Source organism: Lagopus leucura, unplaced genomic scaffold (genome assembly GCF_019238085.1).
Source record: "Lagopus leucura isolate 7727_CA_CO unplaced genomic scaffold, USGS_WTPT01 Super-Scaffold_100001, whole genome shotgun sequence".
NCBI lineage: Eukaryota > Metazoa > Chordata > Aves > Galliformes > Phasianidae > Lagopus > Lagopus leucura.
Window position 1 is genome coordinate 98129986 of NW_024962262.1, and position 116074 is coordinate 98246059.

The 116074-nt window shown below is 44.3% G+C and overlaps 5 protein-coding genes across 7 annotated transcripts; 3 read left to right on the forward strand and 2 right to left on the reverse strand.

The window, feature by feature from the left end:
- Positions 1-1776: 1776 nt before the first annotated feature.
- On the forward strand, positions 1777-15636 carry LOC122177546 (beta-1,4-galactosyltransferase 3-like). Its single transcript, XM_042867053.1, has 6 exons — positions 1777-2451; positions 9520-9755; positions 10635-10825; positions 11604-11726; positions 13893-13991; positions 14930-15636. Exons 1-6 carry the CDS (start codon positions 2214-2216, stop codon positions 15069-15071), a joined length of 1029 nt encoding a protein of 342 aa, XP_042722987.1. The 5' UTR covers positions 1777-2213; the 3' UTR covers positions 15072-15636.
- Positions 15637-16665: 1029 nt separating this feature from the next.
- B4GALT4 (beta-1,4-galactosyltransferase 4) lies at positions 16666-40910 on the reverse strand. Of its 2 annotated transcripts, none has more exons than XM_042867052.1 (7): positions 40869-40910; positions 28077-28565; positions 26379-26611; positions 22478-22665; positions 19907-20029; positions 17649-17753; positions 16666-17347 (listed from the first exon to the last, which is right to left on the reverse strand). In XM_042867052.1, exons 2-7 carry the CDS (start codon positions 28351-28353, stop codon positions 17200-17202), a joined length of 1074 nt encoding a protein of 357 aa, XP_042722986.1. In that variant the 5' UTR covers positions 28354-28565; positions 40869-40910; the 3' UTR covers positions 16666-17199. The 2 variants fall into 2 exon arrangements, with proteins under 2 accessions (XP_042722986.1, XP_042722985.1); XM_042867051.1 differs by lacking the exon at positions 40869-40910 and adding an exon at positions 29937-30038.
- Positions 40911-46242: 5332 nt separating this feature from the next.
- On the forward strand, positions 46243-67792 carry TMEM39A (transmembrane protein 39A). Of its 2 annotated transcripts, none has more exons than XM_042868169.1 (9): positions 46243-46318; positions 57924-58114; positions 60873-61095; positions 62464-62547; positions 64195-64337; positions 64746-65094; positions 65909-66096; positions 66616-66736; positions 67264-67792. In XM_042868169.1, exons 2-9 carry the CDS (start codon positions 58002-58004, stop codon positions 67495-67497), a joined length of 1455 nt encoding a protein of 484 aa, XP_042724103.1. In that variant the 5' UTR covers positions 46243-46318; positions 57924-58001; the 3' UTR covers positions 67498-67792. The 2 variants fall into 2 exon arrangements, with proteins under 2 accessions (XP_042724103.1, XP_042724102.1); XM_042868168.1 differs by lacking the exon at positions 46243-46318 and adding an exon at positions 46325-46425.
- Positions 67793-69823: 2031 nt separating this feature from the next.
- LOC122178171 (fatty acid amide hydrolase-like) lies at positions 69824-86869 on the reverse strand. The gene is given in 21 exon segments (XM_042868167.1): positions 69824-70360; positions 70881-70968; positions 71154-71238; positions 71800-71875; positions 72201-72263; positions 72717-72865; positions 74112-74148; positions 74862-74950; positions 75043-75120; positions 75249-75311; positions 76564-76647; positions 76855-76940; positions 78045-78205; positions 79196-79288; positions 79695-79815; positions 80845-80907; positions 83076-83216; positions 84412-84449; positions 86445-86501; positions 86581-86820; positions 86822-86869. Coding segments are annotated over 21 exon segments (1971 nt in total). The 3' UTR covers positions 69824-70249.
- A 34-nt stretch (positions 86870-86903) lies between these two features.
- On the forward strand, positions 86904-110067 carry CHD1L (chromodomain helicase DNA binding protein 1 like). Its single transcript, XM_042868165.1, has 23 exons — positions 86904-86964; positions 88220-88332; positions 89081-89187; positions 90672-90786; positions 92234-92265; positions 93172-93253; positions 94605-94767; positions 95038-95193; positions 96284-96376; positions 96816-96912; positions 98325-98398; positions 99340-99450; positions 101051-101165; positions 101802-101955; positions 103378-103543; positions 104398-104543; positions 105143-105306; positions 105942-106150; positions 107182-107280; positions 107996-108066; positions 108328-108442; positions 108668-108776; positions 109468-110067. The coding sequence occupies exons 2-23, from the start codon at positions 88309-88311 to the stop codon at positions 109526-109528; spliced, it is 2463 nt and encodes an 820-aa protein (XP_042724099.1). The 5' UTR covers positions 86904-86964; positions 88220-88308; the 3' UTR covers positions 109529-110067.
- The last annotated feature ends 6007 nt before the right edge of the window (positions 110068-116074 follow it).

A 116074-nucleotide genomic window follows, 5' to 3' on the forward strand; every position in this document is an offset into this window, starting at 1 on the left:
CCTCTGCAATGTCTTTACTAAATGTAATGCTGCTTTCCTCTTTCCTTGATTAAAAACCCTGGGGGTCAGGCAGAGCAGTGGGCAGGACACACTGACTCTGGCTCTACCTGAGCACCCTGCTTGGTGTCACCCCAACATGCTGTTCTCCCCCTCCTGGGGCCTTACATTTTCAAAGCTAAGCTTGCCAGGCAGCCTGATGCATTTTCAACAGGGAAGTGATGCAGGTCCCAAGGCATAACGGGCAGAAGGAGGGGAAAGAGCAAAAGAGAATGAATTGTACTAAATGGTGAAGTACTTCTCTGTCTCTCATCATATTTGAGGCTGATTGGAGGTGAAATTACACTTAAAGGGAGGGGAAGCGCCCCTCCCCTGGGACATCCAGAGCCTCCTGCACAAACTTAATTTCAAGCTCTGTTGAAGATGGTATTTGCCTTTTTTTCCCTATGCATTCATTTAATTTCTCGGGTGGACATGTGAAAATGAGAAAGGTAGACCTTTGGCTGTCAAGACAGCTCTGTTCCTGTGCCTTACTGATCCAGTCCAACATTGTTTTACTCCATCACTGCCCTCAATACATCTGTGCACAGGGGTTGCTAAAATGCCTGCCAACTATCCTCCATGCTTCAGTGAAGACAGTTATTTTTTTCATTTAAGCAACCCAATTCATTTTTAATTCAAATCTCTCCTAGCCTTTCACGTCAGGGGAAAAAATAGGAGTGCAGTGACCTTGAAGAGACTTGGCCTTGCTGGTACCGTGAAGTTCTGATCTGCATTCAGCTCTCTTGCATGACGTTGTTTGCACTTTGTAGACTTGTGGTGGGTTCTGATTCACCAATTTTGGTGGCCATAGGAGAAGGGGAATGAGAGGAATGATAATTCTCACATTTGGTTTTTGAGGTGCCTTGAAAGAGACATTCGTGGAGATTCAGCTCCCCAGCTAGCACAGAATTAAGCTATACATTAGTTTTCCAGTCATGAGAGCATATATATATAACATAGGCTGAACTAAAGATTGGGTCAAGCTGTTGTTTTTCCAGCTGACATGCTCATTGCGCCCCAGAAAGGCACAAGATGGCAATTTTTGCACCACCAGTAAAGTTATCAGAGCTGCCGGTGCAGATCTGTTCCAAAATGACCTGCTTCTCTCTGCCTCAGAAACTGATGGAGACAGACAAGCCTTGCCCAAGCTCAAAGAATCATAGAATCGTGAAGGTTAAAAAAGAGCGCTAAGATGATCTTGTCCAACCAGCAATCCCCACCATGCCCACTAAGCCATATCCCTCAGTGCCATATCTACAAGGTTCTTGAACACTTCCATGCACAGAGACTGCACCACCTCCTTGGGCAGCTGTGCCACTGCCTCAATACCCAACCTGAACCCCCCTTGGTGCAATTTGAGGCCATCCTATTTCATCCTATTGCTGGTACCTGGGAGAAGCGGCCAACCCACACCTCACCACCACCACCTCCTTTTCTCAGTGTGTTTTCTTTATTTACCATCACACTAACTTCCCCAATGAATTTTAAGTAATGAAAACAAGTACTACAGCTGCTGCAGCTCCTCACAGGGAGCGGAGGGGCAGCGCTGAGCTCTGCTCTGTGTGACAGCGACAGGGCCTGAGGGAACGGCATGGAGCTGTCAGGGGAGGGCAGCTGGGGGTGAGGGACAGGGGCTGCACCACAGGGCGCTGGGCATGGAACGGGCGGACCAGCACCTGAGGGCGATGACTACAGCTCCCAGCATGCCCCGCGGCAGCCCCGCCCATCCCGCTGTGCTGGGAGCTGTAGTCTCTGCGGAAGGAGCGGGCGGGCCGTGAGGGACGGTTACCGCGGGGTGAGGGTGTCCGCGTTCTAATCTCGAGCTGGGACGGAGCGGGGGAAAGGTCGGGTGTCTACAAGGGCCGGCGTAGGGGAGGCGGGCGAGCCCGGGTCCCCTTGCATGCTGACGGGCGCGCGCGGCGCCGCATCTTCCCGCCCTTTCCTCCTTTCCTCAGGGCGCTCCTTGGGTGGGCAGAGGGAGCGGGGCCGTGCCGCTGCCGGGGCGCCGAGCTGCTCCTCCTTCCCTCGGCGGAATCGGGAAGGGCGGATCTGAGCTGGCGGAGGGGAGCTCTGCCGCCTCCCCAAGTCGGTGCCGGGAGTGGCGGAGGTGCTCGGCCGCAGCCATGTAGCCCCGAGCGGGCGGCGGCTCGCGGCGGTCACCCGGTGCGAGAGCCATGTCCCTATCCCGTGTGGAGAACCCCTGCTTCCTGCTGTTCCTGCTCGTCTTCCAAGCCGTGTTCATCCTGATACTGTACCGAGGTGGAGCCTCGAGCGTGTTCCGAGGGTTTTTGGAGTCGCAGCGCGTTTTGGATTACTCCAAAAGCCACGACGTGTATACGAACCTCAGCCTGCTGGTCCCGGCTGGCGGCGGGGCGGCGCTGCCCTACTGCTCGGCGCACTCGCCCATTGCCGGTACGTACCGATCTCTGGCTCGTCCCAGCTCCGGCTGTTGCTCTTCTGGGCTCCTGTTAGGCTTTCAGTGTTTAAAATGTGGTGTCTACGAGAGTGCCGCACCTCGCTATTCTCGGTGATTGTGTCGGCCTGGGATTGTTATGTGTCTTTAACGATGTTCCCCACGCGCTTAGGAGTTAGGTCGCAGGCTGTACCTCATTTACGGCGGGTCACGGCCACTTCTTGAAGCGGCGTTAATTCGGCTGTTGTGCTGCTAAAACTCCTAAGCGAAGTAAATGCCAAGTTAGAACCATAGAGCAAGTTTGGCAGCTGTGATGCACAGGTGTTAGTGAATCCCTTCCACTCAGGTAGCCCAGACTGGAAAAGTTCTGTAAGTATGCACGTGTAGTTGTTGTGGCTGTTCCACTGCTGAACGTATAGCACAGTAAATTACTCTGGTCTGTTTTTCAGTTTACAGCACAAGTTTCTGTACGCCTAGTTTTTCACATTAGTAGTCTTGATGCACACTCCTTAGTCATGCTGCTCTTCTAGGAAAGTGGTTCTGTGCAAATGGAACACGGAGAGAGCAGCCTGACCTTAACTCACAGGTAGAAGTGTTGTGGAAGACAGTGGCTTTGCTTCCTCTTGTGCTGAGCTGCTTGCTTAGCTTACTGAGCTGTGCTGGCAACCTACAGCTGTGAGAGCTTTTTGATGTTGTAATGCAGCTTGTTGTGTGGAGTTTTCTTCCTACCTCTTGCTGAAGTTAAAATGAAATGCAGTATGCGTGGTAATGTTTGATATAAGCTTCAGCACTTCTCCTGGAAACAGCTTTATTAAGCATTACTAAAATAGCACAGTTTCTTTGTACAAGTGTCAGTTATAATGGCCTTAGTATAGCCTCTTGTTCATCATTAACCAGAGCCCATTAATTCTTTTGGGAAGCTATGATTCTGTGGCTCAGACTGCCTTGTTTTGCTGGGAAATGCAGTAGAAATTGACTTGTAGCTTGTAGCCACTACTGACAAGAATCTGCTGTCCTGAACAAATGAGTAAGCTTTGCTCTTAAATTTTAAAAAGTAGAAGTAATTCTTGCAGCTTGCCTGCCAACAATCAGATAAGCAAGAGCAGTGATGATGTACATGGAGGAGACAGATGCAGAGTGAAACTGCATAAAAGTAATGGATGGTGTCAGAGCTAGAAAATCTACATTAAGATCTTTTCTGCTCCCCATTCCTGGCAGCACTAAGAAGAGAGGGGTTGGCCTGCATGTCGTACTCCAGCAATAACATGAAAACTGTGTAGTCAGAGGCAGAAGCAAGCAGTATGGCTGAGTAGGTAAAAGAAAAATAGTGAAGCAAAGAGGCTGTGGGAGTTCCGCTGTACTAAAAAGTTAGAATGGAGAATATGAAGCACTGTTGCTGTGAAATGATGTTTTAGATCACTGATACAGATTGAGCTTAGGAGAAAAAAAGATTTGTTCTAGTTTCTACTCAGTGATGTTTCCTTTTAAATGTAAGAAATAAGATATTCATTCTGATATTCTTATATGCCAGCCTCTTGACAGTGGTTTTGTTTTGGGTTTTTTGTGGTTTTCTTTTTTGCTTGTAAAGATGCATGCTGCTCTGCAAGGTGCTTGCCCTTAATTTCTCTATGTCCATCACATACAGAACACATATAAATACCCTTTTTTTTTTCCAACCTTAACATCCTATAAAACTATGAAACTTCGTAAACGTCTTGATTGGTTGTTATCATCTCTTATGGAGCTGATCTCTAAAAGCACTACATCAGAGAGAATGATGCCTCTTAATACTAATTTCATAAACCCATTAAATAAGGTTTGAAATCAATTCTGTAGACTCCAGTCTCCTGTTCAGAGCTGGTAATAATTCACTGTGTCCACTCCAAAACACGTAAAAGGAACTGGAAGCATGCCAAGCAGCATAAATGGTTTCTGGATTGGGGCTGTTATGGAGTGCAGTGCTTTCTTTACTTATGTGTACAGTAGATCATTTAACTAATTCTGTGAATGTAGACTCAGATTGAAGCTCCATCTGCCTTTTACTCAACTACCTGAAACCACTTCCAGGGCAGCTGCATAAGAACTAACTGCATAAATCTCCCTGCCTTGGAAGATCTGGCCTTGCGTTTTTAACCCTCAGTGATGTTTGTTGACCCTCTTGTGGCCCCGAACTTGAGAAGCAACATGTGCAATGTGACTGCAGTAATATGCTTTGTGCTGCTGTACATTTGCTGAGGTATCAATCCATGCTGCTCTTCCTGTTTGTTTAGCTTGTGCGAGTTTCACTTTTTCGTATTGAACTCCGTTATTAGAGCTGTTTATTCTGAACTAAGAAAGTCTTTAGAAGTAATGTAGTTCCTCAAGCTAGAATAGATTTGTTTAAAATTAATAGATCCCTTGATATTCGGATGTTGACTAGAACATGTCACAGGCAGGGAGTGTGCTGTCACAGGCAGCTGCTAGCAATATGGACAGGGAATTGTGGGGTTTAATTCTGTGCACTGAAGTTTCCTATTAATTAAACGCTCTTCAGGGATAGAAGGAGCTCAGGAGCCAGACTGTGGAGGGAACTAATTGGTCATGTCAAGGTGTTGATTATCATAGAACCGTCATGGAATCGCCAAGGTTGGAAAAGACCTCCAAGATCATCTATAGTCTGACTACCATTGCCCCGTGAACCCACATCCCTCAGTACAACATCCAAACATTTCTTGAACACGTCCAGGGTTGCTGACTCCTCCACCTCTCTGGGCAACCTGTGCCAGCACCTTACCACTCTTTCTTTAGAAATTTTCCCTAATATCCAACCAGAAACTCATCTGGTACAACTTGAGGTCATTCCCACTCATCCTGTTGCTAGTTATGCTAAGAGGCCAGCCCCTACTTCACCATAACCTCCTCTTTAGGGAGTTTTAGAGTGCAATGAGGTCTCCCCTGAACTTCCTCTTCTCCAGACTAAACAATCCCAACTCCCTCAGCTGCTCCTTGTAAGACTTGTGCTGCAGACCCCTCACAGCTTCATTGCCATTTTCTGGACACGCTCCAGGGCCTCAATGTTCAGATCCCTCTGTAGGGCTTTCCCATCTCCATACAGATCAACACTTTCTCCCAACTTGATGTTATCTGCAAACTTACTAAGGGTTTGATACCATCTGCTGATACTGCTTCAAGAAAACGCAACTTCTGATGGAGTAGAAGTTCTATATCTGACCCTCTCATTGTCAGATCCCTAAGTTATTTGACATTAAACTCCCAGGATATACTTCAGATCACTCAAGAAGCACAATTTTCATTTTAAATTATGCTTTTCTAGGAGAAAAAAGGGGAAAAAAAAAGAGCACAGTCATTGTTAATTCTCTTTCTCTCTGAACTACTGCCCATTTGAAAGGCAGTGAAATAGCAGGAAAGTGTTTAAAAGAAATTAGAGTTAAAAGAATATTTAATACATGTATCAGGCTTAGAGCTTTCCCTGAAGGGGACAGCCCCTCTCTCTTATTCCTGGATGCAGACAACCACGCAGCCCCCATTCCTGGGCCATGTGTTGGTAGCTGCAACAGGAGGCCTCCTGGCTGATGCTTTGGAAGATCAACCTCTTGTCTTGCACAGATTTTCCACTGTGTCACACAGTTGAACTGTCTTCCCAATCCACCTAACCGTGGCTGCACAGCATTTTGTACCTTGTCTGAATGGGGATCCTGTGCTTTCTAACATGGCCGAGATGGTTGAGCTTTTTTTTTTTCTTCCTTCCCTTTTTCTCTTTGTTCTGTCCTTTCCCAAAGACCTTTTATTTTTCCCTGCCTGGGCCAGCTTGCAGCTTCTCTGCCCACATCTGGGATTTAATCAGATTACAGTGCATTAGCTGTTCGTTAGCTGGATGGGAAGGAGAGCGGAGAGCTGGAACTGAGTTTATAGCCAAGGGGTGTAGGGCAGATAGAGGTCTGGGGATGCATCACAGGTTTTAACGACTCTTCTGTGCTTCCTTAGCGTGTAAGAATGAGTTTCAGAGCTGAATTGTTTGAGGTGAGGAGCCAGGCAGCTCAGGAGAATTTGGTGCCTTGAAAAGCCTCAGTAGTGTCGGTATTACCCTCATGTATTGGATGTCTGGGTATGGAAGGAGAGAACAGAAGCCCGTGTTATTTCTGTCCCTTATGTCCAAATTCAGATCTGATTTTTGCAATTTAAGGATTACCGCTGCAGAACCTTAACTCCAATAGAAAGAGCTGGGATTGTATTAGGGAAAACAAAAATGCCTTTGTGAGAGAACAGAAAAGAATTAATTCCATTTCTTACGTCATCTTGGGAGCTGTGATCTGTACATGAAATCCATTCTGCAGATAGTGTTTCTTCAGCAAGCTCCAGATGTCATCACATTGGTGGTTAATGATGCTGTAGTTAGAGGACCTTAAAAGAACTGCTAATCAGGAGAGTTCATAAATCTGAACAGCAGTGTAAAATACAAGCTTAAAAAAAACGTTGGCCTGCTGCTCTTAAAGATGGAGCAGGAAACAGTCTGCATAAAAGTAGGTAATAACATCGTAAAACCCTTACAGTGGATTTGTGGGCCTGCTGCACAGTTCTCTGCAGATCTTCTCTTCTCTTTCAGATATGCAAGTACAACAGCAGTGTACTCCAGTTTCCAATCTAATGTATTTAGGGTGACATCATTAAAATCAAATCTCTCCTGTGTTTTAGGTACCGAAGGAAGGATTTATAAGTGATGCTTCAGAGTCAGCAATCACAAAATCTTGTTGGCAAATTTGTCTTGGTTTTTGTTTTTCTTTTTTTCTTTCTTTTAAGCCAAACTACGAAGTGGGATTCACTGGGGCTGGTCTTCTAGTTCTTTTTCAGTTGTGCAGGGGATGGGGTCAGTGGCTGTTTTGACAGACCTTGGAGGAGTGCTGTTGTGTACGTTCCTAGAAGAAGAAGCTGTTACTGCCTTTACGTTTGCCCCTGAGAAATGAGATGTATACAGTTTCTGTGTGCTAGCCAAGTGTTTCCCAGCACGGACAGCTTGAATCTTACTCCAAAGCTAATCCTTGAACCTTCCTCATGCTCTTCTGAAACAAGCAAGGAGGGATGTCACTTCCTTTGTGTCAGTTAAACAGGATGTGGGTGAACACAGACCCTATTTATTTATGTGCTTTGTTAAGTTTGTACCAGAGATTTTGAATGTGAGATGGGCTGGAAGAAGTACCTTCTGGACTCACCTCCTTTAATATGTATTAGACCTGGGGCAAACCAAGCCTAAACACTTATTCTCTTTCTCCCAGGCTTCGTTATCAGAAATTTAATGAGAGGATAATTTATTTCAGTGCTTTACAGGGAGTGTGACTTAGAAGATACTGAAAGCTCACTCAAAACAGCCACAGGATTAGCTATGAGCTTGGAAGAGGAAAAAAAAAATCTCATTTATGACAGCAAAAATAAATAAAGTAGCTCCCAGGCTTCTGGTACAAAAATATTTTGTCCTTGGGTAATGTGACCTGCAGATAATTGGACCTTCTTAAAACCATAATATGAGGTGATCACATTGTTGGATTTTAATTGTAGTTTAGGTGAAGGTTTCTTCCTAGCTTGTGTGAAGAACATATTTTAATATATTTTTATAAAAATTATTGTATTTTATTGTTCTGTATTTGTGCTTTATTTTCTTAGAGAAAAGTCACTGAAAAGCTACTATGATACACTGATAAGTGTGCAAATGTCACTCTTTTGCTAGTTCTGGTCCTCCTTTCACAACCCACAAACTCACACACAGGAGGGGTGTCAACTCTTTGAAAGGGTAGATGATGGCAGCGTGAGGGGAAATGGTTTTCAGTTGAAGGAGGGAAGATTTAGGTTGGATGTCAGGGGGAAGTTCTTTACAGAGAGAGTGGTGAGGTGCTGGAACAGGCTGCCCAGAGAGGTTGTGGATGCCCCGTCCCTGGAGGTGTTCAAGGCCAGGTTGGATGGGGCCCTGGGCAGCCTGGTCTGGTATTAAATGGGGAGGTTGGTGGCCCTGCCTATGGCAGGGGGTTGGAGACTTGTAATCCTTGAGGTCCCTTCCAACCCTGGCCATTCTGTGATTCTGTGAACCCAGAAGAGATAGTAACATAATCAGTCTTTGCACTTTCAGATTGTCACAATGCAGGACTTGTGTTAAAATCGTGATTGATACTTTGCACTGCTTTTTTTCTTTTCAAGATTTTCCCATCTGAAGAAGATGGCTTTATTTTAATTAGGTACAAACTGCTATACACACTGGGTATGTTTTGTGTTTAAAACTGATCTGCTTAGTAGCACTGCTGTCATATGTAGTTCCTTTTGCTGCCCCATGCCTATTCTTGCAAATACAAAATACTGAGCTTCTTCCTCAGCTCTGCTATCTGTTGCTCCTAGAACTTTGATAGCAAAATGCTACCTGCATAGCACTGTGTATAGAATTAAATGGTACAGCAAATACAGCCCTGGTGGCACGTGATTAAACTTTGAACTTCTTTTCGGATAAAGTTAACACTTTCTAAAGCATTTGTATTTCCCAAATCATTTGTGTTCATCTGGGCTTTAATCTGTTTCCCCCCAACCTGCTGAGTGTTCTTATGGACATCTTTGTCCTTGAATCCAATCTGAAAGAGCCTTACATTTTCCATGTGGGGGGTCAAAAAAAAAAAAAAAAAGTGTCACCTAGATTTGTTTTCCTCTGTACTTCTACAGTGGATGCACTTATTGAAGGATGCACAGAAGACAGGTTTGTGTGCTGTGGAGCCAGTACCAAGAAAAAGGAAAGTACACAGGCCTGCAGTGCATTGTTGGCTGTAATGTTTCTATGATGCCTCTCTGGCAAGTGCCTGCTGGCCTGGTGCTGGGCCTGGCAGCGCTGTGCAGAGCTGTGATGGGGTGACTGGCAGGTAGCAGTGGAATTTGTCACAAGGGCACATCTGTGTGGTGTTATTACCTGTTCTGGGTTAGGGGAGATCTGGTGTCTCCTGTAGTAACCATGTGGAGCTGCTCTAGTGTTCTTAAATGCAAGTTGAGAAACATTCCTAATGTTGCTTATCTATTTTTTTTTTCTCTGCCTCTCCTTACAGTTGGTCTGTTAACCATCACTTTTGACGTGCTCCCCAGTGAAAGAATGATCATCCAGAAAAATCCTTTTGTTCAGTCTGGAGGCCAGTACAGACCACCTCACTGCTTGGCCCGCTACAAGTCGGCCATCCTTGTAGCATACAGTAACCAGGAGAAATACCTTCACCATCTTCTCTACTACATTCATCCCTTCTTGCAGCGCCAGCAGCTCAGCTATAGGATCTACTTGATTCAGCAGGTAAATCTAAATTGAATATACCTGGTGGAGTTTGCCACGTGAAGGTTAGGTTCTGAACAAGAAATGTGAATCTTCTAATGGAAGTACCGTTTGATGCCTGAGCTGTGAAGTTACATGCCATCATACCTCCGTGGCTGCCACTGATTGAAATATCTTACCACTTGTCAAGATCATTGTCCTGCTATTGATTTGTTGTGTTGGGCTGGGTTTTTTTTTTCCTCCCAAGAGGGATAAAGCTGTCATTAAGTGGTAACTTGTATTTTCAGCTCTTCAGGAGTTGAATGTGAGTTGTCTGTCAGTGGCTTGTCAGTACAGCTGCTGACTAAAACTGTTGAGACTAAATGTTAAGATGAAGTTGGATATTTTTAGACTGTATCAAGTGAAAACATCTGCCTTGGCCTTGCTGTTTGCCACAGGCCATGCAGGTTAAACAGCCATTAGTAACTGATGATGGAGTGATGTTGCAAAAGATAATGGAGAGAGGGAAAGTGTGGTGTTCATTGATTAAATAGCTGATTGAGAGGGAGGAAGCTTCTTGTTTGTGACAGATCTTTTTTTCTCCTTTCTAAGCTTTAGTAAGCAGTAATCAGGACAGAAGTGTTGATGTGCTTATGTATGTCAACCTGAAGGCTTAATGTTCTGGTGTCTTAAAAATCTGCCTTCTTCATATGCCAGCAATAAACAGCACCTGATACATCACTGATTTACAGTTGCAAACAATATTTTGAAGAGAGCAGATAATCTAGGGGATGAAATTCACAGGCAGTAGTAATTCACTGCAGTGTCATTCACGTATGTAAGCTTTTTGCTCTACCATCCGTTGTAATTGAGTTCTCCTGTTTGTTTTTATGATGGGGAAACGTAAATCTTATTTTCCAGGTGGGGAATGGCACGTTTAACCGAGCAAAGTTACTTAATGTTGGTGTCCGGGAAGCCTTGAAGGATGAAGACTGGGACTGCCTCCTTCTGCATGATGTGGACCTGGTACCTGAGAATGATTATAATCTCTATGTCTGTGATGAATACTATCCCAAGCATATGGCTAGTGCCATGGATAAATTTCAGTACAAGTAAGTGCTTCCATTTGCTTTGGGACTTACGTATCCTACTCTTTTATTTCTAGACGGATGGTATGAATGTGGATAGGGAAAGATCCAACCTCCAAGAAGTGGGAGTTTTCATTTTTTGTTCTAGCACTAGAGGCTTCTCCAGTAAGATGAGTTGCTGACCTAGACATGCAATCTCAAACGATTCCATGCACGTGTTTCCCTGCTCCATTATTAGCTCAGCTTGGAAATAACTGGCAGATTTGTTTTTGTGTCCACAATAAGGAGTATGGAATGGCAGATAATGTATGTGGAAGATTCTGGGAGGTGGTTGAGTCACCATCCATGGATGTGTTTAAACCATTTGGATGTGGTGCTCAGGGACATGATTTAGCAGAGGGTTGTTAGGGTAGTATGGTTAGGCTGTGGTTGGACTTGGTGGTCTTGAAGCTTTTTGCCAACCTGAGCAATTCTATGATTCTACACATAGTACAATGTTGGTGTTTGGATCTAATTGGAGATGTTAATTTTGAAGCAACCTTCACTTAGACCTTCTGAGATGGACACAGGAATTGCATGATTCTGCTGTTTTGGGTTTCGGTAAATAATATCTCCTGATTCTGGGCTTAAAACTTTCTTTGGGAGTACATCTAAACTTACCACTTTGCATCCATCTGCCTCTGCAGAAAAACTGTAAGGAATGAGATTAACATCTGTGACCTGGCTGACCTTGCTTGTTTCTGAAGGACTGTTATTAGCCCTCACAATGATGTTTTTTGTTTTTTCTCCCCTGCTATTTTAGCCTTCCGTATAAGTCCTTTTTTGGAGGTGTATCTGCTTTGACTCCAGAGCACTACATGAAGATGAATGGGTTTCCAAACACTTACTGGGGTGATGGTGGTGAAACCGATGACATCGCTGCAAGGTACTGATTCACAGCTTCCTAGTGAAGCACAGAGCATTACTGCAAGAGAGGAACTAAGAGACTCCGTTTCTTAATGTGCTTGCAGTAGCACTGTAATCCAGATGCTGTTGGCAGTGGGCATGATTGCTGTCACAAAATGCTCAGAATCTGTGACTAATCACTGTGTGCTGGGAGAACAAAGCTTTCTTCAGATACTGGGGGACAATGTGGTACTTTGCATCCTTGTGCCTGCACTTGCACTGGAGCGCTTCCAAGGGGTTATAACCAGCAGTAGTTGACATGCTGTGACTCCACTGACATTAATAGCCCCAAGGAAGAGAATCTATAAACTTGATAAACAAGAAAATCAAGAAGTATTTATTAATTCCCAAACAGTTCTGAATTTACATTAGGCACATGGGTTGCTCCAAATGCTACCTAGTCACTAATACTCAGAGTTCAGTTACTAATGGCTGTTTAACCTGCATGGCCTGTTCCTTCGTTCCAACTTCTGCCCTCCGTGCTGAGTGATGGAGAAGTCTGTGAACTATTGTGAGTGACAGCACAAGCTGACTGAATATTTTTTTTTTCTTGTATGTTGGTTGCTATGGCAGCAGCATGCTATAGAAGTGAACAAAATGAGTTGTTTCAGGTACTTAGCCTAATGCAGATTCTTCAAGTACAAAATCACAGCTGTGCCTTTATTCACCTTTGCAGTTGCACTGTGTACCATCCTGCACTGAGCCAAGCTAATAGGGTAGTTAAAAAAGCTAAACTGACAATAAAGACCTTATGCTTTTTTGGTCTTGCACAGCATTACAGTTATGGTGAAATGTTCTGGTTTAAAAGCTGCTAGAGATCTCAACAGCAGCATTCTTCTGGGAATAGAAATCAGGTTAACATAGAAATCCTTCTCTGCCTTTCAGAGCAAGCTAGCTAAAATAGTACATAGCTTGCTCTGAAAGTAATGCCTCCTATTTATTTCCCTGGAAACTACAACAGTTACAAAGAGCACAGTAATGCTATTTGATAGGGCAAATTCTCAGCTATAAAACACTGTTTTTCAACATAGTCACCACAACTAGGAATGTGTTTTTTGTTGTTTTGTTTTTTTTTTTTTGCCAGTGAAGAACAAGAGCCTGTGTGCTGCACAGTGGAGGTGATGCACTGTTTCATGTTTGTTGTGATAGTGCTGGTTAATAGGAAAATGTTGCCCAGGTAGTCCATTTTTCATTGTACAAAACAGGGAAGTCAAAAGTTGCTAAATCTGGACTGTGTGGTGGGTGTGATAGGACAGTCCAGGCAAGACTGGCAGTGTCCACAATGGTCTTTGAATGGTATGGAGCCTGGCATTATTGTGTTGCAAGAAAAAAAGGTATTCTTCTCTGGATGCTCAAGCCTTTAGCTTAGTCAGTATTCTGATGTAGTGGTCAGAGCTGATGGTTTCTCTGAGTTCCAGGAAATCTGTAAAGATCACCCCTTTCCTATCCCAAAAGAGCCTGTAAGACTGTGTCTTACATTTCTTTGATGGCAAATTCCCACATCACCACGCTGGGTTGCTGTTTTGACTCTGGCATGTAGTGGTGACACCACATCGTGTCACTGGTAATGATGTGATGACAGGAAACTGTCACCTTCAGCCTTGGATTGGTTCAGCATGTCCTGTCAAGCTTGTGTATGGTGTTCTTTCTGTTCCTCTGTGAGTAAAACCCACCTGGTGCAAATCTTGTGAAATTCCAATGCAACAAGGTGCCTTGTGTAAAACTGAAATATGTATTAGTATGTCATTACTGTCAATGAAACATTGAAATCATTTTCTATTTCTAGATAAATATTTTCAGTTCTGTAGCTTCTTCCAGCTTTAGAGCATTCCCACTTCAGTGCAGCTTGCTGTTGCACCAGGTCACAACAGAAGGCAATTAAATGCTGCAGACATGCCAGTTAGATAACCTAAATTCAGCACAATTTCATTCTTCTGCAAAGAAAATTCCTGTGAATATGAAGGCTCCTGTGTGATAAACAAAGGCTTGCTGGGTCTAACAGTATTACTGTCAAGTTCTGTTGGTAAGCTAACATAGATGCCATCATTCAGTAATTAATTGCTTAAGGTAAGTTATACAAAGTCCAATTGTTAGCTGGCAATGACATCTTTATACCTAAGTACACATTTTGTTCTTCATTTTAAAGGATCCAGTTAGCAGGCATGAGAATTGTGCGGAACCCACCGCACCTTGGACGCTACAAAGTGATGGATTACAACAGAGAGACAGAAGAGCCTTGGAGAAGGTAATTGTACCAGAGAGAGCAGCTCAGAGACTGCTCCTTGTGGCAGGCTGTTACCTCATCATCCTTAAGAAAGGTGGGAAGTAAACCTCATGCCACTGCTTATTTTTCTGTTTCAATGCTGCTATTTAAAGAAAGCTCCCAGTTAGCTTCACTTGAGCAGTGCTGCTCTTATCTCTGCGTTGGAAGGGTAGGTGCACTTCTAGTTTCCTACTTCTTACCTGGTGTGAAGTTAAGAATATTTGCTATCCAGGCAGCTTGCAAGTATCAAACTTCAGCATCAAATTATTCGGGGAAAATGCCATCTCAGTCTGTCTTGTAAACCAGGAGGTTTCTGTTTGAAGAGGCTCTTTGTGCAGATTTACAATGTGTCATTGAAATAGTGGAAAGCAGTATTGTAGCTTGAGGAGGTGACTAAGGTGCAGGACAGACCTTAGCAAAGACACACTTCTGTATAAAAGCAATGGAAGAGATTGTTGGGGCAAGTGTGAGGGCTTCTCATAGTGACAGCACAGATTTCCCTCCCTCCTCTTAACCTGAGGTTTCCATAACAACTCTGTCTTAAACCTACTTATTGCTGCCTGTGTTCAGCGCTCTTGCAAGCCTCTCTGTTGTGCTCCCAAGTCTCTTTGCTTGCTACCAGGTTCTTTTTTTTTTTTTTTTTTTTCAGAATCCAATCACCACCCCCTTTCTGATCAGGATCCAGACCATGCTGTCCTCCTTGTTTGTAATACTCTGCACAAAGTTCAACCCAACCCTGTCAAGCATTCTCTCCTTCTCATTTGTAATTATAGGGAGAGGATTTTCTTGGGGCTTTGCTGACAGCTTTCACATGCTAAGCCTTTGCCCTCCAGAATACCTTTTCTTCTGTTACCTCTATTCAAAGCATCACTTGTTATCATCGTTCTTTTCTCTAATGGCAACTGTTCTCCTTTCTTCAGGCCTGCTTCCCACCACAACACTGGAAAAACTTGGAAGGATGATGGGATGAACTCTTTAGAGTTCAAGCTCCTTTCCAGAACAAAGCATCCTCTTTATACCAACATTACTGTGGACATTGGATATGTTCCTCCCTTTTCTTAAGATAATGAAACTAAAGTGGAGTTTGAATTCACTGTGACAGCACAGTTATGGGTATTCAGCCTCTACCTCTGGCTGCGGTGCAGAGTCTGCAGCACCTGAGACTAATCCTGTTGTCTTTCACACATTGAACTTTTCTTGGGATTATGGGAGACTTTGAAGAAAAGGCTTCAGGAATGAGGCATGATAGCTACAAACAGGATCTGGCTTATTACAAAAGTCCTTTAAAAGCACTGTAAAACTACTGAACCAAATCTACCTGTCATCCCTCAGGCTGGAGAGAGGCTGTCTCCTTGACAGTAAGTTGACCCAAGTTTTCTGGAACCTTTGTTACATAATGGGATGGCTCTGTTCTGCTGCTTACTGAACTGGTAAGTGGGATTCAGGCCATTCTGTCAGTCCTCTGAAATGCTGTATTTTGAGAGAGAACTTGCTTGGTGTTGAAACTCATTACCGTTCTGTGAATATTCTTTGTGAATTTGTGTCAAGAAAGTTGAGATGTTTGTTTGGATTAAGATTTTTCTAGAGTATTTAATAAGACTTCAATAAAGGAGAAAGTTGCCCTGAAGTTAGATGAAACTATAGCTTAAATTCCTGCTTGTCTGGCCAGATTATGAATGAGTGTGTGAGTTCTTACTGCAGCTGTGAGTAATTCACATCTAAGGAGGCCTCAGACTGTCAGCTATACTCAGCAGATGGAAATTAATCTACCATTTCAGCCATTGCTCAAATGTTAATTATCTCTCAAGGTTGATCTGCATTCAATTAAAACACTTTTGAGAAATGAAATACTAGAGGAAAAAATAAGTCAAATATGTCAACAGCAGAGCTGTGACCCTGGCAAGAGTGCATTTGTACTTACCTGACAGTGAGGCTGATGGTCTGCTCTACATCTTGCCCTTTTTGTCATCTCTCTCTATGGCAGTCAATCAGTAGCACTGCCTACAAGCCCCAACTATTTTGCAAGTGTAAGATAGGATTTTTTACCTTGCTACTTGCATAAACTAGAGTCAAATTCCTATTCTCTGTTCACTGTAAAGCTGCGTCTCTCACTCAAATACCCAAGAATCTATTAAAGGCTACATTTTTCTCAACAGTTAAAGTGATACATGTCAACCAGAGACACAGAAATTCTATAATATAGGTTGTTGTTTTTTTTTGTTGTGTAATTCTTAATACAGTTTCCTAAAAGAAAATCCCCCAGCTTTGCAGCTGCCTGCAAGGGCTGTGTATCCAACAGGCATGGATAAAGGACAGATCAGGTGCAATAAGGAATTTTTCTAATCAAAGTTTTAGCAGAAATCCCTGAGCATACTGGAACAGCTATCCATACCACTCCTCTAAAAACAAGAATCAGAAACAGCAACAGCTTTGTTGGGTACACAGATACGCATGCTGCTAACAGTATGGCCTAAGCCATGAAAGAACAAAGAACTGAAGTTTTTCTCCATCTCACACAGCCTGTGCACTTCCTTCTAGCTCTCTCCTGAATAATGTATAACCTGCAGGCTAATGCAGAATTGAGACTTCCATTTTGCTGTGTGACACTTAAGTACTCCTACTACATGGTGAGCTGAGCTTACGAAAGACAGATGCCTTTTGAATTAAGCAGATTATATTTTATTGAGAGATCTTTAACATTTCTCCCCTATTTTCATCATTGCTGTTTCCACCCCTAAAGCAGTTTTTCTTCAGGCTGGAATAAATGAGCTTTTCTCAACAAGTTTATAGATGGTAGAAAACTCTTGTGCTTTTATGGGGAAAAGACTGTCCTCCTCCTTTTAAAGTCTTGGTAGTGTCACCTTCCTACTTCAAACTGGAAGTTTAGGAATAGCTTTAAGAAATATTTTTTTCAGGAGACTTAAGACCTTCTACTGGACCAGCCCAAACACAGAAGCTTACAAACATCTCAGCAGAAAGTGCATAGAAGAACACCAGGACCTGCCTGTGGGTCCGTTCCACCTCTCCAGTCCTCAGAAAATGAGCTTCTCTGCTGATCAATTAGATGCCATGCAGAAAAACATTCTTCTGTGCTGCTGAGGTACTCCTTTGAGCAGAGTGCTGCAAGTCATCTGCTGTACCACCAACCACAAACAGTATCCGTTGCCATTTCCTCAAACCTGTGTGGTGCTCACCCCTTTGAGGTCTTTGTCTGCACGCTGAAATCTACCGTGATGTTGATGTATAAAGGGTTATGTTCCACTGACAGCAGTCTATAGGAACAGGAATTCAACCCATCTGTTTTCCACGTTCTAGATACCTGGCGCAGAAGCTTCATCCTGAGGACAGAGAAGAAAATTATTACAGCAGCACAAAACCAAACTCCGTAAGAGAGGAGTTCTAAGCTCTCTCCCATGTCCAATAATCTTAGAGATAGAGCTATAGCCATTTTGCATCTACTGGGAATATAAATTCATGCTTTTCTTAGCCTCAGCATGGACAGAGGGAAACAGTCTTTCAGTACAGCATAGGGAAGAGGGGTTTAAGCCAATTAATCTCTGAAATGGTATTCTAAAAATCATAGGGCCACCTGCTGCCTGGCTCCTACAACAACAATGTAAGATGGAACACTGCTCTTACCTCTGTCTGTTCTCCTCATTGCCAAGGTCACGGTTGTGGGAGATCATAGTGTACCTGGCTACATCAGCAGCTGGCCTCATCACTTGCATCTTCTGCATCTCAACCCTGCAAGAAACAGTTGTGCCTTATGCAAGATACCACCTATAAGCCAGCTCTTAAGAAATGACGTTCTGAGACTTCAACTCTGTTAGGTGCCATGGAAGCAAGTTTATAGAACTGTAGGCAACTCATCATCATCATCTTCCACACTCTCTTTTGCTGCAGAAAGAGAGCTCACAGAGTTGGGTTTTTGTACAGCAGGTCCAGGAGGGTGACAGATATCCTTGTCTTTTGAAGAGAAACACGTACAGTTTGCTTTAAATACATTTTACAACAGAATCCATTTAAATTAGACCAGACAATACTAGTTTTACTTCCATATGTTAACCTAGGAAGTCTGTACAAACACTGCATGTTTTGCAACAAGTTTCTTTCAACTAATGTAATGAAGCCCCTACCCTAGTTCTCCACTAAGAAGAGGAAAGGAGCTTGTTTTCCTGTGGTCTGCAGGCAGCTCTGCAATTTTGAACTTTTTTTTTTTTCACGTGAATAACCTCTTTATGAAAAAAGGGCCAGAAATGTTAACTTGCATGCATGGATTTCAGTGTCTAGCATCAGGCACTTGATTGGAACTTTTGGCCTGAAACATCATCTGTGGAGCCCAACAATTTTGCTCTGTTAGCAGCAGAAAGGGAATTAAGGAATAGCCCAGGTCTTTGCCAGTCATACCAGCAGCTGAGAGAGCAGCAGCAGGAAACCAAGACTGAAGAAGCAGGCCCTATAGCTTTCCAATAACTGTAGCAGTAAATTATCAAAAACAACAGATGATATGAAAATCTTTCTAATGCTCACTGTAGGGAGGAGCTAGGAAGAAAGCACAGCATTAGCACAAAAACTAATCAGTGGAAAGTAGCAGCACTGCAGCCCTCAGTTCTTGAAAATACTGCAGGGGCTGCTGCCATCTGCTGCTTTTGCAGAGGTAGGCTGCAGTGATCTCTGTACTACGAGACCTGTTGAGAAAGGAAGCTTCCTATTCAGTACCACTACAAATACTGCAACTACCACAGTCCAAGATCTACTCAGGAAGAAAAACATGAGCTAAGGCCAACTGCACACTGTGTCATAGAATTTGGTTTCCATACCAAAGACCACAACATCCAGGAAGCTGTCAGGTGCCAGCACAAGAGAACATCACTTTTGATTACAAGCACTTGCAAACACCTCCAAGTTCCACCCATCTACTGCACAGCTTGTTCTGTAATGTGCACGCAAACATTTGAAAGAATACCAGTAGCATGTTTGTTTGCTCATTAACTCAAGAAGCTGGGGAGTAAGATGGTTACTAACCATCCCCTGCCACTAAAAAAGCCAGCCTCTGAGTTGCCACAGAGAAGTAGGTGTCTCTAGATAGAGACTAGGGGGTGGGAAGGGAGTAGTTACAGAGACAGGACAGAAACCCACATCACCAAGTAAAGCTCTTAGATTTCTTGAGACACAGCTGACTGTTCTGCTTGAGTAACAAGAACTTTCACTGGAAGTTCCTAACTTTAACACACTTGATTTAATCAGTAACATCAGTAACATCACCAGGAGCATGACTTGTACACCTCCAAAATGTTTTGCATATTTAAACAATTGAAAAGGGTAAACATGTAAGGACGAGAGAGTATATCCAAGTTACAAACTGACAGTTTGTAAGAGCAAAAGGTACGTGGATATATGCACAGTCTTCCTAAAATGCAAACTGTCTTAACTACAGCCAATACCACTCACAAACGAAGCTCTGCTCAGATAAAGTTAGGGTAGTCAATGAGTGAATTTAAAAAATAAAGCCAAAACCCAAGAACTCCCACACTCTTGCAAAAGGAGTAGATCTTGGTACGTTTGTATCTCAAGCAAACACTATTCCAGACTTGGAATCTTATTTTGGTTACAGCCAATTTCCAAAGTAGAATAGAAATGCTCTGGAGCTGAAACAAAAATGAATGAACAAAAACCTACCAGCAATTCTCTCAGGTTGTGGATTTGCCTAATCTTTTTGAAGAGGAAGACATATACAGAACTACTCCAAATCTCCATACAGCAATACTGTTTCAGAGTTCAAGAATTCTGTAGCATTTCACCTTTGAAGGCTAGGTTGAAGTCTCTCAGCTTTTATTTATTTTTTTAACCCAGCTCCTCCCCTTCTCACACCCATTTCCATGTAGCCTTCTTTTTACCTGATTCGAAGGTCGTCATCTTCTCCACCCCAACCCCAATAGTTGTTAGAGAATCCATTCACCTTGGAAAACTGGTCTCTTGTTAGAGCTGTTACACCTCCAAAATATCCCCGGTAACGTAACCTAGAAGTACACAGGAAGAGAAAATGAAGAATTTAAAGGTTGAGTTACACCAACAATGAAAATACCACATAAAAACTCTTGATCTAGACCTGTCTTTTGCAGAGTTCACGATGCACAAGTCTATGATGTAGCTTCTGTTTTCTTACACTTCTCACAAAAAGATAATGATTTGCTTTAGGCCAGAAGAGCTCTCCAACTGAAAGAATGAAGCTTTCCTAATTAAATAGCTTCCTTATACACCTCTCCTTGCTAATCAAAAAGGCTCTGCTCCTCAAGGACCCCGATATGTAGGAAAGGAACAAAGCAGAGCACTGTAGCAGATGGAACAAGAGCTGCTCCTTCAAGGTAACGACAGCAAGCCACTGACTACCTTAGAGCTGAATCTCACAACCTTTAAATGAAAACAGCACATGCTACGAGAATTCAGCTCAAGGCAAGAGCAGTTCCAAGGTGAGGTACAGTGCAAGTTGCTTTACAACCTAAATGTCACAGAGCTCAACTGTCCTTGTCCAGGAAACTGTATCTACTTTAGAAAGGTAATTACATACCATGTTTATCTTACACCATTTTAATAATTACTTTTTTTTATGACACCCTCCACTTTCTTGGCCCTAAAGATAAGCATTACGAGACAACTTCTGCTAAACTGCCACTGCCAGCCTCAGAGGAATTGTGCAAGTGGCTGCAGATTGCACTTTGATTCCCAAACGTACATGAATCTAAACAGATGAACCAACTGTGGCAGCACTGGCAGAGGAGCAGTGCTTAGCACTATTTCTGGTTTACCATGAATCTGTTAAAAACAAAAAAAAAAGACACTTTTTTCTCGGAGGCTGGCTGACTTCTACTCCCATCACTGAAGCAGCTTCCTACAGGCTAAGTTGCTGAGAACCTCATCCACTTGGGTTTTGAGCATCTGTAGGAACAGAGGTACCACAACCACTCTGGGTGGCTGGTTCCAGCATCTGATCACCTTCCAAAGTAAAAATGCTTTGTCTTCCATTTAAATTTCCTGTATTTCCGTTTGCATCCATCATCTCTTGCCTTTTGCTAAGAGTCTGGCTCCACCTACCACCAAATGTTTAAATACACTGGCAGGATCTCTCTTGAGCTGCCATAGCACCAACTCTGTCTCTCTACCTGTCAGATGCTCCAGTTCCTTAATTTTCTTCATGGCCCTCCTCTGGTCTCACTCTTGTAGTCCAATCTTTCTTATACCAGGGAGCACAGAGCTAGTTAGAACACTGCAGTATCTTCTCACCAGCATTGAATAGAGGGCAACAACTGCTGCCTCAGTCTGCAGAGTATACCCCCTCCTTAACAGCCCACAGTGCTGTCTGCTGTCATTGCCACAAGGGCACAGTGCTGGCTGATGTTCAACTCTGCAGAAATGGACCTAAGAGGAGGTATTGGTGGGCACAAAGCTGCTTTCCAGTCTCCAGCATGTGCTTCCTCCTCGGGTGCAGGACTTCACACTCCCCTTTGCTGAACTTCTTGAGATTCCTGCGGTGTACCGACTACCCCTCCAAGCTTTGTATCTTCTTTGAACTTGCTGAGGGTGCTTTTTGCCCCACTGTCCAGGCCAACGATGAAGACATTAAGCAGTATCATTCCCCATACTGGCCTCAGGCTACATAAACCACTAGTGACTGACATCCAACTGGAAAGCAAGTATTATTCTGTAGAGAGAGAATGTACAAGTTCTCCTTTCTCACACATTTAGTAAAGGAAACCCAGAGGTGAAGCAGACCTTTACTTCAAAGCGCTTGCAATCAGCTTTTGTAAAACCCACATCTAATTAATATTTAGACTGACATAACACAAGAGGTTGAATCTTGAAAGAAGCCCATTAAATGAATGAAACCACTCTAGTCATTAAATTCACCACAATCAGGAGCCTTTTTTCCTCTAAGGTGAACTGAACTTGACTTTTTGTTTTAAATTATTTACATCACAGTAACATTTAAAAGGTCAATTTAAAACCAGAACAATGCTGTATTAGATGCTGTACAGGCAGCTAATTAAATGACACCCCTATTGCTCAGTAGATTCTCACGCTTGTGCAGATCTCAGTATCAGAAGTTACCTCTCCAACAACAAAAGGTAAGCACCAATTTTTATTAGCACAATCCTAAGATCATACTGTCAAGCCACAAGAACCAAGAGAATGCAATTTCTAGCTTAGACATAAGGTCTGTGGTATGTTGCTTTCCTCTCACAACACCCCCGGAAACCAGAATAACCATTCTTACGGGTGATCACAGGGCCAACTTCAAAGATATCTGTGTGAAGATCTTCTGTTAGAAAGTGCTCCAGAGAGGTGGAGCATTACCATCAGAAACATGGTGTCAGATGGAAGGAAGCACTCAAGTACACAGCTTGACAAGAAGAGGGACATTATCAGAAACCTGGCACTTTCAGATCGTTCTTCTTTTCATGGTTTCTTACCTGTATCCAGTACTGTTCCGGCCAACTACAAGGTGCTTTGGTTGTCTGTCACACATGTAAATATTGAAGTCGTTCTCTGGCACCAGATCCACATCATGGAAAATGAAACAGTCCCAGTTCTCTTCTTTTAGAGCCTCTAAGTATCCCACATTCAGCAGTTTTGCTCGATTAAATGTGGTGCTGCCAGCCTGCAGAGACAAACAGAAAAAAAACTCTGAAAATGTGTTAACTAGAACTGTTCCCAGGCTTCTCTTCTAATCACAGAGTTGACAAGCACATTTGTGCTCCACAGTCTTTGGGTCAATAACTGTACAAAGAACAACTCTATAACATTAGGTACAGCACCAGAGCCAATGACGCAAGGCGTTTCTTAAGCCTCTACATGGGTAGGGACAGGAAAGTCTACAGCCACCAGAAGTATGCGTGTTGCACAATGCAATCCCACTACTATTGCTGCTCCTGCCCTGTTACTCCATCAAACTACGTAACAGGTACCTGTAAACAATCCATGCAACCGTGTAAGACTTTTGGAAGCTTAAAAAAAATTATTCCTATAGTTATTGGTTTATAGATGTCAGAGCACTCAACGCAGGTGATTCATGCTTGCCCCCTTAGTTTAGATAATAGCAGTGCTTAAGTTCTAACAAGTTCTGTATTTCCTTAAGCTACACAGTAGGTGGCAGAGTGGGAAATAAAATGCAGGTCTCTTTTATTTTTTTTTTTTTTTGTTAAACTCCAGCTTATAACCTAATTATTAGGCCACACAGGGATTCCTCCTAGCACAGAGCTTCACTTCACTTTTACTAATCTTCAGCAAAGCAGTGCATCTTCACTTTTCAAAAATATCATTTTCCACCTTTTAGATACATACATTCATATGTTTACCTGGCAGTTTTGTAAGCTTACCACAACCCCACTGATTCTGAAACAACAGGGCTGCTTATATGGCTATATATTTTTTTCTGGACTGTACAGACTAATCTGTCTGTAGAACACTTCATACACCTGAGGACTCGGTGTTAAGTTGCCTCTGAAACGGTGGTGAGGCATTGGAACAGGTTGCTCAGAGAAGTGATGGATTATCCCTGGAGATCATCAACATGTAGATGTGGCACTGTGGGACACAGTTTAGCAGGCATGGTGGGGATGGGCTGATGGTTGGACTAGGTGACCTTAGAGGTTGTCTCTAACCTTAATGATTCTGCGACTCTCAGCTGGCACTCAGAATCAAAAGGCCCAGCTATGCACTCCTAGAAAGCAAGAGGCCAGTCATTCTCTATCATTGGCAACTTGATGCATTCTTAGAAAACTAAAAAACTAACTTTTGAGAGACAGTGTTCCTTTGCTAGAAGCCATCTGGACAGAAGGAGGTTCCACTGAAAATAGAAGCTGGCCTCCCCAAGCTGAGGGAAGATTAGTTGCAGGGAAAAGCAGTTGCATATAAAGTGTGTTTTAACATTCTAGTAACACTTTGCTTTAAAAGTAATTTGCTCACCATTACCAACAGCCATTTTCTCCTTGCACAAAGGTAAATTATGAGCTTTATGGCTCACCCTAGCATCCACTTGGGAAATACAGCCCGTGCTGAGAAATTTAGAGGGGGGATCATCAGTTGCCTCCATTCTGAGTCAAGGAAAAAAAAAAAAAATGTACTCTCAAAGATGCAACTAATCCAAAAATCTATGATGTCAAAGTCCTGAGTAGTTTCAAGTGCAGAAGAGTAAAAAGAAATCTATCAGAACATTTTCTCCTGATAATGGAATCATAGATTACTGAGCAAGCAACAGAACAATTCAGGTGACTGGTATAGTACATACAGAGAACTTCACTTGTGCATCAAATCCAGACTAGTTCAGCAGCAACATCTACCACTGGTTGGCTGTGTCTCAGTCACCAGCACAGTCAGCCACCACAGCCCCCTCCTGCAGAAAGGTAGTCAAACAACAGTGAGACAGCCTTCCAGGAGGGGCCATTTCAGTGCTGACCATATGCTAAACACATAGCAAAGTCTACTCTTGTCTGCTACGTTCTCCTACGTAGTTTCAAGAGAAGAATCCTGATTAAGTGACAAACTTACTTTGGAAAAGATATCACTCACACTTTAGAGATTACAAACTCACATTATTTTCAGTACCATGCTCCTTCACGTATGGACATTTGTACAGCAAAATATGATTTCTGAAATGTTACAAGTAACATTTGGAGATAAATATAAAAGGACCATTACGTAATCTTTCTCCAAAGCAAGCTCTGTTTATTTTCGTAGTTAAAACCTGGTTTTATCTGTTTCCTTTCCACAAGATGTGTAAAGCAACTACAGACATCACAAACAGAGGGTAAAAAAGATTTGCCATAGGAATGTTTTGGCTAGACTTACCTTCCAGCATTGGGGCGTGCCTACCCACAGTGAAAGACAAGCAAGAGATAACACTCATCCAAGTAAAGCTCTGATAGAGTAAATCTAGACTCAACATTGTGCTCCCATCAGACAAAACCTTCAGGCTTTTCTGTTACTTTCTACTAACATGATAACAGTCTGCCTTCACCTCATGTATGCTGCTTGCCTGGTGGTGGGTTCAAGGGGAGCAAGGCTCTGGCACAAAGCTGGAGGATCATGAGGCCTCCTGAGCTGTTGGCCAATAGGATGTGTGTGGAAGGACATCTGTAGGACTGTATGATAAGTGACACGTGCCACCAAGCAATGACCCAGGAGGACACTTGAGGCATTACTGCATGCCTGCTCCAGGACAGGCACAGCATCCTCATCCAGCTTAACATCTCCCCACCCAGCCTTGCTAATTGCTGAAGTGTTCAGGAGTTGAACTTGATGATCCTTATAGGTCCCTTCCAACTCAGAATATGCTATGATTCTACAATTTCAATAAATGAAGAAAGTATGCCCATTCTCCTAATTGTTTTCCATACCGCTTGCGAACTGCAGCCACTCTTGGTACAACTGCAGTATGCACTAATGCAGAAAAAAACCCTCACTTTTCCACTCTACAGGCAGCTACATGACAACTCTAAGTAATGAAGGAATAGAATAGTACATTCCTACTGAAAGTAGATCCTGCCACACCATCGAGCAAAAAATGTAAGCTTTCACCTAGAATGGACTTGAGTCCATCCTCTTTAAATAGAGGAGAAGGGAAACTATATTAGTTTATCCCTCCCCCCTCTTTTGTTTCCTGCTGCCTGCAAAATCCGTTTAGAATCAAAGTAGATATAAAACACAATTAAAAAGAAATCAAGAAGATGACAACACATTACAAAAGAGAAACCTGTATTGCTTTTAGCTAATGTGATGAGAGCATAAGCACATAAACAAAAGTCAACTTGGCACAGGTCTGTAAGCTCAGATTTTAGCCACCGACTCTGCAGAGCTTAAAAGAATACTAAATAGGAAATTATTAAGTCTTTCAGGAACTGAACACTCTGCCATGACTGTTTCTTCCCACAAGCAAAGCACATATAAGTAGTAACTGGTGTGTTTAGTTTGAAACAGAAGTACAACTGCACAACATGTGCTGCTTGCTAAGCATGACAACCAGTAAGCAGATGGGAGAGAAGAGCTAGATATGAACAGCTTCAGGTTTAAAGACAGAAAGCACGTCAGCCAAGCTGCATGCATGACAGTTGCAAGATGCTTACCTTGAAATACTAACTCTGAAACAGTAAGCTTAGACTTAGAGAAATGAACATTAGCTAGACATTGCTTCTTAATATTTCCCTGCTTTTCTAACAGCAGCTGAGATTCTGTAGTGCTACAAGCAATGGCGGCAAGCTGCCACTGTGTCCGTCAACCATCAGAAGCATGCCAAGCAGCCTCAGGAATGGTGCTAGGTGGTGGAGGTGGCAGCACACAGCTCCAAGCATCACTGAGTAGAGACACCCTTCCCACCTGGTGGATAACATAGATGCCATAATCCAGCTGCTGCCTCTGCAGGAATGGGTGCAGGTGCTCCAGGAGGTAGAGCAGATGCCTCTCACGCTTGCGGTGCGGGATGAGGATGGCCACACGCTGCAATGCTGAACACTCTGCAGGGTGATATCGGCCCTCGGCCACCTGAGGGTTCTCCTTTTGTACTTCTTCTAGTGTGAGAGATGGACTGAAGGTCAGTTTGCTGGTACCTCCTGTAGGAAAAGTACAATAAGCTTTCCTAATTTGTTTCTGGTTGTGGCTATAGACCAGTCTCTATAAACAGCATAAGAAACCCAGATTCAAGTCACAGTTTCCCTGGCTGTCCAAGAGAAAGACAGTACAAGAAAACCATTATGTAGGCAGCAGAACAAGACTGTACTGAGTGTTTAGTTAAATTGATGACAGTAGTGATTAAAAAAACATGCATAAATACCAAGACAGATTTCATCCTGCTGCAGGAGAATTGGCCAAAAACAGCCACCAGGACAAAGCAGAGGAGAAGAGCAAAGTGGAAAGAGACACAGGACTGCTTGTGAGAAGTCATCTCTGCTTAAAGCATGAACAAAAGTATCACGGGCTTAATATTACAAATATATAAGAAAACGTGCAAAGGCTCTCTGTAAGCAAATTAAAGTATCATTGCTTCTCTTGCAAGGAGCCCCTCCAGACTCAGCAAAGCAGCGAAGGAAGTAGGTAAGCTCCACGCCAGTTCTGCAGGTGTAAGCAGTGAAGAGAACTGTCCACACACTTTTAATTAGCTGCTCAGCAGCCCAGATAATACCTAATACGCAGATATTAGATTGTTGCAATATTTTTCAAGCATCATCCATGGTCTTTGTACTCTCTCAGCATCACTCCAGAGAATATCAAATCTAACTTGCAAGCAGGAACATCCTCCCCTTCATCTTATCATTAGAGCAATAGGATGGAGAGGTTTGCTCCGAACACATGCCAGGTGATGACAGAGATAAATACTATCAGTGCACAAAAGGGCTGGAATGCTGTGAGTTAACAGCATTAACATGGCTCACACTGCTGGGTTTCCAATCCCTTCAGCCTAGAAGTGCCTATTTGGTCAAGCTTTCTCATGCTAAAAGCTTTATTCTGACATTCTTCCACAGCAAAGAGCAAAGCCCTGTACATCTCCACACTTCATAATCTCAGCTGCATGATATATCCTGGCTGGCTGTGTCCCCTCCCAAGGTCTCACCCACCCTTGGCCTGCTGGCTTTTGTAGGAAAAGGGATGCAAGACAGCAAGCCTTCAAAGAATCAAAGAATGGCCCAGATTGGAAGGGACCTCAAAGATCATGAATCTCCAACCCCCTGCCACAGGCAGGGCCACCAAGCTCCCCATTTAATACTACACCAGGTTGCCTTGGCACTGCTCAACAGTAGCCAGAACTGTTTTCAGTGCCATTCTAGCTGCAAATGCAATGCTCAGCACCATAGCAGCTGCCAGCCCAGCCAGACACAGCACAGTCACTCAATGCCATGAGCCACCCACCCAAAAGCACTTACTGTAACCGGTATGGTTGTGTTTGTTCCACAGAAAAGCATGTTGTTAAACAGCTGCTTACTGGCTGTTTTAGCTGTCAAACAGCTAATAGGAAAACAAGCAGACAATACCAAAGAGGATGTAACTTTTTAGAAGGGAGAGGAAATCCACATCACTTACGCAGATATGGAGACAGAGCTGGACAGGGACCCTGAGGTGGCTTTGTTGCAGGAACTTCTTCAGTTAACTTCATCTTTTCTTCCTTCTCACTGTCCTCTTCCTCCTCCAGGCTGATGATTTTTCCAAAATGCTTCCCCACACTCTTAAGTTTAGGAATAGTCTGTCCAGAATCCACAAAGCAACTGAACACAGCCCATAGCACCATCAAACACAAAGTGACAAGCAGGAGCACTCTGAACTTATTGAAGAAGGGAAATACATACAAGCTTAAGGCCATTGCTCCCCCGATCAGCAAAATGCTTCCTCCCCCAAATCCCACAGTGGGTCCCCCCACTGTGCACTCAGTAGGGAAGAAGCCAAAGGTCCTAGGAAGGTTACAGTAAAGAAGGGAAACTGGAAGTAGGGAGGGCAGCTGCACTTCTTGTGGTTCTGCGATTCATGGAATTGCAGTGCTGATTGTTCTTTGCGTATCAGAAAACATCACTTAACCTGAACCAAAGAGAAGAAAAAAGGAAGAGGAGTGTTAATTTCTATGCCCTCCATTGCTGTACCTTTGAACTTCATGAAAAGAGCTTATGTCAAGATAGGGAATGATATCAGAAATACAAGCCAAATATGACAGCACCAAAATATGGAAGGAACAGCTACTATGTACAAAGTGATAAAAACTGAGCTTTGGTCCAAGCTCAGCCACAACCAGCTGCATGACTTCAGATAAATCACTCTTCTGCACTGTTCCCCGCTCCCACTCTGTCTGGTTTTTATTGTTGGTGTGTGTTTGTTATTTTAAGATCAGAAAGTGCTACAGCTACCCCATGTTATGTCTGTGTGCAGTTCTTGGCAACACACAGGCTTTATTCTATTTTTACCAAAACTAACAGCAGCTGCAAGGCAGGGGATGCTGCTGGTTATGAATAAAGCTATATTCCACCACCAAAATAATAAACACAAGATCACTCTCTTTTGGAAGAAAACAGTTAAATTCTTCAGAGATATCATCTGTGTTATACTGCCATACACAACGCAGCATGAAAAATAAAATACTTGATCAGCACCAAAAAACCTTCCTCCATATCTGCTGCCTGACAGTATCACCTTCTTTCTGCATCTTCACCCAGAATTTATCACATACATCCTTCTCCTTTAGTAGTGACAGGACAAGGGGGAAGGGTTTTAAACCAAAAGGCAGATTTAGGTGAGATGTTAGGAGGAAACTCTTTACTCAGAGAGCAGTGTGGTACTGGCACAGCTGCCCAGAGAGCTGTTGGGCGCCCCATCCCTGGAGACATTCAAGGCCAGGCTGGATGGGGCCCTGGGCAGCCTGAGCTGGTGGAGGCAGCCCTGCCAACAGTAGGAGGTAGATATGGATGGGCTTTAAGGTTCCTTCCGACCCAAGCCATCCTATAATAAGAAAGCAACCAGACAACGAAATCCTCCTGCTTTTCAAGGGAAAGGTTTGGTTTTTCAGTGTTTTGATTTATGAGGATCTAATCCTTTATTCTGCTTCCTCACCTTTTTAAGAACTTGGTTTTCATACAGGCTTTCATTGCCATCATGCTATAAAGTTACAATGCTAATACTTATGCCCAGTGGAACACAGCAGAGAAAGAATGAAATTTTAGTAAAAGAGCACCTTGATATGGAAAGCACGAGGAAACTGCCACGTGTAAAAAGAACAAGGACTGAGGAGAAACAAAGCAAAGGCACTGATGAAAGCCAAAGCACCTGAATCAGGCTGCATCACAACAGTAGCACAAAAAAACAAGGTTATCTTGCACTAGCTCTCAGAACACATAAGAACCTCTGGAGAGACACCACAGGCAGAAGGAATACAGTAATACTACATTCCTACTAGTTTACCTCTGATATTTACTGGAAGAGTTTGCTCATCTGCACAGATCACAGAATCCCAGCGCATCCCAAGTTGGAAGGGCCCCACAAGGATCATCAAGTCCAACCGCCAAGCCTGCATGGGAACACCCAAAATTCAAACCCTATGTCCAGGATGTACATGGGAGCCAAACCTGGGGCTGATGAGATGAATTGCACTACGCATTGCCTGAGCGTCTCAGTTTGCTGGGAACTGACAGACAGCACAGTGCCCAGGAGGCAAGATACTTAACGGTAAACCTTCTTTCTCTATGAACAGCTCTGATGCAGAATGTACAATGCAGTGAATCCTTACTACAGAATTACTTAGCACAGGTCCTGCACATACTTACCCCAACATACTGTGCTCCAGCAAACTATCAATCTTCCTTTCACCACAGCCCTGGGGCAAACAGCATTCAGCCATAATACAGCCCAGTATTAAAAACACAGGCACAAAATGCTGGTTGTAACTCAGAATCACAACAAAAGCCTCAAAGGAAGCCCATCACATTCTGCAGCATGCTGACAACACACTCCAGATAACACTGACCCTGACAGAGTACACAGGAGTTGCTCAGCACCAACCCACCCAGCAGCCCACCTCTCCTTCTGGTACCTGCCCAGTGCTTTTGCTATCTATGGCACAGGGTACAACACATTCTGAGGGGTAGCACTTTTGACACTCTTGTTCTTTTTGTGATTATAACATCTTAATATCCATTGATTATACAGTACCCCATCCCATCTCAAGAAGAGAGCGTTCATTTTCCAGCAAGCACGATATTCCATTTCAGCCTGGAAAAATCAGTAAGAAAGCAGTTGCTGCTTTACAGTTAAGAAAAAAAACAACGTTTGATAAGGGCTCAAACAGAACGTGGATGAAAAAGCTCCATAAGAGCCTCGACTCAATCAATTTATTTAACAGAGATTTGGGAAAATACTCCCTAACCAGCGAATGAGCTGCAGATAGAGCTACCTTGTATCAAATACCACAGGGAAAAAGTATGAGATAAGGAAGGAACAGCTGACTGGAATGAAAGTAACAGGAAAACTACAGGAAAGGAATGGAAGACAAAGATGCTGAGACTTGCAAAGAACTTATTTCAGTAATGAGATTTACTTCCTATATCTTACTAAGCCTTGCTGGCATATGCGCTATAGTAAAATAAGCTGCAGCCATGAAGCCCTGAGAGATGACAGCAGAAATACTGTATTCATACACATTAAGTAATTCCAGTTTCAAGCTTGACTAATGAGCAGAAAAACAGTAATATTTGTTTTCAAATACTACTCACTGAAACACCACTGCATTTCTTTCACCCAATCACCATTTCCTCATTAGCTGTCACACCAGAGAAAGGCTGCTGCATGGCAGAAGTGATTCTGAACCACAGCTTCATTCTGATTTCAGCTTGGTCATTTCAATCTGCGCCACTGCAGTGACTGAGGAAGTAACAGCTCCTTACCCTGCTGTCCTGTCCCATTGTGTGCCACCACAGAAACAACAGGTGTGCAAATAAAAGGAAGACTGCCCACGTCATTGGTGGCTTGTACTTAAATATGTGGGAAATCAGTGATAAGCAGTATGACTGACCTGACAACAGTGCATGCCAAACTCCATAACCAACAGTTATTGACCCAAACTTTGTATCTTGCTCATCTCAACACTACCTGCAAGTTTCCAGGCAGTAATGCTGATTTACTGCCTTTCACAAACCCACTTTTCCAGTGCACCATTTAGCAGCTGGAACACTCCCAAGGCAGTAACTTCCACAAATCAAAAGTATCACCCCATAAAGTTGTGTCTGCAAGGGAGATTTTCTCCTCCCATGACCAACCCAACCGCGTTCTAGACCAACATGAGCTCAAAAGGGTACCAAGATCAGATACTGAAATTAACAAGCAGAAGTGACTCTACCAACAGATAGACTACAAAAGACAATTAAAGATTATGGAAAAAAATATCAAGATGGAAGGAAAGACAATATCAGGAGGCAATCAGCAGCATCAGCCAGAACACTCTGCCGAAGCTTCGCTCTTTTCAATACCAGGAATAGCATGTAGATGACAAATCATGAAAATAAACCCCAAACTGTAACACACCAAGCTTATTTCTACCCTCCTCCTCTACCATTCAGCTAGGTGGAAGCTCACACATACCAATTTTGTCAGCTGTATGAATTTCCTTCACAGGCAGACATTATTAAAATTCACAATACCTAACCAACATCCAAACTATACTACTGGCAATGTAAGTTACTCTGTATGATAACTAAAATCACATCTTACTGTGCTCTATGGCATCAATTGGTCGTTGCTCTTGCTTAAAATACACTTGAGCACTTCTGGCAGTGGCACACATGTGCATGTACAATTACAAACAATTGGTCAGCTTCAGCTCATCACAACAGGGCACAATTCCTGTTTCATAAACTTACAAGTTGATATTCTGATGTTTCCTGTGGAGAACATCACACTCATTTCAAAGAGTGGCAAGCATGGAGATACTGTATTTTATAAAGAAAAGCCACCTGTGAATCAGTTAGCCACCCTTCCTTATATTACTACTTCAATGCCTTTTGACCTAGGTTTTGGGTTCATTTTTTCATTGAGACGCAAGAGTGGTGCAGACAGACATGTCTGAGCTTACTGGCAGAGAACACTATCCACAAGAAGGAAGGTGACTGAGAAACACAGCAAAGAGCCGGCATTTTTATGACACCCACTGGACCTTAAATTCAAAGAAAAGGACAAGCAAAAAGTTGGGTAATAAAACATTGTCTTTCAGGCCAGGTCTTTCACGTACGTAAAATTTAACCACTGCCTCTCTAACGTATATTGTTTTACTACTTTGCACTATGGGCTTTTCACGTTTTGTTGTCCTTAGTAAAACAGTGCTTGCTTTGAAAAAGCAATCTTTCACCAGCAAACCTGATAGACTGGTGTGCCTGGGTTGCTGAGTACAGCAGCTAATCCAGCCTTGAGAACACTCAAGGTGTGGTTGTTGTAAGAAAGAGTTAGTCCAGTGTTAAAAGACCATGTGCAGAGAAGTGGTATGAAGGCCCAAAGCTGTAACACAGCCATCAAGTCACTGCAAATGGGACAGCCTTAATAAAAAAAAGCTACCTCTGACCTTCATTGAAGGAACCCAAAAACTTTCACAGAAATCTGAAGTGCAACTCTCCTCTTCTGAAATAACATCTTTCAGTGAAGCAGAACCTAACTTAGCTGAGAGCATTACAGCTGACTACAGCTGTAGTCTAAAAAACATTCAGGCTAAATGGCTAAAAAGCATTCAGGATTACACCCATTTCAAAGCCCACTGAAAAAAGAAATTAAACTAATAACAGAGTTATCCGGTATGAGCCAGGATTCCAAAAAGCAAGGATTGAACAATTAAAAAGGTCAGACACCAAGAAAATAACTATATCCACAATCATCCTAATGCCAAAATTAAAAGCAGCAGTGGGTAAGCAGAGCAACCTTCTTACCCAAGTCTGCTGAGAATAATTAAATCCTCTACAGCTGACAAGCTAGAAAAATCACTGTACAGCACACAGCATCAGCTTCTCTATGCAAAACAGATCAAGTCCTCATGTTCTTAAGAGCATAAAACCATTCCTTACGCAGGCATCTCTCTCATTTTAGCAGTTGAGCTTTTCAGTTTGGCTTTAAGCTAATAGATTTTTAACACCTCTTTTATACGGTACTTGTTTAATCCTATTCCTCTTCTTACTGAGGAAGCACTGACAGCTCTGAATAATGGTAAAGTCACGGGCTAGTTTTCCCCACTGCACACACAGCCCTCAGCCGAACACCTATTCCACAGTTTTCCACTTTCCAGGACTTCAAGCCAAAGGAAGCAAGCACATTAAACACTCACTGTTGCAGCTGCTGCCACATCTCTCGTCCTGTAGAGCAGTCACTGCTAGAAGGCAGGCGCTTTCCAGCCAGGAAACCCCACACCATAAAGAGAGCTCTGTTACCTTTCGCATGCTGCAGGAAAGAGTGAACTCAAAAGTCTCAGAATGACTTTAAAAAACAAAAAGCCAACACATCCAGCTCGTCCCTGGCTGTACAGAGGTCCCACAGGCCCCTCCCTCCGCTCACATGTCAGGAAGGAAAGGCAGCCAGCCTCTCTGCTGGCCCCAAGGCATGGCAGAACAATATGGGGGGTACTCAGGCACATCCGAACCGAGCAGCAGGCCAGGAGCAGTGCTGCAATATAAATAACTACTATAATAAACAATCCTATTAAAAACTACAGCTCAGGCCTTTGCTCCTAAAAGCACACCATGATTTCTATCAGAGCCTTTCTGGTACCTGTTTTATTTGGAGATTTTTGGAATAGGAGATGCCATTTTTCTTGGACAGATCAAGCTGCCTGTCCTTTTGATTATACCCATGGAGATGAGCATAACAGGATAGGGTATGCCTGTTCTTCCAGCAGAGTCAACAGGACAAAAGTGACAGTGGCATCTCTTCACCATCACAGCACTGGAGCTGTTGGCCAAGCGATGCTTTGCCCCGCTGTTGCTGGGACAAGTCCTGCCACTGGGCTCCCCAGCAGCCATACATCAAGCAGGCAAACCCTTCCTTCAGTGGAGTTGCACCTGTGTGAGGGTGTGACTTTCTCATACTCAGAGAACACACGGATGAGGCTTAAGTCACACTGGGTACACAGCTGGGATTGATTGCATTCAAGGTGGGGAGAGAAAGGACAAACGTAATCCAAACCTGTATGCATTCTTTGTGCAACCCTGTTCCAATCAAGTACATGTTTGACAGCTTTGCCAGTAAGCCTTCTCTATGCCACAAATACTTATTATCAGGACTATATCAGAATTTTTGGGAAAACTTTGTTTCAATCACCTAGTATCGTGGGAAAAAATACCTTCAGTATTGCAGTACAGTAATACTGAAGTAATATAGTAATACTACCAGCTGTTACAGCCTCACCTTCCTCTCTGCTCCACAGAGCAGAGTGTAGAGCTAATCCCCAAACTGTACTTACATCGCACCACCACTGACTTACACAGATGCAGGGTTTGCCAGATCAGGAGGCAAGCGGTATTTCCAACACTTGTCTTCTGCGATCCTCCGACAAGCCTTCCCACAACGAAGGTCAGAAAGCAGCTTTTTGTTAAATAGAACAGTTACTTTAGGAGGATGATTATATACAAACAAATGATGACAAACAAAGGAGGACCAAAACGATACAATGAATGGCAACTGACCATGAACTTCCTCACATTAGTGTTATGCCTGAAATCTAGTCTGTGAAAGGGATGCTTCTAGCAGTAAACATAGCATATCCAAACACAGGCTTCTAATACCTGCATTTCATTTTACTCATGGTATTCTCTTACTCTTGATAGTCGGGAAAACACATACAGAAGAAAACAGAAAACGTGAAATTTATGATTACATCAACTCAAACATTCCCACTCTAAAATGGAACAAAGATCACAGTGTCAAAAAACATCTGCTAGTTTAGCTTCCCATAACTGCAAATATCTGAATGCTAAAAGTTAGCTACAGAAGTTAATGTTAAATGCCCTCATTACTTCAGCAAACAAAGGAAAACAAGCCTTTGAGCTCTGATATCCGCATACCTCATTTTGTTATAGCAGTTTCACATCAGGTTCAACCATGATAGGTTCCCCAATGGCCAGCACAACCACCATGGATGCACTATACACAATTTCAGTTCATCAGGGCTTTGAAATAAGGGAACAGGCACCAGAAAGCAGTAAGCAGAACTCAAGAAAGCAATCTTGAAAACATCCACCTGCCCAAAATTGCTACTCACCCACTGACTTCTCTCCATGTTCTCATTCTACTACTATTGCAGAAAGCTCTGATTAGTAAGATATGAAAAACTTGTGGGTCCAATAAGGACAGGAAGGTGACTTACCCAAGTACTATAGCAGGTAAACCAGACTTAGAGAAAATTAATTTATTGCCAATGAAAAATAGATGGCGAGAAACTATGAGAAGAAAAAAAACCAAATATCTTCCCCACATCCCCTTCTTCTAAGGCTCAACTTCACTCCTTCACTTCCAGCTCCTACAGCTCCCCTCCACCAGCAGCACAGGGAGAAGGGCTGTGATCAGCCTGAGGCAATTCCTCTCTGTTGCTCCTTCCTCACGCTTTTTCCTGTTCTTGGCTAGGTTCTTCCCACGGACAGCAGCCCTCAGGATGAATCTGCTTCTGCACAGCTCTCCACAGGCTGCAGCTTCTTCAGGAAACATCCATCAGCTCCAGTGTAGGATCCTTCACAGGCTGTAGTGGTGCTTGGGGCTGGTTTTCTCCATCAGATGCCAGAACACAGCCACAGCTCCACCAGGCTCTCCTCCTCCACACGCTGCAGGGCAGTCTTTGCTCTGGCAGCTAGAACAACTCCTCTCACTCCTTCTTCACTGCCACTGCTGTTTACTGGGCCGTTTCACACTCTTACTTCTGCCTCTTGCCTCATTCCTTTCTCTCACAACTACCATGCAGCATTTTGCCCTTCCTTAAATGTTTTCCCAGGGTGTCTGACTGACTCACCATTGCTCCAGCAACAGATCTGTGTCAGAGTCAGCGACAGCAGGTATACAGCTGCATTAGTACAGTTTTATCAGTTGAATCAATCTGCCTCTGGTTAACTGAGGTATTTTGCCTGTTCATCTACAGTCACAACTACACAGCATAACTGTTCTGCCATCTCTACACCAACCTATCTTCAGCAGACAAACCTGAAGCAACCATTTCAATGATGCACAAGAAATTTCAATTCACGCTTCCATTGAATTTAGCCTCAAAAGGCGTCTTGGCTTCAGCATCATTCTCGCTTTAGATCTTTACCTCTTAAACATTACAAAGTGGATATACAGTCGCTTCCAATGTTTCAGTGATCCAGCGAGAAGCAAACATTTTTTTTATGATTCCTTAAAAAAAAGAGAGGCCAAGTTCTTGGCAAATACTCAGCGCCTGTAACATCACATCAAGATTTCTGAGATGGCCTGATCCTTTACTGTGAGTGACCCAGTGTTACTGCTAAGCACGGGCCGGGTGATTCAGTGCTATCAAATACTTCAGTGCAGTTTTCACTTTCCTAAAACATAATGAGCTCTGATTTTGCTCTAGAAAACGCACTCTGACTTCTCCATGCCAAGAAACACACTTATGAATCGCTTCCTTCGTTACACCACTCCATCTGAACCACTGACCCCAGTCCGAGTGCAAAGAGATGAAGCACACAGAAACCAGAACTGGTACACCTTGTAACTACCTACTTATAACTATCTCCCCTATAACTGCTTACCACAAACACATCTTTCTAAAAATACAGCGTGCCTTAAAAGCACCCTTCCCTTACCATCAGTGGAATATTCTAAAAATGCACATGCCAAAACAGATCTCTGCTAACACGGGGATCTCGTAACAGGAAGGTAAAGATACGATTCAGCTTAGCAACCCCCTACTTTCTGGCAGCTGCTGGCTTCCTGGAAACAGTATAGGACAGAAGTTGTAATAAGATATGCAGATGTGTCTAATACTTGTAAACTGAAAATCATATATCTATCTCTCTGTAAGAAAGTTGTAAAAAACAAGAACTTAAAAGCGGTGCGTGCTATTACAAATAGCTCCTAGAAGCTGAACCTCACTCCTTCTCACAGGAGTACTTCAAGCATAAGAACTGCAGAGACATTCCAAACGAAGCTTCACAGTATTCATGGAATCATAGAATGCCCTGGGTTGAAAAAGACCACAATGATTATAAAGTTTTAACCCCCCTGCTATGTGCTGGGCTGCCAACCACCAGACCAGGCTGCCCATTTTCCCCTTTTACAGTCCTATCTCATCAAGCATGACAAATTGCCAGTGCCTAGTGCTAAGAGAGCCATGAAGTAACTGCATGCACGGTATGATTTTGTTAAGCAATCAAACATACAGGATGTATTTCACGTTAGAACACCACTGAGAGCTACACAGATTTCCAGCCCATTTGCAAAAGGATTTTTTTTTTTTATATAGAAGATAAAGTTTCAGATGACAATGTAAGAGCTCCAATTCATATCCTCCTGAAGTTCTGTGAACTAGGACAGTATTCAAGAGAATTCAGAACTGCTTCAGCAGTTTATTTTAAGTTATGAAAGCCATTGTATTCCAACTGCTTGCATGAGTAATTCTAAACCCTTATAACAGTATTCCTATAAATCGAGACACTATCACACCTTCAGGACAAGCAGCCCAGTAAAATTTCAGGCAGTTAGAGAGTGCATCGCTATTCCACCCAGTACAGAATCACAGAATGGCCCAGGTTGGAAGAGATCTCAAGGATCAAACTCCAACCCCTCTGCCACATGCAGGGCCACCAACCTCCCCATTTAATACTAGACCAGGCTGCCCAGGGCCCCATCCAACCTGGCCTTGAACACCTCCAGGGATGGGGCATCCACAACCTCTCTGGGCAGCCTGTTCCAGCACCTCACCACTCTCACAGTGAAGAACTTCCTCCTGACATCAGACCTAAATCTTCCCTGCCTCAACTTAAAACCATTTCCCCTTGTCCTGCTGTTATCTACACTTTCATGTTTGTAGACTCCCTTTAGGTACTGAAACGCTGCAATGAGGTCACTCTGCAGCCTTCTTTTCTCCAGGCTGAAAACGCCCAGCTCTCTCAGCTTGTCCTCATAGGGGAGGTTTGCTTTAACCCTGCAATCATCTTTGTGGCCCTCCACTGGACCCTCTCCAACAGCTCTGTACTGGGGGCTCCAGACCTGGACACAGTACTCCAGATGGGGCCCCAGAAGAGCAGAGTAGAGAGGGACAATCACCTCCCTGTCCCTGCTGGCCACCCCTCTTCTGATGGAGCCCAGGATACAATTTGCTTTTCCAGTCAGTTACTCATCCCTCTGCCCTACCTCAAATCTGATCTTGCTGGAGAGCTAAAGGTGAGAAATGACGCTGTGTACTCTTTCTGCCTCATTACACAAGTAAGTAGCAGCCGGACTCCGGCCCTTTCCAAGAGCCTGAGGATGTTGGTTGTGGGTGGGGAAACAACACTTAACTCAGAAGTGGAGTACGTGGCTCTTCCAACCCTTCACTTCCTCATTACTGTGCAGGTCTTATCCTCCCATCTCGCTGATGAAAAAAAATCAGCTGCAAGATTGAAGACTGAGGTACAGCAGAGGGGAACAGAAGGTTAGCGCTGCAGAGTGATGTCAGATCCTAAAATTCTGCTACCATTTCAAATTGTATGCATTTAGAATCCCCACTGTAACAGTTTAAAAGGATTATCTGAATTAGGACGCGTGGTAACGTAATCAATTCACTGCCAAAGTACCACCCATGCTGTTACTCTCAGCATTGCTGCATATATGCAAAAAAGATATTGAAAAAAAAAGACACCATATCTGTAAGGCACATTACATGCAGGTATGCCAAAGCACTTGGAATGAGAAAAGTATAAGAAAAAAGCAGAATTCTGACACTAATATAAATCCCTTAAATACACTTGAAACTATAAGAAAAAGTGTGATGGAAGCTCGCTCCCATGGCTCTACGTGTTGTTTGAGGTCCTATTCATGCAGCACATAACAAGCAGCTCCTGAAATCAGAAACAGCCTGCCCAAACACGCAGCACTGGATGACTACTGGCCTAACTATCTGCCTAAGCATGCCAGGTGTTTTGTTTTCTGGGTTTGTTTTTTTCAAACTGGACACATGCATCAAGCAGGAGGACATTCAGACACGCTTCACTTCCAGCCAACTTCAAACTCTTGTGCAACCTAGATTCAGGATCACATAACAGCAACCAGAAATCAAGCACTCCTTAGCATCATTTTTTTTTCTAACTTTATTTAAAAGAATAATGTGGGAACTCAAACCAGAGAGCGAAATACCCAGACCTTCTAAAGCTGAAGGACCAAATTTCTTACCAGTAAGCAGAAAGGTATTTGTGAAAATGAAATACAGCTGCTACAGAAACAACCAGGAAATACCTACATAAATCAAAACCGTGACCTATCTGACTTAAAGAAAATGCTTCTCAACAGCACTTACTTACAGCACATTGGAAGAAAAGTGAGATACTTCAGCACAAAGGAGGTTTGGGAAAACATTCTCACTAAGTTGAGGAGTGATAAGTGAACAAAACAAAATCCACAAGCCACACTTTTCGGCAGCCAAGAAGTGTAATCGCCTCTGAGTTGCAGAGAAATAAGTTCCTTAGAGAAAGTATTTCTTGTAACTACCCACCTTACTCATACAAAAACAAGCATAAATACTTCAAGAATGAAAACAGATCCTGAAGTTTGCATTTCCTTGTTTAACTTCAGCCATCTCAGCTGCAGCAAAATTACACTTCTTTCTAATTCTTTCTACTGAAAACCCAGATCTCCTGAACTCGGCCCCTGTCCCTTGGGAACCTCTTTAGCTGCTCTCCAGGCTGCCCCTCCTGAGCACAGCCATGGCGGGAAGCTACACGCATCCCCTCGGATCGCTGCCCGGAGCCCCCAGAGCTACTGCCGGAGCAATGAATGAGATTCGCTTCTCATCAGCGGGAAAGCTTCAGAGAGCTGCACCACTCGCCTCTTCTTCAGGTGCGAGATAGAGAAAGCAGTATCAGACACCTCATTCCCATAGGGCCGCTCAGAAGGTCGGTCATAACCGGGCACATCCGTGGCACAGTCCCCCGCCCCGCAGTGCCACCGATCGGCCCGCTGCCTCTTGTACACGTGGGCAGCGACAAGCTACGGGGCCCGACGCGCTCACTCTACGCACCACCGCTACGCGCGTGGCCGCAGCTCCCCGCGCCCCCCCCCCGGGGGGGGGGGGGCCCGGGGCGCGGGGGGGGGGGGCCACCCGCGGGGCGGGGCGGACCCTTGGAAGCGCCCGGCGCGGCCCGTCACACCACCCTCACCACTCACCTCCCCTGGTCGCTCAGCCACCGGCGCCCCCCGCGCGCGCGCGCACGCGCACTGCCGCTGCCCGCCGGCGCGTGCCGGGGGGCGGGCCGCCACCGTTACGCCCCCCAGCACACATATACCCGCACACACACACACACCTCCTGACCATAGAGAGTGGGGGGCAGAGCGGCAGTCTCCCGCCATAGAGAACCCCCTCCCCCCCTTTTCCTTCCCCAGCCCGCGTTGGGTAGAGCGGCCGGTCGGCCGGCTGCTGGTGAGGCAGCGCGGAGTAGCGGGCCGCAGGCCTTATCCGCTTGTTTGCCTTGGCGATCGGCTGCGATCTCGGAAGGCATAACTTAATCAGCGGGGGTCAGACGCCGCAGGGTGCTTGTGGCCGGGAAGCAGGAACCCTGCCAGCTCTCCCTCAGCTTTGCAGCAGTGCCGCTTGGGAGCTGTGAGGCTGAGGGCATCGCTGCGCCCGTGCCGCTGGGACCCGTCAGTAGGCCGGAGCTTCCGCTCTTCTCGGATCGTAGGTTTAGAGAAGGAGACGTTACGTGGCAGGAGTCCTCTGAATTACCTCTGCTGTGAAGAAGGGCTGAGGGAGCTGGGCTTGTTCAGCCTGGAGAAAACACCGGGACGCCTCGTGGCGGCCTGGAGTAATTGAGGGGCTCTTAAAAGCGAAAGGGAGATGACTGTACAGGGGCAGATAGTGACAGGATGAGGGGTTTTAAGCCAAAGAAGGGGAGGTTCAGATTAGACTTTGGAAATTAATTACTTGGAGAGTGGTGAGGTACTGGCACAGGCTGCCCAGAGAGCTGTGGGTGCTCTATCCACAAAAGCTAGGCTGGATGGGGCCCTAAGCAGCCCTGGCGAGCAGCAGCTCTGCCCACAGCAGGGGGTAGGCATGGATGAGATTTAAGGTCCCTTCCAACCCAACCATTCTGTGAAAATCTCCTGAGATCAGAGCTCTATGAAAATCGGAAAGTCAGGTTTGTTTCCATTAGCACTGCTAAGAGAAGATTTCAGAGCCACATGGATTAGTTTCCCATTCATACGCACATCCATGAGCTAAAGTAAAATTGTTTTATAACAAAATCATAGCATGCTTTGGGTTGGAAGGGATCTTTAATATCATCTAGTTCTAGCTCCTCCCACTAGAGCAGCTTGCTCAGAGCCCCATCGAGTCTGGCCTTGAACATCTGCCAGGAGGGAGCATCCACAACTTCACTGGGCAAGCTGTTCCAGTGTCTCACCACCCTGACAGTAAAGAATTTCTTCCTAATATGTAGTTTGAATGTACACTCTTCCAGTTAAAAGCCATTTCCCTTTGTCCTGTCACTACATGCCCTTATAAAAAGTCCCTCCCCAGCTTTCCTGTAGTCCCCCCTTCAGGTACTGAAAGGCCACTCTAGAGAATGCTGGTAAGACCCTCAGAGCCTTCTCCAGGCTGAAGAGCCCCAGCTCTCTCAGCCTATCCCCATAGGGAAGTGCTCCAGCCCTACGATCACCTTCACAGACCTCCTCTGGACCCACTCCGACAGCTTGATATCCTTCCCCTTGTAGAAAATGAGTAGAAGTACCATTTTCTTAGGCATGGACCCAAATTCTATGCCAGACTTTCTTCCTTGCAGAACGTGTGAAAGCAGCTTTCATTTTTGTCACTATTCTTGGATCTCACAGTTTTAAAACAAGCCCTCCTACCTGGTAAGTCCTTGGAAGGAAAGCTATTTGCCTTGTACGTTGTGGCTGTAATGAACAGCAGTAGTAACCTTTTGCATACAGTTGTACTACAAAGGAACCTCTTGAACAAATATGTGAGTTTTATGGGCAGTGTTTTGCCCATAAAATCCAGTCAGTGTTTGTTGCATTTAGATAGCAGCACCTTGCAATGTCCATGACAGTAGAAGTCTTAACACTGCTGTGTTAAATTCAGAGTTCTCTGTTCCTGTTTTTACTGTATCTTAATCAGCTGCAACCTATTTTAAACCTCGGAGCTCAATCCTAGCACACATTATTTTTCCACTATTTGGCAGCAAAAAATAACTTCAATGGAAATATGTGCTGGCAGAGGCTTTACTGTCACAGTAGTAAAGCAGACAAAGCAGAGCTAACTAAAATGGTTTTGGTGCTGATAGCAGTGTGGTAACAGTAGCAAGGAGTTTAGAAGTCATCCCAGCAACTGGTGGACATTCAAGCAACTTGTGCGCACTGAACTTCTGTTGCTACAGATTTGTTGTTAGTGGTACTCAGCCTTATCTGAGTAGGTCTACAGAAGACAGCAGTTATGTCTTTGCTTTGTCCCTGGTAGGGCTTGATGTTTTGAATTAAATGACAGTTATATCCTGTGGCAGATTTACATGATTGCTCAGGGTCACATCTAGTTATGTTCCACAGATTGTGAGGCAATAGACCTGGAGTGAAAAGGTAAGGGGTTGCATCATAAAATGAAAAAAGAAAGAGTTAAATCAATGAAAATGGAAAGGAATTTGAAACAGGAGGGAGAATGGCTGACAAGTGGTTTCTGTCTTCTAAGAGTCAGTAGAAAACAGGCACAAAGCAGAATGGCAGAAGTGAGAAAGAGATAAAAAGGGCAATGCCTGAAATATCAGAAGGCAAATGAGAGCTAGGAGAAAATAGGAACAGAGGTAAAGACAGGCTAAATCCTGTGCTCAACTGGCTGAGAGTATATAGTCTGGATTTTATACCACTTGTGATTGTATTGGCCAGTGAGGAGAGTGCTGGAATAATCTTTCTGTGTATTTTATAGAAGTCCCTGTAGCATTGAGTTGTATTTATAGTAATCACTTAGCAAGTAGGCCCTTTTACCTTTAATGATAGAGGATCTTTTTAAACACGGGCTTCTGTCTTTAGGCTCCACACTGACACACTCTGTGATAAAGTCCCATGCAAAGTTCCGTTAAAACTGATGAGAGGGGATTTCACAAAATACAACAGGGATGATGTCATCTTTCACATTCTGCCTGAGCCACTCCTTAGTCCTGGTTGCCATAGATTGATCTGGGTTACAGCTTCCTTTCAAACATGAGGAGAGCAAGGACCCAAACGTTGACAGTTCTCTACGATGCATTCAGCCATGGAATGGCTGCAAAGACCTTGGCAGATAACAGAAAGGGAATTCTGAAATACAGTTACCAAGGGTTGATGAGAATAAATTCTTATTCTGCAATTGTCCCAGGCTCATACTGTTTTCATGTAAAACATGATCATTTTTTGAGTCAAAATGAATAGTAGCTCTAAGATACTTCTGTATGTATCCAGACTTAAACTGACGTTGCTGAGAATTTGCCCCCATCAAATCTTGCCCTAACAGTGCCATCCAGCTGAATGGTGCTCAAGAATACTCTTTGGTTGCTTTTGTGTCAATCGGCCTTTAAGTGTTTGCCACCACTTGGTGGCTATTGCAAATAATTCCCAACGTTGCTTCCCTACTGTTCCTCACTGAATCTGCCAGTGCCCCTGAGTCTGCCATGCTCAGGTGGTCCGGGACTCCTCGGGTGAGTTAAAAAGAGTGCGGCCAGCAGGTCAAGGGAGGTGATCCTCCCAGCCTTCTCTGTCCTGGTGAGGCTACATCCAGAGTACTGTGTCCAGTTCTGGGCTCCTCAGTTCAAGAAAGACAGGTATATCCTAGAGTGGAAGGCCACAAAGACATTGAACGGTCTGGAGCATCTTTCATACAAGGAAAGGCTGAGAGACCTGGGACTCTTCAGCCTGGAGAAGGCTGAGAGGGGATCTTATCACTGTTTATAAATATCTAAAATGTAGAAATCAAAGGGGTGAGGCCAGGCTCTTTCCAGTGGTGCCCAGCAGCAGGGCAAGGGGCAATGGGCAAAAACTGCAACACAGGAAAAACTGCAACATACAAACACAAAGAAGAACTTTACTTTGAAGATGACAGCATTGGCACAAAGCTGCCCAGAGGAGTTGTAGTGTTCCCATCTTTGGAGATATTCAAGACCCATCTGGATGCTTTCCTGTGCAACCTACTGTAGGGAACCTGCTTTAGAAGGGGTTTGACTTGGTGATTCCCAGAGGTCCCTTCCAACTCCTATCATTTTATGATTTCTCTACCAGGCACAGCTCCACATCATCTCCTGGCTGGGCACAGGCAGCAGGGCTTCTCAGCTATTGGTGTTCAGCCATGGGATAAATAGATTTTGCAGTAATGAAGCAGTGAAGTTTTTTTTGGTGTTGTTTTTTTTTTGTTTGTTTTTGGTAACACATGATGCTAAACATGGAGCTGACTGGATTTGTGATTACTTGTGATCCTACAGCAACAAAAATGTGCATGGCATGGCAAAAAGCAAACAGATAGAAAGTCTCCCCTGGAGCCTCTTCCCTGAGCCAAGGTGAAAGATGATGTGTGGGTTTTAAAAAAACAGGAATGAAGAAAAAAATGGCAGTGATGCTGAACAAAACTCACCAGTTCTGAGTGACTGCGGTTCATTCTTTTCCTTTGTTCTTTATTGGAGGGACGTGGCTTAGTGGGCATGGACGATGGGTTGATGGTTGGACTAGATGACGTTAGCAGTCTTTTGCAACCTTAATGGTTCTATGATTCTATGCTTTGTGTGACAGCACTCAAGTGTTGATGTGAACTGGGCCTGGTTAGCGGGAAGTTAGCTTTCTTCCAAGGAGAGCCTTTTGGATTTGCAGCTGAAGATGTGGGTACACACCAATATTTTGGCTGTGGCCAAGCACGGCTCACACAGCAGCAAAGCTTTCTCCTTTCCCACTCTGCCTGATGCTGGAGGTGGGCGAGTGGCTGTAAGGGGAGGCCTGAGGACGAGGGGCTCTCCGGTCACACCCTGCTCACAGTTAACTGGGTTGCACACAGAATGGGGTGGCCCTTTGGCTTCCAACTTGCCTGTTGTGAGACTGCCCGGGCATTGCTCTGCACATGTAAGATGCTGAGCGATTCCCTTCACTTCGCTTGTTGCTTTTTAAATATTTTTCTTTTTTTTCTTCACTCCAACTGCGTCCCTCTCCCAACCCCCGCCTTCTCCCCTCTCTGCGCTTGCCACCTCCTCCCGCTGCCACCACCAAGATGGCGGCGAGGCGCTGCCGCCCCGCCCCGCGGGCGCTGCCCTCCCTGGGCCGGCCTCTCCCCCGGCCGCCGCGGTGGCTGCTGCCGCCGCCGCCTGTCGCCCTGTGATGAGAGCATCAGCCCTCACTGCCACGTCTCCCGGGCAGCTGCGCAGGGCCGCGCCGGGTTGCCGAGCCCGTGCCGCCCGCCTCCTTTTCCTCCCGTTCCCGGGGGGCTGCGGCCGCCCGCCCCCGCCCCGCCGCGGGGCTCCGGGCAGCGGCGGCCGCCAGGTGGGTCCGCCCGGCGGCAGGAGGAGCGATCCGCGGGGAGCCCGCTCCGCCGCCCCGTCCCACCCGGCGGCCCGGGGCAGCGCTGCCCTCGGGGAGGGAGCCCGCTGCCGGCCGATGTCCGAGAGGCGCGTGGATGTGTGAGTACCGCGCCGGCCGTGCCGTGCCGTGAAGGTGCCCGGCTCCCTCCCTCAGCGGGGCTCCGGGCGGCTGTCGGTGTTCCGAGCCGTTCCTCTGAAAACGTGAGGTACCGCGTCCCGAGCTTCGCGTTTTAGCTTCGTGCCCGAGCCGCGCGTTCGGGCTCAGACAACGTGTCTGGGCTTGTTGGGGGAGCCGGGCGCTCGGAGGCCGACGGACGGGGATACGACGCGTGGAAGCGTGCGTGGGGCGGCCGGGGTGGGGGGGGCTGCTCTTCGGCTCTGGGCCGAAGGGACGGGTCTCGCGTTCCCGAGGGGCCCGGGGACGCGACGGCGGGGCCCTGAGTCCCGGGGCTGGCTCTGCACACCGCGGAGGGAACGCGGCAGCCTCCATGATGCAGCACGGGGTTAGGCCTCGCCGCAGGGGCGGCTCTCTCTCTGTGCCGGGGTCGCTTTGCTGCGTGAATGCTAGCTGGCACACAGGCAGCTTTGTTTGCAGAGTCTGGTCATCGTTGTGCGTGCTTTTCGAGGGGAATAACAGGTCCCCGGTGTCTGTAATGGCTGTAAGGGAAGGAAGATGATGTCTGTACTCAGAGTGGTGAGTTGTACGGTGTTTAGAGGTGAGGTCAGCTCAGGGTCTGTTAACTGCCTGAGGTCAGAAAAGATTGGGTGACCAGCCGTCGGCCAGCACGGGAGCAAAAGGGCTCAGCTGTTTCACAGGGTACTGAGAGCAGAGAGGGACACCAGCCTTCTAACCCATCCTGTACCTTTACTCACCTCCTGACACTGCTGGTGCTGGCCTGCTTTGTTTCTGACACTTATTTCTCCTCCCAGGAGTGCAAGCTTATCCAGCTGGGCACTTGGCTTCCTCAAGGGTGCTCTGCTGGTAAAACCCAGCCAATGCCAGAGTAGCTGCCGGGCAGTGCCAGCCCCTTTGGGAGCTGTGCTGAAGCCTCCCCATACCCTTTCTCAGACAGGAACTTCTTCAGGCGAGGACGCAGCCACTCTGTTTCTGTTCTCAGCTGTGTGACTGCTGTCTCGCAGCACAAATCAGCACACAGTGTGGGAATGCCATCCAGATCGTATTCGTTTGGAGGGTTCGTGTGGTATCTTGGCCAGTTAGCTGTTACACTGTGATGCGCTCTCCTAATTTTAAGGTCACAGAGTGGTGCCTGTGTACCTCCCCCTGTGCATGGGCTCACTCCTGGCTGTCTCTTGGCAGACCTGCCAATCTGCAGGCACTCATGCCCTGGTTTTTGGAAGGCCTTTTTTAATACTCCTGTTAATAAAGGCTTCCGTGTTACCTCAGCCTGAGCCACCCAAATAATTGATGATGCTAAAAAGGGTAGCATTTTCCATTTTTTACCTTCCATTTTTTACTTTGCATGTCAGTCTTTCTGACTGTACAACGGATGGTTCAGCTTCCTTCTTTGTTAGGCAGTGTTTCAATTCTGCTTGTAAGAAAACAAACAATTTTCAGAACTTGTTGAGAAGTACAGTTTAGCACCTTTCTGAATAAAAGAATACTTTTTACAAGGGCAGTAATGGCATCCTGTGGTAGCCAAGGAAATAAAGCTATTTTCATCATGGTGACCTGTCTATATTAGCAATATTGTGCGTCACTAATATGGTTATACTTGTATGTATTATTCAGTACCAGACAGGCCTAATCACTTTCTTTTTGTCTGTGCTTGCTTCGGCCACTGCCTTTTGGTTTGAAATTTACAGAGATGGAATTAAATTATATACATAGTATTTGAGGTGAGGAAAAACATTCAGCTGTGTTTGGTATCAGGCAGTACCGAACGCGAGTCTTTCTTCGAAAATGTCTGCACTGCAAATTTTGGATGTCATAAACGTAACATTTTTCTTTCATAGGCATCAAATCTGGATGTTTGAAAATACAGCAAGAGCGTATGTGTTAGAAATGGTTGTTGAGGTGCTTTCCAGTTTCTTTGAGTGTTCAGTTCAGAAGCCAGTCAGGCAGTCCATGCAGCTGTAGGGTTGCAGCTCCTAAAGGTGGGTGTGTAAGGCAGAGCAGCAGAACAGTGCTGATTCTGAGACCATACAACTCCTCAGTCTCAGAGCTTTCCCTGTGCCCTGTGTAATGAAATCATGGAGAAAGGTTTTCTGTTCTTTTGGGGTTTTTTTTGTTAGTTTACTTGTTTTTTGTTTCTTTTCTCATCCTGGCAGTTACATGACAAGTGGATCAGTTTTGTTTTAGTGTATGAATACAAAAGTTAGAGTTGAAGGGGCTGCATTCATACTCTGGATACAAACAAGGTGTTTTGTCAATGCAAAGTGGTGCTTGAGCATCTCTGTTTAGAAAGTTAGTTGAATTTGTTTACTAATAGAACATCCAGGTTTAGAAATACTACTGATTTTTCAACCATTGTTATGTTTGTTCGTTACAAAATTGTGGATCCTGACATATAGATGGGCAGAGAAACACAGAGGAGGGTTGAGTTTGGTTTGCAGAATCTACTGAAGTGCTTCGGGGTCTTTGTGCTTTGTCTTCAGCTGTCATAATTAACTCTGCAGTATGGTATTGTGCTACCTAACACACATTTTCCTTCTGAGGCCAGATTCAAGACTAGGCTGGATGTGGCTCTGGGCAGCCTGGTCTGGTGACTCTGCACATAGTGTGGGGGGTTGAAACTAGATGATCATTGTGGTCCTTTTCAACCCAGGCCTTTCAATGATTCTGTGATTCAATTCTATACTACTTGTTCTTCTTGCGTTGCCATTCAGCTGGAGACCTGGTACAGTTCAGCATCAGTGCTGCTCTGCTGGCTTAAACACAAGAAACTGTAAGTAAGATACGACTTTATGGCCATCAGCCTTCCTCTTCTTGCAGCAGTCCTTTTTCTCTGCTGACACCGAGCCCCGCTCCCTGCCTGCAGAGTTTGGCCTACCACAACAAGACATGATATCACAAAGTTAGCGCTCCCCTCTTCTTCGTTCACCTAACCACAGCAGGTCTCTTGTGATGGAAACTTCAGTTTCCATCACCTTTTTTTTTTTTGTTTTTTTTTTTTAATCTAAACCACAATTAGATGAGCAGCAGATAGTTGATAGTTTTAAAATTAGTGATAGTTTTAAAATTAGAGGTAAACCTCTGTGTGACTTGGCTGAATCATTCGTGAGCTGTCACAAACTCTCCTGGAAGATTTCCTGCCATTCTTCGTGAAGTATATTCACTTAGAGTCACTTCCAACCTTTTTTGGACTCGGACAGAACGTGTTGCAAGCGGAAAACAAGGCTTCTAGTGGGAAGTGAGTATTGTGCAACCAAGTTAGAAAAGCTGGGCTGGCGACCACGATGCAGCAACATCCAGATGTGCTGGCTGGTCTGAAGTATTCGGTTGGAAGCAGCATCATCAGTAGACTTCTGTGGCCCAAAATGCAGAGCATTCATGCAAATTCAGACCGCTAAACTGGTCTTGGTGTAATTAATCATACCAGGGATTATTATGTCCTATTGCATTTCCTGCTCTGTATGTGCTCATATGAGGTTCTGAATGCTGCCTACCAGAGAAATGGAATTGAGATCCTTACTGTTTGGTGGAGAAATTGCATGGCCAAGTGAAATGGATAAAATATTGCCTCTGCCTGTTATTTAAGATGGAAATAGAGGGTAGTTGATGTATTCTCATGTGTTCTGTGTTTTAATGCAGATTAAACACTCCTAATATACAAATTATGACTTAGAATTCTACTTTTCCACAGTGTCAGGGATGCCCAAGCTTTCATTGCACTGATACTTTCTGATTCGAATTCCAGTCTGGGGACTTGGAGAAAGACTCAAGAGATGCAGGGAGAAGTCAGGTCCTCCATGGAATCTGCTGGATCTGTTTTGATCGGGTGTGGGGATATATATGTATACATGTACCTGTGTGTACACAGTACCAGTCAAAGTTACCTTCCATGCTGTGAAGACAAAAACACCAAACAACTTTGCACAGTGCTTTTTGTACTCCACGTCTTCAAACTCACTGCTGCAGATAGCAGATGCCTGCCTTATTTTTAGCTGTGTGAGGACAAAATAGAAAAATCCTAGTGACTCCCCATGGTTTGTCATCGTGGCTGGTCTCCATTAAATTAAACATAGAGGTTGGCAGAGAAGCAAAACCAGCAGGAAAGCTGCTTCTGTTTGTTTTTAAAAAAAGCTCGTCTAAAGCACTAGAATAATACTATAAAAATATTCACTACTACATACAGAGAACCCCCAGGAGGAGAAATACTTTGTCCAACTGTTTATCCTTTTTGAGATAAGGAAGTAGAGGCCTGAATCAGTAAAACCACTTCTCTGCAAGTCAGTGGAAGAGGAGAGACTGAAAAGCAAAGGGTTGCTGGCTTGCAGTCACGTATTTCTGCTGCTGGTCCACATGTATGTGTTGAGGAAGGGAGAAGAAAGTGCATACTTCTTGGTGACTTGGTTGGCTGAGAATTAAAAGGTGGGTTCTTGAGGCAGAAGGAGTCCTTTTTTGTGTGTTAGCCAGTCTTAAAGCTGGTCATATGTGAACCTAGCTCCACATCAGTGACAACTAGAAGTGCCTAGATACCTGGTGAGTCTGCTGACCTCCTGGCAGTTGATTTATCTTATGGCAAAGAGTGAAGAAAAATGATTTCTAAAGTGAACTTTTGTTTCTGTCTTCAATAGTCATGTGGAATTGGAGCTTAAAACTTGTGGAGTTACATATCCAAAGCCTATTTCGGATCTGAACTCTCGAGGGCTTTCATATGACAGTGCAAGTTGTCTTTAAGAAACATATGTCAAGCTTAAATCTTGCCAGCTCTTCAGTGTGAATCTCTTGCACTGTACAAGATGGGAGTTCCTCTCCTTTTCCCATACGATTTAGAAGCATGGGAGCTGTAAGACCAAAATAACAATGATCCAACTAGTCAGGACTGTGTTTCCTGCTGATGCTGGAAAATATCAACTTTGCTATTCTGTCCTGTTTTCATACAAGAACAAGCAAATGCTTTCTTTATTCCAAAATCCAGTATTTGGCAGTGATTATTGCTGTATAGGACGGAGGAGGCCAAAGAAAATGTTAACATCTTGTGAACTGTGTGATACCGTTCTCTTGCTGAGAAGTGTCTTATTGGCCACTTGTAGCAGATTGGCCCTCAAGGACCATATGTTGGTGGTTTGGGGTTTTTTTCTTTTTTTTCTTTTTTTTTTTTTTTTGCTGTTGTTTGTTTTGAACATTATTTCACTTGTCTTCATTCATAAGATCGTTACAGTTCTTCATTAAAGTCTTACTGAGCTGTTTGCTGTGACATCCTGCAGCACCTAATTGCACAGTGTAATTACATGGTTATGAGGTACTATTTTATAACCTCACGTATGGCAGCTTTGTTCTTGCGCTCCTGTTGGCAGTAGTTCATTGACAGTGTTTAGCATCTGCATCTTCTTGCTTCCAGCTCACAAGGTCTTGAGTACATCTGTATTCTGTATCATAGAATCACAGAATGGCCTGGGTTGAAAGGGACCACAATGATCATGTAGTTTCAACCCCCCTGCTATGTGCAGGGTCGCCAACCACCAGACCAGGCTGCCCAGAGCACTTGTAAGTCTCTGAGCTTTCTGCAAAGTGTAGAACAATCCCTTGCAGTTGCTACAAACGGCCAAGCTGAGGCAAAAGAAGCTGCCTGAAGAATGCCCTATAGAAGAGGACAAGGGAATTACATAAGGAGGAGGTGTCTATGGTCCCAGCAGCCTGCTTCTGCTACTGCCATGGTGTGCAGCCGTGTCTGACGAAGGGCTCTGTCTCCCGTATACCCGTAAAGTAAGGAATTTGAGGGGGTTTCTGAAGAATGTAGGGTTTGGTTTGGAAATCCTTCTCCATTTTTAAAAGTTGCTTTTTCATACTCTGAGATAATTATATCTGTTTCCCATCCTTGAGGAGAACATCTGCAAAATGAACTAAACAAGACTTATTGCACCCACTCCAACCTGGATAGGCTTTTCCTGGAGAACTTTACATTCCTTTTGTCAGTGGGTGTGTGAAGAACTGTGACAGCTACAAATGGCAAGTGCTGCCTTCACCTTGTCTTTCTGTCAGCCTGCCTCAGTGAGGATGCCTGAAATCAGTCCTATAGTATGAAAGCAGTTTGTGGAAACTTTTTTTTTTTTTCCCTTTTGATTGTTTTTGACAGGTGTGTAGAGGACTGAGTGATGGATTTCTTCATCCTCTCATCCTCTTCAGCTGAAGTTTTGCAGTATCACAAAAGCCCACAGTAACTTGCTCATGCTGGTTGGTTTTATTGCAAAGGTGATTCCTGGCTCTTGGTCACCAAGCAGAAATGAACTTAGCAGTGCTTCACCTGACAGCAGTGATTCACATGATCTTAGAATGGCCCAGGTTGGAAGGGACCTCAAGGATCACAAATCTCCAACCCCCCTGCCACAGGCAGGGCCACCAACCTCCCCATTTAATACTAGACCAGGCTGCCCAGGGTCCCATCCAATCCGGCCTTGAACACCTCCAGGGACGGGGCATCCACAACCTCTCTGGGCAGCCTGTTCCAGCACCTCACCACTCTCATAGTAAAAAATTTCTGCCTGACATCCAGCCTAAGTCTTCCCTCCTTCCACTTGAAACCATTTCCCCTTGTCCTGCTCTGGGCCAGCTTGCAGCATCCAGAGCCCAGCCCTTGCTTCTGCTCTAGGGGGCTTTGTGCTTCTGTGTGCACTCCTTAACCTGCCCCTCCAGCAAACTGACTGCAGCGTGAGGCCGTAGAAAATGTGCTGACTTGGGAGACCTTGCCCCTAACCGGTTTGGCCTCCTTGCTCAGGGCCAGCTGGCAGGTGTTTGCCTTCCCGACCAGCCCCAGTTGAAAGGTTCTGTTTGCTCAGCGCTAGGAGACCTCTGCGCGAGCCAAATATTTAGCTTTCCACCTGATAACCTATCAGTTATTTCCTCCTGAAAGCCTTGCAGCAACTGAATGCTCTTTCATGCCTGAACCTGGTTGGCGTTTCCGCAGAAGTTTTGTAGCATCCTGGCTTTCGGTGTGACAGATGTGATGCTGCCAGCAAGGCAGCCTCGTGATCGAGGCGCAGACATCACCGTTCCTAGGCTCTGCTCATGATATACGTGTGTATTATTTGCACTGTGTTGGTGAATCGGTTGCCAGCTTTGTGTCTGAAGTTTTTTCCATCTGTAAAAATGTTTTTTTACTAAAAGCAAACAAAAAAAAAAGTAAAATTCTCGTGTTGAAAGGAAGTAAAGAATGAGCCGCAATTAGTTAGAACTCACGGCAATTCCAAAGAAAACTTAAGTATAATGTGAATTTGCTGCTAACATGCAAAGACATTGGGGCTGTGGGACAAATTCAGGTTTGGGGTTAGGTTTACCAGGCACAGTGACTTGAAGCAGGGATCTCCATGATTTGGGGGACCTTTTTCACGTGGGTTGTTTCAGTTTTGGAGGCTGGCTGGAGAGACAGGGAAATAAGTAGAAAGAGCTATTTGTCTTCTAACTGAAAGTCAGAATTGTTACAGTATGTATTCAGTCCCAGCAGTTAGAGGATCCTGTCCTATTTTCCTCTTCCTGTCCTGTCAGAAATGCTTTCACCACAGGCTAGCAGCATCCTTGTGAACAAGGTTTTATAAATAAGCCACTGTCTGGGACACAAGGAGTTGTTGTCACCTGTGGGCACCAGCCACTGCTATCTTCCAAATTTCTACGTCTTTCACGCAGGCTGAGCCGAGCCAAAAAGATCTTGCATGGCACTTTGCCTCTGTGGTCTGGAAGCTGGAGCCTCGCAGCTCGTTTGGGTTGTCCTTTGGGTTCACTCCCAGGATAGGTGCCCCTGAAGAACAGCAAGTGAGAAGCTGGCGTGCTGCAGGGTAGGGAGCTGTTACCAGACACCTGGATGCAGGATGATGTGCAGCACCAACAGCCATGGTGAGGGAGCTGCAGCAGTGCTGTTGAATGGCATCCTCGCAGATGGTGATGTGTTGCTTCACCCTAAGGTGTCACGTGCTTATTAGGCAGGAATAAGCCTCTCTGATCAAGGTGGAGATCTGCAATGAGAGACCTGCGGTCTTTCAGGCTGCGTCACTTCAAGTGAGGGTGGCCATGTTTCTCTCTCTGCTCTTGAGAGCATCTGCCTGTAGGACTTGTGGAACCAAGAAGCCTCTTGAGTGTTCTCATAGCTCTGACAGTTCTCGGACCTTGGTGCAGCAAGCTTCCAGAGGGAATTGGAAGCTGGGAGTTTTCTCCAATTAAAAAGCATTAACGCTATCAAAATAACTGGCTAAGCATTATAATGTTTCCAGCAAAGAGATGGGGAGCCAGGCAGTTTTTTTGTTCTGATGAGTCACTGACTCTTCTGAGCTGTCCCCTCTAAGTGCTATTTAGACAGCTGCTGATGCAGGAATACCATGCTTAGGGATGGCCCCTGGGGAGCAGGAAGGGCACAAGCTTGCTCACCTCCCAGCTGGTGGATAGTTGGTCTGCTGAGTTCTTCATCCCTCAGGTCTTGCTCGTGGCAGTGGTTCCTGCCCATCTCCATCCTGCGTCATTGAGGTAGGTGGTGGTTGATGGAGAAATGAAATGTCCATGTGCTGTCTGTAGTCTTAAAAGCACGAATCAGAAACTGGAGGTGCTGGTGCCTTATGTTCCTGGCTCTTCTGTTAACCATGTCACAGATGAAGGTTTCATCTCTGTCCTGAAGAGAGCCATCACAGCTCTCCATATGCATTTTCAGGACCGCTGATCTGTAGCTGACCCCCCCAATCTTCTGTGTGCATTTTTGGGATGCCTGTATCTGCCTTGGAGGGTAGGGGATCTCGGGACCAGGGCAGTTTCTGATCGGAGAATGCTGGAAATGAAGGCACTACATGTTGGCATGATGTTTGAAGGGACATCACAGGTCAACTGGGAAGAACTGTGTGGAATCAAACTAATGGACTGAAAAGTCTTTTCAGGAAAAGCTTTTATCTACCATTATTCACTTTCCGCTTGAGACTGTATGAAATGAGTGTTGATGGGCAACTGCATGGAGCGGGGGCTCTACAGATGAGACAGGAACCTGGAAGGACTGCTGGCTTGCTGCATAGGCCTTAATGAAAACTCCTAATGACTTTGGTGCTCACAAGAATCTTACCCAGTGGAGTAAAGGTCACGGGCACTTCTCTTTCTTCTCTTTTTTTAGCATATTTTTTGCAGTAGAGTTATCTCTTAATCACTGAAAACTATAAAAGAGGGCTGTGGATTGGTTCAAAGCCAAAAATGCAGGTGTGGAGTCCAACTGATTTCAACACTTAGCTTAACTTGTTCTGGAGAACTTCGGTTTGGTCTGACTAGTTCTACAAACAGAAACCAAAAGGGAAGTTTTATGGGGCAGATTTTGCTCTAACGGACCCCTTCCTAAGTTGATTGAGCTCTGGTGAAGTCAAGCTATGGAAAGAGTGGCTTGAGTAACTGCTCTCATACGTTAGCCCAGTCTGAATGTTAACGAATCACTGTGAAGGGGATTATTCAGGTGAGCTTAGAATGCAGTGCACTGACATCAGGAGGGCTCATTTCTGCAGGCATTCCTTTTTACTGGTGGGAGCCAGCATTTTCCTAGTTCACAAAGCCAAAGGGTGGGAATGCGATCATGATGCGTGTCCAAGTGTCTCTTGATGAGCACATGAAGCATCCTCGTGGGATTGTATGAATGACATCTGGTAAATTATGTGCACAAATTATTGAACGTGGCATAAAATACCCTCCACTAACTCTTAGCAACTCCGATTAGAACATCAACTTATGTGCATTGCATCCGTTGTCATCAATAGCATGCAGGTTGGGTTAGATTGATTACTTTAGCTTCCGCAGTGCCTCTAATAGTTTAATTTGGCTTAAAGCGGTTTTGAAAGTTACTCCTTTTAGGATTGTGGGGTTTAGGGTTTTTTTTTTCATCTGTTTTTTAATGCCTGAAATATAGATATTGTCAAATAGAACTCTAGAACATCCTAGAGAAGGTTGTGAGCTTTCAAATATTGCCTAGAAAGGGAAAGAAGAGCTCTGTTCTCTGTTGTGTTGTCACAGGAATAAGAATTCTGAAGTCTGCCAGAATGCAGACTTTTTCTTCCAAACTTAAAGTGTCTGATGTTTACTCTCTCCTTTTGTGCAATTTCACAACATCATTCTTTTTTCTCCACAATCTGTTTTACTTTAAGTGACCTTCATGTGGGAGTGTGCAAAACGTTCATCTGTAAAAACACCTTATTTTTTTGCTGAAATTTTGAGTTGGCTGTTGGAGTAAGAGGTGAAGCTTGAGAAACTTGTAAACCAAAGGGGAAAAAAAAAAACAAAAACAAACCAACAAAACCCACCACCCTCAAATATGTTTTTATGCCTTCTTGGAATTATTCTGTGTTCATGGTGACAGTGATGTGACTCATTCAGCAAACTTTCAGCGTTTCTGCCAGCTATGATTTCTCAAGATTTTAAAGGAGGTGATAACTGAATAAGACACAGATAATGGGTTCCACCCATATATTTCAGAGCTAGGTTGAGAGCTCCCCAGAAAGAGGCAGTGTTTTTCTTGGATTCTGGGTTGGTTCTGGCTATGATGTTTTGCCAGTAGGGCACCCGAGCCATCTCCAGAAATGCAGACACACTTCTATAAGATGCTCACTCAGTGTCACATTTCTGTGCACACGATGCTCATTAGGAATGGCTTCTGGGATTTGCACTCCAGTTTAACCCATCAGTCTGACAGCCACCACAAACTCTCCTGACTGCTGAAATCCTTGTGGTCTTGGGTAGGGTCAATGAAATGAAAGCAAAAATATGGGAAGTGATGAAGTCTTTGCCAAATAATCCATCTTCGTTACTGATACAGAGTTCCTAATCTCTCTCATGGTAGTTCATTTTAAGGAGCTGATTCACTTAAATGTCATTTGAAATAAATATTTATGAACTTATGTTTTAATGTATTATTTTTTAGGGCTGTGCTGTGCTGTTGCCTATCCACGCATTTGAAGTGCACCCATACGTGTGCATTTTGCTGCACTACCCTTTTTAAACGGGCCTCCTACTATCGTGTCAGTCAGGCTTTCTTAGCACAAAAGGGAACTGAACCATGCAATTAACTGCTTTGCTAAACCTTCATGGACACCAATTAAAGCTGTCTGTTTTGAGCTCTAGCAGAGGGGGTCCAAATTGCATACCAGCATCAGACTCTATCAAATGATGTGCTGGTGTCTAAAAAGACCTGCAAAGCTCCAGGAGCTCTTTGCACCAGAACAGAAAGGGTTCTTTCCATATTTGCTTTTGAAATATGGCATGTGGTTGTGCTGTCTCCAGCGCTGGTGGTGCTCAGTGGGAACTTCCCAGCCAACAGGAACTGCTGTAAGTTGTTGGTGGATAACATAAGCTGGCCGTTTTTGAAGATACAGCATCAGTGGATTCTGTTCTTTGTATGCAGGCAGACACCGACCCAATACCATTGAAGTCACACAATCTTTTAGGGTGGTGATGAGTGTCCCCACTTTAATACTCTGTGTTAGAATGGCTTCCTTTTGCATGAATTCATTTATTCAGGGGTGTGAAGAACTTTAGCTGTAGTTCGTTGCCTGAGTGATATTTCTGTCTCCTTTGCAGACCTGGGAAGGCTTCAGGATCGTCTGGGTCTCTGGGCACAGCCTGTTGGAGGCACTGGAAGTGGACTGGTTCCTGGTCATGCCCGGTGGAAGGAGGGGACCCAGCCGGCAGCAGCTAAGCCGTTCAGCTTTGCCTTCTCTCCAGACTCTGGTTGGTGGGAGCTGTGGAAACGGTACTGGTTTGAGAAACAGGTGAGGACAAAGGTAGGATTGTTGAGACATCTGTGGCTAGGATAATGATAAAAGCTTTAAATCCTATCTGCTCTGAACTCTGCTCAGTGGTTCAGACAAGGAACTGGGAGATTGAATCCTCTATGTGACATTATGTGAGAGTAGGCCCTGCAATGCCCACTCGAGAAGAAACATGCCCTGCATTAGAAGCCTCTTCCAGTTTCTCTTCCCATCTCTGCTATGGCACATTCCCCTCTGCAGTACTTCTCTCTGCACACTCTGTGACACATCAGACTGCGGCTGTGAGCCCCCCTCCTACCTGACAGAAAGAAAAGGCAGGAGGATGTCTATTGTTTTCTCTGCTGGACCCACACAAAACCAATTCTCACAGTTTGCAAAGCTCATCTCCGTTTTCTGGGGAAGCTGGAGGTGGAAAAAGGAACTCAGAATAATAGTTAGGGTACCACATTTAGCGTAAAGATACAAGGGCCCATACCAAAGTGAACAGACTAGATAAGCTGTTTGCTGCATGTTGAGCCTTGATCTACTTCGTATAGGTTCATCTTGACAGAGTAAAGAGATCTAAACAATTTAGTTGTGGCTTTAAAGACTTTTCTGGCCTTGATAAGTGGATGGATGGCTCAGTCTTAGACTTTAGAGGAACAAGTGATTATGGAGACCTTGGTGTCAGCGTCTTAGGGCCATAGGGGAGCATTGCTTATCTTGGTTTTGGTTAGACACAGCATAACTTACGTCTGAACATTTCTGTGCCAGTTTTGTTTACAAGAGCTTTTAGTTGTCGTAGCCTCATCCAAAAGATAGCAAAGAAGGAAGTGTGAGCACATTTGAGAGGTCAGCTTCGAGGAAGTGGCTTCATTCCATTTTTAGTTAACTTTCTTTAACAGAGGAGCTCTCAGCAGAAAGGCAGTGGGTACTTGGTAATACTGGGGAATACCCAGTATTATATCCCCGTCTACAAGAAGGGCCATAAGGAGGATCCAGGAAACTACAGGCCTGTCAGCCTGACCTCGGTACCAGCAAAAATTATGGAGCAAATCATCTTGGGTGAGATCACATGGCACGTGTGTGGTGTCCAGGAGATCAGGCCCAGCCAGCACGGGTTCATGAAAGGTAGGTTGTGCTTGACCAACCTCATCTCTTTCTACAACTGAGTGACCAAACTGGTGGACAAGGGAAGGGCTGTTGATGTGGTTTACCTAGACTTCAACAAAGCTCTTGACACGGTCTCTCACAATATTCTTCTGGGGAAACTGGCTGCCCATGGCCTGGACAGGTATACGCTTCTTTGGGTAAGGAACTGGCTAGAGGCCATGCCTAGCAGGTCGTGGTGAATGGAGTTAAGTCCAGCTGGTGACCCGTTTCAAGTGGTGTCCCCCAGGGGTCGGTACTGGGACCCATCCTGTTCAGTATCTTTATTGATGACCTAGATGAGGGGATTGAGTGCACCCTCAGTAAGTTTGCAGATGACACCAAGCTGGGAGGTGGTGTCGATCTGCCTGAGGGTAGGGAGGCCCTGCAGAGGGATCTGGATAGGCTGGATTGCTGGGCTGAGGTGAATGGGATGAGGTTCAACAAGGCCAAGTGCCAAGTCCTGCACTTGTGCCACAACAGCCCCATGCAGTGCTATAGGCTTGGGGCTGAGTGGCTGGATGACTGTGAAAAGGAAAGGGACCTGGGGGTGTTGGTTGATGGTCGGCTGAACATGAGCCCACAGTGTGCCCAGGTGGCCAAGAGGGCCAACGGCATCCTGGCCTGCATTAGAAATAGTGTGGCCAGCAGGAGCAGGGAGGTGATCAGCCCCCTGTACTCAGCACTGGTGAGGCTGCTCCTCGAGTATTGTGTTGTCTTGGGCCCCTCACTACAAGAAAGACATTGAGGCTCTGGAACGTGTCCAGAGAAGGGCAACGAAACTGGTGAGGGGTCTGGAGCAACAAGTCTTATGAGGAGCGGCTGAGGGAGCTGGGATTGTTCAGTCTGGAGAAGAGGAGGCTCAGGGGAGACCTCATTGCACTCTACAACTTCCTGAAGGGAGGCTGTGATGAGGAGGGGTTTGGCCTCTTCTCCAAGGCAACAAACAGGACCCGAGGAAATGGCCACAAGTTGTACCAGAGGAGGTTTAGGTTAGACATAAGGAAGAACTATTTCTCTCAGAGAGTGGTCAGGCACTGGAATGGCTGCCCAGGGAGGTGGTGGAGTCACTGTCTGTGGTGGTGTTCAAAGGTGTCTCGATGAGGAGCTACGAGATATGGGTCAGTGCTTGTGGTAGCAATGGTGATGGGAGGGCGGTTGGACCTTGCAGATCCTTTCCAACCTTACGATTCTATGGAAGGAGGCGGTGTGCTTCTGTCCTGAAGTGGGTGCTAATGTAATAATATCTTACTGGTGAGCAGAAGGAGTGAGCTTTAAGAACTCAGTGTGGCACAGAGTTCTTCATGACTTTTGTTTGGGGTTTCTTCCTCACTGTATACTTTCAGTCTTCCCTTTGCAATTTGAAATAACAGCTGAGCACATCACAGCACTGCTGGTAGACCAGTTTATCTGTAGTCTGCAGAAAATGCTGGCTAAGAGTTTTGTCCATGTTAAGAGGAAGATGAAGCTTACCAGCAGCCTTGTACCAGTAATATGAATGCAAGACTGATGCCATTTCTACTCGAGCAATGCCCAGTCCCAGATTCAGGACCCTAAGCATTTCCTGTCCTGGGAAACAGTGGAGATAATGTATAATGTTTACCAAGTGAATGGTATCTTTCTGCTTCAGGAATGGTAGTGCCATCAGCCTCTCCGCGCCTCCCATCACAGCACTGATTACTCCAGAGCCTGTACGTCACTGCCGGATCCCTGACCTGCCGTTAGACGGGAGCCTTCTCTTTGAATTCCTGTTCTTCATCTACCTACTGGTAGCCCTCTTCATTCAGTACATCAACATCTACAAGACTGTCTGGTGGTACCCGTACAATCACCCTGCTTCCTGTACCTCACTGGTGAGTTCCCCAGCAAAATACCATCACTTGGGCTTTGGCATTACACAGCTTCTTGTCGTGCTTCTTCTGGTCAGGATTCACCAAGACTTTGACATAAGGAGGTGAAGGGGACTTCAGTTACACCCCCATCAACCAGACTCATGTCATCCCTCGTTTTATGGGGAGAGGGGGTTGCATGGAAGGTCTTCAGAATGGTTCAGCATGGCCAGGTTCTTCAGTGAAGCAGGGTTTCTTCACTGGAAGTTTCTGCAGGCACTTGTGGTAGCCACTGCATTTTGAAATGGAGTTGAGTTTCCAGGAGCCTTCTGCCTCCTGCTGTGAGTGCCTCTTCCCCAGGGAAACAACAGAGCCTGAGAGCAGGGATGATGGAGGTCTTTGTTAGTATCTCACAGCAGATCAGCAGCAGGGGAGTTGAGGAGGGAGTCAGGTTCTCAGCTGATGTAAACCTTTCAGTCTCCTTAGTTTCTTCTTTTTTTTGCTGTCTGAATGACTTATACCTGAGTCAGCAAACCCCAGCTGTGTAAATCTAACTTCTGAAATGGTCCTTAATTCATGTAGTCGACTTGCATTGAAACATGAGGTAGTTCCTTAGTTAGTTGTGCAGACAGGTGGTGCTGGTGCTCCACTTGTCCAGCTGTTAGTTTCAAATTCACCTATGTGATGTTGGACACAGCTTTTATTGAAGAGAAAGCTTTCCATTTTAGTTTTCCTACCTGAAAACATTTTATGGACCTATATCTATTCCCGTAAGTCAAGCATTCTCACATACCCAAAATTTCCTTCTGAGACAGCACTATTCAGAGTCAGCTAACTGTTCTAGCCAGAACACATTTGATGACTTCACTAAAAAACTGTAAGGATTCCAAGAACTGTAGCTAACTTGATGCAGCCAAAATCAATATTAATATACATTTATGGCCAATGCAAATGACACTTCTTACATAACTTTGATTATCAGAGAACACTGGTGGTCACTACCACCTATTTCTGAGACGAAGGGCTAAAGTGAGCTGGTGTCCAGGACTCTGGGTTTGGCTGTCCTTGCTGTGCTTGGTTGGTGGCTTTTCCCAGGATAACTTGCAAGCTGTTCTCCACAGTAGCATCCTGGTCCTAAAGCTCTCTTTGACCCTCAAAATACCTGCCTTTGGGTGGATTTTTTTTTTCCTTATGTGGGGAAGACCTTACCTCTGGAGACATTCCTGTGTTACTTGTTTTTCTCCCTTCTCCCATGTTCCTAATAGGAAGATTAGGGGCATGCCTGTCTAAGGTACAAATGCTTTCAGCAGCCAGCTTTCCAGTCCCCACCCCAGCAGGGTGTTTTCAGAGCTCCTTCCCGTGGTGAAGAATCTTTTCTCTTTCCTTCTTCAGAATTTCCACCTTATTGACTACCACCTGGCGGCGTTCATCACAGTGATGCTGGCACGGAGGCTGGTGTGGGCCCTCATCTCTGAGGTAATGTTCCCACTGTTCCCTCTCCTGCCTGTAGTACTGACTGCAGAGCAGGACAGCCTTAGAAAGTTCAGAAAACTGGAGAGCTGGAGCATTTCTTCCCCCAGAAGAAGCCTGACTGTGAAAGTCCTAAGATTCTGGGGATGCCCTGCTGTCATGGAACCTTTAGTCTTGAAACCACTCATGTCCTGCACTACTGGATAGCCCTGTTGCTTTTCAGCTAAAAGGAGATGAAATGATCCCACTGGCTTCTGTACCCCTGCAGGCACAATACTGTAGCTTACTATCTCATGCCAGAGAAGTGGCTGAGGGAATTGCAAGTCGGGTAGCAGAATGGCAAATAGGTTAGGCAACACTGAAAGAGTGAACAGGAGATCAAAGGGAAGCATCAGAAGGAGAACATCTGAGTAAAGTGAGATAGGATTAGCTGGCAGAACTGCTCTTTCTCTCCTGGTTACTCAGAACTCTGAGGATCTAGAGCTTAGATCTTGAGACCCTCTCTGTGTTTGTGAGAGCAGAATCTGGCCGAGTATGTGCTTGAGAAAGGTTATTTTGAGGAAAATGGCAGCTTATCAACTGAAACAGTTAATACAAGTCCAGACTAAGTTTGTTTTAAAAACAAACTCCCAACGGTTAGGAGTTGTTGAATGGGTGAACAGAGAAGGTGGAATTTCAGAAGTTCTTTCATCTCTGATTTGTGCCATTGTCATTTACGTTCCCATCTCCATAAAGCCTCCCAGAGACTGGAATTTCTGTTTTGAAACCTTCTATGCAAGTTCTTGCACATTCCATTGGTTATAATCACAGAATCATAGAACGGCCTGGGTCATTCAAAGGACCACAATGCTCATCTAGTTTCATCCCCCCTGCTGTGTGCAGGGTCGCCAACCAGCAGACCAGGCTGCCCAGAGCCACATCCAGCCTGGCCTTGAATGCCTCCAGGGATGGGGCATCCACAGCCTCCTTGGGCAACCTGTTCCAGTGTGTCACCACCCTCTGTGTGAAAAACTTCCTCCTAATATCTAACTTAAACCTCCCCTGTCTCAGTTTAAAAATGTTCCCCCTTATCTTACCACTATCAACTCATGTAAACAGTCATTCCCCCTCCTGTTTATACGCTCCTTTCTGTAAGAATCTGTGCCATCTCCTGTTTGAAGACTGGAGCAAGCTGTTTTGCTGCCCTTTTGATGATTCCTCCTCTTTAAACTGCAGTCAGGTATACCTGGTAGAGATTAATGGTGGAAATCCTGATGGATTGCGTATGTGCACCATCTTCTGTTCCCTCAACAGAGAACAATAATATCTGCTTCTTTAGGAAAATGAATGCTGAAATGTGATCTTTGCCAAAGAAATAGCAAGAGGAAATGCTTTTCAGGCTGGAATATCATCAGAGCGTTAAAGGACTTGAGTGAAAATACTTTTTACTTTGCAGCTCTGATTTTTTTTTTAAGGGCCCTATTCTAGTCATGCCCTAGAACTTGTGCTTATTCATGAATCTTCTGGATTCTCCTTTACTTCTGGAAGGAAGAGGGCAGCCATCCCTCTTACAGCGTACTTCCTGAACCCTCTCACTGCTCTTCCTCTAGAGGAACCTGCTTGTCTTGAGCACCAGTGTAGCAGGGCTGCTGAACATGTCTTCTCTATTTGTAGGCCTCTCAGGTGGGCGCAACGTCAGTGATTCACTACATGGTGCGCCTGGTGCTGCTCACCCTCTGTGGCTGGGTGCTCTGCTGGACTCTGGTCAACCTCTTCCGCAGCCATTCCGTTCTCAATCTTCTCTTCTTGGGCTACCCGTGAGTAATGATACCTTGTAATTTCAGGGCACAGGGAGCACAGCTGCCTAGGGGTTAGCCGCTATGGGAATCAGAGCTGCTGGCTGTAACCTGTCCCTAAAACACAGGCAGACAAAAATCTCATCTTATGAATAAAGGGGAAGTAGGAGTAGCTAGAAGATGATGTGGGAAGGAGCCCTGACCCTACGAAGCAAATTGTCTGCAGCATGCTGTTTGCGTGACAGGCCTTTGCTGCAGCTGACAACTGAGTCATTGAGATCACTTGTTCCATGAGTGGGATTTAAAGAAGCTTTTAAGCACGGTTTTCTGAGTTAGGCATTTGCTTCGTGTGGTGTCCTTCTTGAAGGTGGCCCCTGCTTCATTTTGGGATGTCATTTCAGCCCTTCTTTCTCTCTTTTTTCCCCACAGATTTGGTGTTTATGTTCCTCTGTGCTGCTTCCACCAGGACAGCAGAGCACAGCCCCTGCCTGCGGACTGTGGTTACTTGGTACAGGATCAGATGGTGGAAGATGGGGCTTCAGCTGTCAGCAGCCTGGTCAAACCCAAAGATTTCCTTTCGCTCCTGTGGGAATCCTTGAGAGAACAGTTCAATAATCCTACATCTATCCCTACCCACAGCTGCCCCCTCTCCCCAGATCTCATCCGCAATGAAGTGGAGTGCCTAAAAGCAGACTTCAACCGCAGGATCAAGGAAGTTCTCTTCAACTCTCTCTTCAGTGCCTACTACGTGGCCTTCCTGCCACTGTGTTTTGTCAAGGTAGCTCTTGTTCGCTTCCCTTGCGCCCCTGTCTGCCGCCTCCTTCTGAATGTTGTGTGATTTGCTGCCGGGCCAGATTCTTGGTTAATTCCCCTTTTCTCTGTCTCCCCTTTGGCAGCCCGGATAGCGGAGCATGGCTGCATCCGGAGTGCACTAGTACTGCTCCTGGTTGGCGGATAGGTATTGCCATAAATGTGATGCACCTCTAGTCCCATCACCCCACTTACTAACTCCCCTTCTCCCACCCCCTGCCCTAGGCAGATGGATAGCGGCGTTCTTTGTAGAAAAGGGCACTTGTTGTTTCCTGTCTCAGATCCAACATCGTCCTGGGTTTTGAGTGCTTGGATCAGAGGCTTTGGTGTTCAGCCTGTTAGAAAGCAGAGCCAACTAGAACGTTTGGGAGCCTAAATTCAAGAACCCCTTGCCAGCGTGGGGTTGTGTTTATTGTTGTTTTCTAATTTGTATGAGCTCCAGTTGGTATAATGAAATGGGCAGGGCTCCACAATCCACGTAGCAGTCCTGGTGCAACTGGTGCTCCCGAAGCAGTTCTGTGGCAAACAGACCCTCCTGTCATCTGCTGCTAGAGGAGGAGATGCACCAGCTGCAGCATCATGCCCCTGCCCTTTCTCCTTCAGGTCAAGGAGAAGGGAGCCTTGAGTGTTTCCTAGCTGTAACCCTCTGAAATCACTGGTCCAAAAGCGCATGCCTGTAATGTGTGGTGTGGGTCTGCTGGATGCACATGCAGTACGTCCCTTGTCATTCCCTCCTCTGCTGAGTGACAGCGGTGCCAAGCTCTTGTCCGGTCTCTTTGCAGAGCACGCAGTACTACGACATGCGCTGGTCTTGTGAGCACCTCATCATGGTGTGGATCAATGCCTTTGTCATGCTCACCACTCAGCTGCTGCCTCCCAAGTACTGTGACCTGCTCCACAGATCGGCTGCCCACCTTGGCAAGTGGCAGAAACTAGAACATGGCTCCTACAGCAATGCTCCACAGCATATGTGAGTGTGGGGATGGGGAGGGCTTGGCCTGCCAGCGAGGGGCTGATGAGACATTCTGGTGGATGAGCACTCCTGATACTTGCTTATCTACTGAGGAAGCTTCTACACTCCTCAGTGTCACAGGTAGTAGACACAACTGATCTTTGTGCTCCCACGAAACAGAACTGACTGCTTTAGGAAGCTCTCCAAAAGCTTCTCTGGTCAAGTGCTGGTTTCTTCTCAGAGACAAACACTCTTGGCCGCTAGAGCAGTCACATGGGGGAAAGGGTGGCCCCACCAGCATAGCAGGCTAGGATCTTACATAGGGAGCCATTTCTTCACATTGCCCAGGCAGAGTCCTGGTGAGCTTATGAGCTCTTGCCTCTGTGTTTTTCAAGTGGGACTGGGGACACGTCCTTGTCAGAGGCTTTGGTATTTTTCAAGTTGCAGTCCATTCCTGTGAACCCATGTTCAGTGAGTTGAGAGCATCCTCTCTCCTGCTTCCCTTCGTGCTAACGCTCTGGCATTCTTTTCCCACAGCTGGTCAGAAAACACAATATGGCCACAAGGAGTACTGGTGCGACGAAGCCGATGCCTGTATAAAGCAGTTGGGCCTTATAATGTAGCAGTGCCTTCCGACGTGTCCCACGCCCGCTTTTATGCAAGTATCTCTTTTCTTGTTGGGTCACAGCTGAGGAAGGGAGGAGAGGCTTAAACCTAGCAGCTGCAGCAGAGCAGGTTGTGTGGAACAGTTTGATGCTGCGCAGCAGTCTGTTGGATCTAAACAAAAGGCCTATTCTTAGCAGCAGGGTTTTCCCATCCCAGTATTACTCAAATGTCTGGTCAAGACAGAAGTAATGGCTGCGTTGTCGGTGTTTTCTCACTGTGGTGATGCAGCTCATCAGACGTTACTGTATCTGTAAGAGGAGTGTAGCTAACAGAACATCTTCTAGTAAAATGAGAAGGCATGTCAGCTGGCCTGTAGGTTACTTTACCAGTCTTCCTCTCGAGGAAAATGACATTTTTACATGCCTTGTCTCTTACGCTGCTTTCCCTGCGTAGCAGCTAGCAGTGGCTGGAATACAAACACCACTTCTGCCCGTCTCAGTGCACTGGACAGAACTGTGCACGCACCTCTCCCCACTTCAACATGGCAAAAAATGATAAATCTGCTTTTTACCTCCACAGTTCCTCTTCCACCGTCCATTACGGCTGCTCAACCTGCTGATTCTCATCGAAGGCAGCGTGGTCTGCTACCAGCTCTATTCACTGCTGCGTTCAGAGAAGTGGAACCATACCCTCTCCATGGCCCTCATCCTTTTCTGCAATTATTATGTCTTATTTAAGCTCCTCCGGGACCGGATAGTATTAGGCAGGGCATATTCCTATCCACTTAACAACTATGGACTCAAGGCACACTAGGCCTGCCAAATGTGTACCCCTTCCCCTCCTCTACCCACAGGGCAGGGAGGGAACCTCAGAAAAAAATATTTTCGTACAGTTCTATTTTTTTTCTTGCGGCGTTTATAAATATTTAAAATATTTTATATTTTGTATACTGTTGTTTTTGTGGGGTGGGAAGGGAACCAGTGGCAATTAAATGTCGCTTTATAAACAAGGTGTTATTTTATATATATATATATATATATAAAAAAAAAACCAGCTCAGTGTGTATATACCGTATATCTATACCCATACATATATCTATGTGAAGCAACAGGATTGTGTGTGTGGTCACTGTGTCTGCTTTGCTCACACAATTGCCTCACTGTGGCACACTGTGGGGATAGAATTGCTGTTCATCAGGAACTGGTCTTCTCTAAAACACAACTGAGTGAAGAGCCAGGGGAAAATAAAATGGGGCTTTCACCAGTATGGGCAGTTCATCTGGAAGCCTCAGCACCAGGGAAGAAGATATATACTGGAAATGCACTGCTGCTATACCAATTTAGGGAAGGGAAAGAAGCAGTGTGCTGAACAGCAGGGTATGTTGCTGCTGATCAGCAAAAGCTTTTCAGTTCCCTTTCCAGGGCTAGCAGCACACAAGCATGTATTCTGAGTAAGCCCTTCTTTGCTTTAGCCCCTTTTCCTCTTCATAGCAACTTGAGGTTGCCAACTCCACCTAGAGAACGAACTAAAATCTTGAAATAACAATTTTAAGGCAGTGTATCACTTAAAAAAGGATTTGAAATAGCCTAACCTATAAAGATGGTATCACTTTTATATTGCCATCTCTACTACCTTGAGTAATTGCACTAAATTGCAGCGTATTCAGCTCTTTCCTTCAATCAGAGGTGTTCCTGAAGAAATTTATTCTTGTCAGACTTCCCAGCTCTCCTACTGCCATACAGTGCATTTTGGCAGTGTTTTAGGTATTTTGAGTATTTAAGAAGTTACTAATAGAGAGGAAATATTTTTTTCTTTTAATAAATCTGTTCTTCATAAAGTTGAACTGTGGTAGAATCTAATGAAGTAACAATTATGGCAGTATTGTGAAGGACTTGAAGATGAAAGAGACAGTATCAACCATCATTAATTAACTGTGGATGCTAGTAGCAGCTGATCTTGCTGCTTTAACTCAAGTATTTATGAAGAGGGTAATACAGCATTCTTCCATTCAGATGCTACTGACTGGAACCTTTAAGCATTAGTAAAGTGCTACCCCTCTTTTAAGAGTGGAGACATGTAATGAAAAACAAAACCAACTATACTGAGTTTGGGAAAAACTGCAACTACTTTCTGTTCCTTCTTTCCTTCCAAGGTAAGTAAGAATTCAATATTTTGTTCCCATCTCTAAGACAGCTTCTCCCACAGCCAAATCAGAAGCCCAATTTTTCTTCAATAGTTCGTGAGGTGGGAAACAAGACATATCTAAGCATTAACCATAAGCCAACTAAAGCTAAGCATTTAGGTTCATTTTGGAATGCTCTTAAGTCTTCTCCAATCATTGATGTGGCCACAGTGGTGCAAGCAAGACACAAGATGAGGACTTTCACTGAAACAGTAGTGCGGCTTTAGGGCCTGATCCTGTACAAGTAGAGCCTTCTCCAGCTGTTCTTGCTCTAATGTCATACTTTATGTAACACAACCTCATCTTTTTCTACCTCAATTACTTCCAGAAGTACATCTGTGACAAAAGGAGGTTGGCTCTGTGCTGCACTGTGGCTTCATGCAACTCGTTTCCTGCACCCAGGGTCTACTCGTGTGGCAGCTCAGTAACACTTCTGCTTTTAGTACCACACAAATTGCACTTGCTCAAAATAGCTGGCTCTTGAAGAGCTATTTTATGGCATTACCAGGTAGCATCTTCCACTGGGACTCCTATATGGTAGAAGGCTTATTGCTTAGGTAACTAGTGGGAGAGAAGAGTCTCTCAAACCTCAGGGAATGCAGACGTTTGTCAACAGTGCAACAGAGGGCCAAAACCCCCAAACAAAGGCTTCAGGTCACAGAAGTGATGAATGGTCATGCTCTGAGATTTCCTCCCCTTGCATGTAAGGTTGTAGGTGCGTAAGACTGCTCATGCAGTGAATGCACTCATTCTCTGCACAAGTCAGACTGACTTTACACTGTTTGCAGCACAAGGGAGAAAACCAGTAACATTTCCATATCTACATGCCTTCATTTTGCCAGGAGGGACTATCTTAACTAAGGAGCTTAACACACTCTTCTGTTAGTGCAGGTGTGTTAGGATCTTCCTTATTCCACAGGAGTTAGGCATGCTATTTTAAGGGAAACTGTCCCACTCTCTCTCAAAACAGTACCTTTCTTTAATTCAGCAGCAGGAGGAGCTTTGTAAGAGGTTTAAGGTTTAGAGACTGGCTTTCCACACACAGCCGTGTAGCCGCAGCTGTCTCCCATCTTTACATGGGACCCTGACGTGGAAAAAGGTTGCAAAAGATACTTGCAGGTTCCCCTGTTGGCAGAAACACAGTGAGGAACAAGCTAGTACAGTTGGTCTCCTCACTATGAGCTGGACCATTCAAGAACGTACAGAGCAGAAGTGATGTCTGCTCAGCAGCAATGCCTGCTTTGAACAGTGTTCCTCCTCATTTCTCCCATGGGTCTGCTGCTAAACCTCATTCAGTTAAACATTGAAAACAAGTCCACTCCAGTATCTGGCCAGGTCAGACAAGGGGAAAAAGAAGACTCGTTCCCCATCTTAATCATTCCATCATGCAAGGATGTCATAATGAATGGTTGGTTTTTTGGTCTGGCGACGAAACTGCTCTAGCTTCAGGCCAATCCTCAGAAGAACAGCTTCATCCCACCACTTTGCCATGACCTGCAAGAGGGAGACAGAAAAAACAAGAAAGTAGCATCATCACATACAGTGATTAAAGCCCAGGAAAACATGGCCAAAATTATGTCCCAGCAGCACCAAGATGACACACGCTTCTCCCCTTTATTCTAGCAAGTATGGCACCACTCTATTTGGGAAAAAGGGAGCTCAGTGACTTTATTAAAACATGGTACTTCCAATGACATTAGACCTATTTTCAGAGGGAAAAGAGCAAGAAAGAAACTACTGAACTCAGACATAAGAAAAAGAAAGAGCAGTGATAAATAACGGGTACTGATTCCAGTGGACAAGGAGAAACCTATCTCCAGATGTCTGAAGAGTCCATCTGGCATTCAGAAGTGAGTTACTCTTTGAGGCAAATCTCCTCACCCAGAAGTTAAAAATTCCTTAATAGTATCTGGCAACTCCTCAAGTTTGCTGGCACCAAGAACTTGGTTATAGGGGTTCAGGGCAGAGCCAGCTGGGGATTTTGTGACCCAGCATCACAATAGCCACTGCTTACCTGGAAGCCAATTGGAAGCCCAGCAGTAGAATAACCAATAGGAACGACGAGGCCTGGAATCCCAGTGAAGTTACCAAGCTGCATGAACCTGGGGAAAAAGCTCTCATCAGCACTCCTGCCCTGGGCAGAAGCAAAGTCAGCCTATTCTGGGGGAGAAGCAGCTAGAATCGATCTTCCCCTGCTCTACAGTCTGAACTCCTTGAGTTTGTACACCTAGTCTACAGCTGCTGCCAAATTTTTTGTTTGCAAGGTGCAAGCAGCAAATCTTCTTACCTCATAGACCTCATTGTGAATGAAATATTGCTGCTGCCAGTCAGAAGGTCAGATTCGTGGATTCTCGGGGCAGTGGAAGCAACAGCTGTTGAGGAATCACAGAATGGTTGAGGTTGGAGGGGAACTCTAGAAGCCATCTTGTCCAACCCTCCAGCTCAAGGAGGGTCAGCATTGAGGATGGAGGTTCTACAGCTTTACTGGTCAACCTGATCTGGTGCTTAAAGAGCAAAGAAAGAGTCAGTCTGCAGGCAGTCACCAAGAAACAGTTCAGTTCCTTAATGCCATTTTTCATCTAAATTACTAATGCAAACTCCTTCCCTCCCCCAGAACACAAGTCACTGGGATTTATGAATTGAGCAGTTTTCTATTTCTATGTATGTAGGTAGACGTCGAGTCTCTCCTGCACAACTGCTGACTCTGCATCTTCTGTTCCAAAAACCAAAAGGGAGTTTTGTGACTGCCTTATATACAGGCACCAAGCACAGAAATACACAGCAGTCATTCTAATCAGGCCCCATTTTCTTTCAGAGCTGCAAGGCATGACAAAGTCCTTGCACAAAAGTTACACTCTTTAAACTGGAGAGGAAAAGCTAATGGAGTGACTGTTCTCGATGGGAAGCAGCTCTTTGACCAGGACTGCCAGTACCTGGTGTAAGTATGCAGTTCACAGTGGTGAAGATCTCTCGCAAAAACCTCATGCTGCGAGTTCTCTGTCGATTTGCCTGCAAGCAGAGAGATTACTGTCTGATGAGACTCATCTCCAAAGGCAACTGCCTCTGCCCATGTGAGCCCATGTCTTTGCAAAAGAAAAAACAACAAAAAAAAACAACCACTATTGCTGCATTTTGGAATCAACACACAGTAGATCAGCCCAGGTGTCACATCCTCTGCGGTACCCCACCGTTTTGCCCACCTTCACTGCAAAATCATTTCCTTTTTTCCCCACAGCTGAGTGCTGTCTTCCCATGTGTGCGGGGAGCTTAAGAGAAATGTTGATCCCTCTTCTGCAATTTCATTGCCTCCCCTTCAACCACAGTATGTTCTCACCGTAATATAATCCAGAGCGGTGAACTGGGAACCCAAAGCCAGGCTAGCCCGAGTCTCCAAATTCTGAAAGAGGAAATAGTCACAGCTCTCCTTGTACCAGGCTTGTTAATCATATATTCTAGCTTTAGGTAAGCATGAAGTAAGACAGCAGATTCCTGATTGTCCTTCTCCCCACCTTTCCCACCTTCATCAGCCTCCATCAAGCCTAAGTGTCTCCCTAGGAGCTGTAGTTCAGACCTCTGCATGCTTTAGTAGCCTTCCATGCTGACCGGAAGAATCTCAGCTTGCACATAACAATTTGAAGGGGCTCAGGTCTGCTCAGTCAACAATAGCAAGAAACTGAGTGTGATAGCCCAGGAGTTCTCTTCCAGGACTACTCTCTGATATCAGAAGTCATCCAGCAGGTGATTTTTCACTGAGAAAGCAGGAGAGCCCCAGGTTTCTCAACAGTGCAAGACACTCGTTCTGCATCGGTCATGACAACTACCGCCACTGATCCAAGCCGCTATCACTTACCATTTCCTGGAAATGTTTGTTGAAGTCGGGCTGCAGGAAGTCCCTCATCTCACTGAGAATGCAGATCGTGTGGGCTATTTTCACTTCCTCCATCTCTGGAAGAGATACTTCAACCACGCTGGCTCCCAAATTCTGCAGGTACTCCGTAGCTGAGTGCAGAACAGGTAACACACAGACAGCATCTGTGAGTTTCCTCCCCAAACTTCACTGAAGGGCTGAGAAAATGCTTCCCCTTGTAAAGTCAGAGACCCCACTTGCCATTACAAGGCAAGATCTTGAGTGCATAATGTGGCATGCAGACTGCTGCCACCTCTTCTCATAGGTAAAAATCTTAGGCCCAATTAGATCTCAGTGCTCCAACAGGGCAGAGGTAGAGGCTTGTGAACAGATTCTTAAATTACCAACTACATTTTGGGCAATTTCACCTTCTCCCTTTAGCCTTCAGTTAACCCAGACAGTAAAGGTGGTTCTGATTATGGTTTGCTGAGAACTTGATACGATTGGCATTCAATCAGCATGAAGCAGTTATTTAGCATCAGGAGAAACCCATTCAAAGCCTCTCCTGAAGTATAATGATAGAGGAAGCCTGTGCATACTCAGAGATCAGGTCAACAATAGAGGTTCACCAAATCCTGATGTACTTTAACAAGGTCAGACACCAGGACTTTGCTAAAAAATGAATCTTCTGCATATTAAAAAGAATTCTCTTCTTTCTTTGACTCCAGCATCTTCAAAAATACCCACGTTTGTGGTACATCTCTCCTAAGAAAACTCTATGCATGTGGAAGCGTGAGTTTTAAGAGCTGGAAATAAGGAGGCTGAAGAGAACTCAGGCAAACAAAGCCTGAGTACTGTGAGCTATCTCAGCTCCCATGCACAAGAGGCCATCTATTATGCAAGGCACTGTAGTCTCTCCCCCAACTCACCACGTTCAATTTTGCTCAGTCTAAAATCCCACAAAGCCACCCCAAAGGCAGCATTTTGCTGATTTCAAGGAAATCAGAGGACTAAATACGTCAAAAAATCCTAGCTGTCTTCCCCACTGAATGTAACCTTGTGAAACAACTCCCTCCCTTAGAAGACTTTTACTCTTAAAGCTTGCAGAGTAACTATTACTGTGCACAGATCTGTCTTTATACAGACAGAGGCTTAGCACACTGAACTGTATTCTTCCATTGTAACCTGACAAGCCTGCAACTGCTGAGCTTTTTAACCCTCAGCAGTCAGGAGGGCTTCCCTAGTACAAAGCTACTGCTGTCTGTGCAGTCAGACTTCTTTAAGCATCTGCCTTTAACGACAGCAGGCCAGATCTCATTAATGCATCCGCGAGAGGAAACACCAAGTGACACTATGACTTTAGGCAAATTAAGAGAGGTGGAAACTTTTGCTCTTTACCTTTCTCACAGACGGACAGGATTTCTGCATCACATGCCTAGAGAACAAGAGGAAAGAACTGAGCACATTTGGGTAACAACTCTCCTCTTCTTGGTGAGCACGCTCACAGAACTTCAGTCCTCGGGTCTTCCTTACTCCTGTCTCTAATGGCAGGGAAACAGCCCCCCCGAACTGCCTTAGGCCATCTGTTCCAAGAAAACAACTTGCAGGGCATCCCCCTATGGAAAAGGAACAGTCTCCTCTTCCAGAGGAGAGGACACTTCTCTGCACTGGGGCAAAGCCAAAAACAAACTTATTTTCTCAAAGAGAAGAAGTCCTGGGCATGTTTGTGGAGCTGTATTACAACTGCCAAGCAGTATTAGCTTGTGTGACCAGTTTCTACATGGGGATGATAAAATACTATTCAGTATCTACCCCACTGTCACCAAATAGATATGGTAATTTTCTTCACTTGTTTTTGAACTAATTCCCTTTTGGAATCAATTCAGAAGCATCACTTACAATAAAAACAGTGCTATGAGAAAGCATACTGCGATGAAATGTAGTTGTTACCTTTCCTCCTACCTACAACAGGCTTCTACTCAAAAGGTTGCCTTAGAAAAATGTCATCCCAGTGGGTGCTTTCACCCTGTATTTCCCTCCAGTTATAGGACTAAATATAAGAATGATGAAAGGCAAGAGAACACTGAATGCACTGAATTCCTACAAACTTCATTCTGCAAAGCAGGAAGAAAGAGATAGAATAGTCACCTTAAAAAACGTCCAATCCACTCCCAGTTTTAAGCCTTTCAGGTCAGGAGCACACATATCTGACAGGGTTGCTTTGGGTTGCTTTAGTCCTGCAGGGAACAAGCAAGAGTTCCTCTGTTGATCTAGGATGCTTATAGGAAGGCAGAGCACTTGGCTTCTGGGCGGGAGTGGGCTCACCTACCATATGGATAGAGTGGATCTGGCTCAGCAAGAATACTGTAAACAATGGCTGCATCTGCCACTGAGGTACAAATAGGACCTGTGAAAGAGACAGCGGTTATGAAAACACGGCAAGGAGTAAATAGCATCCTTCTTTTGTAGGCCCAGATTGCCTCCCCGGTGGCAACACATAGGGAGGTCCCTGAAAAGGAGCACAAGTTCTCTTACCTACACTGACTGTGGAATAAGAGAGGGGGAGGCTGCCATGACTGCTGATCCGCCCAAATGTACCTCGAGAAAAAGAAATGGGCAGTTAGTTACACATGAGCACTCACTGGTAGGACCCCGGTCTACCCAGATGGGACAGCAAGTAAGGCACCCAATCCAGCCACTTTTAGGCCCGCTGGTTCAGAGCTCCAATCTTTCAATGTCCTCTTTTGCAGAGGCAGAATTATCAACAGGAAGAAATACCATGCTCTGCAAGATCTCAACCTCTTCACCAGTGAGACTTCATGCCTAGCACCAACTGTATTCTGCAAATGTTCTTATCAATTTTCTGACCAGTCACACTTTAGTCGTCATTGTTACCTTCCTCAGATGAATTATAACAGAGCTGGCCATGTGTGAAAGATAGTAAAACAGGGTAATGGTTGAGTATCTGGTCCCACAGAGCAAATGAGACCTTTCAGAATGCTAAAGCATTCCAAAAAACCAACTTCTCTTCCGAGTGATGGTGACTTCACCTGCTTTGCCACCTACCACACTGTAGACAATGTCCTGTGCATTTCTTATGTCCTTGATCCATTCCCCTTAATGATGTTAATTCTCACTGTAAAAACTGCATTGCTACTTCTTGTACCTCTGAGATAAGGGGGAATGGCTACATGCTGGTTTGATACAAGCCTATTACCACGTCTAATTTACCAAGCACAAATCTGAGCAGCAACCTCTCCATATAACTGGGATAAGGCACTGGAATGGACTGCCCAGGGAGGTGGTGGAATCACCGACCCTGGGGGTGTTCAAGGAAAGGCTGGATGTTGTGTTGAGGGACATGGTTTAGTAGGAGCTATTGGGAATAGGTGAACGGTTGGACTGGGTGATCTTTTAGGTCTTTTCCAACCTTAGTGATTCTATGATTCTATGATTCTATGATTCTATAACGGGAATCCATCATAGATGGAGCTGCTTTGCACTAGTTCACTACAGACACCCAACTACATTGTGAACATCTTCAGGAGAGGAAGACAGAAGAAGGATGAGAGGATAGAAAGAAAAGCAGCGTGCAAGTTTTGCTTAGCATTTGATAAACGTACAGGATAAACTAACAGAAGTTAGTTTTTCTCAGTGTCTGTTCCATGGTCAGTACTGAGTCTACTGTCACTTTGCCAGTCTAACCCACGTGACTCTCAGAATGCTCTGCTCCAGAGTTTCTCTGGTTGAATTCTAAATAGCAAGAATTAATGGATTGGGCCTGTCTTGTTTGTGGCACCCTGATACAGTACAGAAGACATACACACCCACCAAGATTAAAGGGCACTACCTTTCAGCCCCACCACACCACAGAACGAGGCAGGAATCCTCACAGAGCCGCCTCCATCTGTGCCAATGGCCACTGGGCAGAGACCTACAAAAACAAAACAAGCACTGGCCTATGATCAGAGACAAATGTTATGCCCCTTTCATTCTACCACCACCTGTAGCCATGATAGCAGATAGAGCTCTCTGTTTATCTAGAACTTTCCTCCAGCTTCTAATACCTTCATGAAATCTAAACACCCGATGCTCAAGACTTGCCTCCCACCACCCTCTGGCTCAGTTTAGAAACACCTACCTGCTGCTACAGCTGCTGCCGACCCACTGGAGCTCCCACCTGTGAAATGGTTGGGCTTGTAGGGATTCCTAGGGATCTTGTGGTACCTGGGGCAGACAAACAGTGGTGAAACTTTTCCTAGGAAGCACTGAGCGTACTATGGGACAGAAAAAGATCCAGAAACATAGCTCAGGGATTCAGATCTCTTAGCAGAGAAACACCAGTAAAGAAACCCAGGTAATGGTATGCCCCTAGAAAATGAGACAAAAATAATTCTGGCTCAGAGTGCACACAATATCATTAGCAGCCTATCCAAAAGGAAGAGATTCAAAGCAGCAGAAAAGATGCTCTTCCACCTCTTCTGGTTGTGACTACGCTGTTCCATTACTCCATACCACAGTGCATCATGCAGTGCCAAAAGATGGAGCAGTCATTGACCACCAGTTCTTACAAAACCACAACCAAGTTGGTGTTTCCAGCTCTGCCCTTTATTCCAAACTCTTCAGCCTGACCACAGACCCGAGGCACCAAAGAGACCTGCCCAGTGGCCGGGTATCCAGCTGGGGCAGCAGACCACACACAGGGAGAAAATGCTCATGCATTTTGTTGTAGCTGTGAGAGAGCCCCACTTCCATCCAGCTGCACATTGATAAAGTGTGGATCTGCAGACAGCTTACGAAGGCTGTGAGAACCACTGCTCTGACAGAGCAGTTCTCAGCCTGCTATAGCTGGAAAATTCAGAGGTAAAGCAAATTACAGTGAGCTTGTTTTAGTTAGGACATTAAAACACTAAGTTTCTCCTGAGCTGATTGTACCTTTTCTCATAGCTCTTGGCCATTAGCCATTTTTGTGACTGTGCATGAGGTCTCTATTGTTTTCTGTCATTGTTTCTGTCTATGGTTCATCCTGTAAATATCTATGATTCATACCTTCAAGTCATGTAAGGCCTTGCAAAGCCAACTCTTTACCCAGAACAACTTGGCTCCTCTCCTGCCTTTGGTTTCAGGAGTCTTCAGGCTTCCACAGCTACTCTGAGCCTCAAATCTTCAGTGCTAGGTTTTCAGATCCACATGGTTCTCCATGCATGAGGTGCTTCAGTCAGTTTTACTTTTACATGCTTGCCTTATTTTTGTACCCTTCTCTGTCAGCTCTGGACAGACTTGTAGGTCTTTCTAGAGCCTAGGGCAGAGAGAGAAGGAGGGGATTTTTACCTATTAGGGTTGCATCCAGTTGTTCCAGTCCCTAGTTCGTGCATGTTTGAGACCCCAATAATCACAGCTCCAGCCTCTCGCAGCTTCTTGGCCACAGTGGCATCTTCTGTTTCAGGCTCTGTTCCAAGGTACACTGTTCCTACTCGGTGATAGTAGGGTACCTTAACAAGAAAACACCTCATTATTCATTATAAAACCCCAGAAAGGTGGGCAGACACTCATGTGTACTTCACATGCACATTTCAGCTCCACAACCAATTCCAGACATCAGGACCCACTGAGTTAATTCAGGACCAGGAAGCCTTGCTCTTCATCTTGTCCTGCGCTGTTTCCTGTTATAAGAGATCCTTAACTCTTCACTGTTGGGTCATTCTCATGTGCAAAGGAGTCCTTTTAATACTACAGTACGGAGGAGTAGAGACAAACAGATGGACAGAAAAATCCATCTCTCTACAGCAATGTAATTGCTACGCTCACAGGACACAAAACAGTCAACCCTGGCCCCACAGCATACAGGAGCTCTATTTTCCACTTTTTGTGGAAGGAGCTGCGGCGTTTCAAAACTGCAGCGCTTTGAAGCAAGGCACTGAGATTAGATGGATGCCAAAATACCAGATGGACTCAACTTCAGGGTGTGCTAAGTACTCTCCCCGACAATTAAGCGATAGGTCTCTCCAGAGTCCACAACAGTTTAATGGCACTGCCAGGAATATTTAATAGTTGCCAGCTCATAGCCCACCGTGGGTGGAGACTTTCAGCATAACTTTCATATTTCTGCTGTAAGTATGTCCTTCATGGCAACGAGAGATGGAGGCTATGCTAGAATCAGTGCCAGAGAAGCCCAGGCAGTTACACCCACTGCTACAGATGCTTTTATACACACTCATTTCATCAGAAGAGGGACTGCTTCCCACCACCACCCTCCACTCTGCACGGAATACAGAGATTCGTACAAGATAAGGAAAACATCTGTCATACTCAAGACCTGTCTTCACTTGGTAAAACTCGTTAATCCTGTTCACTATGCTCATCTACCTCTTATATTTTAAATACAGGTTTCTGCTGAGGAGATGGCTTTAAAAACTTGTTGCAATAAGCTCTCCTGCTTGATCTCTTACAGCATGAGCTGACAGCTAGACATGGAAACTCACCACTTTGAACTCTTCTTTCAGGCACACTGGGATGCCATCCAGGTAAGACAGGGGACATTTATTCCTGTAACGAGCAGTGGAGGCCTCGGCCATCTACACAGAGGAAGAAAATGTATATGACAGAGTTGAACTGCAAGTCATTACAAGTTTAACAACAGATACCACAGATATCTTTGCCAGGTTGCTGACAAGCCAAACTACGTAAGTTTTCTTCTTCCACTGTATGCTGGTGGGAAAATACTGCTTAGGAGAATCCATGCTGACAGATGCCACATAAGCACAAAAATTCTGGCTTAAAAATAGAAAAATAGCTGTCCAGTAGGAAACGAATTGCCTTAATGCAGCCTCTTTTTGCAGGAAAGGAAGCAAATCTTTCTGTAGTCCTTTACACAAGAAAGAAGCAAAAACGTACATATTTTTCTGTGTAACAGATCAGAAGAACCTCCGCCCTTCCTACTGCTCTTGTGGTGGTAGAGGATCCTTTCCTAACAGACATTACCAGCATTATTTGCTCCTGGTTCCATTGCACTATTGCTCTGAGTGGGGGCGTGGATTTGTCGCAGTCCTCCAGCACAGCAATGATGTTCTTTGCTACTTGAGATGGCGTCAGCTTCCCACTCCTACAGGACAAAAGTTGGGACCTCATTATAAGACCCCCCCACACACCGTATCCATGCAAAGGGTTTGTCTATCATGTAGCAAGAAGGCAGTTGTCACAGTTGTAATCACTAAATATATGACAATATGTGTGTGGTGATGATTTCCATATGATTGCATCAGGACACGAGACATCCTTCTGTAAAGGAGTACTTGCCTACACAGCACTCTCCTAACCCTCAGAATAGGGACAGGAGATAGGAGACTTACTCAGATATTCCTGAAACACTAGGAAAAACAGGGCAGGAAAGCTGACAGCCTTTACAGTTTGCCTTCAAGCTTTAGAAAACCTAAGGCTATGAAACTGCCAGTACCGTGAGCTAAGAGAAGAGGCCAGATCTGCCTCTGGCTGACACAAACACCTAGTTAGAATGGATCTATAACACCACACTGCAGTGCCACCCATTTGCTCCAAGGTCACAGCTCACTGAAAGGGGTGACCCCTGCGGAACACGTCAGGAACACGGCAGGATTTATTTGTGTGCTCCAGATACGGCACACATTCCAAAGGCAGCCACCCAGCAGCCAACAGGTTACAGAACCTTGGAGTCAGTGATGTGCTTCCAGCTCCTTCTGAGCTGGGCACATTGACTGGGTAAAAGCAGGCACTCTGTTCTCAAGAACACAAGCAGCTGGGGATTTAAGGGGCTCTTCAGAGGTCTACAGTATGTGCAACTTGCTTCATCCATATGAACCTTTCTCACCTCCTCACTCATTTGGGCAATCAAGGTATGTAGAAATCTCTCCCAAATATAGACAGCCAAGACAAACAGTATTTAAATAACCTTGCAGGCTTTTTAAGAGTTATGCAGGCAGTTATGCTGGCTTTTCTTTGTTATTCTATCTGAGGGAAAGGACTGCAAAGGATGAAACTAACCAGTGGTACCTCACAGACAATCCTAACAAGGAGATGCCTGAGCTTCTGGAATAATAGCAGCCCACAGCTGGGGAACAAGAAAAATAAGTTGGTCCCAGGCTATAATTTCACTCACCGGTAGCAGTCCAGGTAGTCTTTGATCCCTTTGAAGCTAAACCCATGGCTGGCAGAATCAGGCCTGCGAAGAAAGGATTGAAAGGGCAACTCTGAAATGTCAAGGTCACCTCTGTTCAGACCTTTTGTTCAATGCAGGCTAGGAATTGCTCACTCCCAGGTCATTGTTGGGACTGCAAGCCTGAGCATTTTAGCTCACGCTTCTTGCACACATTCAAGACACAAGGTACATTAATGGTACCACAGCAATAAGCTGTCAGACTTGATACGTTTTAGTTGTTTCACTTTTCCACTGCAATAAAGCAGTCCTTAGATTCTTCAAAATTTATTCCAGGTTTATATTTGCTATTCACCACTGGAGCATTACAGAATAGCTAAAATATACCCATAAGCCTGCTTCCAAGAGATCTATCCCAGGTTTGATTCAGAGACAGTGAAGTACTAAGGCCTGAGCAGTAGGCCTTCAACCAAAGTTGACCTCTCAATGAATCTTACAACCCAGAGTTGTAAGATTATCATTAGTATTCAACCATTTGCAAAACATGCATCTTGAACAAAATGTCTCATTAGCAAGAGACGTAGCTTAGATAAAGCATTATGAGAATGTATTAACCTTTCCTTGTTTAGAAGCATAGTGTCAAGGCCTACTAGTACACAAACTTCCTTGGTTTCTCTTTAAGTCCCGGCCAGCCTTGAGGTGGAATCCAAAAAGGGAGAATGAAACCAGATGTTTCCGCCTAACTGTCATGTAAATGTCTTTATTCAACAATATAAAAGCTGGACCCTTCTGCAGCGAGGTTGGAGACCTCATCAAGTGGACAGTTGCTGGGAAAGGCTCTCCAAATCCTTGCCACAAACAGGGCTCCCCAGCAACTGTGGATCTGGATGACGGTGAAGTATTAAGGCAATTGATGACGTATCTTTCTTAATCACTACGGTTCTTCATCACTGTAGTCAATCTTCTGTAGTAATGGTTAGGTGCATTACCACGTTCTGTTTTATTCTTGTATCATTTCACCTTTAATGTAGGTAAAGATAAACACGCTTCTTTAAGTTGGTATCTCTAACTTTGGTGCTGACTCTGTTCATTAGCAACATAGCCAGCAGCACATCCAGTGTCTGGTGTGGGATGGAGAAGAGGTGCTAAGCAGCACACGTGGCAATTCACATCAAACTGCTTAAAAACAAAGTCAGTAGCTCTGACTTTTGATAAATAGATCCATTCTCATCACAGTCGGACAAACACAGAATGATTAAAACAACTGGCTACAATTACTATTCCTGTCACGTCCCCATATCATCACCCAACTCAGAGGCCACATCCTGGAGCAGGACAGTGCATGGCTCTCACCATGCGCTACGCAGGGAAGAAGTTAGATTCAAGTATCCTGCCCTGTAGTACTCATTGTTAGAGCTGAGGACATAAGAACCAGAAGGCTGCATTCACCTTGACCACTGCCTGCAGGAACCATATCCTTCCACCTACAGTGTAAAGGGACTGAATGGTTTCCCTTGCCCTAACTTAAGAACTCAAGCGGGAAGCAGACTTTGTCTTGCTAAAAACTCAGACATATGCAAAGAACCTACTCCCTGAGACACTGGTAAAGCACACAGAAATCTTCAGTAACTGTTAGACAGACACACAGCTAAGAACAAAACCAGATGGGGAAAGCATTCATAGCAGTCCAGCTACCTTCAACTCAGCATCAGATTCTGGATAGAAATGGGATGTCCTGGTAACATTTCACCCCTAATGTGATGGGGTTTAATCAAGCAGAGGCTGCAATTAAGAAGCTAAACAATCCATTCTCCAAGCAACCTAAGTAACAAAACCTGATTTCTTGTGAACTGTTTGCTTTGCACCTTAGTTTCTTCTCTCCTCTCAGCAATCTGTTTTCTCTTTGAAATACACTGCAGGTAAGAAACAGCATACCTGTAAATTCACTTAAGGGATGTATGCATCGAGTAGCCAGCCACTAAGTGTATCTACTCCAATAGTGCAACCAGAGCAAAGCAGTCTGCCTGAAGCTAGCTAGCTAGTTCACACTGCATGTTAACTACTCATAATTTATAAATTACGAAAGGAGAGATCTGACAGCACTACTTGTTTTGTCAAATTCTGTGGTCATGGAAAGAGATTTTAATCCAGATGACTCAGAATGACTGTTTCCTCCTAATATCACAGAGTGTGTGTGTGTTCTTTCACTCCACTCTTAACCAACCCACACTTACCTTGTATCTATCAGCTGCTTGATGATATCCAAAGTGCTTTTAGTCTCAGACTTGTCTTCTGTAACCTCTGCAGCGACCTCTGGGATAAATGTGGGATCTTCATGAATGTCAAGAGAACGCATGAGGGAGAAGTTGTTCAGCCTGCAAGAGAGAGAAAGAGAACGCTGGAAGATGCAAGCTCCTCCATGACTAATTTTTCCATACTGTTCCAAATGAGTTTTACCCAAGAACATTTTGTTGCAGCAGTCTGCTCCCACAGCAGGGAGTTGCAACAGTTACAAAATAATCTTTCACACCTTTCTAAAGCCTTGCCGAAGGCAGCACCAAATCTATCCTGCTTGCTTAACAGAGCCTCCCACCTTTCGACATAAAGCCAGCCAGCCTCCATAAATCCAAGCTGGGAAAGAACTGCTGAAAGTTTTCCCATTCACTCTAATCAGATATATCACCCACAGACCAAAAAAGACAGGAAAGGAGAGAAGAGAAGAAAGTAGCATGAGCCATACATTCAAGCACTAAGCCTGCTAAAGCAGGCAACTCTTCAGACTTAATCCATGACCTGCCTCAACAGCTTATTTGCAACCAAATGTAATGGGAATTGGATCAGCACAGGTTCAGGGCTTGGAGTAACACAATGAAGTAAGGAAATCCAGCTCCTATCATAGATGTTAAGAAATGACCTTCTGCAATAACAGCTGTGACAACTGTCTGGGTTTCCTTTACTTAAAAAGCCCATACCCAAAGTAAAAACTCTGGGGAACCAAGCACGTTTGCTATCCTGGAATCTGCACAGGTGATCACCCAACTGCAGGCAATGTATGCATGTCAAGAGTGACCCTGAAGTTCCTGGCACCTCAGCAGCTTGTAGCACAATACACACTTGAAAGTTCAGTTTCTAAAGAAAACCACAAGTGCGACAGAAGGTTATTCATAATGATAATGATAATGATGAATCTCTTTTAAAAGAGCACATTAAAACCTCTGAGCTTCGTGCCTGGTCTCATTTTCCCAATACTACAGTTTCACCACTGCTGGTGGTGAACACTGCAGATTTTCACATCCACAAGCTTTGAAAGACTGCTCTTTAGCAAAGAGCATCGAAGAGCAAAGAGACAACCTGGTGAATTTAGCTTCTATGAGCCTGCTTGAGTGTGGAAAATGCTTAATTTCCTCTGGTAAAGGGTCACCAGAAAACCAGAGCAGTTAAAAAATCTAGTAAGCAAACTGTGAATTAATCTTACTCTTCACTCACTATGAGACTTCCCTCTTTAAAAAGGTCATTTCAGGTAACTTTTAATAGGGAACAACCTTGGAAGAGATAACACTCCCCTCTTACCTTAGTAAAAATGGCAGTAACAAGATCTGTCCAAAAGCCTAGAAGAAGGTAAGCAGAAACACTGATTTGCAATAGCTTTGACCAGGGCATCTTTCTCATGAGACAAGGAATGCTAAATACATTCACAATTGCTGCAGTCTCCAAGCACCCTGCAGAGCACGCACTTATATTTCAGGCCACAAAATTGATCTGAAATGCTTTTCCCACCTCATGCACATTTATAGAATCATAAAGACTGTATTCTCCTGGCTATCCGACAGGAACATTCATTTTTTCTTCCCTGACAGCTCCAGAAAGCCTGCACTTGCAGGCTGCAGCACTGTTAAGAGGCATCTACATAGCTTCTACCGGTGCTCAGAGCATCATGCAAACATTGGATAAGGTAGAAGCTTATTATAATTTAATTTATCTCTCTGTTAACATCTTTCCTAAAGTAAACTGAGTCAACTTGGAAAAGCATGAGAAATGTAGGTAGCAGGCAGCTGAAAGCAGTCTCTGTACACCACGGTTCCCAGTGTAGCAATATCAGCAGTCCCAGGGAGATTAGCCTTGTTCTAGCTTGCTATAATAGCCCAAGAATCAGCTTCCAAAACATGTGAAAGGAGTGCAGCCGCAGCTCCCAGCACAACTCTGAAGCAAGGCTCCCACTCCTACATACATGAAGTTGTTGCTTCACACATTGTGTAAGAATTGGTTTCTATTTGAAAAGGCATTGCTCCTAACCTATGTACAGTGCAACAATAAAATCCAGAGTGAGACTGAGAATCATAAAGCTGGAAAGACCAATTAGATTATCGAGTACAATCATCAGTTCATGCCTGTGACTGCTCTAGAACATGTTCCTCAGTGTCACATCTACCCTTATCTCCAGGGACAGTGAGTCCACCTCCCTGAGCAGCCTGTGCCAACGCCTCACCACTCTTGCTGATAAGACATTGCCTAATATCCAACCTGAACCTTCCCTAGTGGAACCTGAGACCACTCTCTCTCGTCCTATTGCTGTTACCTGGGAGAAGAGGCTTATGTCCCTTCACTGCATTCTCCCTTCAGGTAGTTGTAGTGAGCGATAAGGTCTCCCCTGAGCATCCTCTTCTCCAGTCTGAACAATCCCATCTCCTTCAACCACTCCCCAAAAGATGTGCACTCCAGACCCTTCACCAGCTCTGTTGCCTTTCTCCAAACACACTCTGAGGCCCTGATGTCCTTCTTGTAGCAAGGGGCCCAAAACTGATCACAGTATTTGAAATGCTGCCTCACCAGGGTTGAACGTGGGGGACAATCACCTCTCTGCTCCTGCTGGATGCACTGTTTCTGATACCAGCCAGGATGCCATTGGCCTTCTTGACCACCTAGGCATACTGCTGGCTCACATTCTGCCAAGCATCGACCAACACCCCCAGGTCCTTTACCTCTAAGTAGCTTTCCAGCCACTCTCTCCCAAGCCCTGGGGTTGTGAAGAGCAGGAGCCCAGGACACCACAGAATGGCATAGGTTGGAGGGGACCTTAAAGATCATTTAGTTATGTCTCCATGCAGGGGGAATGACAGGAAAGGAAATAAGCCCAGGGTCACACACACCAGACACATCCAAAGCAAAAAACTAAAAGCCGTTCTGGTCATTACACCCAGGCACAAAACCCCTTAAGAGGTAAGCTCGCATGGCTCCCAGATCCAGGGCAGGTTGCACAATAAGATAAGAGCGTGTACAACCCCGAAACGAGACGCAGAGCAGAGCAGACCCAAAGCCAGCCACTACAGAGACCGACACCAGCAGCCCCCACAAAGGGAAGGAGACACTCCCACACGCGCGCCTGCAGCTGCACCTGCTCCACAGCCCTCCTTGCCAGCAGCCCTCCGAGCACAGACAAACCCCAGCGCAGTCCGAGCCCCGCTGAGGACAGCTGTCCGCAGCCTCTCTGTGAGATCCCCAATCAGAGGGGCTGAGCGATCCCAATTCCCCCGTGCCCGCGGGGTTCCGCACAGCCCGTCCCGTCCCGTCCCCGCGGCGGACATCTTGTGCCCGTGCCCGCTCACCGTGTTAGCCGTGTGTACGAAGAGCCGCAGCCAGAAGCCGCACAGCCTCGGGGCCCACTGCGGAGAGGAGGCGAGAGGTGAGCGCCGGGCCCGCTCCCCGCAGCCCACCGCCCCGTCCACCCCACCCCGCGCTCACGGCGTCCCGCAGCGGGCGAGAGGCTGCGGCTCGGCCCGGCTCTCGACGGTGCAGCGTTGCGGCCGCGCTGCCCGTGTGCCGCCGCACGCAGCACAGGTACAGGGCGGCGGCGGGCAGCAGCGCGCCGAGCAGCAACAGCAACGCCAGCTCCATCGCGTCGCTTCCAGCCGAACCCGGAGCCGGCAATCCGCTATGGCGGCGGGGCGGTGCTCGGCTTCTGCCCGCCCGCTGCCGGCCCCCCGCGGGGCGGGATCGGAGGGTTTCCCGCGCGGCGAGCACTGCCCGCCATGTCCCGCTTCTTGCAGGCGCTGCGCCGCGCCGGCAGGGCTCGGGCGGGAGGGCTGGGCGTGCAGGAGGAGGACGTGTCCCGCTGGGGGCTGACAGGTCAGTGCGCCCGGCGCCGGGGGTACGCACCCATCCCGTGTGCTCCCCTGCAGCCGGTACGACGAGTGGCCCCGGGCCTGTTCTACCACGGCTATCGCTGCCACAGCGGATGTTATGTCCTAGGCTCGCTGCTTCTTACAATCCTTCCCACCTCTTTCAGTCTTTTTACCTTTTCCGTTCGATCTTCAGAGCAGTATCTTGGTTTACTGAGCTGTTGTAGATGCCCCATCCCTGGAGGCATTCAAGGCCGGGCTGGATGTGGCTCTGGGCAGCCTGGTCTGCTGGTTGGTAACCCTGCACACAGCAGGGGGTTAAAACTAGATGATCTTTGTGGACCTTTTTAATCCAGGCCATTCTATGATGCTATGATTCTGTTAAAGCTAAAATGTTTCTGTGCAGCCTGGTGGACTAAACGACTTTTAAAGGTCTCTTCCACTGCTTAAGTTCAGATGCAAGAAAAGATCTTGAAAACTTTGACTTGTGTTTGCTTTGGTACATCATATCCATTAATAAGGGTTGCTCTGTCTTGGTGACAGGGATCTGCAATTGAGATCTGTTCTAGCTTAAGCTGGAAAGCATCTTATTGGAAAGTGGTCATTATGTTCCTGTGGACTGCTATAGAAGAAGATTTCTAAAATAATAGCCTAAAGAGTGTCCCTGGAAGTCATGCTTATGTGTTTAAAATGTGTCTGAAGCTGCAATCATAGAATCATAGAATGCGTTGAAAAGGACCACAATGCTCATCTAGTTTCAACCCCCCTGCTGTGTGCAGGGTCGCCAACCACCAGACCAGGCTGCCCAGAGCCACATCCAGCCTGGCCTTGAATGCCTGCAGGGATGGGGCATCCACAGCCTCCTTGGGCAACCTGTTCAGTGTGTGACCACCCTCTGTGTGAAAAACTGCCTCCTAATATCTAACCTGAATCTCCTCTGAATTCAAGCTGTCTGTCAGGAACATGGCAGCCTGATTATTGCACTGGATTCCATATACAGGCCTTTGTAATGACTTGGGGACATTTTCGTGCATCCAAGTTCCTGAATATGGTTTGATGTAATCTGTTTGCTGTAACAGCAGTGTTTCTGCTCTCTAGCAGGGTAACGCAGCTCCTGCTCAAAGCCTGGCTGCTTTTGCTGTAATGCAGCTGGTTGGAAGGTCAGACCTGTACAAGACCTGCTTCTGGTGACTTCCAGCTGTAACAGTGCATACAGTGTATTGGATGGCTATGTGACATTAACAGATTGCTTTTATTCACAGGCATTAAGCTTCGTCCATATCAATTAGATGGTGTAAACTGGCTGGTGCAATGCTACCAAGTCCAGCGTGGCTGTATCCTGGGTGACGAGATGGGTCTTGGGAAGACTTGTCAGGTGTGTCATCCTCTGAAAAATGACTTTTGCCTAACTTTTTTAGCTCAGGCTTCCCACAGAATGAAAAAAACACCCTAAGCATGTAAGCAGCCACATGCTGAAGTCCTTACTCATAAGAGAGAGCTCTTTTTTTTGTTCCTTAATCATGTAATACTCCTGCTAGGTCCTGAGCAATGCTCCAAAAAAGTTTGAGGAGGGTTGTAAAGCCCATTTTACACAGATGTATGAATGCATAATTCATAGTAGTTTCCAAATAATGTTAACTAGTTAACACAGTGAGTATGGAGCCAGTGATATCATTTCGATGCACCTACAGTAGGATGATTTTTGAGTCTGTCAACATGGGGATTAAAGTTGAGTACACATAGATATTTTTCAGGGTTTTTTAAAATTTTATTTTTTAAATGGGATTCAGTTTTGTTGGAGTGAATGATGATTGTGGTTTGGTTTCAGACGAGTCTTAAATAACAAACTGGCACCTTTAGAAAGTGATGTATGGTAGATCTTTGTGACTATTGGGAAAACATCTTTGGAAAAGGGCTATAGATGTTGAGGTAATGTTTTAGGATGTAAGCTTTTATTTCATTGATGATGGATCTCCTTTGGTATTCTCTTAGCTCTGATTTGTGTTGGAGAACTTGTGGGAAATCAGCCACAAACCTCAAGGGGACCTTCCCCACACTCAGTTTATGCAAGTTCAGGAATTTCCTTGTTATTAAAAAAAATACTTTTTTTCATTGCCTTCTAGACTATTTCTCTTCTTCTTTACTTGACAAAAAAATTAACAAACAAAGAGAGATTCCTGATACTTTGTCCTCTGTCTGTTCTGACTAACTGGAAGGAGGAACTGGAGAGGTAAGTTTAAACAACTGTCCGACTCATTATAGTCTTGAATGATGAGTTACGAAGACTCTCTTCAAATATGCTCAGTCTAGCAATTATTCTTCCTTTCAAAAGGAAGAAAACAAAAGAGGGAAGCTACCTGTATGGGAACTGCTGAGTCACAGCCTGAACCTCTGGTTGATCACCTGAGGTGAGCCATGAGGCAGCCACAGGAGCACAGGTGAAGGCAATTCACCTGTACTGCCAGAAGGGGTGGAGCCAGGCTAGGTCCTCCTAGACCTATTTAAGAGCTGGCTACCAGTGGGGAAGGATCTCTTCTGGAGATCCCCTTTTCTGGTGTTTTTTTTTGTAGGTGAGTCTAGCATACGGGTAAGCCTTCCATTTATTCTCTCCTATTATCTTAGTCTAGTTTGCCTAACTCTCTTGTTCTTTTTGTGATTATGCCCTCTTAATATCCATTGATTATACAGTACCAAACAAATTGATCTATATGCTGCTTGCAGTTAATGCATAGCTTATGCAGTGCTGTCATATCCACGTGTTCATCCAACTTACAGCATTGGATGACTGTCAGTAGATATACCTGCACTAGCTTTGTGCTTGTTTTTTTCTAACCCCCATGTTCAGCCTTTGTTAGGCAAATTCTGCTGAAGACAGCCAGGATTCTGTATGATAAAAGGTAAGACCCAAGCTGAATAGTGTGTTTCTTGGCATGCTTGCATATGCATCTAAAATACCTTATATCCATGCATGCAACCTATATTCACTGGTATGCAGCATCTGGGCTGATGGCATGTTTGCTGTGCCCAGAATCTGTATGTTTTTAGGCTTGAGCCCAAAGATTGCTTTTAAGAGGAGTGCCTGAAAGTTGTAGAATAGAGCAGCTGTATTTCTATGTGGTTGTTAAGCAGTGCTGTGTCAGAAACAAAAATTATTGAGGTTAGATTTTGAAATGATTTGGATAAACAAGCAGCTGGAATAGCTGGGAAAAAGTGCATCTTTGTATGACTTAATATGGTAAACTTCAGTAGTGAACAGCTATGTTGGAACAATAGGCAGGCATTGGTAGTGGGATTAAGTAAGGAAGAACTTTATGGTTCCAACTCTTCTTCCATGGAACTGATTTTTATCTGCTTTCACTCTGAGAGCTAGATTTTTGGAGCCCTGTCTTGGAACTACTTGCTGCAGACATTGTTCATCTATACTTTAGCTACCTCTGGACCAATTTTTTGCTCCCAGCTAGAGAATCATTTGCTTTTCATGAGCTTTTTCAGTTTTGAGTAGCAGACAGTTTGATTGGTTTTCCATCATCTGTGTCGAACTTTGAAATCTAGGAGAAACCAATTTATGTGGCATTTGTCCAAACCAGAACCAGCAGCTCAGGTGCCAGGCTGGGGTGCAAGTTAACCAGGAAGGAGATAGATTCAAGAGCTGAGATCCAGCTCCCAGGAGAACAAGGTGCTATCTTACTTTTGCTGTCTTTCTCTTGACGACAGGTTTGCTCCAGGTCTCTCCTTTGTGACATACATTGGCAACAAGGAGGAGCGATCCGAACTGCAGCAGAACCTGAAAGAGCAATCTCACTTCCACGTGCTGTTAACAACATATGAGGTACATGTTGTCTTTGTCACTTGAAAAGAAGTCTCAGGTTTTTCCTTGCCTTTTCCATTCCTTTGTACACGATGCTTCAGCTTTTGCCTGCTGTACTCTGATCTTCCTCAGTGATTTCCTACTCTGCAGCCCACATCACCTGCTCATCTAAGTTGCTGCAGTTTTTGTGCTCTGAAGATCATCTGATATAACCCTAGCTTTACCACATGGCTGTATCACGCCTTGAATAAACAAATCAAAATCAGAAACATCTTTAACTGACGCTATATGGCATTTTCATTGCCCTTCTATGTTGCCTTACGAATCTTCTGTATTTAATGGAAGACATGCATGTGTGATGTTTATTAAGATTCTATTAATTGGTCGCTGCAGGAACGCTTTGAAAGAGCTTGCTTATGTCTGTACCTCTTTTGCATGCCCTCCTCTGCCAAAAAAGGACTGTAGGAGTTTATATTAAAACTGATTGTAAAAGTTTATATTAAAACTGATGGAATGGGGGGCTGAATCCAATCAGTGCTTTACAGAGAACCAGTAGGATTGCTTCCTTGATCACCGCTTTGGGTTCTGCACGGCCAGGTGCTTAGTTATGTCCAGTGGAAAAAAGCTTTCATCTTGCTCTTATGACTCATTTCCACTCAGGTGTTACTTTGTATCAGTGCTTTGATTTTATTTTAGCAGCCTCTTAACAAACAAACCGATTTGAAATTAAATGAGTAAGCTTCTTTTGTTTCCCCTGCTTGATCTCCTCTTCCTTTTGCCCCTTTGCTTTTCCCCCCTCAAGTATTTTACCATTTCCTTCCTCTAGGAGCCATGACCTGTGCTGATCACTGTGAACCTGCATATTTTTCCACAATGCACAAGCAGGAGTGCAGTGATAAGCCTTGTCCTGAATGTGATAAGTGGAGGTGCTCATGCTAAAGCAATGCTGACAAAACAATCAGGCACATGGAGATACTGACTTAGCTAGTATTTTTTCCATCTCTGTTGTTCCGATGATAAAATTCTGTGCTTCTTAAGGCTTATCAATTGATCCAGTTTCTCTTCCTCCTCGAATCTGAAGTTGGACAAGTAATGTGAGCACTTTAGGATATTAGCAGGTCAGATTAATCCACTGAAGGGTGTGTTTGCTTAGAGTCAGAAAGACTGTAGTGCTGGAGGTGCGTGGTGTTTCTTAGAGAGTGTGAATGATATGAACAAATGTTACAGGCTTGTCTGAAAATTTCCACGAATTCTCTGAGGTTTTACTACTGATGCTTTGCCAGAGGAGCATTAAAATGAAGAGTTGCTAAAGCTTGTGGTTATGTTATCTGTTATGTTACTTTCCTTGGTAACTGACTTCACTCCAATCCTGCTCTATTTCACCAGAGTTTGCAATTAGACAGAAAGATGCTCTCTTTTGAACTATGTGTTAAGTTGTAAGTAACAATTTTATTTTCTTTCACTGCAGATTTGTCTGAAAGATGCAGCATTTCTCAAATTGTGAGTACAGGTTGTTATTACTATTATTAATTTAATTCTGCAAGTCTGTCAGAAATTTCTGAAATGTATGTTTATCTGTGTGCAAGATTCTCCACTCTTTACAAGAGCCAAAGGCATTTTTTGATTATGATCAGACTCCTTTACCAACTTGCAGTGTAGAGTCCTTAATGTCACTTAAGATATATGTGAACAGAGCAGTGGGGAAAACATAGATACATGTGATTCCAGCCCTTGTATTCCACTGAGAAGAAAGGTGTGTGGGTAAGAAAAGCTGGAGGGTCATGCTCTCTCCTCCCTGCCTATCCATCAGCCAGAACTGTGTGGAAGTCACTCTGTAATGTGGGAGTTGAAATCCTCACAGTTAGCAGAAATGAGTATTGAGTGCTGAAAAGAGTTTGTATTAAATCTGGTGGATCTAGTAGGGAGCAAGTGATTCTGCAGCCTATACAATGTGGTGGTGCGTGGACTGAGCTGAAATTCCACTCTTGGATGATTTGCAAAAGGTCACCTGTGTAATCATAGCTCGTCATGGTTGCTGGGTTTTTGCATGGGTGTAAGGGCCTAATTTCATGGCTTTTTTCCACATAATAGATCTCCTTGAATGTTTGGCTAACTTTTACTTGCAAAATTCTTCCCACAGAAATGGAGGTGGAGAAAGAAACAGCAAATTCAAATGAACTTAGTTTTGATTTCAGGCTGTACTTAAGAAGCAGTATTGGCTCTTGAAAACCTGTACTTGTGAATTCCTCCCACTGTTCCACCACATTTGTGATGCTTGCCTGTGGTTCACGGAGTGGGAGCCTCTTGAGTTCAGCCGAACAAATCCATCATTTATTTCAGTCTTTTTGCATTGGCAGTAGTGACTTCTCTGCAAGTAATTGGAGATGCTGTGTTGTTTGTTCACAGTTTTGACTGGGCTGCCTTGGTTGTAGATGAAGCTCACAGACTGAAAAATCAGAACTCTCTGCTTTACAAAACACTTACTGAGGTAAAATATACCAGCTATCTTTTTGCGTATGAGGACTTTTCACTATAGGAGACAGATGTTCTGCTTATTTCTTTGTACTGTATTCTAATTAACCCTGGGCCACAACCAGCTTCTATCATTTCCATCAGAATTGTTGAACAGATCCACATAGTGGCAGAGTGATAAGGGCCTGTGGTTCTGGCCTTGGAGCTGGGCAGTATTTGGAGCTTGTCTCTCATTTTGGCTCTTGTTTGTACTTGACTCACTGGAGCAATTCAAGAGACTGAAAAATGTAAAGAAACTGAGCATAGCACTGAAGCACAGCTGTACTACTGAAGTGTTAGAAATCTGACCAATGTAAGACTGTATAAAGTGACAGAGGGTATCTCCAGATTTGGGAGGGTGAAGGAACCCTTGCCTCACTTACAGAATCACAGAATCACAAGGTTGGAAACGACCTGCAAGATCATCCAGTCCAACCACCCTCCCATTCCTGTCAGTGCCACAAGCTACTAAACCATCTCTCGTAGCTCCGGGACCCTGGGTCATGAACTGTTGATTTCCATTGTCTCACTTAATAGAGCCACCCTTGTTTATTGAAATTATTAGAATTGCTCCAGCTTCCCTTGGGCTGTCCTGGATAAGAAAGTGCCCTTACTTTCTTGTGAATGAAATGAATGCACTTCTTGTCACGGCAGTAAAACATGGATATTACATCAGGACTGGCATCAGCAATGATGAGCTGCAATGCCTCTAAATGTACATTTTTAAAAAAAAAAAAAAAAAAAAAAGATTCCTGAAAAGCTCAGCTCCTGAATCATTTAGAAGATTCAGTTGAAGTTGAAAAGAAATAGCAGTGATTCACCTTAGCTCTCCCGATGTATTTTCTTGAGAAAAGACTTGGTTTTTTTCAACAGTATTCCCAACTCCCTTTCCAGGGATTGCTCTATGCAGCATGGAGCAAATAATGTCACTGTGATTGTCAGAGTAGATCAGAAAGTAGAAATGGAGTGTGCTCATTAGTAATTTCATTTCACTGTCCTATTTCAGCAGCATTTTCTAGTTGTTTGTCATAATAGTGAGCATGCAGTATTGGATCTGGGAATTCTAATTTTGTTTTTTGCATTTTGTTCTTATTTTGCTTATGCTGTCTTCTTTGCACTGGTGCCAGCCTAAGTTTGATAGGGCTGTTTGACAATCACACCATACCATATTTAATATGGTTTTGGCTGGCATTTGCAGTATTCTGCAGGCATTTCTATGCCACCTGTCTTTAGCTAAAGGATAAGAGGGAAATGGGTGGAGCTGTACATTAACTTTTCTTTCCAAATGCTCTCTCCTTATCATTTTGTTTTGATGTTGATTCTTTCAGCTCTCAATAGGTTTCAGCCTGCTACTCACAGGCACTCCAATCCAGAACAGCCTCCAAGAACTCTACTCCTTACTCAGCTTTATTGAACCTGATATTTTTCCTAGAAAACAAGTGAAAGAGTTTGTTGAGTATTACCAAGCAATTGAAAAGGAGAGTGAGCCAGGTAAGTAACAACTGATGCTATACTTGAATCATGACCAGCTGTTATCTTGACTGGGTGGCAGGCACATTGTATAAGTAATAGTTACTGATCTTAGTGTGGCTGCTAAATACTAAGTAAGGTGTGCAACTCTTCTGCTTTCTCTGTAAAACTGGGCTAGGATAATTTCATTAAGATTCCTTTATACACTTATTTTTGAAAGTATAGTTGTGAAGATACTGTATAAATCCCTTATGCTTCATTGGTAATTTGTTATACCTTGCTTCTGAATAGCCAAAGAATTGCACAATCTTCTGCAACCATTTTTGCTTCGAAGAGTCAAGTCCGAGGTGACTGCAGACCTTCCAAAGAAGGTGGAAGTAGTTTTGTACCATGGAATGTCAGCTCTGCAGAGGAAGTACTACAAAGCTATTTTGACAAAAGATCTAGGTAACTGAGGCATTTAAATTCTATTGGTTAATTTTTGGGCTGCTTGATTCATTGATTTTTACCCTGTGCTAGAGGAAGAGATGTATGAATCTAGAGCTGGTCTGTCTCAGAGCTGAGGAGGGACAGCTTCAAGAATCTGCTTTGGATCAGCTAGTAATTAAAAATCTCATGAACAAGTAAGCCTGCTCCTGTCCATTCTTTTTGCATCCAAACAAAAAAGGTTGTACAGGAAATCCTATGTCTCTACAAATTTTCCAGCAGTAGTAGAAATCTCACATAGCAAATTGAAACCTGCTGGATGTAGACTGGAGTGCCTTAGCAAACCACAGGACCATATGGACAATGCAGCCACAGATCCTTGTCCTAACAGCTCACTCCTTGGAACTTCATGTATGAATTAACTGTAACAGAGCATCCAGAGAGATGGAAGAGAACATGTTTTGTTCTCTGAAATCCTCCTTTTTCATTTCTATATACCAGATGTGGTTTGTCAGTGTTTTTGTGTTGTAGGGAAACTGTAACTGGGGGGACAGTGACTCTGTTTCAGAGCTAATGCCTGCTGCATCAAGAAGCCACCAGGCTTTGCATCATCACCATCAAAGCTGAATCTTCTTCTAGAGTTAGCAATGTCCACGTCTCTTTGTTTTCCCCCCAGAAATATGCATCTCTTCTTAACTTCCTGGTTACCCAGGGAGATCTTTACTGCGTTGTATTACTTTTTTGGTTTTGTTCTTGGAAAGTTCAAATGAACAAAATTAGTTTTGATGATTTCTAGATCTATAATGCACTCTTAAGAAAATTTCATTGGCTCTTTCCAAGGAGTTGAGAAAATTCCAGAGGTTTTGACAAGGCAAAGTAGTAAAGGCTCTCTCTCTCTCAAAAAAAGAAACAGAAAAGTGAGGGAATTTTTATTTGGCTCATGAGAACAGGTGTATTAGTCTTGGGATGGAAAGTCAAATACAAAAATGATGTGCGAAGAGTTACTTCAATGCTGCAGCAGTGCAAAGCAGTGCTTAGGTGTTCTCAGTCACACCACTGGTGAAGCATAGGCTTCCCTGCTCAGTTCTTTTTTCTGTGCACTTTGTTCCAGATGCATTTGAAGGTGGAACAGGAAGGAAGGTTACACTTCAGAATGTCTTAATACAGCTTCGGAAGTGTGTTGCCCACCCATACCTTTTCAATGGTAAGAAAGCATTCTTCTCTCTTTTGAAATAGAATTTTTTTTTCTGTATGCTTTTTTTTTTAATTTAAATAATTGCTTAGAAGGGGCAAGTAACAAACAGTATTGCACCAGCTGTGGATTTGTGACCAGCTCCAACGCAGAACAATTCATCAGTGATGATGAAAATAGAGGCTTGTGAAGTTTAAATTTTCCACTTCAGCTCACCACTTGATTTGTCATAAGTTCATCTTCTCTCCCCTAAACAGTGAAATAACATTTCATTTTGTGAGGTACTTCCTGGAGTACTGAGGGTGGTTTTCTTTTTTTGGACAAAGATGATCATTTTTCAAACAAGTATCCTGGGAGTCTGCTTGGCAGTATTTGGCAACGTGGTCATTTAAACGTTGATCACTGAGTTGCTATCTGTATAATTAAGTTCTGAAACCTGTTTCTTTTCCAGGTGTTGAGCCAGAGCCCTTTGAGATTGGAGATCACATTGTTGAAGCCAGCGGCAAACTGTGTTTGTTGGATAAACTGCTTTCATTCTTGTATGATGGGTATGTTGTGTTGGGATGAGGAAGATAAGGTGGAGTTAACACAGGGAGAAAAGATAAACTAAGAAGGACAGTTGCCTTATTTATCCATAGATTGTGCAGGTACCACAACACAAGCACTGCCCTATTTAAAGGATGCTGCTGGCTACCACAAGGAGATCATCTCAGTGCAAACAACTGCATTACAGGCTATAGAGGACTCTCAAAAAATTGTAGCTTCCCTTTAAACATTTCTCAAAACACTTTGCTAATTCTCACATGCTCTCAAATATTGCCTAAGTTATGCTGGGAATCTGGGAGAATATATATCTGACGGGCTTTCAGCATATATGTTTTTATTGAATTTCATGAGAGTAGCTTCCAGTGCATCAGTTTGGGTATTTTGCACTGCAGTGCTTCTATTAGCCCAAGAGGCAGAATGCACAATGAGCCTGAAAAAGAAATTTGACAGGACCAAAGCCCCAGAATAAGCTGAAATTTTAGGTTTGGAACCAATATTCAAAACTCCTGACCTTGACCTCTGGTGACTTCAGAACCTGTAACACAACCTTAAATATCTCCCTACAGATCTCAGTTGGACCAATCAAATCACAGTTTGTGTTCTCATACACGTTCTTGTTTGATGCCTCCTGCACAATTCATAAATTCTACCTGCTTTCTTAATTGGGCTGCAGTTTCCCTCTGAGTACTTTCAAAGCACAGAGCTTTAGAAGGGAAGTTCTGATGCAGTAGTGGAGGGCTCTGTCTTCCTTCTGTACAACATATTGTGAGTGGATGTCTCGCCTCCTTTGATGTCTTTGCCACAAGGACAGCCCTGTGCGACTCCTGAACTTGCAAATGTTGTTGATTTAAACAAAGCACTCTCACACTGTCCGAGGCCCAGAGCAAGGAGAGTTGATTTCTCACTTAAATGCTGTTTGCAATTATATATGGGCACTGAGGGTCATTTGCTGGATGGGAAGTTATATTCTGTTGCAGAGATGCTGATACTACATTTTCCCCTATATTTAAGATGTTTTATGTTATGTTGTTAGAGAGCAATCTAGTGTGGCAAGTCACGTGGTGAACACCCTCATGGCACTACATTCAAACTGTGGATTCTTTTAGCCAGGATTCTCTGGGTCCTCGCCAAGGTGCATTTAGCCAGTAGCAGTGTTGTGCCAGAGCCTTGTTACCTGTGAGTCCACACTCTACACATGGCAGCTGATGCTATCAGGTGGGGCTGTCTGGCTACATTTGGATGTGGGGCTGAAAATGTGAGGGAGTTGGCAGTCACTCTGTGAGGCTTAGTGCAGTGTTGTGGTGAGCTCTTGCTAAGTAACAGTGGCTGGTTGAGCTACTGTAACCCCTCTACTGCTTTGTGAAATGCTGCCAAAGTACAATATTGCTGGTGACATCTCGTATTCTTCTTCCAGTGGCCATCGTGTCTTGCTCTTTTCTCAGATGACTAAACTGCTTGACATTCTGCAAGACTACATGGACTACAGAGGTATGGTCTGCATGGTTTGGCAGCAAAGGGCTTATCTTAATGATCTGTGCCATATAGTGTTAGTCTGGCTTTGGTTGATATGCTTGGGATGGAGAATATGATGGGCATTTGTTTCTTCTTAGTAGACAGAAACCATACTCTTACAGTTGACTGTGACTTGGGATTTGAATTAATCTTTGTGCTAGCTGCCTACAAGGAACTTGCACTTTAGCATAGTTCTTCCAAGTAGCTTGAGCTTTGGTTCCTTGATAAAATCGAGCTAACAGATGGCAGGGTAGCAAAGTTTCATTACATACCCATGGTCCGTTATGTACCTGAGTCCCAAAGTAGCTGTAGTAAAGCCATTAGCATTCAATTCAGTTTGTCCAGTGCAGAACACAAATTGTGCCACATTTATGCCAGGAAATTAGTTTTTGATTAAAATAGTTGTTGGCAGTGAGGCCTCAATGTGACTGTTTTGGCAAGGCTGCCAAAGGGATCTTGAGACATTTTCTTCTGTTTCAACCCACATAACTCCATGTGTACTTAGGACTTCCCATGAAAGAGGCTTTTCTTTGGTGTTGATGGATTTGGACAACTAATGTTGCACTAAAAAGCCAAATGTAAGGCCATTTCCCATACTGCTTGCTTACAGGGAAGCACACATTGAAAGCAGTAGAAGCTTGTATAAGAAAGATATGGTGGTTATTGGCTTGTAGTGTGGAGCCAACAGCCAGCACAGTATAGTCTGAAATGGGACTCTGGGTTAATGTTCTTATACTTTGGCTTTGTATTTCCCCATCTTGTTTCCATGCAGTAAATTAAATGCTAAGAGTTTCTGCTTCAGATCTAGCTAAATTAACCTTTGTTGACAGTCTGAGAGTCAGGGTCACTGGAAAGAAAAAGAGGAGTTGAAGGTGATAAAATGCAAATCAGAAACATACATTTTGTTGTTTGGAAAGGCTATAGCTACGAGCGGCTGGACGGTTCTGTAAGAGGTGAAGAGAGACACCTTGCCATTAAGAACTTTGGTCAACAGCCCATCTTTGTCTTCCTGCTGAGCACCAGAGCAGGTAAGTAAGGAAGAGAGAGACAACACATGTCTTGTTTCTGCACACTTTTGCTGTCTTGCAAAATTTCAGGGTGTTCTGAATCCTCCATATTCTGCTAATATGGAGGATTTTTGAGAGAAACAAGGCACATCCTTCTTAGTGCCTTAGGCTTCTTAGCTAGGAGACCCAATTCCTGTGCTTTCCTTTCAGCAACTGATGCCAAGATGCTTTTCAGGTCGCAGCTGTTTGAGTAACTTTTTTATTCTGAGCTCTGCAATGCCTTTCCCTGTGCCAGGTTAAACTGAAGGAATCTCACTAGCATTTTATTTCTGCAAGCACTTTATTTCTAAAGTTTCAGACTTTAGGCAGAAATAGACTTCCTCTAAGCAAGCTGGTAGAATTGCTTCCTGAACATGGACGTACACTCTGGCTGGCAGACAGACTCAGCTGAGAGCTTTTTACTTACCAGAGGCTGCAAAGAACACCACAGGAGTACCATCTGTATTTTGCCTCCTCTTAGCTCCCCAGGCATATCTGTGTCTCTTGAATGATTTCAGTTCTGCCTGTCTCTTTATTCAGACCAGCACAAGGGCAGGCTTCTGCTTACCTTCAGAAAGAGGATCAGTACTACTTGATCTCAAGCATCAGGCTCTTATTATGTCTTCTTCCTTTGGGCTTCTGGTCAGACTTTCCTGAATGAAACTGGCTTTGATAATATTGCAGGGCGTGGAGAGGAGTATATTGAGACTGCAGAGAAGCACCTAATGCTTAGTGTAAGAAATAAAAGCTTCTCGTAACACTGTGCCTGAACTCTTCCTGCCCACGTCCACCAGAATCAAATTGCTTTTTAGTGCTCAGTGCTACGTCTGTCATATTCTATCCACCTGGGAACAGCGGTGTGAGCCGTCTTTCCATCCTTATGTTATGGGCAGAGATTTTTCAAGTGCATGACTGTCTCTACTTGCAAGATTATTCTGATTATTGTGAAGTACTCAGCACAAGCAGGAAAGAATGTACTTGAACAGGTTCCACCCTCTTTAGCTGTAGTATGTTGTCACTATAGTAGATATTATAAAAAAAAATAACTCTAAAGTTTTTTCTTTTCATTCCATGAGAGTGAACTCTAATTTCAGAACCTTTTGAAGTCACATATGTACCTATGCTCTGGCTGTTGTATGATTGGGTGTGGTGTTTCCCACTCTTTCAGCAGTGTATTTACCTGTTGTTACTGGGCTTCAGCCAAGTCATAGCTTGGGCAGACCTTTGTATCCTCAGTAAAGCCAGTTCTTGCTGCATTAGTCTTTCTGACAGCTGAAGAATATGTCTATGTTGTCAGTCTTGACAACCTATTGCCTTTTTATTGATTTGCTTGCATCTTTTTTTTTTTGTTCCCCTACAATGCACAGTGCAGCTCTGTTTTGAGCTGTTGCAGAAAGCACAGAGAAATACAGAAATACCAGGCTTATCCATCTATTTGGATCTTTGTGAGACTCAGACTTGGGGCTGAGAGATAAATTGAATATAGTTGATCAGATCTGACAGAACCTTGCATAGCATAAATTCTCCAGCTGCGCCTTTCTTTTCTGCTGCTGACGTACTCTGTGATCTTCTCTGTTCATAGGAGGAGTTGGCATGAACCTGACGGCAGCAGATACAGTTATTTTTACTGACAGTGATTTTAACCCACAGAACGACTTGCAAGCAATAGCAAGAGCTCACCGGATTGGGCAGCATAAGTGAGAAATGTTGCTTCTTCTCCTTAGGTTGCTTAATTTACTGATCCCCCTGTGTCTCTTTCCCTATTCATAAGCAATAGTGTTAAAAGGTGTTAAGAGGGTGATAGATTGAAGGTCAAAGAAAGAGAGCAGAGATAATTTTGTCTCTGCTTTTCTTCTGCAGCCTTATGCAGTCCTACCCTTGTCATGTGTCTAAGATGGGGGCTTTGTAAATTTAGAGGAGGAGATGGAATCTGCAGGATTGCCTGCACTCTTGCAGCAGGCATTCGTCCTGTGTCAAGAAGCAATTGCTTCAGCATTATACTTATCACAGAATCATAGAGTGGCCTGTGTTGAAAAGGACCACAATGATCATCTAGTTTCAACCCCCCTGCTGTGTGCAGGGTTGCCAACCAGCAGACCAGGCTGCCCAGAGCCACATCCAGCCTGGCCTTGAATGCCTGCAGGGATGGGGCATCCACAGCCTCCTTGGGCAACCTGTTCAGTGTGTCACCACTCTCTGCTGTTGGTTGATTTTGCTCTTGCCTTTTTATCCCTACCAAAAGATTGGGTAAGGGGATCATGTGCCATGCCAGAAAACCACTTTAGTGCACCTCAAACGAAGAAAATAATAAGAATTTTTTTGGCTTTTTGAAGGCCTGTAAAAATTATTCGCTTGATTGGACGAGATACAGTTGAAGAAATAATCTACCGAAGAGCTGCTTCCAAGCTTCAACTAACAAATGCCATTGTAGAGGGAGGTCAGTTTGCCTTGGGAGTACACAAACCTCAGGAAGCATCAGATTTACAGGTAAAATAGAGCTAAACCCTCGAGTTGACTTCAGTAACATTCTTACAAGTGTTGGAGTGTTTCTCTGTTTTTCACATCTGTCTGATGTAAACCTGTCAAGACACTTCAGGTGGGGAGGATATGCATTGACGTGACAGCTTTTGCATGCGTCCTAGGAATCAACATTGCATTCCAGGTCCAGTCAAGATTTGAAATTTGAAGACAGTTTTTAGAGTTTAGAGATGCATCTGTTGCGTAAAAAAAAAAAAAAAAAAAAGTCCTCTTGGAGAAGAGGAGAAGGCAAGAATATCCCTTGTTTTACTTGTATACTTTTTTATTATATAACAGGTCTGAAGTGGAGGCTCACTCATTGTTTCTAGGAGCTTATCCGTCTCTCCTGCCCTTCTCTCTCAAACAGAGCTAATGATAATTACTTTGACAACTTTTGATCGCTAGTCTGCTAGTTCCAAAGGTTAACCTCTTGGCAGATACAGTGTCTCAGGAGTCAAGGTGTGATTTATGATTCTGACCCAAAAGCTGAGTTTTAGGCTAAGAGCTTTGGTTGAAAACATCAAGCAAAGTGAAATTTGGAGGGATGTATCTCCTTGTATAATTGATAGATATCAAGATGTTACAATCGCAATATAATCAAGAGAGTTAGGCAAAGTGGACAATGATAACAAAAGAGAATAAATGGAAAGCTTACCCTTATGCTGGGCTCACCTACAAAACACCAGCAGAGCAGATCTCCAGAAGAGATCCTTCCCCACTGGTAGCCAGCTCTTAAATAGGTCTAGAAGGACCTAGCCTGGCTCCACCCCTTCCGGCAGCACAGGTGAATTGCCTTCAGCTGTGCTCCTCTGGCTGCCTCATGGCTGGCCTCAGGTGATCAATCAGAGGTTCAGGCCGTGATTCAGCAGTTCCCATACACTCCTCTATGGAGGTAAACCTGGGAGAGGCTTGGAATTAATGCATCTTTTCCCACCCTCTGCCCCTTCATCAGCATGTACCTCAGTAGTTATAGGGTGAAGTGGAACTGAGCCCAAAGGAAATTCCTTGCTGACATTATGCTCCCTGTAAATTTTTGTGGGATATAAGATTTTATTTTATTTTATTAAGAGGTGGGGCAAAAAGCCCAGATTTTTTGGCTATAAGAAAGTTTCTTGAGTGCAGTCAATTATGCCATTTTTGTTATTTGGCCTGTAGAGAAAAATGGCCTTACCAGTCTGAGTATGTTTGGGGGTGATACATTACAGGGGCCTGTCTCAATAGGTGTTGAGACAAATGAGCATGTTAAAGTGCAAGTATTTTGACAGGTAGTACAAAGGATTAGATTTCTTCACTTTTACAACCTTCCCATTTACGTCTGAGAAGCTTGAGTCATAGGGATGCGTGTGGAAATAGAAGATACTCATACTGAACTTCCTTTTCTCGTTGATAAAGCTGAGTGAAATCCTGAAATTTGGCTTAGATAAATTGCTGTCCTCTGAGGGAAGTACTGTCCAGGATGTGGAGCTGGAAAACATCCTTGGAGAAACAAAAGCAGGGAAGTGGGTAATGGATGTTGTCCTGCCATGTGAAGAAGAGAAGAAGGAGGATGACACAGAAAGTAAGTTACAAATTGAAATACCTATGGAGTGCATGACACTTGGGAACTAGTAGAGGAGGCTTCCTAGGGAAGGGTGGTATTTTTCAGGTAACAAGAAAACTGGGCTGTCCATGATCTCAATTTCTGAGCTTAAATTGGTCTTTTTCTTCTTTTTGCAACCTTGTTTGCCTGAAATGTTGATAACAGCATGTGTCCGGCTTGTTGGCCAGCGGGTCTGAATTCCTTAATGTGTTTCACATATTTTGAGACCTCACAAAAGAAGAAATACTCAAATGGCAGCTGCTATTATTCTCATGGAGAGTCATTAAGATAGAATTATGGACATACAGAGATAACAATAACTTAAGGAAAAAGTATATAATAACTCTTTTGTATCTGTCTCCATACAAAAGATTATTGGCCACGAAAAACACAAGTTAAAATGACCTTAAAACTCAAAATATGAGATTAGAAAAGCAGAGCCATTGAATCTGAACAGCTAGAACAAACCTATTTTGTCTTTATTATTCTACTTTCCCATAAAAATGTACCTTAATTGTGATTAGTTTTCTATTATATGAGTAAATTTTAAGGATACTTTCTTGTAGTACCATGAGACAGACTGACTTTCTGCTTTGAGTACACTATAGCACTTAAATACAGATCTGTGACTGAAGCTTTTGTCTGAGGAAGCAAATCTTGATTCTGTTCTTTTAACATTATGTTGACTCTGGTCATACATAAGGCAGTAAATGTCTTTTTCTGCTGAGGGTAGAACAGTGTAACAGAGAAGCCTAATTGTTTTTGGTCTTGCTGTATATTTCAAGTGTTAGTGGCTTTCAATTCCTTTTTATACTTGTAAATTTTTTTTGAAGATCACATGTATGTGTATGAAGGCAAAGATTATTCAAAAGAACCCAGCAGAGAAGATAAAAAAGCATTTGATCAGCTTTTGGATCTTCAGAAAGCCTTGACCGAAGAGACCAGTAAAGAAGGGAGAGCTCTCCGAAACAAAGCAAATGTAAGGCAAAAGACAGGACAAAGCATATGATGCTCTTAACTGCTTGCAGAAAATGAAGCTGACAGTTTCCTCTCTTTACTTGCAGCTCACAAAAAAAAAAAAAAAAAACATGTTCAAAGATTCAGATGCCATTGTAGTAAGGTTGGCTCTTGAATCTGAGGGTTGGACAATTCAGCGATTCTGGCAACAGATCATAGATGGAATGCTGGGCACTAATATAAACTTAGATCACAAAACCACCCATTTGTTTGACATCTAGGATCTGATGGTTAAGAGCTGTGGGCAAGTAGACAAATGGGAAAGGAATGCAGGAGGAAGTTCTTTACTATGAGAGTGGTGAGGTGCTGGAACAGGCTGCCCAGAGAGGTTGTGGATGCCCCGTCCCTGGAGGTGTTCAAGGCCAGGTTGGATGGGGCCCTGGGCAGCCTGGTCTGGTATTAAATGGGGAGGTTGGTGACCCTGCCTGTGGCGGGGCAATTGGAGATTCACAATCCTTGAGGTCCCTTCCAACCCGGGCCATTCTGTGCAGCATAAAGTTGGCACCAGACATGTGCTTGAGATAAGCATTTTGTTTCTGAATTGCAGCTTTCTTTCTCTAGACTCTTCTTACAGGCCTCAGGGACCAGTCAACAAGGAGGAAACACTTGTTGAGTGCAGAGGAGCTGGAGACTAGGAGGAAGAAGCGTCAAGAAGCAGCTGCAAAGAGAGCAAGGCTTATGGAGGAAAGGAGAAAGGCAAAAGCAGAGGCAGAGCACATGAAAAAGTATGGCTTATACTGCATCAACTACTTTTAAATTGGTGTCTGTTACAGGGTGCTCTAGAAATGTGCTCTGTATCCACTCTGGAAGGTGGGGCTGAGAGTGAGGGGAGGAGAAGATGACAAAATGGCTGCAGATCAACCTCTTGAGAGAGTTAGCTTCATATTCATCAGCGTATTTCTGAATACTTCACATCTAATTTAACTCATCAAGACTGGCCTGAATGAGAACCTCATATCTGAGTGTACAGTGAGCTTTTGGGGCAACTTAACTACATCTGAAGTGTCAGACTTGGTTCCTGTGTCTCATTCCACTATCAGTAACTCTTTGGCATGCATATTAACTAACTTCTTCTTCTTTCCTATCTATTTTTCCTTTTCACCACTGTGAATAACTCCTTCCGCTTTGTTGTATACTTACTTTTTCTATGCCTACAATCATTTTATCACACCAACACACGGCACTTAAAATCACAGATACCAGCTGGGGTAATCTTGGTTCTTATCTAAAATAAAGGAGGGCAGCAGAGGGAATGCAGATCAGGATCTCCAGTGTTTTGCTGTAGTCATTTAAAACAGGGTGTAGAACCCCTCCCCCCCCATCTTTGCTTATTTTCATTGAATTTCTTCTCTTGTTTCAGGATGGCTTGGTGGGAGTCAAATCATTACACATCTACGTGTCTCCCTTCAGAGGAAAGTGAGTCTGAGGAAGAGTTTGAGGAGGGAGAGGCTGAGCTGAATGTAGATTTGGATTACAGAGATGTGGACCTAAACTGTATCAAGTACGTCATGGGAGATGTCACCCACCCCAAAGCAGAAGAGGAGGATGCCATTATTGTCCACTGCCTAGGTAGGACTTATGACAACAGAACTGTTGTAAAGTGGGGTGGGCGAAGGCCTGAGCAGTACATCCTAGCTTGGTACTTTTTAACTCCATACCAGACTGAAATCATTTTGAGTCTGACTTGATCTTGAGTGATGTAGAGGCAGTACAGACTCTACTTCACAATGTATAACCCACACAAGTGTTAGGAAGAGATATATGGGTCTGTGTTTCTGGGTGAGCCTCTTGAAAGATATGTCTAGAAACTGTACTTCTGTGAACAAGTGGGGACAGTGCCTCTGAAGGTGAAGGCCTTATATTCATCCCATGTAAGCTGTAAGGGCTGAACTGAGATATTGAAAATCGCCTCCCTTATGCAGTCAGCAGAGAGAGATGGACTATTTCAGAGGCTGAGGTTAGAACTGCACTCCATGAGAGGTGCTTGTCTCTCCGCAATGACAGTACAGAGGTTCTAAGCTTGTTGCTAGTTTTAGGACCTCTGTCAAGACACTGAAGGTGAGGGAGAGAAATTCAGGTTGCAGAGTTCTTTCAGAATCAGTGTTGAAGCTCTTACCAAGGCCATAGCAGAATCTTATAAGCTGCTTTGGCTTATGTTAAACTCGGCATTTCCACTTTAACCACGAGTTTTTATGCCAAGTGACAAGGAAAGCCCACAAATAACAAACATCTAGTTGTGGGAAGCCCAAAACGCCAATCTGGGGACGTAATATGTGCGTGTTCTCTCTGGGTATGAGAGTACTGACATTTTTATGTGCTCATTACTATGATAAATACTTGGTTGAATATCCACAGTGGGCAGGCAGAAGGAATTCTTATTGCAGTCTTTTCAGGGAATTGTGACAAGTTTGTTTTTCCTCAGTGGCTGAGGTTGATCCTTTAGGATAGTCCCTTGCAAGCTGGTTCACTTCAATTCACCTGTGGTTCTCATATCTGTTTTTGATGGTGATTCATTGCATTTGGCCAGAGTAGGCCCCTTTTCTTTCTGGGATGGTCTTCAATGTCAATTTCTAAAAAACTGATCTGTCATTGCATTCTAGATGACTCTGGTCGCTGGGGAAGGGGTGGTTTGTTTACAGCTCTGGTGAGTCGTTCTGATCAGCCAAGAAGAATATATGAGATGGCAGGGAAGATGAAAGGTAGGTAAGAGATTAAAACATGACCCTAGGCGAAGATGCTTAAGAGTTTCAATCCCCATGATGTTGCTGGAGTGAGGAATCTAAATACCCTTGTAGTTGTGTTTTTTAGCTCTTTCTCTAGATATTTGTATCCTTAGCTCTTCAAGCAGTTTGACTTGACTTGCTGGGAGTCTGGGAACTCTGCATAGGAGTTAGTTGATCTGATCAATTCTGCAAGTTGTCAAAAAATAGAAAAAAATCACCATTCACATGTTATTTTTCCTCATAGAAGGTAGGGCCCATCATCTTTGTCAGAGTGCTTTAAGAAGGATGAAAGACATCTGAGTCAGTGTCCAGTTGTAATTTTTATTCTCTCCAAACATTAATCTTCTCCTGAACAAGTGTTAGCAGTTTTGAGCTACCTGCAGCTGATAAGAATGCCCATCTTGCTGTAGAAGGACCTGTTGGTTTTTTTTTAACCTTCTGGTTTATTCTTGTTTCAGTGTCTTTCTTTCTGTCTGTGGTTTTTAACTGGGCAGTGTGTCTCTGTGTGTTGGGGTGGGTTTATGTCTGTCTTGTTTCCTTGGGCTCTGACTGTTGAATCCATTATGAAGAGACAGACAAGAAGAATAACACAGAACATGATAGTGAGTGAACACAGCAGAGATTTCACTACTGACTCTTCAGGACTGATTTATTTATTTTTGTTTTTCTTATGTTCTTATTTTCTGGGCAGACCTGCAGTTAGGAGGGACCCTATTATTTCCCATTGATGATAAAAAATCCAGGAGAAAAGGACAAGACTTGGTGAGAATGAGAAGATCCATTTTGAATTGCTCTCCTTACATGATTTTGAAACTGTGTTTAGTGAACTTAATGTCTTTTTTCCCAATAATAATGTCCCTGAATACTGAAAAAGGCTGAATTGCCATTAGAGGAAAAGATGAGAGTTTTATTTAGAGTTTATTAAAGCTAATTGTTAATAATGCAGTTTTCCAGCAACTATTGCTGTGTCTCTTAGCACTGTATTTAGACTCCATTTCATTTTTTTGTGTGTTTTCTCCTTAGTTGGCCTTGATTGTAGCTCAGCACCGGGATCGGTCCAACAACTTGTCCGGCATTAAGCTGTCTGCTTTGGAAAAGGGCCTGAAGAAGATTTATTCAGCAGCTAAGAAAAGGAATGGTAAGTGGTTGTGTGGCGGAACAGTGACTCCATAAATACATGTGTGATGATCAATTTCCACCTTTATTATTATTTTTTTCTGAAGTGAAGTAAGATTGAGATTTCCATGGATATGTTGCGTTTCGAATTATTCCTTCTGGTCTTGTTGGGTGGCTTGAACTCCTTATCTAGACTGCTTTCTGTAAGAGTATCTTGTCCTAAAGAGTGTCTTTCTTCACTTCTCAGCAACAGTGCACTTTCCACGTATTGGGTATGCAACAAAAGATTTCAACTGGTATGGTACTGAACGGCTCATCCACAAGTACTTGGCAGCACGGGGTATCCCCACACTCGTGTATCCTTTCATAATAAGTTTGATTTGGTTCATAATCTGATTCTGGAGTGATCCCCTAAATATCTTGGTGGGTAAAAAGCAAGGAAATGAGGCAAGAAACAGATGCCACGATCCAGCTGAAAACTCGATTTATCTGACTTCACTATCATCCAGGTACTCGTTATATGGTAAGGACATACTGCTTTAGGCACTAAAGATAGATTAAAGTGATTCAGTATGTCTCTCAGAATTTTTTTGAAACTAGAGGCTAATTTTTTATTGACAGCCATCAGCTTGAGCTGCATACATCACGTGTGATGGAAATAACTGAAATTTCAGAATAATGGAAGTGACTCAGAAAGTAGCAAAACTGAGGAGGTTGGAAAAAAATACATTACAGTGTTCCAAGCAAACTATATCTTGATTCTTTGGCTGAACTTGGTGGAGTTGGTGTGTTTTGGGACAGACTCTCGTAACCAAACAGCTCACTCCTTTTGCCTTACAGGTGAGGAAACATATTTATCTTTTTTGTCAATTCTCTGCAAAAACATGCTTTTCTGTAGTGCTGCTGTCAGCAATGCTGTGAAACTGAAAATCTGAAAGAGAGACAAAAGTATACTGCCTTCTAGGTGCATTCTGCCTCCTTGCTTTGTAAATCTCTGGGTGGAAGATCTAGCATTCCAAAGCATTTCCTTGACACTTCTTTTATTAGATACTACTTCCCCAGAAATAGAGGGTCTGCTTCACAACCATCTTCATCAGTAACAGCCTGAAAGCCATGAAGACACAAAATTTTACTGAGAAACATGCACAAAACCCAAGGATCGTTTTAACTTCACGTAGACAGTCTTCAGTATGCATCCACTTCAGAAACATATCTTACACAGCCTTTTCTTATCTCTGTACCTCTCTGCTTTTATTGGTCATAACATTTATGTATTGTCAATGGCTCTAAAATGGAATTACACTGCTTCAGAGTTCAAAGAAACTTGGGACAAGGATGCTGGCACGATCCTAAATCTGTTTTGAAGATGGAAAATTAAACTTTCATCTATGGTCACTAGTTATCTCTTACATTATTTTATTTCTGGGGCTTGGAATGCAGTATCACTAGTTAGCAGCTCATTCATCTTCAGAAAAGCATTCATTTCTTACATAAGTAGGCACATATTTGTGTTTACACCCAATGATATTTGCATGGTAGAAAGCACACACGCAACCCTTTGGACCAATCAGAGGATTGGGAACATGTAAAAAACAGTATCATACCTCGGAATGAATTAAAGAGACTGGCTAAGCATGGAAATAATCATTAATTGTCCACTTAAAATTTGGCTATGAGTAAGAAGGATCACACTAGCTCTCCTTAAAGCAAAAATGGCAAGAAGCAATTTGATGGTGAAAGAACTTTGCCTGTTTAGCTTGAGTGCAGAATGAGGAGGAAAAGGAAAGCTTTGAATCTGAATCAAAACATCCATGGTAACACTAAGCAGAGAACCCTAGGAGAGGACTAGGTTCGAACGCAACCCTGAAGTGCAATGGCAGGGTAAGAGGTGGAGGCCTTGCAAGGGAATTAGCAATCTGTAGCTGAATGGTTCAGACGAAAACGCTCTTTAGACTTCATTCAGGCACTAGACAAAATTGCATTCTTCATTTGTTTACAGCTCTTCTGTTCCTACAGACCTCGGAACTGTACTGTCTATCACAATTTTAGATATAAATACTTGCACATAGTTTAAGCTTAATTTAATTTGCATTAAGAAAGCTTTCAAAACACTGGAACAACCTCAAGACAGAAAGTAAGGGATTGTTAGCTGATCCATCTCCATAAGGAAGCTACAAAGTTTAAAAGCCACACTGCCATATCTTTAGTAAGAAAAAGCAATTTTTGTCACCTGATACAGAGACTCTTCCCATGCCTTAAATCCAAAGTTCTTAAGTATTCTGTAAAATGTTGTACCAGAATCTGCCTGCTATAAAAACGTAAAAGAAACTCACTAAACTAGCATCTACAATGACCCTACCCAGCATCAGCCTTTGAATGATGTTTTCAGACATCAGTTTGCACAATCATTTTCCCACAACCAATCCAAAACTGCCTCAACGAGGAGTTATGTAGACATTGTATTTCAAGTTCCTGAACTCCAGACAAATTCAAAGAATCTGCCTCTTCAGCAGAAAAGTTTGAGATCTGAGAATCTTCCGTTCTGGCCATCCAACAGCTCAGATATTTCCCTGCTATGTAAATGTGCAGCTCCATGGGAGCTCCCACTAAGCAGCTCCGAACCTTTTCAAGTAAAGGTTTCAAACGTACTGAGTTATAAAAGCAGAAAAATCGTGGAGTGTTCTGACTCCTCATTCAGTACTGATCACAAAAGAGCCAACATGGCATCATCATACCTCGAGTACTGTGTTCAGTTTTGGGCCCCTCACTACAAGAAAGACATTGAGGCCCTGGAACATGTCCAGAGAAGGGCAACGAAACTGGTGAGGGGTCTGGAGCAACAAGTCTTATGAGGAGCGGCTGAAGGAGCTGGGATTGTTCAGTCTGGAGAAGAGGAGGCTCAGGGGAGACCTCACTGCACTCTACAACTTCCTGAAGGGAGGTTGTGGTGCAAAAGGGTCTGGCCTCTTCTCCCAGGCAAATAGTAGGACCTGAGGGAACGGCCAGAAGTTATACCAGAGGATGTTTAGGTTGGATATTAGGAGAAACTTTTTCTCTCAAAGGGTGGTCAGGCACTGGAATGGCTGCCGAGGGAGGTGGTGGAGTCTCCGTCCCTGGTAGTGTTCAAGAGGCGCCTGGATGAGGAGCTACGAGAGATGGTTTAGTGCTTGTGGTACTGATAGGAATGGGAGGGTGGTTGGACTAGATGATCTTGCAGGTCGTTTCCAACCTTGTGATTCTGTGATTCTGTGATTCTGTGATCATTTGACCTTTTCACCTCTTTCAGATTTCATCCCTATATTTCATAGGGATTTCATATATTTCATCCCTATATACATCACAGTATATTTTTCTTCACCAGCTTTTAATGGTTTCCTTGTACTGTCTAAATGCACACAAGCCTCTCAGTGGAAAGAAAGTTAAGATGTCTTTTAAAAGGAATTAATGAAAGGAAATTAATGACACCATATGACACCTGCACAGTGTAAACTGTTACATATTGTTCCAGTTCCCCAGAAGCCCAATTGACTTGCATTTGTTCAAATATAAAATTTAACCACATAATGATGCACTTACGACCTAGCAGAATCCTGACCAGAATTCTTGGCAAAGGCTTGCAAGGCTGCTGAAATTTGAGACTGGTTTTATAAATGACAGCCTTCCCACAACTGCTTTTGCATTACACAGTTCTTTGACTGCTGCAGCTGTTGTATTTTTTCATTTGTTGGCCAGAATGCTGTGTGAAAGGTACCATCACCCTTTGATCCAACTAAAGAAAATCTTAGTGCAGATTTTTTGATGTTACCTTTATTGCAAAGATCTTTTCTGAGTTGTTTGGTTTTTTGTTTTTTTTTTTTTTTTTTTTTTTGTGCTATTGGCACTGTTGCCTTTAGTGTGTAGGGTACAACCCAACAAGAGTAGCTCTTATAGCAGGTGTTTTGTCCATAAAGAAAGACAGTGAATTGCCAAACTTTAATTCATTGGTAAGCTCAGCTTCCAAAAGGAAGTCACCTCACAAGCAATGGAAAGTATGTCTTTAAACATCTAATTGCCAACACGCTCTTCACTTGTTGAATCTACACTCTGTAGCAATATCTGTTTACTTAATATCAAGCCTGACACTTAGCACGGTTCATCTTGCTGACTGATGTTCTCCGTGCTAGAAGGAGCCTTCCCAAACTGGACTTTCTGTTGCGTGCTGTTAGCTGTACCAGGAAAGCTGAAGTGATTCATTACCTTCTTTGACCCCGCTGAAACTACTGCTGCAAAGCCTCGCTGTGGGTGTAAGACCTTTTCTTTGGCTTCTCAGAGGAATAATGCTTGTTGTATTTGGCAAAGGGCTTGTGGGAGCAGAGTCTGACTGTGCAGCGTTCCTGGGGTGAAAGGTGGTGGTGAATAGATGTACATGATGTTTTATTCCTTAGATGAGCTGGCACTCTTCCAGCTGGCCGGCTGGTGGCACTGTTAATCAGCTGCAGCAGCACACGTTGCTCTCGGGCCTCTTTTCAGAGAGCAGGGCCACGATCTCCTGCCTGGAAAAATATGAACTCCTTGCCAGAATGAGTGTGTCAGTTATGCTTTTCTCTTGGTCAGCTTCAATGAACGCTTAATGTGTAATTTCGGTCTGAAGACTCAAGCTCTGTACCTCTACCTCTTGATTTCCTTCATATTTATTGCCCTTAAAAAGGTTTAATTCCCGAGTGTTCCAGATTGTGCAGATTTGTTCTGCAGCTACGTGCACAATTGTGACCCAATCTTAGCCCAGCTACGGGTTCTCTGGCCACCATGCAGTTACACGTGACCGAAGTTTGTAAGCACTGAGCATAACCTATACTGCAACTACAGCCAGGTATTCCTAGTTGAGACCTTATGGCTTCCTTCTCATAGAAGTTGGGACTCTGCTCCTGTCCTGTGTCCCCACCCCTTTAGCACATCTGACAGAGATATTATGGAGAGGAGGGCACGATTTCTTGCTTATTAATATCCCTTACCCTCTAAGTTAATGCCCACAGGGGGCTGAAAGGATCGTGTCACATGCAGGGGATGGTGCAGAGCAGATTCTAGCCCTCTAACTTAGAGATAAGTCAGTCAACAGACATCCTCTTTTCCCCTTCTATTCTTCTTGGCCAGTAATTTACCTTTTTTTTCCTTTTGAATTTACCTAGGATATGCTTCTGGAGGGGATTGTTTTTTTCTTTTTTGAACATTAAAGTTTACAGAAGCCAAAGGAAGGTCCTACCTCCAACTGCCTCGAATCTGAAATAAGATTTCAGCTGAATCCTGAACTGTGTTTTGTAGGATTTCTGCCAAATGAAGCTTTCCTAGTTTGCTACCCACCACCATTTCTTTTTATTTGGGCAGAAATTGTGTATTTTGGATGATGAATTCCATGAAGGGCTCTGTAGCTTTTTTGCTAGTTGCTATGCAAAATAAATGTCATGCTGTTTCTTCAGCTGTGCAGTGCTACGCATTTTCCCTTTCTAAATAGCAACCACCCAAAAAGGAAGGAAGGTGTTTCTTTGTACTTATGTCCCCCTGGCCTTCCTCTTCCTCTAAACAAGATTTTCTGCAGCATAAAAGCTGAACTATGGCTTCACGTGCATATCTGTTGTTGCACATTTACTCAGGCTTCAGATGTATGCTGGTAGATGGAGGTCTCTGGCATGGAGGGAGGTCACTGTTTGAATGGGCTACACAAGCAGTATCATCCCAGAGGACCTGTGAAGGGGCATCCAGCTCTCTTCATCCCATGCTGGAGGGTCAAGCTGATGCCATGTAAGACTGAGCAGTAACTCAAACTAGCCCAGCTTGTGCTTATGTTTCTTACTTGAGACGAGTCCCTGCCTCTTATTCTCTCAGAGCATTGTGCACACAAATTCTAGTTTAGGTGAGGAAGCTCTGTGGCCTCCAACTTGAGAATGGTCTTTTCATCCTATGCAGTAAGCAGTAAGAAAGTGCAGAAACAGGCCAAGTTTTACAGATGGATGCGGATCTGTGATTTTTATTTATTTTTTTTTGTTGTTGTTACTGAGTACCTCACTGTGTGCTGGGGAAGGTGGAGTTTGGATTTGGGGAAAACAAAGACTAGTTTCCATGGTGACAGGAAAATCTACATCAGTTCCAGCCTCAGTATCTTAACAAAAATATTCTATGTGTCTCCAAACAAGGCAGAATCCAGCTCACAAAAATGATCAGTAGAAAAATGTAATGATAAATAGTCAGGTGTATTTAAAACCAAGTGAATCTAATGATCAATGGAGGGAGAAAAAAGAAGCAAACATTTTTAGCAAAGATATGATCTAAAAGTGTAACCTAACAATTAAAGTTATGTGAAAACTCCCACCACTTTAGAACAGATGATTTTAGAAGAATACATGGAGGTTTAGTTAGGTAATTTGACGGGATAGCTGGCTGGCCATGAACTATGATCGGAAAACTAAAATTTAAGACAGAATGACTCAAAACACGAAGGGGTTTGTTATAAGAAGGGATAATGTCTGTGTTACAGAAAGTGACTATTCAAGCAGATCCAAGATCACTTGTGTTCTACACACGTGACCAAAAATACGCTTCTCCTTGGTCTGCTGTCCAATGTAAGTTTTTCAGAGCAAAAACCAGAATGCAGTAACAAGATTAGTAGAATTAAAATATTTTTTCCTCTAAAAATAAGAATATTAGTCATGCTTCTAAGGGAAAATAAAACAATCAAATGAGTGTTCAGGGAAGCCAGAAGCTGCTGTTTGGAAGACCTGAGAAAGTCTGTTTATTTCCTGACTGCTTATTTTATTAATTTATTCACTGAAGTAAGTGCAAAGCTTTCCTTGCCTACTTCAGTGAACTTGAAGTTGTAGCACGCGCATTCACTCATGTCAAGGGAGGTTCAGGTTGGATATTGGGAAAAATGTCTTGTCAGAAGCTGTGGTGAGGCAGAGGCACAGCTGCCCAGGGAGGTGGTGCAGTCACCTTGGAGGTGTTCAGGAACCATGTAGATGAGACACTGAGAGACACAGTTAGTGGGCATGGTGGGGTGGGTTGGTGATTGGACTAGATGACCTGAGGGGTCTTTTCCAACCTTGGTGATTCTATGATGTGTGTGCATATATTTATATAGGGGTAAGGAGACAATTTTGGAGGAAATTAAGAGGTATTCCCTTTTCTGTGTGCGGCATCATGAAACAGGCCTGGTGTCCTATCAGGGTCTTGACTCTTCATCTGTTCCAAATGCATGCCACAAAGTAGTACCAGCCATAGAATCAGAAGGACCTTTAAAGATCATCAAGTTGAACTCCCTGATACTGAACCCAGACACCCACAGCTAGATCAGGGTATCCTGAAAAACATAATGTACATGAGCACAGCATTTTACAAATCCCTTAACTATGGTCCTACCACACAAGTAGGTTGACTCTTGCCAAATGCTTCCTCATGTTTCAGTGGTCTAAACATGATGAAAGATAAGCATGTAGCAGCACCTCACTATCTGCCTCTGGGCCCATCAGCACATCCCTTCTTTGCCTTGGTGCAGTTGTGGAGCAAAGGGATCAGTGCTGGGCCCAGTGTGATGTCACAGAATCAGAATCGTTAAGGTTGGAAAAGACTTTCAAGATTCAGGCCAACTGTCAGCACATCACCAGACATAGCACTGGGCAGTTGG

Bases quoted from the DNA above. Each gene is read 5' to 3' on its own strand.
- B4GALT4 (XM_042867052.1), bottom strand. From the start codon at position 28,353: ATGGCCTTAAGCTTGTATGTATTTCCCTTCTTCAATAAGTTCAGAGTG. The intron at 17,754-19,906 runs GTAAAAAGAAGG...TGTTTCTTGCAG, and splicing joins GATGACGACCTTCGAATCAG to GGTTGAGATGCAGAAGATGC. The intron at 17,348-17,648 runs GTAAGAGCAGTG...CTCTGTCCTCAG, and splicing joins AATGAGGAGAACAGACAGAG to GATGAAGCTTCTGCGCCAGG.
- TMEM39A (XM_042868169.1), top strand. From the start codon at position 58,002: ATGCCCGGTGGAAGGAGGGGACCCAGCCGGCAGCAGCTAAGCCGTTCA. The intron at 58,115-60,872 runs GTGAGGACAAAG...TTTCTGCTTCAG, and splicing joins GGTACTGGTTTGAGAAACAG to GAATGGTAGTGCCATCAGCC. The intron at 61,096-62,463 runs GTGAGTTCCCCA...TTCCTTCTTCAG, and splicing joins CTGCTTCCTGTACCTCACTG to AATTTCCACCTTATTGACTA.
- LOC122177546 (XM_042867053.1), top strand. From the start codon at position 2,214: ATGTCCCTATCCCGTGTGGAGAACCCCTGCTTCCTGCTGTTCCTGCTC. The intron at 2,452-9,519 runs GTACGTACCGAT...CTCTCCTTACAG, and splicing joins GGCGCACTCGCCCATTGCCG to TTGGTCTGTTAACCATCACT. The intron at 13,992-14,929 runs GTAATTGTACCA...TCCTTTCTTCAG, and splicing joins ACAGAAGAGCCTTGGAGAAG to GCCTGCTTCCCACCACAACA.
- CHD1L (XM_042868165.1), top strand. From the start codon at position 88,309: ATGGGTCTTGGGAAGACTTGTCAG. The intron at 88,333-89,080 runs GTGTGTCATCCT...ATTGCCTTCTAG, and splicing joins GTCTTGGGAAGACTTGTCAG to ACTATTTCTCTTCTTCTTTA. The intron at 96,377-96,815 runs GTAAGAAAGCAT...TTTCTTTTCCAG, and splicing joins CCACCCATACCTTTTCAATG to GTGTTGAGCCAGAGCCCTTT.